This window comes from Strongylocentrotus purpuratus, unplaced genomic scaffold, assembly GCF_000002235.5.
Source record: "Strongylocentrotus purpuratus isolate Spur 01 unplaced genomic scaffold, Spur_5.0 spur5_scaffold_12, whole genome shotgun sequence".
Taxonomy (NCBI): domain Eukaryota; kingdom Metazoa; phylum Echinodermata; class Echinoidea; order Camarodonta; family Strongylocentrotidae; genus Strongylocentrotus; species Strongylocentrotus purpuratus.
In genome coordinates this window covers 17,131,698-17,253,593 of record NW_022145597.1, presented here as the reverse complement: position 1 = coordinate 17,253,593, position 121,896 = coordinate 17,131,698, and the positions used below count along the sequence as shown (strand labels likewise).

At 37.5% G+C, this 121,896-nt stretch overlaps 4 protein-coding genes and 2 long non-coding RNA genes across 8 annotated transcripts; 2 read left to right on the top strand and 4 right to left on the bottom strand.

Annotated features, from left to right (window-relative positions):
• Positions 1 to 309: 309 nt before the first annotated feature.
• On the bottom strand, positions 310 to 10,586 carry LOC585441. 2 transcript variants are annotated; one of them, XM_011685270.2, is made up of 9 exons: positions 10,433 to 10,586; positions 9,497 to 9,732; positions 8,227 to 8,444; positions 7,094 to 7,210; positions 6,336 to 6,525; positions 5,340 to 5,520; positions 3,485 to 3,681; positions 2,780 to 2,943; positions 310 to 1,388 (listed from the first exon to the last, which is right to left on the bottom strand). In XM_011685270.2, exons 2-9 carry the CDS (start codon positions 9,712 to 9,714, stop codon positions 1,246 to 1,248), a joined length of 1,428 nt encoding a protein of 475 aa, XP_011683572.2. In that variant the 5' UTR covers positions 9,715 to 9,732; positions 10,433 to 10,586; the 3' UTR covers positions 310 to 1,245. The 2 variants fall into 2 exon arrangements, with proteins under 2 accessions (XP_011683572.2, XP_790362.2); XM_785269.5 differs by having other exon boundaries at positions 8,227 to 8,420; positions 10,433 to 10,585.
• A 2,825-nt stretch (positions 10,587 to 13,411) lies between these two features.
• Positions 13,412 to 23,186, top strand: LOC591240 (G2/mitotic-specific cyclin-B3). Of its 2 annotated transcripts, none has more exons than XM_030981953.1 (11): positions 13,412 to 13,561; positions 14,502 to 14,636; positions 15,832 to 15,942; positions 16,330 to 16,520; positions 17,475 to 17,556; positions 18,439 to 18,606; positions 19,018 to 19,248; positions 20,114 to 20,269; positions 20,871 to 21,020; positions 21,875 to 22,005; positions 22,797 to 23,186. In XM_030981953.1, the coding sequence occupies exons 2-11, from the start codon at positions 14,595 to 14,597 to the stop codon at positions 22,846 to 22,848; spliced, it is 1,314 nt and encodes a 437-aa protein (XP_030837813.1). In that variant the 5' UTR covers positions 13,412 to 13,561; positions 14,502 to 14,594; the 3' UTR covers positions 22,849 to 23,186. The 2 variants fall into 2 exon arrangements, with proteins under 2 accessions (XP_030837813.1, XP_795905.2); XM_790812.5 differs by having other exon boundaries at positions 14,497 to 14,636.
• Positions 23,187 to 43,648: 20,462 nt separating this feature from the next.
• LOC763427 (LHFPL tetraspan subfamily member 6 protein) lies at positions 43,649 to 90,693 on the top strand. The gene is made up of 4 exons (XM_030981952.1): positions 43,649 to 44,674; positions 68,215 to 68,729; positions 79,548 to 79,646; positions 89,512 to 90,693. Exons 1-4 carry the CDS (start codon positions 44,610 to 44,612, stop codon positions 89,628 to 89,630), a joined length of 798 nt encoding a protein of 265 aa, XP_030837812.1. The 5' UTR covers positions 43,649 to 44,609; the 3' UTR covers positions 89,631 to 90,693.
• Positions 48,862 to 50,201, bottom strand: LOC115922664. Its single transcript, XR_004063541.1, has 2 exons — positions 49,739 to 50,201; positions 48,862 to 49,259 (listed from the first exon to the last, which is right to left on the bottom strand). It is a non-coding gene; the product is annotated as an uncharacterized LOC115922664 (long non-coding RNA).
• Positions 63,569 to 64,366, bottom strand: LOC115922665. Its single transcript, XR_004063542.1, has 3 exons — positions 64,322 to 64,366; positions 63,980 to 64,066; positions 63,569 to 63,795 (listed from the first exon to the last, which is right to left on the bottom strand). It is a non-coding gene; the product is annotated as an uncharacterized LOC115922665 (long non-coding RNA).
• A 16,218-nt stretch (positions 90,694 to 106,911) lies between the features above and the next one.
• Positions 106,912 to 110,150, bottom strand: LOC100890030 (branched-chain-amino-acid aminotransferase-like protein 2). The gene is made up of 2 exons (XM_003727883.3): positions 109,711 to 110,150; positions 106,912 to 107,740 (listed from the first exon to the last, which is right to left on the bottom strand). Exons 1-2 carry the CDS (start codon positions 109,901 to 109,903, stop codon positions 107,238 to 107,240), a joined length of 696 nt encoding a protein of 231 aa, XP_003727931.3. The 5' UTR covers positions 109,904 to 110,150; the 3' UTR covers positions 106,912 to 107,237.
• Positions 110,151 to 121,896: the final 11,746 nt, after the last annotated feature.

The following is a 121,896-nucleotide window of genomic DNA, read 5'->3' as shown; positions in this document are numbered from 1 at the left end:
GAGTTCAAAAACTGTATTCTTAAATCCCAAAAGTTGTATTTTACTGACAAAAGTTGTATTCTAAAAAAAAAACACTGACTGTTACGCAGATCAATGCCTCTTTTAGTTCCTAAATACAGGAAGAATTTTTTTTATAGATCATTGGTCGAATATGCATGATTTCGTCGCGACTGGTGTGTTCGATGAACCAATGAACATCCCCAAATTGTAGATGTGAGATGCTTGTAGGATACTTTATAGGACAGAATGGGCATTTTGCCATTGAAAATGGCACACACAGATACAAAATTAAAAATTAATTTTTGTTGAAAATCGTATTTTATTGAGGAAAATCGTACTGTCGTATTTGCTTCTAAATATCGTACTAAATATGACTTAATCGTACTGGTTGGCAGGTCTGGTAATTGTATCTCCCTTTTTGGTACAGTTGATTGTATCTTGCATGAATTATCTGTTTTTGTTACAGCATATTAATCATAAAAAATACATCTGATTGAAGGAGATACAAAAAACTTGGCGGAGATGCAAGGGAGTGAATTTCTAAGGTCCTGTGTATCCTTTGAAAAGAAAGAACTAAACTCAAATATAATCTACCGCAGTTCCACAGCATGAATAATGTTCCACATCATTGCAAATATTTGTAGAGAAATAAAATGAAGGGGGTATCATTTGGAAAAGCCTTTTATTTTTTGCTACAGGGTTCTACAAATAATAATATCACATTGCTTAGTAAATGCACAATACCAACATGATCTCTATGCCTATTAGAACATCATTGTTTTAATGTCACAAAAACTTTACACAATCTAGAACGATTGTGTTTTCAGATCAGATTTAATCTAATCCAACTGAGTTGGTCATGCAACTACAATGATTAGTATGCAGTATATAACAATTGTCATGGATACTGCTGTTTGGAATCATCCAACAAATTTACAAATAAAATTTCCTCAAGACTCCATCTTGAGGAAAAGTGCACACAGAAATAAATGTTTGTACAAAACTGCACACAAACGTGGCATGAATGTTTGGTAAAAAATGCCCGGTATGTTTGTTGTCATATTATGAATTGGACAACATTTGAAGGGCAATCTTTGCAGGGGATATTTCTATTATGATATCCTTTCGAACTGACACAAGAGGAATATGAATGCTCACACACAAATGATTTCTATCTTTTCACCGGAAATCAACCTCCTCTTTCAACAAAAAAACTTAAGCATGCACCCTTACCACTCAACCACATCACCATTTATCTACTACCGACTGAATGCCAGGTTTCAGGATGTTCAATCCAGACTTGAATCTCTCAGGTATCGTCTTGCCTATCCGTGCTGCTTCCGCTCCCAGAAGAGCCCCAAGAGCCGAGCCTCGGTTACAGTTCTCCCCTGGGGTAAAGAAAAGGGGGACAGAGCTGCTAAATATTTTGTTGTATTATGTTGTCATTGGTTTATTGGGGTAAAAAAACAGATGAAAATGCAGCTAAGGGCTGAAGTTGTTCAATTTACAGAGTAAAAAGTAACTGGAATTAAAATACAATGACAATACATTAAAAGATATTGAAAACTGAACAAATATGTATATTTACATGTGATTTCAAAGTTTCATTGTTGAAGGTAATATACAAAGTTTGGGTAATATTTCAACAGGATTTGATTATGATATCTAAAATTTGCATTACCATTGTGAAACCTATATTGTTAGAATTAGCAACTTTGAAAAGATTGGGTTCTAAAACGCTAAGGAATTTCGAGAAATCAAAATATTGAATTTATTGGTGCTCCCGATAAAATTCAAATAGCGCCTACAGCCACATAATGGTAGCTGCGACCATGAAAATCTTGGAATACGCAGTTGTGATACATAATTTCCAAACGGGAATAGAAAATTGGTTGATTTTAGTCAAGAAACATTGAATCATCTTGTTTTAAAGCTAGAGTAATATCAATCTTGAGAGGGAGCTATACAAAATAAAAAGTTTATTATTCACAATTTCATCATTTTACGTGTCCATCTTTAACTTCACTGCGTTCTTGCATTGTAGGGGCAAGGAGAACTATGCCTATAATCACTATTTTTCACTATATACTGCTCAGCAGTCAGTTGCGAGTTTCATGCCTTCAGTTTTTACCCATTTAGTGCCGGCCTAGAATCTTCAAATGCGGTTAATAAAGAAATTAAAAAGAATGCTATTGTAATTTCTAAAAATGGAACGCACTCAATTTTTAAAAAACATAATGGACTGTAGGCTTTTCTAGATGTTAAAGGTAATACAAAGTTTTGGGAAATTTTGAAAATTGGTTGGATAGCAATTCTTTACAACTCTGATATATTTGGATGCCCCTGTGGATGTATTATAAGCACTAGAAAAATTAGCCCCTAAAACACTTCTGCTTTCGTATAAAATTGAACATCAAGAGCGCTTATGGCCATACAGTTGTAGCTGCGACCATGAAAATCTCAGAATTGTAGTTGTGATATATAATTTCCAAACGGAAATAGCCAATCGGTCGATTTTAGTAAAAAAACATTGTTTTATGGCTTAATTAATATCTTGACCTTAAGAGGGAGCTTTACATCATAAAGAGTTTATTATTTACAATTCCATAACTTAAGACTCAATTTCAACCGCGACAACGATCACTGAATATTGTAGGATCGCATATGTTTCCAATATGTTCATTTGAACCAAATTCATGACCCAATACCAAAACTTTGTATCACCTTTAAAGTAGACTTATCTTTAAAATGTTACAGGTATTTGAAATGACGGTCTTACCTCCACAGTTTGTGTTCGCTAACATACCACCTTCAAAGTCATCATGGAATTCATAGGCAAGGAAAAACATGGATACCATAGATCCCTTGATGTAGCAAGCCAAACCCATCTGACTAACGGCAGACTGGTAGATTTCTAATCTCTTCTCTGAGCCCTTCTCATACCTACATAAAGACAGAGAATGGAATAAATGTTAACAGTCCAGTCTTATTTGAGATTAAAGGAGACTGGTAGATTCTCAACCTCTTCGCTGAACCTTTGCCATCCCTTTATACCTTTAGGCAGCATGAAAGAAATGTTAACAGTCCACTGAGTCCCAATCTAATTTAATGAAACAAATGCAGACTGGTAGGTTTCTAATCCCATCTCTCAGCCTAATAATACCTGAACAGTTATAAAGTCCCCTGCAGGAACAAACTGTGTCTGTATATTCCTGTACACTGTACATACTGTGTTTGCAAAGTACTCTGTTTGAAAGTATCAAATTTTCAATAACTTGAGTTTGCTAGATCGAAAAATAAATGTGAATTTTGTACCCGGCCAACATGTCAGGAAACCATATCACATTTGTATACACATAACCAAAGATCCTTTTCTAATGTTCATAGTTTAGAAAATAGGGGTTAACAAAATTATTTTGTTCATGCTTTGGAAGATCAAATTCTTAATTTTTCTTATTGAATCGCAATTGCCCTTTGAACTCACTTTCTTGCTTTCTTGGAGTACTCTTCAAAGAGTTTGGGTAGCCTGACATTGCCAATAGGGGGCGACGTGAGAGCTTCGTTGATCTTCTCTCTAAGGCTTTCCCCGTTGAGGATACCATGGAGAGTACGGGCGTAGACATCCACGAAAGGGTCAAGGTTGACCGAGGCATGGGTCATGCGGGTCAACTTCACCGCTTGCTGAGGGCAAAGGGCATATAAAGGTAAAGTCTGTCGAACAGGGAGTGATAATTGCATCATGATATATCACTTTTCATTTAATATACCACTGTAAATAATAGGTATGCCATATCAAAGCAAGATAAAGGTCTTCAGGGCCCTGTTTCATATTATAGTATTAATGACTGCTTTGAGAGAAATAGTTGTTTTTATACGCTCAAGGGAAGGTTAGAATTGTGCTATTACCCGAGGCGTGCCGAGGGCAATAGCCCAATTGTAACCTTCCCGAGAGCGTATAAAAACAACTATTTCTCGAATATTAAAGCAGTCATTAATACTTTTATATGCCAAAAAAAAAATTAAAAAAAATAAAAAATAAAAAACTTTTGTCGAAGATGGGATTCGATCTTTTGCGTACAAAGGGTGATGTAACTAAAATCACCGCCTTAAACCGCTTGGCTATCGCGCTCTGTTACAATACATTGCAGTTGTTTCTTATATATACAATAAAATGGATTGAAAATGGCTTCGCGTGGTGGATGCTTCGCGGCTGCTCCATTAAACAGGCCCTTCTTTTACTTTTGCAATGCATATTGGCACGAATTTAGATCAAGATCTATCGGCAGATGTTGTTTTTTTGTTTTTGGAAGTTTATTTCGTCTTCATGTCAACAATGCAAGATAAAATTGTCGGTAAGATCGATCGAGATTCAATTGTATTGAAATTACCGACCAATTCTTCGCACACGTACAGTATCCTCGATCGCTCAGACCATTTTTTAACATGTAAACCTATGGGGTAACCATGGAGACTGAACTATTTTCCCAATAACCATGGTTACTGGGATTATAGAACTGTTTTAACCACGGTTACTGGGAATTTTACAGAAATAGTTGAAGTTTATGAATGCAATTTCGACCAATCAGATGGCTGGATTTCTTAAGTGAGGTATATAAAACTTATTATCAATAAAAAGTTGCAGTAACTGTAATAAGCTAATGAAATAGTTGCATCTGATTGGCTGAGAGCAATATTGTTATAGATATGTGACATTTGTTATTGATAACAATTTCAATGAAACCTGCTTTAAAAAAACCTCTGTCCTCGTAAATGTATATATAAACAAGGCCACTTGGGCATTCTGTGTTTCCTTTTAAAGGTTTTCTTTTGGTAACTTGTACAAAAGTAACTGCTACATAGAGCCTACATTTTCTTGTGTCTCTTGAGTAGCCAATGCCCATTTTCAAATCCAAGTGGCATAGGGTTCCTCGATTACACTCATCCCAAAATATGACCAAGGGTCAACCTCTCTTATGAATTCATTTTTAATGAAAAGGCAAGCTAAAAATGTGATTATTTGGGTTTTTGTTGCTTGCTTGTCAAATAAATTTGGAGTATATTGCATCCAAAAATGTTGGAACCTTTCTTTCTTTCTTGTTTTCCCCCTCGCTTGTCGGGAATTTCTGAATGGGAGTTCTACCACCCTCCCCCCTACAAAAAAAAACCTGCAAGAAAAAAAAGCGACACCTGGGCCCCATTTCACTAAACTTGTCATCAGTGAACATAATGACAATTTTTGTTATAAGCTACTGAAATCCTTGCTTCTGATTGGTTATCAGCAGATTTGTCACTTGTCATTGCAAAAAGGCTTTGTGAAACAGGTCTCTGCTGGTTCTTACCTTAGCTGCTTCATCTACCGGTTTGTCTGCATACTGAATGATGAGAGGGATAGGATGAACAAGGGCACCTATCCCATCAATATTGTGATCGAGATGCTTGTTTTCTAGGTCTTTGACCCGTTTCTCTACGTATGACATTACTTCCTCTGGTTGTGTTGGGCTACCATTCTTATCCCAGCTCCTATTGGGAAAAAAGGGAGAAGGTGGGCATTTTATCTAAATTGCTTCTCTTCATCCAGGTGTTGAATGGGCACCTGATAGGATGCAGAAGTCAAATATAATTTTGTTAAAAATTGTCAGCATTTGTAAGCATTTGTAAAATTGTGCCTGGCTAAATATGCTCCCAGCCTCTTTTGGGAAGAAAAAAATAATAATTTTAAATAATAAGTATTTTATCTAAGAAGTCAAATTGAATATAGTTATGTTTAGCATTAGCATCAAGTGCCCAACAATCGCCCAGGAATCCATCAATCGGTTCTTGAGATAACACGATTACGAAAACAGGACATATGGACAACCCAAAAACATAATGCCTCTGGCTACTTTGTAACAGAGGCATCATCATCAATAGTGCATCTTTCATAAACTGACAGGTTCAGTGACCCAATCAAAATTCTATATCAAGTGTCTCTCCAAGTTCCTCGGTCTTGAGCCATCCGTTTCAGCATTTCATACCCTGTTGCTCCACATTCTGTGATTACATCATCTAGGAAGCCTTTGCGAGGTCTTCCCCTCTTCTTCTTTCCACGTATATGACCTTCTATGACTCTGATCATCAAGCCCTCATCATGCCGCATTATGTGTCCAAGCCATTTCTTCTGTCTCTCTCTAATCGTTTAAAGCAGCACCCGCTTTTCTTGAGCTCTCGATGCAATACGTAGGCATACAAATCCAAATTGTGGATTTTATTTCCATAAAGTGTTTTGATTTGATTTGATTTATATCAAGCATTCTTATGATCAAACCCCTATGAACCCCTCTGTCTTCCATACTCACTTGAAAAACTCTCTATGGTAGGATTCTGCGTAGGTGTCGTTGTGGGTGTTGGGCGTGGTCATAAAATGGACGTAGTCCGTCATGATGGAGGAGAGGACAGCGTCATACGAGGCATCGGGGTCTTTAGAGGCTTGGATTGCTGCCCTCAACGCACAATGATTGTTCAGTGTGTTGTCACCTGCTGCCATCCCTATCAAATGTAAAGAGATTTTGAACAGTCAAGTGAAAGCTGGTTTTGGGTACTCGCAGTTAAGCTTCATAGATGCTAATGATGATGATAGTCATGATGATAACATTACTACTACTACTACTGTACTACTACTATTACCACCACCACTATTACTACTTCTACAACTACCGTACTACAAGAAGAAGAAGAAGAAGAAGAAGAAGAAGAAGAAGCCGCCGCCACTGGCTCAACGACAAGAGGCCATGATTTCAAGATTGTCAAACAGCGTTTCAACACAAAACTTAGGCAGTAGGCCTATAGTTTCTCAATAAGGAATGTAAATAATTGGAATGCCCTGCCTAAGGAATTAGTCAATGCTGCCACCATTAACCAATTCAAGTCATCCCTAGAAAGGTATTGGAGAAACAATCCAATTCAGTTTGAACCATACTTGAGACGGGATGCAACAGTAAAGAGGGACAAATAAGCTAAGCTTCCAGTCTCTACACCCAAGTATACCCAAGTAAGAAAAAGAAAAAGAAGGAGAAGAAGAATATATAAAGCATACTAATTGATGTGTCTATCTTACCCTGATGGTAATGCACTGATCTATCGTTCTTGGTCCAGTATTGCAGCTTGCCATGTAAGATGATATCACCTATAACACTCTTCTGCTTCCCACTGAATGTTGATCTACCTGCACCACCTGGAGAATAAAAAACATATTCAAGGAATATATATTAATTAAATTTATTTAATGGTATATTCATTCAAAATCTGTTTCACAGTCTAGGCTGAATTATATAATTTGTTTACAAATAAAAACAAAAATAAATAAATATCATAATACATAACAATACTTTATCAACATATTATAAGGAATAAAAGAATGATACACAATTTGGCATGGTAAATGTGAATCATAATTAACATGATTAATATAATCCAATTGATTTTTTTTGTTTGAAGGAAAAGAAAGAAGAAAAAGCAGAGTTAGAAGTCATTGAGAAGAGGAGGGGAAAGGTATACAAGCAAGGAAAATAACAGGAAAGATGGATGAAGAGAAGAGAGAGACTGAATGTAGAAGGCTCTAGTAACGACAAACAATATTAAAGTGTGATCCTGTAATTAAACTGACAATATGAAATTGAGACTGTAAGGTTCTCAAACGATCCATTGATTAATCATCGTAGAAAATAAGGCATTTCATCATATGTCATCATAATGAATGTCAACTAATGTGTGTTGGTTATTGAAATCTATATTGTGTATTATGCATTGGTACATTTCTTTCTTGTATAGTACTGTCCAGGATCAAACCTCAATTAAACATTTTATTAAATCAAGTTTTATAATTCTGCAGGAATTCGTATTCGTCCTTAATTTGTATGTAGATGACTTTTGTAAATTTGCATCTAGGTGCTGCTGTAAAGGATGCGAACAAAAACTAGTTCCTTATGCTGCTTGTAAGTATCGGCTTGCATGATGATATAGATATACAGTAGGCTCCCTCTCTCTCTCTCTCTCACACGGTGCACCCGCAAGCCTACTGTATAGTTCCTTATGGTTATTCAGAGGAAGAATTGATATTTTGACAGGCACCTGTCTCTAGTTTGTTCAAAAGAACAAGACATGGTTTTTACAAATGTTTAATACACTTCTGTTTTAGTTCAATGACAGATTTCTTTCAGAGGGAAATACATAACTTCGAACACAACGTACCTACTGCTGATATTGTCAAGATACTCGTAGGATGTCTCTTGCGAGGGGCTTCGAATCCGGTCAACCAACCGTTGAAATCCCTCTTGATGTTGTCTGTGTCGTAGTACCAGTGGACAGGCATGGAGAGGGAGTCGCCTATAAACATGCCGTACAGGGCGTCCTCACGCATCTTGTTGTTGGTATGTGGCATGGTGCTGGAGAAACAAGAGTGATTAAGTCTACAGAAATGACGATTAAACAAATTCATCAATTGAGTATATATCCATGACTTCCAATTTTAAAATCTCTGTAGCTAAACAACCAGGCCTGAAGTTTGTTTGACCTACTTAAAAATGACTACCTTCCAATATGAAGTTCAGAGAAAATTATTGCATAGGCCTAATTGAGGCCTATTTTAATCAAATAGACTCGGACGTTTGTATTTTCTATGCCGTTTTGGATCTTAAATTGAAGTCAATTTCAAAACATTTTCATTTCACATGATATGTACATACCAAACTTCAAGAATGGATGAGAATGTATTTATTTTTTGTCTGCTGTATATTGGGGGAGGGGGAGAAGGGTTGAGACAAAACATTAAAGGTAAAGACCAGTTATGGTCATGCGATTGCATTGTGAAAGAAACGTTGTGGAATCGATCAGAAAAGGTTGATCATTTAGCATCTAGCATCTGCAAGGTTCTGGAATCATCAAAATGATAAGAAATTTGGCCCATTCTTCGTAAAGTTACAAGTACTATACACAGAAAGATGTATATGGGACTACCCTATATCTCTCACAGACCATGAGAGAAACAAATTTACCAAATATATGAATTAGTAGGCGGTTTCCCAGCAAATTTGTTATCATCATGTATTAGTCAAAACATATTCTTTCACATGATTGGTAATGAGAGCTTCCATTTCTTTTTTTTGAAATTGGGGCGTTTCCAATACTGGTCTTTACCTTTAATTCTAAATTGTTATACTGACAGCAAAATATAAAAGAAAACTAACATCTTGGGTAATATTTCATTCACGAAATGAATCATATTGAATTTTCTACAACAAGCCTTTTAGAATTAAGGAAACAAGGAAAAGGAAATCAAATTAAGGATATTTTTTAACACACTTAACAAAAACTGAAACCTAAAGGCAAAAAAAAGTCTTTTAATAGGTTACATTTAAACTTACATTTTAGGCTATGTACATTCAAATAAAATCTTTAAAAATGAAAGATTTAAAAAAGTCTATTATCTTTGAGAAGAGATTTAATTGTATCCACTTCATACCTGTCTGAGTGTTGAGTTGACTTCTCTGGTGACGTGTGGACTGGGGAGTTTGGCGGTTGGTCTTGGATCCTAGGCTGGAGGTTTGTCACCACAAACCAACTAAAGATGGAGGCGGTGGCTACGAGGGTGACCCCAGGTACTAGTCTTTGATGTCTGGTGTGGTGGTATAGGCCTTGGAGCAGCAGAGTTCCCTTCCTGGTGATGGTCTTCAACAACATAGATCTGAATGGATGGGACTGGGCAACAAAATGAAATTTTTTATAAAAAAGGGAGTTTGCTTCTACGATCAAATCAAGGCAATGTGCAAACAAAATAGCTGCAAATGAATTCTTTTGATTATTCATGATCACTAAAATACACATTAAAAATAACACTTTTAGATGCCATCCTATTACTACATTTAACATTATAAGGAAAATGCCTTATCTTATAAAACATGAACACAAAACTCAAAAGTGTTCTTCTTCTATTTCTAATCCTTCTCTTCCTCCTTTATTTCCTCCTCCTCCTTTTCTTCTTCTTTTTCTACTCATCCTTATTCTACTTCCTCTCATCCTTCTTCTTCTTCTTTTTCTAATTCCTCTCATCCTTCATATATTCTATGCTTTGCTGGAGTGGTATAACTTAGCTTCTTCGTCTTCTCTGATCCAATTCACTACCATTTTTTCTACCAAATGCACACTAAACTCCATCTGAGCCTTAAACAAGCAAAAAAGATACTATTTACACTTTTATTCATCAATCTAATTGTATTTTAGGCACCACCATCCATCAAAATTGAACAAAAGTCAAAAGTGAAAATCGAGGCTTAGACATGGTAGCTCAGTGTAAACATACACCGAATTTAGCGTGTGGGACCGACTTGTAATTATGCAATCTGAATAAAACAATAGTTCTAATATAATATGAATATATAAGAATACAGTAATTTCATACCTTTGATTATTGAAAACTACTTGTCTCTAAATAACTTTGGTATGCTGACACTCTGCTTATGACCCGCACAGCTCGAGGAAATGTTCCGAGGTAACACAGCTTCTAGTGTTTACAGCCGATGTTATGAAAGGTAAGTTATGAAACCGGTAATGGGCGGGGCTTATATAACACATGACAGCTGCCTGCATTCATTGCATGCGTTATGAGAGCTGTTTGATTGACAGTACGATGTCATAATCATTTATTGATATTATTCATGTTCATATGGCCCCTAAAGGGCAATACAATATCAACTTATTATTTTCTAAAAATGTTGGCGAGGGAAGCTTATAATATGCATGAGCCCTAATCAATCTGACGTTAACCCCTCCCCCAACCCCCCCCCCCCCCCCCGCGGATTATTATTCCTATATTATGCCTAATAAGCCCGCCTGAGGTGATTTACTTGCTTTTTAGAAAAGACAAATTTTGGTGTGCGAAAGGAGGCGAAACGGCCGCAGGGGGGGGGGGGGGGGGGGGGGTCGAGAAAACTACTTCTTCCCTCCTTATTGAAAGAGATCAAGTGGCAAGATTATCAAGATCACGCTCTATATGGATAAACAGTTCTGTCGGGTAAAATCTTTCCCTCCCCCCCCCCCCCCCCCTCCTTCTTAGCTTCAAACAATCTTGGGTCAACTGTGCTCATTATACCCTCAGCTGGCGGTTTAGGAACTTATCTCAAGGGTCGGCGATTTCTGTTTATGACCGGGGGACGAAATGCGAGGGACCAGTGGCGTAATGAGCAAAAGACTTTTTTTTGGGGGGGGGGGGGGAGGGGCGGAAGAGGAAGAAAAAAAATCCGCATCACCACCACTCTTATATGTTACATAATTCATGCATGACCCGCGGAAGGTTTTTCAAAGTGGGGAGATGGGCGAAGTTATTAAATATCAGGTAGAGCGTAGCGAGCTAACGGTGAGCGTAAATTGGTATGGGGTCCAGAGGCAAAGCCCAGGCGGGGGACAAGGGGGTCACCATTCTTTCTTTCTTTCTTTTTCTCTTCGACACACATTTTCAAAAAAGTGGGGGGCTGGGGGGGGGGGGGGGGGCTCGATCCCCCGAGCCCAGCTGATTCGCGGGCCCTGACATGTAGGCTTCTAAATAGGCATATTTTTTGCTTGACTGTAAATTTGGGAATTTGTCATATTTCATAAACGCACACAAAATTATAATTTACAAAAAATTGAGAAAAACTGCCGCCAAGCTCCCCCCCCCCCCCTCCATCAATACGCCGGTGTGAGGGACGAGGGATCATAGAGAATGAGAGGGACGAAGATGACGGTAGTGACTCCCTCACTGGTTTTTAAATTTTGTTATATTAAAAAATTACATTCATTAGCAAAACTATACTATAAAACCAAGCAATATACCTTTTTCCACACTTTTACTTTGCCGATAATAAGTAGGGAGCTTGGCCTGGCCATGGATGGGATTTCTATTTCCCTCTCTAGGCCTCTGTCTATACGGGTATATATTGATCTCGCTATATGGGAGTGGAAATTTCAGCCTATGGCAAATATATAGAATATGTTGTAGTGACTCCTTATTGAAAAGAGCAAGCTGAATATTCATTTGTGTAGCACTGATCTATTTCTATAATCTTGTAAAAACAGTGTAAACTGTGCTTACGTGATACCAACGGAATACAGGTTTTCTACAATATTTACTTGTACATTTTGAAGGATATTATGCAAGGAAGGTTTATATTATAGCGACCGAGCGAGAAGATTGTTGCAGTTGTATAAGTCTAAACGTTGCACTCTTAAGCCCTCCATAGCCTAAAAGTGTGTTGCAGTCTTTTGTCAGTAGTTGCTCTACATTTGGGGGGGGGGGGGGAGGGGGGGGGGGGGGCTTTTTCCAATTTTCTGGGGGGGGGGGACGATCCCCCTATAAACAAAATTAAGGGGGTACGTGTCCACTCCCGATGGGAGGGGGGGGGGGGAGGGACCCCCTCAATTTTTTTTAATTGTTTAAAAAATATTTTAAAAATGGTGCTAAAAAAAAAGATGTCTCCCTCCCTCCCCCCCCCCCCCCCCCCCCTCCCAAGCCACTGAACGAAATATCTGACGACGTCATTTTCCAATTTCCGGGGCCAAACAAGAAAAAAAAAGTGAAGGTTGAGTTCTGGTTGAGTTTTCGGCGCGATTTTCAAATTTTAAAACACCCCCCTTGAAAAAATCCTGTGTACGCCCCTGAGAATGTCGTATGTACATTCCGCACATGATACAAAATGTTGTTGAAATTGCGTGAAAGAGCTTAGTTATTCATCATAGCACTAGGGGATCAAACAACTTTTTTTTAATTTATACTGATATCAGTTTCTATTGCATTACACGCCCACTCGCCCACCCCACTAGCGGTAACCCCACCCCAACCCCACCACCGGTAAACCCCACGTCCCCACCCACCCTCCCCACCGGCATCATAGTGCCTAGTCTATAGCCTCCAAGCCACTACTGAAAACATTTGCACCATATCTGATTTTTCAACGAATCAGAATTGGAATTTCGATTTAAGAACCCTGTTCTAAGTCAAGTGAGGGAATTTTAATGTAATAGGTTTCAAGTTATGAATCTTCTCATTTGTTTTAATTATGATTGAAAAGAATGATGTTAATTAGTCTACATATATCCTTTTGTACATCTTTTTGATCAATAAATCCGGGAAATCAAAAACAGAAAGCTTTCTATTTTTATAGATTCAACAAAAAATGTTAATCAAATAGCACTTAGCATCAGTGACATTAGTCTTTTATAATATTGTCAAACATAAGTCTTAGAAGATTTATGAAATATAATTGCTTGAAACTTCAAATATAAACGTACTACACACAACCTGTTCGTACACACAACGTCTGGGTATAAAGTATTTATAGACTACTCATAAAGGTAAAATAGGTGCGAGACAAACGGACCAATCAACATTCGCCATTCTGGATATGTCACTAAACAAAAGTTACGCCCGCAGCATTGGAAAAGGACGCGTCGAATTTGAATCTTGCTAAATTCAGTACAAAATTTTGGCCGAATGTGATGGCTTGGTTCTAATAAGGAGAATATTAAGCTCATTTTAACTATCCACGTTCCTGAGGTGAGTTCAGTAGTTCGTAAAAATTGGTAGTTTTTAAATAAGAGTCGTTACAAAACGACAAAGTCAAATTTCGAACAGTGGAACGTGGATGAGTGCGTATGATGATGATGTGCACGTATACATGCATGGTGAATGCGAATGAATGATTGAATGAATGAATGCGTACAGTCAGTGCAGTGCAGTGTGAGCTATTGCATGAAAGACAAGTCCATACGAATTACGATTTCGAATGTGCACAAACTGCCACAAAGATCAAACTTTCTCAAATAACCACAGATTTGTGCGTTGGCTGCTGGTGCTGAGTTTAGAATTAGATGGTTGTCCATTCCATGCAACTCCCTCCTGCCTGGTTGATGATGGTTCTCCTAATTTGGCTGGTCCGTAAACGCGAACAAATAATTGCGTCCTTCGAAAGAAAGGATCGTCTGCATTTTTTTGGACGTTTTTTTTTTTCATCGGTGCTATGCCTATGCTCGCTGGCGATGCAGAAAATGGATTCAACGCAAGAAAATAACCCCAGTTTATCGTCTACTTTTTCGGGTTGTCTGTCTTTGCGAAGATTTATAGCTCATGGCGTGAAAGTCTCTGTAGACCTAGATCTACAACTACAAAGTAGAGTCTAGGCCTAGATCTACTACAAAGTCAATTTAAAGTGCATAAAGAAAATAATTGCAAAATCTGTTTTTCGCATCCCCAACGCGCGGGTCGGAAATATGAAACGTCTGCGAAAATACGGACGATCCGCTGCCAAAGGCATCAAGAGCTCCAGAGCCTGCTTAGGAAAATGATTTTGAAATAAAGAAACTGGATAAACAACAAGCAGTGTTCTTCACTAAATCATGTGATCAATCATCAAACCATCAATTATCAAGATTAAATTCCTATCAGAAGTATTTTTTCATTGAATCATTTGTTCCTTTTGTTTATTTCTACAGCACAGCGTGAACCTCTGACTGTATAATATCTTCAGGGCAGTGCCTACTAGACGAGCGAACATATTTTTTTCTTCAGCCATCTAATTTCTACACACATCATGCCTGTCAATTTGAAAAGAAATGGAGGTGTTGCAGCCCAGGTAAGCTTTTGTTGTTTGCTGTTGTGTTTTTCTTCCTTTTCTTCCTTTTCTTCTTTACTCCTCATCTCAATCCTCCTCCTCCTCCTCTCACTCCTTCTCCCCCTCCTCCTCTCACTCCTTCTCTCCCCCCCTTCTCACTCCTTCTCCCCCCCCCCCACTCCTCCTTTCTTCTTCATTATCCTCGTCTTCTTCTTCAATTTTTTAACTGTCATGAATCCAGGGAAAAAAATACTTTTCAAGCTTGCTGGCATGAAAATAACACTCTTTAAAGATGAAGTTGAGTTCTGGTCATGCAATTGCATTGTGAAAGAAACGGTGTGGAACCGACCAGAAAAGGTTGATCATCTAGCATATAAGAATTTGTGTGTATTGCAAGGTTCTGGAATCATCAAAATGATAAGAAATGTGGCCAAGTCTTGGTAAAGTTACAAACACTTGCACAGAAAGATGTATATGGGACTACACGAACACGTGGCGTAAAAAGCCGGCCCCCGATTTTTACGATGTTACATGCATATTTAGAATATAAAGGCATTTGAAGAGTCATACTTTTCAGGGAACATGTCTTAACTGTCAATGTTCTTCCACACTTGCATAATAAGAATGAGTAATGCTCACAAATTATTTTTCACCTCTTCCCTGAACTCAACCTTCTCTTTAATTTGTTTTGCATTGAACTCTATGCAGATTTTTTTGGCTCTTTTGGGCATTTCGGGGGCTGCATGAATCTAAAGCCTTGAATTAATGTTGTTTTGTTTTTCAAGAAGAACTCTCTTGCCCATGGCACACTACACGATCCAACTGCAATCAAACGTTGGAAGAATTTAGAATGGCATGTTAAATACAAACATTCAAGCATGTAAAATCTTAATAATCAAGGATCTGATTAGTCTTGTGTTCAATAAAATCACTATTTTAGAGGATATCAGGCATCTTTTTTGTTAGTATTCTAGTCAAATCTTCATTTACAATCTAAATCAGCAAAACGTACATTCTTTATTTAGATTTCCATATACAATTGTCATTTCTTCAAGAATCGGATCGTTGTTGGATTGTATAGTGTGTGCCAGGCTTTCATTCTTCAATGGCGAACCCGTCGCTGTTACATGTTTAAACTTCTTGATCACAAATTGATTAATCGCATTTAACAGCAGAACTCAACCTTCTCTTTTTATCCTTACTCTTCCTGAACCAGATTCGGGAGGACAAATTGCCGATGATCACCAGGGCCAAGAGGAAATCCAACGAAGTGGGTGGAATTCAGGGACCGAGCAAGAAGAGGGCAGCATTTGGTGACATCACAAATGTAAGTAATAACATTGTAGGTTCACTGGCAGATTGAGGTTGAATATGACAGCTGTAAGAATGAAATCCAAAGTTATTAATCCCTTCCATCCTGTGGACAGCGTAAAAATGAAATAAGCCATGGGAAGTTTTCATGCTTTTTGCTTTATAGATATCAAGAAGTATTGTCTATAATTCGACCAGGCTTGTGCACACTTATTTTTTTGATTTACTTAGAATAATCACTATTCTCCAATTACTTCAGGTTACATGTACATGCACTTGGCAAGAAGCCCCCTTTCAAATAAAAACATATTTGAAATAAGTAGTTAACACGGTATCCAGCGCCTATTCATTGTACATAACTTAATTTAATTTCTTCCTTCAATCTCATATTTCTACCATGCAGGCCTTCACCAGTAAAAATGTTTTGGGGCAGCCCAAGAAAGGGTTAGCCAAGAAGCCCCCTCTGAAGTCCTCCATTCCGATCAAGGTGGTGTCAAAGGTCAAGGTGAATGCTCCCAAAGACCCGAGGGTACCCCCAGCAGAGACGCAGAAAGCTGTGACAGCCATCTTGCCAGACAGCAAACCCAGCACAAGGTATTGCCAGTTTGTCACTTCACTTCCTTTCTTTCTGCCTTTCTTTCCTTACTTTCTTTTATCAGGAGTACATGTAAAACAGGTACAAATACCTGATTATCTTTGCTGCCCACTGAATATACCTCCTTGAATAAAATTAGGTTTTATACCCAACTCTATGTTCATGAGTAGCATTTCAGTGCATATAGCAACTTGCAACACTGTTATAGACCATGGAACCAGATTTATTGCTAAGTGAATATTTCAATTTAAAGGTTCTATGTCCCATTTACAGCCAGCATCAAAGTCTTTAGAACTTCATAGGAATTATGAACATGTCATGTACAGTATGTCCTATCTGTGAAATTTAAATATTAGCAGTGTCCTACAGTAATCTTCAAATTATGGAAGGAAACCGTTTACCTTCTAGACTTCACTGTCACTATTGAGTGACTGACTGACTTCTTTTTTTTCTTTGGTAATAAAATGTACATACATAAAATGAGCTGTAAACGGTACATGAGCATTTTTCTACATCAATAACCCAATTCTTTTAATGGCCAAAATTAAACTGATTGAATGTTTGCGCAGCACAAAACGTATGACCATTCGGTACAAGGTTCTGAAAATCAGACCAGTACTTTAGTGATTGCAATCACTAAAGTTGATTTGACAACTAATGGTTGTTATTTTCCCACTTAAAAACATTTTCAAGCCCTTTCGTTTTTAGGGATTTTTCTGAATTAGTATTATCTTTCAAATGTCGTCGGAATTCAACCTTTTCATTTTTTTGGGCCTGCAAATGGGACATAGTACCTATAAGATAAACTAGAGATGCTTATGTCTCTTGAATTAACTGCATTCATAAAATGATAGAAAGGTTACTGATTCATTGTCCAAATACATTGTTTTGGTTGTGATTGAATTAAGGCATTATTTAACGCCCATTCTGCTTTCCACCCTGTTTCCATCCAGCTCCAAGGAGGCAGGCTTTGTGGAGTCCATGAACAAGAGGAATCTGGTCGTCGAATCACCCAGCGTTGAGATCAAAGATGCAGTAAGTAGCAAATAACACACAATACATGTTACTTGGCTTTACAAAGAACTTCATGGAATGTTAGATTGTTCATTTTCATTAAAGCCCCACTGTACCACTTGAAGCTACTAGCTCCCACTATGTAGAAAACAATGCCATTGTTGTATTTTGCAAGTTGATTACTTGATTAATATTAGTTTTCCATGTGTGTTTTCTTGATGTTGTATGTTTCTTCAATTGTAGAAAGTGAGTATGAATGCAAACTTTTTGTATTGTTCATCATTATTTTACATAGTGGCCATGTCGTATAAAGAGTCTCATAAATTGAGTGCAAGTCCTACAATCAAATTACAAACTTTGCAAACTCATATCTCTATAGTATAGAATTGCACATGATCATGATCAAGTTACGACCAATTGGAAACAATCTCGGCTCTTTTTTATTCAAGACCCAGGCCCCATTTTCATAAAGCCGTACTATACTACTAAGCTAGTTTTCAACTAATTTCATAGACTATAGTACATAGCCAGTTGACAATTAAGCTTAGTAAGGGGCCCATGTCTCTGTTTCAAGAGTCAATTTCAGTCTTGTTGTCAAACATTAGAATCAATATTGTTAATTTTCTAGCAAATGTTGGGTAAAAGTATTCATGTAACAATTAGCAGGAAGCCAAAATATTTTGACTTTTCAAATAAAAGTCCTCTACCCTTTCAAAATGTAATATTCAGGCCTGATAATTATCTGATTTAAATCGGTTTCCCGATTTTTTAATTTTTTTTTTTTTCCTGATTTTTTAATTTTTCCCTTATGTTCCTGATTTTTCTCTTTATTTCCGTATTTTTCCCCAATTTTCTTACTGAATGTTAATAATAACAAAATCTCTGTTCTTGACCCTTGCACAGGTTGCAGCCATCTCACTAGAGTGCAATGCAGTAGAGGAAGATCAAGCCAGGGTGAAGGAAGAGGAGGAGATCGAAAAGTACACAGACATTGACGCAGAGAACTTTGGAGACCCCAACTTAGCCCCAACATATGCTGCAGGTATTTTCAGATACCTCAAAGAGAAGGAGGTAGGACATTTCATTCATTCATCATTTATTATATATTTATATTAACTGAAAGTGATTATTTGAATATGTTATTGCTTTGGAAAAGTGACCCTTTTAGTCTGAGCTAATAGCCACTCTTCAAACACAGATGAATGATGGTGATTAAAAAAAAAGGCATTTATGAATACATTTAATATGCAAATTTTTCATCTGGAACAAGCTTCTCCCTAGTTCGTAACATCCTTGGTTCCAATATCAAGCTTTGTATGCTTCATGCATGCAAAGAACCATTGGCAAATTGTCCCCCGGCAAGAATACCAACAAGCATAACAAATATGTCGGTGCAAAAATGTTTGGTTTTCATGAGCCGCAAATTATTCTTATTATTTGATGATGTTATGGTATTGATGAATTTCATCCCTTTTGCCTCAGGAATCCAGCAAGATCGATGACTACTTTGACATGCAGAAGGACATCACCCGTCACATGAGGTCCGTCCTGGTCGACTGGCTGGTGGAGGTGCAGGAGAACTTTGAGCTGAATCACGAGACGCTCTACCTGGCCGTCAAGCTCACGGACATGTACCTCGCAAAGTGCAAGATTGCCAAGGACCTGCTGCAGCTCCTCGGCGCGACGTCGCTCTTCATCGCCTGCAAATTTGACGTGAGTGCAGTAGGGGATGATAAATGTACAGCTGTAGATCAGCAACTTTAAATGTATTCAAAGTAACTGGTATTATTTCGTGTTGGCCTAGTTTAACGTAATTACAAGACCTTTCATGCAGCTGGTTGGGGTTTTTCTCTCCCTCTCTCTTTGTCTCTCTCTCTGTCTCACTCTTTTTTTCTCTAGACTCTCTCTCTCACTCTGTCTGTCTGTCTCTTTCTCTGTCCGTCTCTCTGTGTGTCTCTCTTTCCTTCTCTCACTTTCTGCCTTTCTCTCTCTTACCAAGACATGGTTTCTTGAGCAAGAGCACCTTTTGTATTGCTTATAAACCCGATATGATTAGCTCCACAAGGTAATAAGGACATCTTTCAATCAATAATAAATTGATATCCATTTCTTTGTTAATGGATATTTCCTCTCAAGTTACCTAGGGTCCTAGTAAGGACGAGGTCTTTGTCTCAACATTATGAGTTGTTATAATGGTTGACCAAATAAACGTCGAAGAAAAAAATTGTGGTTAGATCATTATAGTTAGAATTAAAATTAAAATGGAAATACAGGAATACAAAAAAAAAAAAAGCTTCTAACTCCTAGACCTGTGTATCAAAACAATGTCTAGTATAGAGCTAGTGCATGCAATAAACAAAAAACAGATTTAATTTTAAACATCTGTCACATCTGGCCACTGAAGAAGAGTGTGACACTTAACCTGTTCTTTTTTTTCTTTTTTTTTTTAGTGTGGACAAGTCATCACCCTCCGCCTGCCAGATTGAGGGGTTTTTTTAAGGCCTTTTTTTTGGTTTTTCACATACAGAGCTTATTGAATGCAATAAATCATAAATATCTGCAATTTTCTTGTCAATAGGAGCGTATACCTCCAGCCCTAGACGACTTCCTGTACATCTGCGATGACGCCTACTCTAGGAATCAGTTCACAGACATGGAGAGGAAGGTGCTGAAGATGGTCAACTTTGCTCTCGGTGTCCCTCTCTCGTACCGTTTCCTCAGGAGATACGCAAAGGTAATTGTCCTTGCAAATAATAATGATGATTAATAATTATGCCTTTCTTGCACATAATACACAGCTCTGTTTTTTTGTTTTTTTACCTGACTGCTAAGATTTTTTTTTTTTTTTTTTTTGGGGGGGGGGGGGAATGGTGTGGTACCAACTGGCAAACTGGTAGGAAACTAAGGAAATAATTCCTTGAATGCTATGGACACCTAGCTATAGCTGGACCAATGTTGGAGCACCTTGCATAGTCGATACTAGTGCTATAGAAGCATCCATTATCATTATTATTTTAACCAACTTTAGATTTGCACCTTTGTGTCTAATTTGTGATGGATAATAATAAATCAGGACCCTATTTCATAAAACTTGTTATTAATATCAAGTTATTATAACTATTGTAATCTACTGAAATCATGGCATTTTATTGGCTAAGAACAAAGTTTCTATCTATACTTGTTTTCAAGAAAACATGTGTTCTTGATACAGTGTAACAAGTTCTATGAAACAGGGCCCTGGATTTATAAAACCATTCATACAGAATATCATCTCAAAGTGCTTCAAAGATATTATTTTTAGATTAATTTTGTTTCTTTTTCTTTTCTTTGTGCAGTGTGCCCATGCCACTCTGGAAACCCTGACCCTGGCCAGGTTCATCCTAGAGCTCTCGCTGATGGAGAGTTCGTTCATCACCGTAGCAGACTCACTCATCGCTGCCTCGGCTCTCCTGCTGGCATTCAGAATGAAGAACAATGGCACATGGGTAAGATATCTTCCATGGGTGTATGTCTCTCTCTCTTTTTCTCCCTCCTCCGTCTCCTTTTTTCCTCTCTCTTTCTCTGTCTTCCCCCTCTCTCTTTCTCTGTCTTCCCCCTCTCTCTTTCTCTGTCTTCCCTCTCTCTCTCTCTCTCTCTCTCTCTCTTTCTTCTCTCTCCTCCTGCTCTCCTCTCTCCCTTTATCTCACTCCCTCCCCATCTCTTTCTTTCTTTCTTTTTTTCTTTGTGATATAAAATGTCCCATTACATGTTCTCTAGTCATAAACTTAAAAAATCATTCCCCAAAGAAAAATCAACAGATGATAAAATATAAAATTCCCTCATTTATATTTTTTTTCTTTATGAATGTAACAGTTAAATGTGTTGTGAATATCTACATCCTAAACTAGATGAGCTTGTCTAATAAACACCTAGTTCAACACCATAACCAGAATAAAGGACTCCATTGACACATTTTGGTTTAACAACATTTGGCCCACAAGGCTTCTTCTTCAAGTTTCAACAGCATACAACAGCCTAGGCTAATTGTATTAATCAAGTGATGTTTCCATATGCGTATGTATGATGCAAAAATAAGGAGTACTCAAAGACTTTGTTCCCTTTAGTTGCCTAAGTCTATTTACAGTATGTACCATACACACACATGTGTCCACTCTATACTTAACCATAACCACCTCATCTTTTAAAATAAATGTTATGCTTCCTGGGAGAAGTTTCAATTTTCAAAAAAATACATTTTTGGCTCGCACCAGTGACCAAGTAGATAAAGATCGCATACTCAAACTTGTAAATAAAAACTGAGATTTGAACCTCATCTCACATATTTGTTTCTATTTGTTAGGATGTCACACTAAGACACTACTCAGGCTACGTAGAGGAGGACTTGAAGCAGTGCATGAACCAGCTCAACTCAATGCTGAACAGCCCACCAAACAAACAACTTGCCACCGTCCGTAACAAATACTCTCACCCGTAAGTGTATCCTCCAGTCACTTGACCAGGAGGGATTAGACCTCCCTGTAAGGTCAATGACAGGTGGTTATCTCATCAAATCGGCTCTCAATTAACTTAAGAAAAGGGGGATCATGTGGGATCAACAGCACGGCTTAGGCATTGTTTGCTTTATAGAGGGCCCAAGTAGCTACAAGTAGTGCAGTCCCGCTTTAAGGTGCTCCGGTACTTCAGAAGCCCCTTTAATAATTTCAAAGCAACTTTTCAACCGTTTTGGCTGTAACTAAAATAAAAGTAGATGATGTCCTTCAAAACCTCTCAAAATTACTCAATTTCTTTGGAGTTCACACTTCACAGCATATAGTTTTCTGTCTTATCCACCTTTTTTCATATCTCTCACCTTGGTTTATATTCAGGCCCTCTTGCGCAATTGAATGTATGGCATTTTTGGACAGAGTTCGGTGTCTTGATATTCCTGCGATACACTCATTCCTTTCCATTAATTATGAATAGTTTGATTAAATGGTTAATTGATTTAGCATTTGCTATGTCCTTGTGACACAGTGAGATGGTACAGTCAAACCTGTCTACAGTGACCACCCAATGGAAACACAAAAAGAGGTCTTTGTAGACAGGTTGCTTTAGTACATATTTCAATGAGAAACCATTTTCAAGGGAAACAAAGAATGTAGTCTCTGTAGACAGGTGGTCACTAAAGCAGGTTTGACTGTATATACTAACAAAACCGTGCATTTGTGTACTCTGTTAGTTATTCCGTTTTGTTTTGTTTTCTCTCTCACATTCTGCTACAGGCTGTTCTACGAGGTTGCCAAGATCCCCTGCATCGATCCATTGGAGCTATGATGCACTGTGTAAATCAACATCAACATCATCATCATCATCATCTATCATGAAATATCACCATCATCATCATTATCAAGAAGGCCATTCATCTGCCATGGGAATGTCTGGCCACGACCTCTATCAGGCAGTGATCGTTACTGACCAACATGCAGCGGTCATTTGACATGTGTGTCAAATTATGCCTGTGTAGCTGTTCAGCATGGTTCTGTAGGGCTCCACACAAGCCTTTTCAAAGGGGGTCTTGATTTAACCGTTGAGGATTTCTGGGGGTATTTCACAAAGATCATAAGTTGAACCTATCTCTAAGTTGGACTTAACAATTATGGAAAGCCGTTAGCATCTATGAAAATATTTTGTGAAAGTTATATAAAATTTTGATTGAAATCTCTCATATTTTCTATTATCAAGAAGATTTCATGTTCTTGATGTGGAATTTATAAAAAAAAGTCTTATATACTTGAAAATTCTCTTTTGAATATATTTTATTTTAAGGCAACAAATGGTTCTCCATAACTTTTAAGTCCAACTTAGAGTTAATTTCGACTTAGGATCTTTGTGAAACACCCCCCTGATCTGATATTAAGCCCCCTGTTCAAATTTGAATTTTCTTGGGGAGAAGGCCTTGTGTCCCTAGGCACCAGTGAGTGTTGAGCTCAGGCTGTTGAGAACAGTATTAAAAATCAGTTCATGTTTTTCTCTTGGTTTTCTCGTATGAAGGAAAAGACAATTGTAGAATATGGTGCTATTAATGGAACACTGTTGATTAGAATCTCACTTTCAGCACAGCTTCAACAGTAATACTGCACTTTACATCAGGGGCCCATTTTACAAAGCCTTTTTTCAACGACAAATGACAAAATTCAATGACAAATCTGCTGATAACCAATCAGAAGCAAGGATTTCAGTAGCTTATAACAAAAACTGTCATATGTCACTGATGACCAGTTTTGTAAAATGCCCCCTGATCAGTTACCCTTCTGATTCCTGAATGACATACATGCATGTGCTTTGGAACACAAGCTACTGAAATCATGGTACTTGATTGCCTGTGAGCAGATTTGTGATTGTTTTGTTGCAAATCTTACCAATGACAAGTGTTTTGAAACGGAGCAAACTTTTAATTGTACAGTTTTAGGAGCACAGGCCATACTGTTCGAGATTAAATGTATTGCTTGGCACAAAATGGACATGAACTTTCTTTCTTCATGGTAAAACTGACAATAGAGATCATATTCTATGCACCTCCTGTCTCTCAAATTGAAGAGATTTTGTGATAGATGATGGGTGATGAACGAAGAATATCCTCATGTAAATATAAAACCAGTATTTTAACAATTCAGGTGCCAAGTGTGTATGCTTAAAGATGATTTATATGCAGGCTTTTTATGGGCTTTCGTTGATTTTAGATAGAAAATGAAATTGTGGTCTTAATATTTGTTTTCTTTTCCAATTTTAGATTAATTTATCAATCAATGCTGTAAATGTGATTGGAAATTGGAGAAGTACTAATGCCTATAAAAGTGCATCGCTTCCTACCTCTCTCTCTGTATTGAGATAAGATTTGTGAGGCATTCTTCTAAGCACAGGCGAAATCATGATGTTTGTTGACGTCTTTCCAATTTCAAGACTTTCATTTGATAATGTTTGATTTTTAGTCATTTTTAATTCTGCAGGGGATCATTGTATGAAATTGCTCAAAGAATTATGACATACTGAGATTCTATTCCTCTCTCTCTCCCTCTCTCTTTCTCCCTCTCTCTCTCTCTTTCTCCCTCTATCTCTCTCTCCCTCTGTCTGTCCGTCTCTCTCTCTCTCTCTATCTATTTTCCTCTCGTGCTCTCTCCCATCTTTATACCTCACCATGTATCTGAGCCCCTCTGTTCTGATCGATCTCTCTTCTCCTTTCTTCTTTATCTTTATCTTAATTTTTTTCTTCCGTGTTTCTTCCTCCTTCTTGATTTCTGATGAATTTTCTTTATTTATTTAATTATCATGAAAGACAAAAATCAAATGAAAGATGTTGATTATGTCTATCAGTTAAAAAGAAATCACTTAATCTAAACCACAATTCTTTTAATCTTGCAGCTTTTCAATTTTTAAACATGATTTTATTCAATTTATTAACTTCATTTCAATCAGTGTTGGTCATGAATTTGTATGTATTCTCACTGTGAACAATTACATTTTCTAAAGAGATTTCCATTAATACTCTTCTGCAAAGAAAAATTATGAAAACTACATTTAATATTATACCCTATGTACAGTGCCTGACAACTGTTTGTAAATATGATATGTACAGTATGTTGTGTATATAATAATTAGGTAGTGCAGGTATTTCCTTAGTAAATGTTGTGAATTATGTGAATTGATATATTGCAGGAGGGGAAACTCACATATTATGTTTTGAGTCGCAAGGACGTAAAACTATGTGTTAAAGTATGTGAATTAACCAAAGAATAATAATACATGGGAGCTGTGAGCAATTTAGCTCTCGTGAGCTCCAAAAGATCTCGGGTTTAAACAACAACAACAGAATACTTTACAATTGCTCTGAAAAAACAACACTTTTCTATCAGCGAATCCCCAAATGAGCTCCTGTAAATGGAAAATAATATTTTGTAAATACACTGGAGCTATCGCCCTTTCGGCTTCAAACATACATTATTGATAACATGCATCTAGTGTTTAGCAATGGAACACACACATGTAAAGCTTTTACCAACCTTTTTTTCCATGATGGAATTTTAAACAAAATTTTTAAAAGTAGCCAATGAGATTCCCAATTCATCATTTTAACCAATTATGGATGGTATTCTTGAAATGAGATGTTTTGGGTATCTGATATATCTGATATTTTTAATGTGCAGCTGCAGTTTTATACTGATCGCAAACATTTATCAAGGTGCGGCATAGAAACTGATTTTCATAATTGGGCAACAATCGGCCGAAATGTTGATTGAAACAGGAATATAGGAATGATTATCCCAGAAGAAAGTGCTTTAATTTATTTTATTTGTTTTAAACTTGATGAATTTTATTTCAATGATTTACAGCGATTAATTATATGCATCATTGGCTGAAGATTTCTAGCAGCGAAGTATACATGATATGTTGATTGGTCTTGTGTCATGGCTTTACATTCATAAGAATTAAAAAATATGTCGGTCAGACATGACAACATTTTAAATTACTCATTTTGAATTTGAATATTGGGAGAAGAAAAACATGTTGCAAGTTGCTTTGAAACAATTACCGCATATCATTATTGTGATAATTAATCAGATAAAAGAGTCTTGCATTGTTTGTCACTGTTATTATATGCAATCTACACCCTTCTGTAAAATAAAATTGAAGCATTATTGAAACAATTTATCAAAATTGGAATCTCTTTATTGGACCATCATGGAATAAAGAAAAAATGGTGATAAAACTACTGTGTAAATAATGTATATGAAAACAAAGTAATAATGAGAGAAATAAAGTAGTTATGAACATAAGATCTTGTTCTGGATTGTATTTATTTTGAGTCTGCAACTAAAGAGACAACAGTTTTGTTTAATGTAATTTATATTTTCATTCATCTCTTCCTTCTACCCCCCATTCACTCTCTCTCTCTCTCTCTCTCTCTCTCTTTCTCTCTCTCTCCCTCCCTCTCTTTCTCTCTCTCTCCCCCTCTCTCTCTCTCTCTCTCTCTCTCTAATACTACTTTTACTCATAATGATAACTTGATGATGATAATGATAATAATTGTAATTATGATGATGATAATTTTAATTATGATAATGATAATAATCGTAATTATGATCATGATAATAATTGTAATTATGATCATGATAATAATCGTAATTATGATAATAATCGTAATTATGATCATGATAATAATCGTAAATTATGATAATGATAATAATCGTAATCATGATCATGATAATAATCGTAATTATGATCATGATACTAATTGTAATTATGATCATGATAATAATCGTAATTATGATAATGATACTAATTGTAATTATAATAATAAAAATGATAATATAATGATGGTGATAATAGTAGACCCTTCAATCCTTGGATTGAGAGTCAAGGGAACACCTCTGCACACTCATGGCCCCATTTGCCATTTGCTCAACAACAAAACCAGAATTCTAATGACAAGTTCTTTTCAATAAATGCTTTTAGGTATGCATATATACACTACCATAACATCTTTAGACTCTAGGGCAGTAATATAATGTGAGATTTCCCTGGGAGCAGTTTTATCAGCCCTATTTTGAGATCGTAATAATGTTCTTCCATTGCTCATGATCCCCCCCCCCCCCCCCCCCCCCCCGCGCGAGTCCTTTACACCAAATACCATATGAATCAATCAACAATTGTCATTTGGAAATGATGGTCCTGAATCACAGTGCTTTGTTAAATTACAACAGTTTTGATAAAATAATGAAATGAGTGATATCATGCAACGACATGTACATAGTAAGTATTTGCCTGAATATCTTTATGTGTACTGCGTGCAAACCAGTTTGTCACTTTAATATTTCAAACCAGATAACATCCATATTTTGACACTTTATTGTACCAAAATGTGACGATGTAAATGTAATAACAAACCGTTTAACATTCACAAATATATAAGTACACCATCTTGTCCCCAGACTGTATTTAGCTGATGGCTGCCAGAATAATGGTGATTAATTGGTGAACTACATACAGTGAATGGTAGATGCAGGCCTGTTGCCCCTAACCAAACCCTCTCCACTCTCTTTTGTACTTTATTCACATATTCTTCCTTAACCAAAACCCTTTTCACACCTTTATCTCTGATGCTCCTGTGCTCATTTTATACTTTTACTCGGGGGGGGGGGGGAATAAGAATGTTCTCCCTTTAAAATAAAATGACCCAAAACATCAATCAAACCCCCCTTCCCTTCCATCCTTTACAATAAATAGACTAATAAAAAGGCAAGTACCCCCCTCCCCAGCAGGCACGTAGCCACGGGGGGGGGGGGGCACATGCCCCCCCTAAATTTCCAGGATCGGTTCCTTTTTTTTCCTCGATTGATTACATGTATGTGCCCCCCCCCCCCCTCTCCCTTAATCCTTTACACAATAAATGAAGTACTAATTTACTGTAATGTATATACCGCAGATGGCGCAATAACTATCACTCAAATTGTAGGAGCTGAAAAGAGTTCGAGAGAGAGCGCATGCACCTGTGGAAAAGCTCCTGGCTAGCAGGTACACTAATCTGATGCGAAAGCAAGCCGTCCTCGCTCCGCTCAGGCCTCTGGAAGATCAATTTGCTCAACCGGTTCTCCGAGCAGCTGCACGAGCAAGGTGAGGGGGAAAATATTGTGAGTTTTCAGGCGGCCAGAGCCGGACGAATAGGAAATATCGTGTCCGTTACGTTACAGAGCTAGAGAGTGTATACGTTTAGCCAGGGCTTGTAATAAAGTCTCACCTCCCTGGTTTAGCCGAGCACCTGAGCTGAGGTGTTTACCAGATTCTGAACATTTTGCTGGAGAACTCCTTTGGGAAATCATTCATAGGAGATACAGCCGACACTTTGATTAATAGGTGAGTGATTTTAATAGAATGTTAATATCCAATACTTCAGTGTGACTTTATTTGAGTTTATTTGATTGATTTGACCAGCCCACATTGAAACTGTGGAAATGTATTTTGCTGGTAGGAACGCTCGCTTCCTTGCCCCTTTTCACGGGGGCGTGGCCGGCGTGGAATCCATTGCTTTTCCGGTCAGATCAAGGCACCCACTATTAAACAATACAGGTATTGATTTGATTTACTCAATAATTTTACTGTTTTGTTAAACGCTGTAATTGATTAATGGCCCTACTTTTTCGTTATTGTTATTCTTGAAACAATCATAATGTAGGTCATGTTCGAGATATTTTCAAGGAAAGTGAAAAAAAGTCAAATGGTATTATCAGTTAAAACTATATTTTCATATTTTTAGGCCTACCCAGCTCAGCTGCAAGTGAGCAACATATCATAATGTTACAGCTCATTTAAATTGTTATCAAGTTTATTTTAAGATCATGATTTAAAGACACTTATGATGATGATGGTGATATTTCTTATGATAATGATAATGATGATGATGATGGTGAAAAATGTGATGACATGCAAACAAAAAATTGCTATTTACCCTGTATTTTTCTGTTATTCCCTTTTTTTTAATGGAAAAAATAGGAAATATACCATTTTTTCTTCTTCTATGCTCTTTGTTTATTATTTTGACTAAGGCTATCATAACACCAAGTGATTGCACATTTGAAATGTGCAGCAAATTAAACATGAACAAAAAAAATTAAACTTTACTGACTTCATACATGTGTACTTTTGGCCTGCAATCCTGCATACAAAATTCAGATACTGAACATTGGTGATTTTGTATAATTCTAAGGCCTAACAAAAAAGATGTTGTGTTGCCCTTTGTGACCGTCCACAAATCTTAAAAAGTTAAAATCTACAGACTACAGTCGGCTTTTTATTCAAGTTTTTTTTTACCTTGTTTTTGAGAAAAAAGTGCTTAATCAATCTAAAAATATGTACAGTATTAAAGCATTCAAAACTGAAAAATATCAGCCTCAAAAGGGAAAAAAAGCCCCAAAAAATTCAAAATTGACCAACCGACCCAGGTGCTAACACCTACATTGTAAGAGCAATACAACATCTCTTTTATTTGAAGCCTTAGTACATGTGTAAAACTGCCCAGCTTAAATGACAGGGACATCTCTGCATACTGGTCTCTATCCAGTAACATCCTGGAATATATCAAAACCATAATCATCATGATACCAAGCCTAAAACCTGTAAGTGATTGGACAATTGAATTAAGATAGATATTGATTGGATTATTGGAATAGTGATTGAATAATTAAGTTGTGTTTTTTTTTTTTAGACGTGATATTGAGCTTCACTACCTTTGTTATACTTGTGACTTCTATACCAAGTGCTCTACCTACTAAAAAAGTAGTGTTTTATTCATTCTGAAGAAGTCTCTGCAGGGTGCTGATACTACGAAACTGCCCAACCGGAAAGAGAGACTAATTCTCTGATCTCTTTCCAAAATAATCTAAAATATCAAGACCTTAACCATCATGACACCAAGCCAGAAAGTGATTGGATAATTGAATAAAGTCTCAGTCGATATCTAGCTGTAATTTAGACCTGCCCTGGCTAGTATAATTGGATTAATGAACGAGCTGTGATTTCCTTTGAGAGGCTTATTGGCAGTGGAAAATTCAAGGGTACAGATTGAATGCAGCTTTCTCATCAGTTTCTACTCGTGTGCGTAGAGGTGCATGATTATTTAAAGGAAATAGAGAAAATAAAAGAATGAAGGAAAAAAAAAACACGTTATGAAATTTACAGTATTTGTATTGTTTATAGTACTGTATAGACTGTATATTTACTGTAGTATAATATAATGTTTTTACATGTACATCCAGAAAATTCTAGGTTCCTTTACTTTTTATTGATTTTTTTTCTTAAAATTTGTGTCACCTGACTTTGTCACTTATTCAAAGTTTTGAAAGTTTTTTCCTGAAAACTAATCCATGGTCAGCAAAAATTTACCTTTTTTGTTTCCAATAGTCTTTACAAATATTTGTACAAGTTTTGACAGAGTTATAAAACTGATCTCCCTGTAAGCAAGAAGTGTCTTTGAATAAAAGGTAATAAGATTAGAAAATTCTAATTTTATTTTCCATATATGCTAATACAGACATTAAAGTTTGTTTCCATTGGTGCTGCAATATATACTGTTAACAACTGAATTACTCATACCCCTTGTAAATTTGATGGTTTTTGTGTTTTTATTACTCAAGATTGAGAGGTGAATAGGTTGAATTAATTTGCTGAATGATAATTTTAGATGTTAAACTTGAATATGTCACATTTTCAAGAAATAAAAGTTGAGACAATCAATTATTGGTAAGAGTATGACTAATTTAGGGTGCGTTCAATCGAATTTTCGAAGCTAGAATCACAAACATGAATCACAAATCAAAACGCCGTTACAAAAAACAAGGTCACTGCGGTTAGCGTTCGAGTGATTTTTCATCAACGCTGATTCTAGCTCATTTCGAGCCCAGCCACTCCGCATCACACTCGCAGTTTGACCCAGGAAGTATAGGTCAACTTCGGCGCGCGCTTTTTGGAATTGTTTACGGCCGACTGTCGACTGCTGTTTTGAGCATAGATCGCAATAATAAAACAAAGAATGAGAAGGTGATGGAAGGAAGAAACAAAAAATAACATAAGGAAAGACAGAAAGAGAAAGGGATAGAGTTATTAAAACGAAGAATAACGTAAGAGAAGGTGATATAGGGATATAAGGAAGAAACAAAGAATGACATAAGGAAAGGCAAAAAGAGAAAGTGATAGAATTATAAAAACAAAGAATAACATAAGAGAAAGTGATAGAAGGAAGAAACAAAGAATAACATAAGGAAAGACAGAAAGAGAAAGTGATATAATGATTGAAACAAAGAATAACATAAGAGAAAGTGATAGAATTATAAAAACAAAGAATAATATAAGAGAAGGTGATAGAAGGAAGGAACAAAGAATAACATAAGGAAAGACAGAAAGAGAAAGTGATAGAATGCTTAAAACAGAGAATTACATAAAAAAAAAAGCTGATAGAAGGAAAAAACAAAGATTAACATAAGAATAGAAGGAAAAAACAAAGAATAACATAAGAATAAAAGGAAGAAACAAAGAATAACATAAGGAAAGACAGAAAGAGAAAGTGATAGAATGATTAAAACAAAGAATAACAGAGAATGTGAGTGAAGGGAAAAAACAAAGATTAACATAAGAATAGAAAGTAGAAACAAAGAATAACAAAAGAGAAAGTGATAGAATTATAAAAACAAAGAATTACATAAGAAAAGCTGATAGAAGGAAAAAAAAATCTAAGAATGACATAAGAATAGAAAGAAGAAACAAAGAATAACAAAAAGAGAATGTGATACAGGAAGAAACAAAGAATAACATAAGGAAAGACAGAAAGAGAAAGTGATACTAATGATTAAAACAAAGAATAACATAAGAGAATGTGAGTGAAGGGAAAAAACAAAGATTAACATAAGAATAGAAAGAAGAAACAAAAAATAACAAAAGAGAAAGTGATAGAATTATAAAAACAAGGAATTACATAAGAAAAGCTGATAGAAGGAAAAAAACAAAGAATAACATAAGAATAGAAGGAAGAAACAAAGAATAACATAAGAATAGAAGGAAGAAACAAAGAATAACATAAGGAAAGACAGAAAGAGAAAAAGATAGAAGGAAAACAAGATATAACATAACGGAAAAGGCCACGATAAAGAGCATGGTATAGTAAACGCAAATTGCATGAAAAGCAGGCGCGCGGTTTTTGCCCAAACCGGAACAGGCTCCGTCATACAATCATGATTGAAAACTCCGTCCGTTCAATCGAATTTTAGCGACCGTGATTCTGCAGAATCATGATACAAAACGCATCTTTTTCAGCGTTTCATGTTTGTGTTTTCAAACACGTTTATTTTTACGACCGACGAAAAAATCGCTTGAACGCATTGCGTTTTAAACTAAACGTCTTTAGAAACCGTGATTCTAGGGTGAAAAAGTGTCGATTAAACGCACCCTTGGTTGTCAATTTGACTATATACATGTATGTATGCAATGTAAACATAGATGAAACATGATATCATGTGTTGAGACTTGAGAGCAAGCAAGAAGGCTGTTTCCACTGTTAAGTACATGAGTAAACACCTTTCAATCTCTCAGCTGGCGGTATATAACAAGAAAATATTCTTAGTCATATCACGCATGCATGTACATGAATAAAATAGTTAGCTAGAAATTCCTAGAATAGATAACACCCGCAGTTCCGTCCTGGCAAAGAGAGAGAGAGAGGGAAGGTAGGAAAGAAGAGTGAGAGAGGGAGAAAGACAGGCATACAGAGAGGGATAGAGCGGGGGAGAAATTAGAGAGAGAGAGATAGAAGAGGAGGGGGAGAGAGAAGAGGAGGGAAGAGAGAGAGAGAGAGACAGAGTGACAGTGAGAGGGACGGGGGAATTATGGAATAAAGAAAGAAGTGATACCATTTAAAAATATTTTCAGTGATACCATTTAGTGATTCCATTTAAAAATATTTTCGTTTAAAATAGAATCAGTATTTTGACCTACACTTATACAGTAAGCTATGCACTAGAGGCAGTTAGCCCAGCATGGGCCCTTTAACTTCACCTCCCGTTAACCTGTCAAAACATTACGAAAGTAATGATAGATGGCAACTGTCCTGTCCCACCCCCTGTAGAGAGATAACTGGAGTTGCAAAGGGTGCATTTACACCAGTGCATGTGATCAAGAATTATTTGATCGTTTTGAAAAATGGTCATAAATTAAAAATGTATTTGTCCCACCGTTTCCCTCTTTTTTCTTTCTTTTTATTGGAATTTTGCTTTTATTCATGACCAATTTTTTTAAATGTTGGAGCAGTTTTTGAATGTTTTATCATTATCAGAGAGATCGAGAGAGAGAGAGAGAGAGAGAGAGAGAGATAGAAAGAGGGAGGGAGGGAGGGAGGGAGAGAGAGAGAGAGAGAGAGAGAGAGAGAGGAGGGGGGGGGGGAATTTGATGAAATCGCAAAGAAGAATTTGTCATCTTGAAGAAGGCAGGCCTATAATGCAGTATACCAGTTGTGATCCATACAGGTATGTGCATTTTACAATGTAGGAGTATCACGTATTGTGTTCCAACTTTCAACGCTAAGAATTTGATAGTATATTACTCTGTACTTGACTCTTGTCATACTTAATGTATTAAAGGGGAAGTCCCTGTGATGATTATATGGTATTGATACATTGTAGAAGCAGAAAAATGAGAAAAACAGGTCAGTGAAAGTTTGAGCAAAGTCTAATTAAAAAAGGTAAGTTTTGAATTTTTTAAATTGCAATTAATCAAACTCAAAGTGGCAGGTCCCCACCCATGTGCCTTGTACTGAAAATAAAAATATTTTCAATTTTTCAAACTTACATTCACCCTAAATATAATTATTACAAATATTTTTGTATACAATACCTGTTCGAACAAATCTATACCGTCATCAATTACTAAGAAAATGAAAATAAATGAAATTGTCTTGTTTTATTTTTCATCAGCCTTGTATATTCCCAATAGAAGTGCAACCTCTGAGTGTACACAATTTTTGATAGCACAAAATGCTTTTGACATTAATATATTTCCATAACTTTGGAAATGCCCAAAATTGATAGTGCTGATTTTAGCCATGAGTTTTCAATTCTACTTTGAGATTTGTTTGTATCCTACAAAATTAAAACAAAATGAATATTTGGGAAATATAGAGCTGATCAGGCGAGAAAATTATGATTATTCTCAACAAAAATGCTAAATGATGTTGGAGGGATGTTGCCCCATTGGAACCCTAATGATATTAGTGGCCCCTAGACTTTTGTGGCTTTCATACTTTCTCATTCCTGTGGCAGGCTGGCTATGCTCTCTATGCTTGTACGTACATGCAGTATGTCAAGAGCACAAAACCTCTAATTTGAAGGCAGAGTGTAGTTTATTCAGCTTGACGTGAAGTTCCCTTGCCAGTTCCACAAAGCAAAGCTCATCCGGAACCGTGTACTCTGTGAAAGGAATTAAAGAGAAGTTTGAGTTTTGGGTAACTGGAAAGAAATTGGGGTTAATTTTTTTTTTTTTCTTCCAGTTTTGGTTTGAATGTGAAAGAAAATCCAATTTGAAGTACCGTTAGATGTATGTGCTGTGTGGTATAGGCTTCAATACAATCAGCAAACGACATATACAGTATGAGGCAGTATCATTTGATTCACTGGCCTCGACTTTTCAAATTTAAAGAGAAGGTTGAGTTCTGGGAAGAGGTGAAAAATAATTTGTGAGCATTACTCATTCTTATTATGCAAGTGTGGAAGAACATCAGTTAAGACATGTTCCCTGAAAAGCATGGCTTGTCAAATGCCTTCATATTCTAAATATGCATGTAACATCGTAAAAATCGGGGGGCCGGCTTTTTACGCCACATGTTCTTGCAGTCCAATATATATCTTTCTGTGCAAGTGTTTGTAACTTTACCAAGACTTGGCCACATTTCTTATCATTTTGATGATTCCAGAACCTTGCAATACACACAAATTCTTATATATGCTAGATGATCAACCTTTTCTGGTCGGTTCCACACCGTTTCTTTCACAATGCAATCGCATGACCAGAACTCAACTTCATCTTTAAAGGGATTTGGTATGAGAAAATCATTGTTAAAAGCTCATTTGCATACATGTACTTGTTCATCGGGTAGCATTGACAATTAATACCCACATCTGTTTCACATGAACTTAATGAGACTGATTATACCTTTAAGGCATCAATTCACTACCATTGTCATTGATATGGAATGAGTCCCTTTTTAATGCACAGTACATCCATGTCTCAGAGTGAATATTGCAAGAATGTGAGGAATGTGAACAGAGCCAAATTATTGATGAAAATGAAAGTGTAAAACATCCAAGTGTACAATCCCACATATATACCTTCTGTGCCTGAAAATAATTATAAAGCTCGTTTGTAGAAGTGCCTACTGGTATTCAGGAAAGATATGAATTGATAATTTTTCAGAATGAAGTAAAAATATGCCTAGTGTGAACAAGACCGATTTATTTACGTATGAAAATGAAAAATGTAAAACATCAAGTGTAGAATCCCCCATAGGAATAACCTCCTGTGCCAGATATAGGTGCTTTGTGTACATTTCTTGCATACCAACTGTTTGGACCGCTAGCACTCTCGCCCAATCACAAGCCACGGTTGAGCTCCCCTAGAACCCTGACTGTAGTCTGGGATTTCAGACTAGAATTGGCCAGGCATTTGCTAGCTAGGGTGACATCTTAGTCTCTGGGCATAATCTACTTCTTCAAAGATTATAGGGTTAAAGATTAAGTAAGGCTTGGGTTGTAAACTTCAGGATAGTGCTTGGTCCATGAGTTGAATACGCAATTCTGTTTATTTTGACTTTCTCATGCTAATTATTTTGTTCTCATCTCTTACTTGATCCTTCTTCCGACATCTCCTCTTCCCCTTCTTCTGTTATCATGTGTGTTTCTTTCAAAAGAGCTACAACCTATTCTTTCTTTTCATTAGTTTCCATCATTTTATTCAAGTTTTTAAAAATCTTTGGCTAAAAACTACATTGTAAAACTGCAAATTATCTTCATCCCCTTTCATTTTAAAAAGCACAGTTATATACGGTAGTCAATGCCTTCTCGGGACATTTTGTTAAACCCACATCAAATGAAACTTCAAAATTCTTCTGATTCGCAAGCTATTTAGTTGACTGCATAAATGTTGGAAACTTGGGGCCTGTCTCAAGAAACTGTCATGAGAGTCCATACGTAAGTTAATGGATATTTGACAAACTTGTAAAAGTAATGTCATGTTTGAAAAGAATGACAACGAACTTACATTTTTAACAGTTGTATGAGGCTGCCGACCCCCTTCCCCCACCCACCTCCATGTAGCCTGACTTACAGTTTAAGTGTGTTTTCACTGTTCTTGCTAAATCCTAGTCCAAATTATATATTTTATTTTTGAATCATCTGTGCCCTCCTCCCTTACATGCATCCAACACAGATCGGGCGACCCCGGAAAATGAAATGAAAGGCAAAGGACTGTCTTTATTTTAGCGTTGAGGATGTGTTGTTTTCTCAGCTGATTGGGTGCGCGACACAGAAACAGTCCAGGCAGAAGACTACATGTAGCTAAACCCTTGTTGCACCGAGTCTAGCGTGGGTAGACTGACGAGCAGCGGGAGGCTGAAATAGCAAAAAGGTATCTAGGCAAAGACTACATCAAGGAGGCTCTCCTCTTTACTTTCCCCTCTGGTCTGTAACCTACGGCCTTCTACCGGTTCCTCTCATCCATGATTGGTCCAGTCTCCCCTCCACCCCTCCCGCTTGAGATGAAGAAATCTTATACCAGGGCGGAGTATTACCTCGCATCATCATCGTTGGCATCAATACCGGACCTGAGGGGCTCCATTACACAAAAGGCGCTGGCTGGTTACCAATACCAATACCAGGCTCTCTCTCTCTCCCGCTCTGCTACCACTGGCAATGGCAGAAATCGCTCTGGTGTGTGGTACGTGACTTTGGGATTGGTGGAGCCTTCACTTTCTCTTTCTGCTTACTCATTATATGGGACTACAGTATTGTCGGAATAATCGAGTCTGGATCATATTCGTTCTTCTTTGTCTTAAAGGACCGCAATTTGGTTTCTATGGATTTAGCATCTTGGTGTTGTGTAGATCTATACTCCACGTACATGTAGGATATACCGGTACTTAGTGATGTTTTCATGAGCCTTGATTCTGGAATATATGGATTTATCTGCTTCTGTCTACTCCAAAAGGAAAATCGCAGCTCAGTGAACCGACCCCCTTTGTCTTTGTTGTTTTTCAGGCATCTAATCATACTTCATATTGTGTTGTCAATCTCATCCAGTGTATAAGTTCTTGCCATGGATGCCATATTGTACTTTGATCAATCTGTCTGTGTTTATAGTCTTTAAAAAAGTTTATTCCGAATTTTAGAAAGGATCCAAGAGCAATTGTGCATTAAGTTTTTTAATCCCACCTTCTCCAGCCCCTTCAGTGTCATTTGCACTGGTGTCACATACAATAGGGAAGTTCAGTTTCAGAATAAAATAGAAAATCTGTGATTGCCTTTTCATCCATTGACTTCCAAATTGTCATATCTCCCAAAGGCTTAATGCAGGAACGATCTGGTTCCAAATTAGCAAATGGATTAAGAGGGAACCTGCAGAAGCTGAAAGTGAATTACTGAGAAAACTTCTGCACTTTCCCCCCAAATCATCCTGTACCATTGATTGACATGCATCTGATGCTCCCATCACCTGTCAGTGGTAGTCGGATCGCATCTTAACCTCTCTGCATTCACACTGCAATGATTCATTGTTTTTCATTGTTTTTCATCGTTTTTCATCAGTTAGCCATACTGTTTTTGTATACTGGTAGCTGTACAAATTACGATTAATATTGATATTATCCTGGATGTAGTAATTGGGTTCTAGTTTGAACAACGCATTTACAAAGCTAGCTGTCGAGATGGGTGTTTTGAACAAAATCTTGATTCATCACCTACATACATGCACACGCAGCTACATTGTATACGGTTTTTGTACACAGTTTCTGTATACAGTCATAAATTTTGGTATAATCTTGAATTGCTTTCTAGTTTGACGTCGTATAATGTACAGAATATCAAAGAGCGAAACGCAGGTTTCAACATCGTTTCAAGCGTTTCGAACAAAAATTTGGTAAAGAGTCAGGGTCCCCTCCTCATGTTAACATCTTGCATATTGTATCGTACAAAAGCCATACATTTCGGTGGGGCTTATCATGAGCATATACACAGCCATCTAAGGCGAACATTTGTACACGTATGTCAACTAATCTCTTCATACTTTAAACTTCTATATTAAAGTGTTGTCTATTTATTCAATACTTCTGTAAACATTTATAGCCTACACCTCTTTTCAAATATGATAATTTTTTCTAGTAGTACACTTATTCCAAACTTCTATAAAGTGTATACGTCTCTTTTTCTATTTGATTATTCTTTGAATATATGCTTCTTCAACACTTCTGTACAATGTGGATGCCCCTTCCCCTAGTATAAGATGATTATTTATACATCACATTTCTTTATATGACGTTTCATTAAATACGTTTCTTTTTACAATTTTTTTTATAACTACCCTGTGGTCTGAACAGGGCCACAGGCTCTTGGTGCAATGATAGATGGTGGCCCATTATACCAAGATAATTAATCTCATCATCTCCTTGCATCTCGCCAATTCATACAGACAGGGTCGATAGATCAGGCGGGTTGATTGAGTGTTGCCAATTTGTGGAATGCTACAGGCGTGTAGTGGTATGCATCCATCTGCCATCTTATGACGGGTTATTGTCAATTTGATGGCTGTGTTGTACGCACTAATAGGACTCATAGCGGAAAGTGCCCATCAAAGAATATAGCCTTCAAAACAATTTATTTCTTTTCAGCAGAAACAGAGTCAGGTATCCTCATTGTTAATTAGTTTGTTCAGATCAGCTATGTACATGTGCATGCAGGCATAACTGTAATTGAAACGTCAAAAAGGGCATTTAAAGTAAATATTACAATAAATAGCTTTTGAAAAGTTAAAAAAAAATAAAAAATTGTTAAAAACTTGATGGCAAAGAAGGGGGGGGGGGGGGTATTAAACCAAACCTTCCAATATCCTAAAACCTGATCTTCCAGGAATCAACTACCAGTAGTAGAAGTACATTGTAGAAGTTAATTGTACTCATGCTAGTCTGACATGTTCAATCAATACCATGATCATTTATACCCTGTCACTGAAGAGATATCATTGTTGGGGATGACATAAGTGGAGTTGTTGAAGCTTTTTAAAAGCAGTCAGTCATAGTCCTTTGGGTCTCCTTCACATTTTTTCCCTCCAAGGTTCTTTCCCTCCCTCTGGTCTATTCACTCACTCACTCTACTTTGCTTTCTCTGCAATAAAGCAATACATGAGCATACATAAATTTAGCGCTGTCCAACCCTCTTTAATAGGGTAGAGTGAGAGAGTCCATCCATAGTACAACAAAATGATATTAATAATTGACCAATTCCAATGGTCAGGGATTTTCATTTGAAACATCCTCTCTTTTTGATTATACAAGAAAGTAGCCTCATACCAATTTGGAAAGTCAAGGGCAATACCTTCTATCTAATAAATCTAATTTGTCAAGTGGCCTACATTGTCATGTGATGATGAATTAAATTTTCTTTTCATTCAACGCCTAATAATTTAATGATTCAATTTTTACAGGTGCTAAATCGATTGGTCGGTCAGAATCTGACATAACCCCACATATGTATCCTGCCCAGACTGGTTGTTTTATCTCTCCCATGTGTTTCTTATCCAAATCTCAGAGATAACATTAATCTACATGTGCACTGAACCCCCTCTACCATGCCATTATCGGCTTAACTGTGTAACAGTTATCTGCATTTGATTGTTGATCTAGGACTCTCCTCAAGGCTGCGATGGCATTCAGGTGCATCAAAAAATAGCGTTCTGAAAAGTGTTCCAAAGTGCATACATAATCTGCTGTTTCAAATCACATCTTCAATCCAAATCTGTCTGATATTTTCCCTCTCCAAAACCATTTTACATTTTGAAATAGATAGGTATACATTAATTCGAACTATAATTTTACAGAAAGTGTTATAAAAAACAAATTTAAAAGTAAGATTTCAGCTTTAAGTATTGTTTGCTCAACATTTTGGTGGAGTTAGAATTTGTATGGTGCTGAACTGATGATTTAATAGAGCAGGGCAACTCTTTCCTTTTCACTTCCAAAACCAGGTACATTTATGGAGACATATATACATCTCCCCCAACACTGCAAGTAATTCTTTGAAGCCTATTCCCTACAACCAAGTCCCTGATTTGTAGTTGAATCCTGTTATTTATCTATTACTATGTGAACACAGCTGCAACACTGATGGAAACATTGTTTGATCCCCAGTGAGAACACATCGTCCTATCTATTGTACTGCAGAAAGATATAGGCCTATTTAAATACCCTGTAATACAGAGGGTGTTTCTACATTTGTCAAAGAGATCTGTCACTGACACTACTGCTTTACGGTATTCCTTACAGGAGGTGATGACCATGGCCGTGTTGTTGACCTGCAGAAATATTTACTGCTGGAGACTTTTACAGAGCTCTAGAACTGCTCCTGTGTCTTTACATCTTTTTACCTTGAATCTTTGGTTCTGATTTACTGGGTGATTTCAACAAAGCAGTGAATTGTAGGGGATCATCTTGGAAGGTTCTTGAGAAGGTTATTGCCCTTTTTGACAATATATGCAAGCCTTTGTGAAGTACTTGTAGTACTGCAGTGACCAGGATTTGCAAATAACACCTGCATATGTTACAGATATGTTTTCGTATCTCCACTTCTTTTACCCCTCACATGAATTGGTCTAGAAAATGTTCTTGAAAAGGTTATTGGCATCGCCTGTTTGATGTTACATAAGTCTTTGTCATGTATGTGTACAGTGACAGCAACCTGCGAAATACCTTCAGCGGAGGATTGTAGCAAATTTTTAGAACTGCTTCTGTGTCTCTACTCCACTTTCACCTTGAATTTTGTTCTGATCTATTAGGCGACTTTAACATACCAGGGATTTTGTTTAGAATGTCCTTCAAAGGGTTCTTGAAAAGGGTTATTGCCCTGTTTGATAATATGACACAAGTAAGCATTTGCAATGTACTGGTACTTTGACAGAGACCTGCAAGATACCTATACCGGTATGTACTTTACATTTAGCAAATCTTTAGAACTTTCTCAGTGTTTTCATTTCTTTGTTTCGATCCATCCTGTGATTCAAGAAGATATTTGGATTTGTGGATTATACGTGTTCGTGGTAGCAACAACATTCGGCTAAAGGTTAGTGTCGGAGATCCTCTGTCGTACTGACAAGAGCTTGTGATGCAGATGTTTTGGCAAATCTATAGAACTGTTTCTGTGTTTCTGCTTCATTTTTACCTTCATTGGACCTGATCAGGTAGTTGTTTTTCACAAACCTTATGGTTGGAGGACATTACAGTTTACACTATTCTGCTAGAGCCTTTTACTAAAGGTGTTCTACATGTAGCTCTGCAACATTTTCAGGAACCTGTGAAATATGTATATTTTCCACAAACCTTTAGAACTATTTCAGTATTTCCACCCTCATTCATCTAATTTCAAAAAGCAAATCTTGTGATTAGAGGACAGTTAAAAAATTATTCTGGTAAAGGTCATTGTCCTCTCAGCTCGGACATTCTTTGCAATCCTGTCAGGAGCCTGTGAAGTCCATACAAATGCAGATTTGAAAAACTGTAGATTTTGGCAGATCTTTGGAACTTTCTTAGCGTTTCCACTTCTGTCTTCATCTTGATTTGTTCCAATCCATCAGGTGATTCAAGAAAACCTTTTGATTGGAAGACACTTCGTGGTACTAACAACATCCTAGTAAAGGCCATTGTCCTCTCAGACATTCTTTGTAATACTGGCAGGAGCACTTGACATCCCTACAGCTGCAGATTTTGAAAAATATTTAGAGATCTTTTGGTGTTTCTGCTTCAGTTTCAATTTGATTCATTCTGATCAATCTGATGTATCATATGATTTAAACAAGCAACAATGCTCTGATAAGAATATTGTCCTGTTGGGTATTGTGATGCCTACAGAAACCTGCAAAAACATTAGAACCATAGATTTGGGCAATTCTTTAGAACTATCTCTGTGTTTCCGCTCATCATGATTTGTTCCACTTCATCAGCTGATTTTAACAAGCAAACCTTACAATCAAAGGATTATTTGGAACAGAGGTCCTTATAAAGGTTATTGTCCAGTTTGACAGGTCTTTGTAATACTGGCACAAGTGGTAGACTGGTAGTGATACCCAATCAAAACATTGATCGACACTAACTTGGAATGTAGGAAGGGAGGAGACGTTATTGATTTATATTGTTGAGTAAACAGTCATGTGTGAGAATATTGTAAGTTGGCCTCTTATTTGCTTAAATGTACATTGTAAAATGCTTTGTGCATTATTTGTAGAATAGTGCATGGTTCAATGACCTACATTTACATGTACAGGTGTAATCGGGAGAAGAGCAAGTAACTTTCTTGAGGATCATTCTATATTCTGTCTTGAGAACTTCATTTGCAGGTTTGTTGGCTCTTTTTGAAGATGTTATTTTATTGAGCTGCTGAAATAGGTTCTTCTAGAGGTAAAGGATTTATTAGAAAGTTTGCTATTTCAATTATCTTGTGACTTTTTCCAGTTGATGATCACTAGCCTTTTGTCGTCTTTTTGTGGGGCCAGAATGGCATTAGGTCTGTGTTAAAGTATATAAGAGTTAACACCCTTCTGGCCCTAAAATACGATATGTCTGATAGTGATGATTTATGTGAAGCTTCACAGGTTTTTATTGAGTTCACGGTGATCAATTGCATTGAACATATTATCAAAAGATCTTTCTTTGCAATTAATGTCAGCACAAATTTTTTATCCATCCTTCCCCGTTTGCATTTTGAATGAAAACATTTAATCAAAAGAGAAGGGAATTCAATGCCTTAGGCGGTAATGGAACACTGATTTCTATCTCCTTCGGGTCCAAAGTCTTCCTCATGTGACTTTTGTTTAATGTTTAGGATGATTGCTCAGACATTGTTAGAAAATGAAGTCAAATTTTCCTCTTGTTATACTTTCTGTGATTTTTCTGCAGATATCATTGACTGGATTTTCTTTCATGAAATTCAGAGGCACAACCAACCATGATCAATAATTGTATCGAATGTGATTCAAAATTTAAGGCTTCCTTAATCATAAACAAAGAAATCGTTTCTGTTAATGAATACAATTGAAAAAGCAAGGTGCTCTCAGCAGGGGCAGATTCAGGATTTTTTAAACAGGGGAGGGGTACTTTCCAGGATGAATATCTGAAGAAAAAGAAAAGGAAAGGGGGAAAAGAAAAGATTATTCGTCAGGTAATTTGGGTCAAGTATTTGGAAAGAGGGTCACATTTTTTTATTTTTTTGTTTTGTTGACACTGTAGATTTTGAAAGGGGCACATGCTGGTATAGTGCCCCCTAAATCTGCCAGTATAGTGCCCCCTAAATCTGCCAGTGGCATGTTTACGGAATCTCTCCTGACTTCCTCTTTATCCATTTTTTAGCAATGTTGTGTCAAACTTGCTAACAATAGTTCCGGCAAAGGAAGTTTTTCTGGTTTTGTGGTCTAGTCCTGCTTAGCTGTGTGATTTCTTTTCATTGGATGATTGTGGCCTAAGGATATGCGGAGCTGACCACATGGTGTTTCTGACTTTTCGATGTCAGATTCAATATTTCAGCCATTGGATTACACTAGCTAGCAATATCACAAAGGAGAACCGGTTGTAGGAATTTTGTCATTGGTACCAAGAGTCTATGTTTATACGCACACATGTACTGGTACATGTGTAGTCGTCCATGTACATCTGACAAGGAATATGTTTTTTTTTCTCAAAACAAGATCAACTTTGAATGCGATATGGAACTTTTCGGCTGTATTGACTAAGTGACTTATATCTATTGTGTAATAAGAAATTGGGAATATATACGTCACTGAATTTGCATAACTTGATGAGGTAATTGTGGTTGGTGCTTTACCACTTCGGAATGCCTTACGTTTTGTATTGAGTGGCCCAGCTAGGAGTGGCTTTCTTTAATTGCAGATCTGCTAATGCTGTTATTCTGGTTCATTTGACTACTAGAGATGAGGGATATTTTTTTTTACAGCGATTGTGATTTCTTGTCTAGGGCTTCAAACCAAAGGATCAGAGAGACAAAACAATTAAGCAAGAGCTTAACTACCAAAGGATCAACATAATTAAAAAGAGACTAGTCAGCATCAAGGACAATTTGACAACATTTTTGAGTTTTATTTGAGGAACAGACTTTGAACTCCCACTCCTAAAGCATCCCGCCGGGTGACAAAATACAAAATCTACACCAGTCGCGACATTCAGCCATGACTTTGCCATCGCGATAAAGAACTTCTTGAAAGTGTACATTTACGGAATCGGAGAACATCTCTCACTCAGCATGGATACGGCACGCTATACCTACAACAGCATCGGACGCACGCATGGCTATCCTATTTCAATGCGGTAAGTCATTGATGGGGTTTCGAATTATCACTTTCTACGAGGGAAGAAAATTGAGTTGTGTTACTCCAAAGTTAGTGGGGGAATTGGGTTTGTAAATGGGTTGTTTGCGGAGCAATTCTCTTGAGAATTATATGACACATTAGACATTAGAGGTCATGTTTGTTTGTTTGTTTTATTTATTCACCATGTAAAATAATTGTTTACAGATTATAAAATTCAGTGGGTTGCATCGAGAAATAATACATATTAGGAACAGTGCATAAACAAAAAATGTTTGAAGCGCAACGTCCCTGAAAGTGTCTGGTTTTTGAAGGTGTCATATTAAGTGTCATGTACTTTTACTTTTACAGAGTTTCTGTTGTTTATTATTGTTCCAATTCTTGATTTCGTTGATATCTAGACCCTACATGTCAAGTTAGAATGTTTTCCATGTATCAAATTCACCATCTTGTGTTTTTCCATGCATAGCGCGCATGTGTACAATACAACATCAAAAATATACTGTATCAGTTGCAGAGGAGAACTCGAAGATGTTTTGATATTATTCATATTATTATGATGTGGGTTTATATTAGCATCTCAACCTGGAGGCAAAATTGTAATGATAATAATGCTCTGGGTTTATTATGGCACTTTATGCATTGACAGTGTCTATTTGGAGATGCATGTACATGTATTTTCTTTCTTTAAAGGTAATACAACGTTTTGGTATGGGGTCATGAATTTGGTTCAAATTAACATATTGGAAGCATATGTGATCCTACAATATTCAGTAACCGTTGTCGCTGTTGAAATCGAGTCTAAAGTGATGAAAATGTAAATAATAAGCTGTTCATGTTGTATAGCTCCCTCTCAAGGTCAAGATATCAATTTAGCTATAAAATAATGTTTCTTGACTAGAATCGACCGATTGGCTATTCCCATTTGGAAATTAAATACCACAACTACATATTCTGAGATTTTCATGGTCACAGCTACCATTGTTTGGCTGTTGGCGCTATTTGAAATTTATCAAAATTTACCGGGAGCACCGGTAAATTTTTTAATTCAAATTTTCTCGAAAGCAGAGGTGTTTTAGGGGCTAAATTTTCTAGTGCTTATAATACATCCAGGGGCATCCAATTAATCCAAATATATACAAAATCACTATCCAGCCAATTTTCAAAATTTACCAAAACTTTGTATAACCTTTAAGGTCATCGGATTCAGGCTTGCCCTGCACACATTCTCCACTCCCAACCTTTGGATTGAGAATTTTGAATGAACCAATATACCAAGACACCTCCACAATATTTTAATTTTAATACAAAGGTTTATATATTTACACATTTCTTGACACTATCAAAACATTTCTATTTTTCTCAAAGCATTGCTAATTATCTATTGTTTCTGCTTTGATTGTACACATAGAGGCTTCTAGCATATGTGAGACATTGAAATAATCTAAGAGCAGAGAAGTTTTGGTTTTATTGTGTGTGTGTGTGTGTGTGTGTGTGTATGTTTTATTAGTAACATTTTGGTCTGTTTGGGCCACAAGTCTATCACTTGTCAGTCATTTTTGTTTTTAATTTAACACAGGGTAGACTTAATCTGGCTCTTAGCAGACCATTTCATCCTTTTCATGAATCCCAATGCCAACGCTAACTTAACCAAGAACAGATTTTGCAATGAATATTTTTTGTTAATTCTTTGTGACTGATGTGGGGAGCTCATTGTGTTTCACCAAAATTGAAAAGCATTCGGTACTTAAAGATGTCAACTTCAGAGTTCCTTTGAGAGCTCGGGAGTTGGACGAAAAATAGGTTGATCTATCTCTCTGCTTTAAATGCAAAGACCCACTTGACTTGTTCCTCCGAGCCCAGTCCTACTTTTCTAGATCCCCATCCCCCACGCTTCCATTAATAATTGCCTGTGCTCCTCATCGCAATATTGATTAAACGATGCTCCCTTTTTTTACATGGAGATATCGGTGTCATAATTTATGTTCCGTCCCGAGCCCCGCGCTTCTCCGAGCTAGAGTGTCGGTCAAGGCCTTTTAGGGAACTATATCAATAATCCGCCCAAGACATGCGGCGGGCCTTTCTCCATTTCCCAGTTGTTCAATCAGCGTGCTATTTAAAGACAGTTCATTGACTCGCCTGTGTTACTACGCTCAATTAGTGACGATGTATATGGATGAGACCGAAGCGATCCCCCAGTCGATCGTTCAATAGTGCATAAATATTATCTGCCAAGCTCTCATCATGTGTGAGCTACATACAGTGAAGGCCTTCATGTTCATGTCGCCATGTGAGGAAGACGTGAAGTCCCAAAGATGTAAAAGGAAATATGGTTCATTTTCGTGTATCATGGTAGTCTTGTTCTTAGAATCTCTGGAGATAAACTACAATATGTTTCCTCTCCACTATGTTTTGTCTCCTGAAAGCCAAAAAGGTGTTTTAATTTGCTCATACTTTGTTGGAATAAAGTAATTAAACATACATCTTATGATGTAGGAAGGCTTTAATTTTCTGGCTTAGTTGCAGCAGATGATAATTTTACTATTTTACTATGATAATTTTAAATTTAGTGTAAGCAAAATGATAAGATGAAAAAAATACCCCCCCCCCCAAGAAAAAAATCAACCTAAAATGTGCCAGGATCTGCGCGCCACCCATGAACCTCTCACCCATTAATGCTATATAGCTCAGTATATATACACCTGTCCCTAAACCATGGACCTACTACGAAGTAGGTCCATGCTTAAACCCACACCAGCTGAGAAAGAAATACAGCGCAGACGTGCCTGCATGCACTCTCACTCTTTATAATATACCACCAATTCCAAAACAAACTCTGTTCTCTTCTCCCAGTACCGGGGGGGGGGGGGGGGGGGGGGGGGGGGGGGGGGTATCCAGTCCTTTGAATCAAGATGGGCGCACTACACAAGAGCTTATATGCTAATGCCTGCAGTTCAGCACAGGGGTGCACCTTCAAACAAATGCTGAATATCACTGTTTTACTATCGGGCCATACAAATTGTTTTTTTTTTTTTAATTTTAAGAATGTGCTTGCAATTATAAATGATTCCCTTATTTATAATACAACCAATGATATTCTTTTTGGTAGGATATTTATCAGGAAGGGCAAATTAACCCCTTCCCCCCCCCCACCCCCGCCTGTTCTTCATATATGCTAGTTCTCAGTGCCCCACTCACTGTCGACACACCTGCCCTCTCCCAGATGTTGTGCCGAATACAAATTCTTGTGATTGCGCCATCAAGAGATATTGGCTCGCTCGCATGCCTCATTAAAGGTGGAGTGCTCTTGAAATGTTCTGCTGATCCATAACAAACGATAGATCTATACGGAAGGGTGATATTTGCCATCAGTTTATTGCCGAATCCCTCGCCTTACGATCGAGAGTCTTTATTCTAGCCTTTCCGATCCTGCCCCAATTCACAGTACATTTATGGACCTAAGATACAGAGAGATTTGCAGTGAGGAAAAGCTAGCCCTTTTCTTTACATCCAGTGCATTGAAGAAAAAAATGCCTGATAAAAAAAAGTATTTTATGGGTTGGATGCCAGATCATTCAAGTCATGTGCATCAAATAGGATCTACATAAATCTGAATTACTCATAATATTTTTCATTTTCATTTTTCATTTTTTATATTACATAAATACAAATATTACCCTTGTAAAATTAGAATGCATACTCACAATGTATACCGTAGTTAATATGCAAAATATTTGTATGGAAGAGCTTGTTTTAAAATAAGGTCCAATGTGATGTAGAAGCTCAGCCTGTAGGCCTGAACAGTCCAATTTTCCACTCTGACATGGAAATACTTTGCAGAAAACATATTATTCAGACTAAATATTCTCTTTTTCACATTTACAAGAAAAAATATTAACAAAATATGATTTTTTGTTTGTTTTGTTCTGAGATTGTATTAAGAGCTTTTCTGGAACTTTTTAAAATTTTAAACCACTCTCTGTCCTTGATTTTTAGTAGTCAAATCACTTTTTATAATATAAATATTAATTATATCATTTCAAAGGAGATTTGCTTTTACAGTCCATCAATTACTTTTTTCTCCTTTCTTAGTAAATGTTACACAGGCTTCCTATGCCTGCGCCGGTTCAATTAATTAAGATTAGTAAACACGGAGATCCATTAAAATACATAAGTCTGAAACATATATTTTGTGCCAATGATAATTCCAAAGAGGTATTTATTAATATTCAGTGTCAAAGGTACACCGATAATAAATTCCCAGTGTGACAACTGGCATTTCGATTTCAAACAAACAATTCTTACAAAAACAGCTACATGCAAAGCTTTACAATATGTTGTACAGGTATACAACAAATGATAGAAAAGGAGCAAAGTAAACTACACTGTACATTAGAAAAAACATCAAAGAATAGAAGAAAAGAATAGACGTTCATATAAAGTACAATTGATAAAACACGAGTCGTTCGTCAATAAGCACTAAATACATCGATCAGGCGGAGAGCGTTGCCTGAACAACGACAGCAGTCCCAACTCTTGTCCCGAGGGAAATGGAAGTGGAACCATGGTGGAACCATGGTGGAACTCTGTTAAGAAACAAAATCAAGGCAGGTCTTAAAAAGCTGCGACATAGTAACTTCTGGGGGAAGTTACATCACACGTCTATCTGCCTTGAAGTCTAAACTTGCTCTCCTACTTAATCAATAATAATTCTTCTTTATATGGAACACAGTAATTCAACAAGAGTATTTATCGTCTTACAAGTAGTTATTGGGCTATCACTAAACTATCTAATCAAAAGTATTTTACAATGACTGAAATATCTATAAATAGGTCTGGCTTGTGGAAAGTGGTATCTTAATTCATACACAGTCACAACCATCTTGTATCAAAAGTTAAGGGACAAACACATGAAAATATAATACAATGGGTTTTCCAACACAAGGAGAATCACACTAAACAGTATCGTACAATTCATTCAAATTGCATGAGGATCTTATGATTTCTCTATAATTTACTAGAATAAAACATGAATATACTTTTAGGAAGGTGAGTGTTCGCTTACCTGTTAAGAAACAAAATCAAGGCAGGTCTTAAAAAGCTGCGACATAGTAACTTCTGGGGGAAGTTACATCACACGTCTATCTGCCTTGAAGTCTAAACTTGCTCTCAACGAGAAAGCCAATCTTTCTTCCAAACCAGGCAAACAACCCCACTATTCCCTATCCCCAAGACAAAGGGGTACCAGTAAGTGTATCCACTGGTCATTCATGATTTATGTACTCTACGAATAAAGGAAGTGGTCTGGGTTTAAGACATAAACAAGGCCTATAGAATAGGGGTCTTTTTGTTCCCATCTCTTTGTTTCACCAGTAGCATATACCAGAGAGGTGATCTTAATAGAAACATAGTTTAAAGGTACACTTTAAATAGGGGTTCAACAATTTAAAGTAATATAAGCTTACTCAAAAATAACAAATAGGTTTACTCAAAAAATAGAATATACCTTAATAAACAGGGTCTGACATAAATATGGATTGTGATCTATAAATTCTTTATACATTTCCAGTGATTTGATTTACCTTAAGTAATATCGTTGATTTTAATACTGTGTGAATGTTTATTTGCTTTAGACAGTTAACCAGTACTGTACTTTTTATTGATTTTAATGAACAGTAATGGACAAAAGTACGGGTGAATCTATTCTCCCATTTTGAGGATTCCTCCACATTTTTCTGATATAAATAGTGCTAACCACCTGCTTTTCATGTTTTGCTAAAGGCTGTATTGACATAGCATTTTGTTCTAATTTCAAACGATTTACAACTTCACGTCACGAATATCAAAAGACCTTTGTCTACATGCTAACATCTAGGTTATATACCACTTGTTAGCCACGCCACATTTGTGCCACCTTTCAGACACCTCTGACTAAAAGCTGAGTGTCACCTTTAATCCTAGACGCTCCGTGCATTATTGACTAAATTTCATTTTTACGCCGGAGAGGTGAAGGGAAATAAACGGTGCAGATGTTGCGTGAGGTTTCACCACGGTACCGCGACACGTCTACGTGCCCCACCGAGACCGTGGCTTATTCATGGATGCGCATAAAGGTGATGGAAAATAATTGTTCGAACAGCAAGGAATGCAATTTGATCTATGTGAGACTGTCCTAATTTTAAAGGGAATGATTGAATGATTGCTGTATGTTTTTTTACAAGGGTATGATGTTAAGCTCCAATAAGCCCTCTGTGTATTTAATGAATAAAAATTGCAGTGTACTTTTTTTGAAAGCCTGCCTATTTCTACCTGTATATCAAATGGTACAGTGTGATTTGAATGAAAATATTGGATAAGAATTATGTCCACTTTATTAGAGCATTTTGAATGCAAGTATCTGGAGTACAAAACAATTGGTGATATATCACTCCTAATTCCCCTACACTTCATAGGGAGTCATAATTGAATCATTGGAGTTGAAACAGGTTGTTGCCATTTTCATTAATTAGAATATCGGTATGCTCTGATGTAACAAATATCTCTCTATATTTATTAAATGTGTATTTAATTGAATCAGATTCATGGTAAGGCTTTGTAAATTGTAGAAATTAGTATGAACATGATGTCTATCTAAGACGCTAGTTCATTAATAACATTGATTTGTTGATCTATTGTTTCAAGGACTAAGGATAGATAAATGTTTGATTAGCTCTACTGTATGTATTTAGGATTTATTTATTATATTAAGAATTGTAACTGTTTCTTAAACACTTATTTTTTCTCAAAACAATCGAACATGTTTTGCAAATATTATCTTCTGCATTGTCCCCATTTGAAATCACAAAGTTTGAATCCATTCGCTTGTTATTCTGAATTCTATAGATATGTAGGAGGAGATATCTAGAGATATTTGAGAGGGAGAGAGAGAGAGAGAGGATGTGATAGAGGGTGTGGAAGAGAGAGAGAAAGAGTGGGAGAGAGAGAGAGGGGGTGTGGAAGAGAGAGAAAGAGAGGGTGTGGAAGAGAGAGAGAAAGAGGGGGGAGAGGGGGGGTATGGAAGAGAGAGAGAGAGAGAGAGAGAGAGGGGGAGAGAGAGAGAGAGAGAGGGGGGAGAGAGAGAGAGAGAGAGAGAGAGAAGAGGGCAAGAGATGAGCAGAGAGACAAGAGACAGAGGGGTAAGAGACCGGAAGAAAGAAAGAGAGTAAGAGAGAGAGACAGACAGACAGATAATGATCATCGTCTTATATGATTGAGATAGATAGGATAGATAGATAGGGATTGAAATTCAAGCTCAGCGATCATCTTTCTGAACTGCCCCTATATTGCAATTGCAAATTTGATTTGATCGATTTTCTTTTCATTCAGAGGGAGCCAGGAGAGAGATATATTGATATAAAATGTGATTAGATGTTGATGGATGGTAGGAATTGACATTCAGAGTTTTCAGACATAGAAAATCAAGGTATGATCTGCACTAGCTGTACCAATTTCAATGACAAATTATAATTTGATTTGCTTTTCATTCATATATACGGGTAAATATATATATATATATATATATATATATATATATATGTATGGAGAGAGAGAGAGAGAGAGATAGATAGAGCATATCAATTCCTTTCATAGCAAAAGCGCTCCTCACAATTTCTGTAAATTTGGCAGTTTAACGCTACGCGTACCGCCTTGACCGGACTGTGCGGTATCTGTGCAGTTCTGTGTGTAGAGAGGTCGGGCTGTATTCATTATTTCTTGGGGGTGCATAAATTGCTCTAATTATACGTACGCGTGTAATGCGCAAGTTTATTGTGACGGCACTAAACCCATCCCACTCATTGTTCCCCTATTTTCATAATGGTACTGACCCAATGAAATGTAGTGCAGTGCGCTGGTACGCGCTGCGCTGCGTGTGTACATGTACTGTACTTATGCATGTTCAGTTATATGTGTATGCATAACATTACGTACATGCATACAGGGCTAGCTGGCACAAAACCCTGGGTCGGGCTTCTAAAATGGGACATGAAGCATGATTTGACATGAAAATTGACGGAGCTAAAAATGAATCAATCAAAATGAAATTTATATGTATGAAAAGCTTACGTATCATATGTCATTGTCTGTGATTGAGGATTTACAAATTTGACGCAAAACGCGTTGCTGCAAAGTTAAAGATTGGTTTATTGAATGGCAATCGAGCACAGTGCGACCTATCCTTGACATTGTGTATGAGAGAGTTTTTTTTTTTAAATGGATTGTAAAGTTCAACGTCAAAGTGACGGAGGTTTTTTTTCAAGTAAGGGCATGGTTTTACATGGAATGTAAAGGAAATGTTTCCTTCTTCTCATATCTCGATTGAGGATATTATTCTCAATTTCGATTTTTAATGGTAAAGAAAAGTGTAAAAAGATGTCGAGAATTTTACCATATGTCATGTAATATAAAATGCGCGCGGGTCGGTTGATCTCCCAAAAGGAGCGCGAAGGAATTGATATGAGAGAGAGAGGGAGGGAGAGAGAGAGAGAGAGAGAGAGAGAGAGAGAGAGGGAGAGAGAGAGAGAGAGAGAGACAGACAGACAGAAATGATATTGATACATGTAGAGTGTGTAGTGTAAGCCCAAATAATATTCTTCTTTACACTGCCCCTTTATTTATTTTATTAATTGACATAAAAGGGAGGGAGTGAGAGACAGAAACAGAAAGAGAGACAGAGAGAGAAAGAGACAAAGAGAGAAAGAGAGAAGAAGAGAGAGAGAGAGAGATAATGATCATCGGTGTCATTTAATATGATTTGACGGATGGCAGGGATTGACATTGGAAGCCCTCTGAATCAACTGCAGCGACAAAAAATCCACCTGTAGATCAATGAAAGGCCAGATCAATAAAAGGATAAACCTGATTGATGATGATGTTATCTTTTGACAGGTCCGTTTATAATTGGCCGCATAAAAGTCCATGAATGGTACTTAATTCGCCATTCGGTTCAAGCCGCAATATTTTGCATACATACGTTTTTAGGGACGCTAGCTGTTCGCAGTGCGCAGTTTAATATTTCCTCTGGGATTCGATGACTGAAAATTAATTCATATCCATTTGTCACCTTAGATTGTTGCGCAAACTGACAAAGGGGGAAGTGCAAGTGAGCAATAAAAGATCCGGTTACGCCGAAAATAAACACCCAATCTCAAAGTTATGCCACGGTTGTGCACAGTTGCAACTTCGCACGGCTACGCCTGGGTTGGAATGGTTAGGAACGTGCCTCCAGAGGTACTTTGTGCATACTAGATTACACAGACAGCTTGGCAAGGCAGAAAAGCTATTAGTTTACTCGTATTTGCATGACTGCTTGGCGCGTCCATGCAGGGATAAGACGTGAATGGGATTCCGAGCTCAATCCAAGCTGAGATTAGGCCCGTTATTTCCTTTTTTTTAGCTCTTTTTTCTTTCTTTTCTTTTCTTTTCATCCCAACCCACCCTCTCTCTTCCTCTCTGTTTATATTTTTACAAGGGCAATGTAGGTTGGGTTCTGTCATACACCCCCCCCCCCCCTTTTTCTCTTTTCTCTCTCTTTCTCTCTCACTACCGGTATTCGTTCTGGTGCAGCACATAATAGACTTTATAGTTCTATTGAACAGTCTATTTTGGAAAGACCTGCCAGAGTTATATAGAGTTGGAATAAAGCTATTTAGGCTATTGCAATGAAAGTGTTGAACATTTGAGGTTCACCATTTTGACTAATTCAGCTTCATCTGTAGAAGTGGGGGAGATTTATTTAGACATAGCCTGAAGCTGGAGGTAAGCCTTTTGTCAAATTTCAGATTAACTTGTTTTGCTCTCTGGGTATTACTTAGTAGCTTGTATGCTCGTCTGCTAAATATAGTACACTGTATAGACTCGAATCACTGGTTCAGTGTTCCTTTACAAAAACACTCCAATGCATGGTCTGAAGGGAATTTAATGTGGGGGAACTCTAAAAGTAAATTTCAGTGAATAAGTTATAATTTTAGCTGTACATGTACATTAGATTAAAGCTCTGTAATAATCAGCAGCCTCCAAGTAATACAAACCTGTTTTATATCAATTGACATACATGTATGTACCTACCTGTATATGTACGATTAATAAATTAATTATTCATATGTGTACCAATTTGTTGTGATCGATGTTTGATATTGTCCTGATTTATATTTCCTTAGAATGTGACATTAAAGCTTACAATGTACATCCAAAGGCCCTATATCATCAACCAATTAAACTTTCATTCTTGAGTTTATCAAATTTACCAGAGGAAAGAATAATTAAGTTGTATGTTGGCACTTGTCAGTGTATACCTCACAGCTCACTTGTTACATATGTGTACTGCAGGTATGCATAGTTGCATACATATACTCAGTGTCTTTCAAACATTTGGGGAGGGGCCGTCCAGTTCATATTAAAGATAAACTCCAGTACTGGTAAAAAAAAATAATTAATTCTCACAGAATCAAACGAAACTTACACTGAATGTTCAAGATTACAAATAAATGACATGTGCCAAACAATTTTGGAAGAAAATGTATACTGGCTGAGTAATGAGCATAGAAAGACAAGGATATCAAGGTAGTACTAGCCCCGACACCATGTGTGTTGTCCCATATATAGCTTTCTATGTGAGTGCTTGTTACTTTACCAAGACTCGGTCAAATTTATTATGATTTTGATGACTCCAGAACCTTGAAGTGCACACCAATACTTACATCCTACATGATCAACTGTTTCTGATCCTTTCACACCTATTCTTTCACAATGCAATCGCATTACCAGTACTAAAGTTTATCTTTAATACCCTCCCCACTGCGTACTGAATTAAATACAGCTGTAGGGTATTATGTATAACGTTTAACTGAGCCTTTTTATCATACAAATGGGTATAGTTTTCCATACTAAAATGCATGGACTTGTCACTCTGATCGTGTCTGTGCGAGAGATTGAACAATTCAAATACTTGATGAAAGGCATTAGATGTACACTCTCACCAAATGGACGTCTTAAGTTTCTATCCAATTACGTAATGGAAAGCTCTAAATAAAGTCTTAATGGCTACTATATGTCATGGATGTAACTGAGAGAAAGTCTTCAACGTCTATTAATGGACCTTGGGTGTGACGATGCATATAAATGAAATCATTATTATGTAGATCTGCTATCGGAAGGAATTTGTATTGGATTGATACAAGATGATGAAGGCCTTTTAGAGCAATAAATCCATTTAGTTTATACAGTCAGACACAACTTCTGAAAACAGAGAACAGACAAATTCATTGAAAATTCTTTCAACATAGTTTTTGAAAAATATTGCTGTGGCTCCATTATCTTCAAAACCCATTAATGATCAGTTTTTTAAAGCACATTTCAAATGGCAAGCATTTGAAAGAAATATATCCACAGCAAAATGTTCCTTGTATGGATTAAAGCCTTGTTAGATTTTCCTATAGTTTAGAGAATGGTTATAGACCTGTAATAAGTTTATGATAACTTTCTTGTTTTTGTGCCTTGATTATGATAAAAGAATCAAAAGTGAACAAATCTATTTGAATTTATCAAAAGTTGAATCATTTGAAGGAGCTCTAACCAGGTCTTCTGCACAGTGAATATATGCATTCAGTTGGTCTGTTAGCTAAAAATTGCAGCATGCTGAGATCGTAATTCATCATGCTTTGACATTTCGTAGAATTTATTTCTGCTGATCTAACACAACAAAGTGTTTGAAAACACTCATGTAGAGCTACATGTGCATGAGTACAGATTGTAATACAAAGGTGCATGCAATGTGTATGTGAAGGTACATGTAACAACCCCCCATCTACCCCCACCCCCTCCAACCCCCTCCCACCCCCTCCCGCCCCCCTAAACAAACAAAAAATTGAACAGAATCAACCCCTCACATCAAGCTGATTTTAACCAAAGACATAAACACCAAATAAGCATTGGTGACAGTTCGATTTAAATCAGAGAATGAATAAGATGTTTATCAATTTTGTTAGGTAACAATAGGTAACAATGAATTTATGAGACCATTTTTTCCTGTTTATGCTCTTTACTCATTTTCATTTGAAACTTTAATTTTTTTGATGATTTCATACCTATCAACAACTTTTATATCAAAGCCATTGTTTACATGTATGCCGTTGGCTCATTTAATCACTGTGACACGTACTATTACAACTGTAAAATAGCGCCTGTGAAATGGTAGGAAAGCAACTGTGTCATGGTAAAATGCCACTTGTAAAATGGTAAAATGCCTACTGTGAATTGGTGAACCATGCACCTGTAATATGGTAAAATAGCACCTGTAAAATTGTAGAATATTAAACATGTATTTAGATTCAGCTTTCAAAATGCAATTCCTTTTCATTTACTTCTGTGTTTATGATATCCATGGTGATGAAAGAACAAAATTGCCAATCATAGAAAATGAACTTTGATTTTTTTTCACTACAGTACCTACATGTAGTTATCAATGTTCTTACAAGGTCACTAACAATCAATGTCTTTTACTACGTACCTCTTCAAAATGTTGAGTACTACCTTTAAAGACCTCTTCCCCTTCTGCTAAAAGCCATCAAATGTCAACAGGAGTACAATTGACTTTTCCTCTCACTAAAGCTGTGCTATTGATTGTTTGCTTTGTGTTCAATGGAGAACTTTTATAACTGCAATCAATTATTGATGAGGTTTATTGATGAGCAGATCATCTGTCAAGGGCTGGTGGGTGCGTCCATATCCACCTTCAGTTTACATTTGCATTGATGTTTTAATGGAAAGATTTGGTAAGGAGTATACCAGTACCGTATTATGTATTTACAACTCACTTTTATCATTGATTTTAAGGGGTAGAGGTATTTGTTTTTGTTGTTGTTTGAATGGGACATGGGTTGAAAAGGGGGTGTCAAAATGAGAAGTATAGGAATTCCAAAAATGAGTTTGATATGCTTAAGTAGGGTGAGTTCATACCTGAAAGATAGTTTGGGATGACCCATTATTACTATCCTGTGCTTTAATGTCACAAACAAGTACCAATATTTACAAAATGGCGATGAAACATACAAACAAACGTTCTAGTTGTGGAGTGTGAATACATCCTTCCTTGTAGGAGATGTAGTGATCGTTGGGCATTTCAGCTGTCATTTAAGGGTGCGTTTATTGGGTCTTGCCACTAGATATGTACATATCGAACCCCACTATCGAACCCCACTATACGAATGTGATTTTCGTGATGTCGCGTTTATCGTCTCTTCACGATTCAAAATAAAAGCCTTTTCTTTGCGCAGCTGCTTTGTGCTTTGTTTGACAAGGAAAGCAGAGAGTTGCTCGGAGGTCAACTAGGGCATAGCACATGGTGCGCACTATTTAGCCGGGGAAGGTCCGATTTGTATGTACAGTAGGGTTCAAATCATGTCTCAGAATCGTGATTCTGGTTGTATGTCACATTCAAAACTCTCCTTTTTCGGTTTTACAATATGCCCATATCTAAAGGCGTTTGAAAAAGGCTTTGCGTTTATCACCTTAAAAATTTGCCTGAAAGACGTTTGAGAAACCTGATTCTAGGCAAAAAATTGGTCAATAAACGCACCCCTAAGAGATGTTGTTTGGACAGAAATGTAAAAAGCTTCAATCGCTTGCCTCAATGTTTTATTCATTGTACTTTTTCTGGAATGGCCATTTAACGAAAGTTTCGGAAACAGATGGAGAAATGCATAATTGTCTGTAAATGATATTTCATTTCTGACTATACTTAACTAGGGGTTTCAGGTGATTTTTGTCTTATATAGCTGAAGCTTAATTTCCTTCAAAAGTTGATAGAATGTAATTTTAGAAGCATAGTGCAGTTTAAATTTTGAAAATCGGTCAAAGCGTTAAAGAGTTACAATTTTTTTAAGAATTATTTTTTAGGGAATTTTTTCACAGAGGTCACATGATCAAATCTTTTATTCCTATTGTTTTAAAGATGGCACCATTGTGGTACTCTTTGTATAGGAATTTGGCATGTACGTTTAAAACATATTTATCAATATCTCTGAGATGCAGAATCCAACAGCGATGAAATTTTGTATATACCTCCGCAAGATACAATAGATTGTAATTAATATTTTCTTGACATTATTAATCATATTTTAAATATGCAAATTTATGCAAATTTATTCAATTATATGGGAAATGGTGATATCCCTTGAATTAAATGAGTCAGAAATCTAGTTTTCACAAATGTTATGCATATCTTTGCAAGATACAGGAATTTGTAATTCATATTTCTTGACATTAGTGTGTAATAATTAAATATGCAAATTTATGCAAATTTATGCAAATTTATTCAATTATATGGGAAATGGTGATATCCCTTGAATTAAATGAGTCAGAAATCTAGTTTTCACAAATGTTATGCATATCTTTGCAAGATACAGGAATTTGTAATTCATATTTCTTGACATTAGTGAGTAATAATTAAATATGCAAATTTATGCGAATTTATTCAATAAAATGAAAAAACTATGATATCCCTTAAATTTAAGGAATCAGACATTTTTTTTCTCACATTATTGTGTACTTATCTTTGCAAGATACAATATATTTTAATTCAAGGTTTTTCAAATTTATACAGAAATGTAATCCTTGTTTTCAAATAAAGAAAAACAAACACATGTACAGCTTTATGCACACCGCCAAACATGAATGCTCACACACTCACTTACAAACATAACCACATACGGACAAATACACACACAATAACAATTAACAGAGACTTCCAACTTTCATACCATACAAGTTTCCAAACATATAAGTACATACAATAAAGACTAATATATTTAATGTTTGAATTTGTTCTTATTTATTTGCTATTCTTTTCTTTAAAGGTTGGTTCCATTGCATTTTCTTTGTAATTATTTTTGTTTTGTTACATCTTCTTTGCATGATAATTTGTTTTGGTTCCGTCACAACTTCTCGGGTATACTTCAATTTTCAATTTGCACCAAATTAAAATTAATTTGTTCTAGTTAAAGTTAACACTGCTCAGCTTTGACTTGTGAGATTGACTCAAATGTTACTAATCACTTGATCAGAAAATAATATTAAACAATTCATTCCTTCTTGTTCTGCTCAGCTTCGAATTTTCAGATTAACTGCTTTCAAATGTTACTAATCAGTTGATCAGAAATGAATATTAAACAATTCCTTCTTGCTCAACCTAATACTGCTCAGTTTTGAATTCTCTTTTCAAACTTTATTAATCGCTTGAGCAGAAATCAATCTTTCACAATTAATTCATTCTTCTTCAAGTCAGATAGAAGGTTGTACTCCTTGAGTTCATCCTCATCCTCATAATCAATGAAGAAGAGGGTCTTCAGGTTATCAGTCTTGTAAGAACTAATACCAGTCACCACACCATGGATCCAGACTTTCACATGTTCAATTAGGAAGACGTGTTCGATCCTCTTGCCTACAAGTAACTCTGGGTTCAGAAGAAGTTCATCCAGATATTGTTTTGATGCAATTGCTGCTCTCTTCTTCTTTTCCTCTTCTATTTTTTTGAACATCTTATTTTTCTGCTCTTGAAAGCTTTCAACTTGATCTTCAGGTGCTGTGTACTCGAAGCTGCTTCCAGCACTGCTTTCCCTTTGCTGAATTGCAGCGGCTTCTACTGGGTCAGGTTGTGGTTGGGTTTGTAGATTGTTGTGCTTCACAACATCTACTAAATGTTGCATCATCTCTCCTCTTGTAAACGGCTGCCCTTGATGAGATAGCTGGAAATGTTCTTTTGACGGACCTTGACATTTAAGGACCTTCTGTAAGAATAACAGCTGTGTGTACAGTATTCTTCTTATTTGTTCGTCTGATTTTGTGCTCTCAATGTCTCCAACCATCTCTGTTATCTTCTGCTCTGAAGTCCACACTCCACCAAGCTCAACTACTTCATTGACCAAGTCTGCTGTCGACTTCATTCTCTTTTCCTCAAGATCCTTCCTCTTTTGTGATGCCTTTTGAAGAGCTTCCCATTTCTGCTGTTTGATAGCCTTCTTCCGTTCGGCATATCTCCTAAGAACATCGTCTGAGCACTGCCTTGCCGCCTTCATATATTTCCCTCTTTCTTTCTCTGACAGAGAGTCAAGCCACTCCGGCATCTTATTGTTGGTCCACATGATGAGTGCTTCAAGAGTGGTGATTCTGGCAGAGGGTTTTTTGCGGACAAGCAGATCGAGTTGTGCAAAATCCCTCTCTCCGATCATGTTGGTGCTTGGGACATTGTGGTATGCTGCCTTGACGTCATCAGCCAGGTCCCAATACTTTCCTCCAGGTAGCTGGTCTTTGCACTGGCGTTGAAGGATGAGCAGGACAGCACAGCTTATCAACTCAAGGGCTTGGGTGGTCAGCATCTCTGCTTCAGCATCAGTACTGTCTAGGAGCTTCTTTGAGATGTCATCTCCTGTGCTAATGTTGAAGGGGCTGTCACCTGCCAGGAGAGGGGATGCGTCTTCCTTCCATACCATGAGCTTGGTTTGGAGTTGATGGAGTGGCTCATTCGTGTCGAAAATGTTGCCCGAGCTGATAATCCTTTCCCAAAGGGGCTTGATGGCAGCGATGTAAAATATGCCAAGTGCTCGTATCTCGGCCACCAAGAGCTTCTCATTGATGTCCTCTTCGATTGCCAGGAGAAGGTTGTTACGATTTTGAATCATTGAAAGAAACTCCTGAATGTGAGGAACGTGGAAATAAAGGGCGGAGGCACCTTCAAAAAGAATGTTCGCACGATTTCCAATGTAATCAACCAGATGATTCTTCGTCCCACAAGCGTTTGACAGAAAGGCTGAAAAGACATCTTCAACTCCCGACTTGTCACATCCCCGGTGATGAAAGGCCTTACTCGATATCCTGATGAGTCTTGTGGCGCCAGATTCTGATGTTTGCAATGTGTGTGCATGCCTTCCTGATGTTGTAATATCTTCAAACGCTTTCAGGGCTTTGTCCACTTCTTCAGCGAAGTTTATTAGGGGATGCATTTTACAGAAAAATTTCCCGAAGTCACTTACACAAGCTTGAACATCACCTGGAAGCTGATTCCACTGTTTGACAACTTGAGGAAGGAGGTCCTGACGAAGTGCTCTCAACCTATCATTGAATTGCGGCATGGTAGCCCCTTGATCAGTCATTGTTGACTTCACAGTTGTAACCAATTCCTTGTACATGTCTTCTTGATTACCACCCTCAAGTTGAGCGAGAGATGAAGCCAGTGTGTTGATTCTGTCCTTGAAGGCATCCATTACAGCTTCAGTATCACCTGCAGCCATCTCAACTAAGCCCATTGTTCGCGATGTCCCATCTGGCAATGTCACTTGAAAATTTTGATATTTCCGATGATGTTTGGTAGTACCATCTCCGTGAATGCAGTTTCCAAGTGCTTTTTCTGGTGTTGCTGACTTCATTGCCAGGGCAACTTCAATCGTTGCTAGATGGTTTGCTTCCACGGCCAATCTCGATACTGTCCCTGCCGAAGGGAGACGCCCGATGTTTTTTCCAGTCAAGTTTTTGATGACAGTTCTAATGACGGAAGTAACCTTCCGTAAGGACACATTCTGCGCCAGCAACTCCATGATAGTTTTGCGGATGCAGTCGTTATATCTACCATTTTCGAATGTCATGATGGTATTGTCCTCCATTAAACCTATCACTTCCTCCAATTCCTTTTCCCTCTTCTCTAGGAACGACACTCTCTCCTTCAGGTCCATCAGATCCTGCACGTCTGCACCAGATGTATGTCGTCGCCGGAGATACCTGGCTTGGTCATAGACCTTTCTCCGAGATTGGTTGATATGCTTGGAATGCGCTTCCATGGATTGCACTCTATCTTTTGATGAGCTGAGTTGGTTTCTGTTTTGTTCGAGATCTTCTTTTAACTCTTTGACGAGAGTAGATAATTCTGAATTATCATCCTTCAGCTTTGTTATGCTTTCATCTCTCCTTTTGATCCTCTTGTTAACATTCCTGGCATTTACTTTTTGAAGTTTTCCTTGACATGCTACAAGTTTTTTCTCCAATTCGAGCAGTTCTTTTTCTTTTTCTTCATACTTTTTCTTGTATGCGTTCAGTTCCTGACAAGTTGGATCGAACTCTGCAGTGATTTGCTTCATCTTCTTGCACAGGAATACAAAACTATCCTGTAGCGTGCTGAAATCAGCAATTTCTTTCTGTCTTGCTTTGCGCATGTCGAGCTCCTCCTCTAAAAACTCCAGACGATGCCTTTGGTCTTCTATTGTTCCTTCCATTCCTGCCAATTTCCGTTTCACTCCTTTGTTGTCTGTCTTGATTTCAGCGATTTGCGCTCTCATTTTCTTCTTCCTAGGTGTGTCTGGCTCCTTCAATTGCTTGCTTCTCAAGACTAAGAATTCCTTATCTAGAAGACTTGACAATTTCTGTACCTGTACAATACCTTTAGCATTTTTTTTAATATGTTTGTACTTTGTTACAACCTCTTTAACATAATTACAAACTTTATGGTCGTTAGCAGAAACACCACCTAACTTGATCAATATTCTAGCAATTCCCATATTTGACATTCTATTCTCTTTCAAGAAGTCGTACAGTTCTACTACTAGACCATTTTGCAATTTCTCCACAGTGGGCAAATTCTCCTGTCCCGTGAAGAGGTCCCGGTGAAGATCCATGGCTGTACAGTATGGCCCAATATCTGCAGGGGAAAAACATAAAAGAGAAAAGCAAACTATTAATTTATGAATCATATTATGTCATTTATTGTCAAGTCAATAGCTTTAATTTAGTAACTGAGTAATTGTTGTGTCATATGTGTATTCATTGTGATTGTTCTGCCTATTAAATTAATACAAATGCTTATTTACTGATGAGGATTGGATGAGCATAAAATTTGAAAACATATGTATATTCCATTCATCATAAATCACAGATTCCAAATCAGATGTTCATTTAATTTTGGGACGATTAACCATAATAAAAAACAGTGACAACAATAATTACCGTTGCTTCCTCCGGGGATTGCCGTCGCTTGAGAAGCTGATGATCCGGCCGCTACTCCAGGAGCTGATGACCCCGCTGCTAGTGCTACAGGAGCTGTTACTGTTAACAAAACAAAATTAGAAAAGATGAATAATATAACACCATTCTTATTTCCTTAGTGTATTTTGTCATGATAAATACTACTATAAAGATTCAAGGCAACAATTATTAATTAAAACTAAAATGTTCATTTAATTCATGCATGATTTACCATTTGAAAATAAACAGTGACAACAATAATTACCATTGCTTCCTCCTGGGATTGAAGTCGCTTGAGGAGCTAACGATCCTGGAGCTGATGATCCCGCTGCTGATGATACAGGAGCTGTTACTATTAACAAAACAAAATTAGAAAAGATAAATAAATTAACGCCATTCTTATTTCCTGAGCTAATTTTGTATCATTATCCAGATTGAGGGCAATGAAATTGAGTTAACCAACAACAAACTAAATGAATTAAAACATAGACTCTTTGTACAGTATAATATAAGTTGGTTACCAAATTATCTTCAACACTTAATATTATTTCATTAACAAAAATAAATTAATCTAATTAATTTATAAAGAATGAAAGATGATACCTACCTTCAGCTTCATCATGTTCAAGATTAGTCCCTGACAAAATCCCCTCGTCTTTAGCCTCATCCATTGCACTTGCTGGCTCCTCTGACTCTGTGTTTGCCATCTACAAATATAAAATAAAACATTAAAAATCAATCAAAGAAATGTTCACATAACGTTCATTTCCGAAACAAAACATGTAATGTAATATTGTCATAATAATAAGTAATGCCTCCGGCCCCTTTGTTAGCGAAGGCACAATTATTTTTGAGAAGAAAAAAAAATTGATTATTTATAATTACTGTCTAGAATCTATAAGGTAGTCTACTTAATGTAGTTCGGTCGAACTTGAAAATTGATTGTAATTTTGAGTACTTTCATAACAATTTTTAAAATTAGGGTCTACAATAAGTTATGTAACTGATTATCCAGTTCAAGAAGTAACAATCAGTGAAATATTTGAACAGAAACATTTGGTTAGAATAACAAATAGATCTAGACTAACATTAATATGCACATTCATTGACAGTGATTTAGTTTTCAGCCGGGTTTTCAGACAGGTGGAGGAGGTAAATAAATGAGAAATGGATCAGTAAAGAAGTTCCACACAATAAATAAAATATGTTATCAACGAGAATCTTGCGCAAAGAACATAGATTTCACATTATTTATGATCAGAAAACTGCTAGGGAGTACAGAGAATCGTGGAGAAATGCAACTATAAACTCAAGCAAACGTAACATTCAACGTATGGGACTAGAGTGAGTTCACACAAGTGGCGCAAGAATAAAATCCGGAGGCCTCAATTCCGTCCTTAAAATTGTCTTATTCTTTTAAAAGTGGCATTTTGTAATGTTTATATGACCAAACATACATACCATGTAATATTTTGTCTCCAAAATAACGAAAAAGTCACAAGATCAACATTTTATCCGATTTGTTTCAAGAATTTTCCGTCAAAAATTTATCGTTGTTGTGGTAAATACCATTTTTTCACACAGGTAACTATCGCATTTATCTGGATTTTTTCCCGAACCGAACTTTAAATAAAAATATAGAAATGTGCTTTAAATGTTACCAAACATAATCAAAGTCCTTAATTATCTACTAGAACTAGTTAAAACTCGTGGAATTTCGCTTAAAAACGTAAATATTTACGTATTTGTCATATTGTTGAATTTAACACCCCCACCCGAAAAAATGGACCTGCCCATGTGTCTGTGCAAGCTCAAGCGGTCTTCGCACAGCTCGCTCACGACGAAGCTCAAATTCGATCGTTTATTTTCATGAATCGGGCCTTAATAATTGTTTTTTCCGCTCTTCAAATTTGATAAAACATCGACAATGAATACATTTTCTGAATCAGCAGACTCTATATTTTCATACTCACCATCCTAAGTTGGATGCAGATTACGGGAAAATGATGAAATCGTAGCTTTTAAAACTTCATGGCATTGTTTCGTCAGTTCTCCTTGCACTACAAACACTTAGGTTATATCAGCACGGAGGGCACTTTCTCGGCTTCAATCGGGTATGTTCGGATTTTATTTGTCAACAAATACTAAGAGCGGGGGAGAGACGAAAGGAGGCGAAGTCTTAACGATGTTTTCCGAAAAGTACGATATTGCGGTGCCTTCGCAACGCTCCGTGATTTTTAGAGCGAAGTTGTGTGTGGCTACGGAGTTTACGTAATAATCGAAAGACACACAGAGAATACTACACTTTCGCTCTCTCGATCGCCCAGTGCGAACTCATGACGTCATCACTCTGAAACCCCTAACTTAACTGTGGCAGGCCATTCATGCCACTGGTTGCTCTCACTATTCGTCTCTCAAGGGACGTCACAAATTTATAGAATTTAATTTTTTTTTATAGTTCATTAAAGAAGAAAAAAAGTTACTTACATTGTAAACTTAAGTTATATTTAAGACTTCTTTTCTTAAACAATGGTGAGAGCAAACAGTGGCATGAACGGCCTGCCATAGTTAAGTCCAACTTGAAAGTCGATATCTTACTCTTTGTGAAACACTTCCCAGGTCTTCTTCCTTCCTGTGTTTATAATCTATCAATGTTTTAACGATGTGGGCGCACAAAGCTGTCACATGGTTACAAGCAGCCAAGCCAAACCAATACATCTTGTGCGTCTGCTGGCGGAGATTGAGTGCACACAACTTTACAATAAGTATGTCTTCATCAGCTAGAGATTGCCAAAAAGGTCGCTATTTCTGATTTGGGAAATAAGCCCAAATTTACAAATCGCATCCTCATCAGCTCTAGACTCACCTTGAAACACTAAACTTGAGCTTGGAAAAATTTTGCAAACTAGCCCAAGATATCTTGGAATGATTATCTCGACCTAATATCCTGCTAATTTCAACTGCAGGCTGATGAAGACGTAAATCAGTTGGATAATTTGCGATTGGGATAGTTAAAATAGCGGGTTATTTGGCAATCTCGAGCTGATGAAAACAGGCTTGAGGAGTGATTTAACTCTAGAAAGGGAGGAGTCGACGAAGCAAAGAATGAGACACATGATATCCTGTAATATGCAAATGAAGAGCGGTTTGTGTGTTGACACTACAGGCTTTGCCATTTCAGTGCCTGATTCTCTAATGAATAATTATAGTAAAAGGGCTCCAAATTCTTACATTTGTAATTTCAGAATGTTGAGGGTGCAAAAGTACAGTAAATCATCTGCATATTATGTGCTCATATTTGATAACTCTACCTTACAAGTATGAACATCATTTGTCGTAAATTGTGAAAGACTGGGCCCACAGTCAATGCCATTACTTGCGAAAAATAACACCACATAATGTTGTTTAAGACATGTCACCATCCAAACACCCGGCCGTCTTGTGATTGCATGTCTTATATCAACCAACCTAGTAGTCTGCAAACTGACCCCCTATGTGAGGCAGTCGACCCCCTACGACAACAAACCCCTTTAATAGAAACCTAACCAGTTATAAACATGTACATGACCCAAAACTGAGAAATTTAGTTGACATCTGGTATGGATTTCCTCTCGTCCATCTTGAACTTGGCTGTGGGCATCTTTCATCAGCTAGATGGCATGCCGAGCCCACCGTGGGTGTTCTCAAAACACCAACTTGGTTATTTCCTGGCCTCAGGGGAAAAAGATTGATTTTTTTTTTTGTGGTATTTTTTTGTAAGTGAGAGGTGTAAATTAATGACAGCAGACCCACCAGCAGGGCCCTCAAATATACATTTAAAAAAATATATTTACACATTTTGAAAGTGACCTGAGAATTTGTATGATTAGTGAATTACCTGATACAGTGCTTAAAGTGTTTGTCTTGATGGAGAGGTTGGGTAGAGTCTGATGTGGAATGCTAGATCTTAGACCTGGATTATGAGAAAAATATAATTATTCATATTCATTGGTGATACAGTTTATGATTATTTCGTTGACAGTCTTAAAACATTTTGTATCTATATGTAAATATACAATGTAGTTGCCATCTATGTACCTATGTTTGTGGCAATAAAATTAGGAAATGAACAATGTGTACAAAAAACCAAATGTATTAAAGTTGATTTTTTAAAAAATATTCAGGTATCAAATTCAATATTTGATTTTGGTGACAGTTCATTCAGTACATTTTTAACAGTACATTTCAACCATATATATACAAAATTACATTACCCCGAACGACCAGGAAATGAATCAGTTTGGATTCATTGTGAATTTGGTTTGGCAGCGGGACTGCATGAAACGTCTGTTTGGAGCCAGAAGGGCATTAATCTTATATACTTTTAACACAGTGTTAACACCCTTCTCTCTCTGAACAGACTATACTTACAGTAGGAATCAAAATAAGCATACATGTAGTCTCAACAGATTTTGAATCTATATTCATTCAACATATTCAAATCATTTTCTTTTAACACAGATCCCTTGAGCCAGGTACATACATCAAGCGTTCAGCGGCCAGTCTCGCGTCCAGCCATCGCTGTGGAACCGTCGGGGCGGGCAGCCACGCCGGCCTTGCCAGCCGAGACCGACTTGGGAACGTCCCGACCACCATGACCATCTCTTTCGGTCTCACAGCCGTCGGCATTCTGTGGTCCATCGTGTCCATCGTTGCCACGATGGCCTCGTCCATCGGCCTCTTCATGCCCTATTGGATGCGCGGCCACATGTTCAACGGAACCCTACCCGTCCATTTCGGTGTCTTCCGTCGGTGTAACTACCCGACAGCGCCCAACAACTACGTCTTCGACTGCGGACATTATACGACATTCGGGGACATACCCACGTTGACGTGGAAGATTTGTACGATTGTGATCGGACTAGCCTGTATTGCCTCTATGTTTGTTGGACTAACATCGTTATTAGCCTGCTGTATGAGGGACCTGGTCACGCGGAAAGTTGGCAAAGTCTGTGGAGCTATTCAATTTGTTGCAGGTAAGATATTGAACAGTTTTGTCTATTTTCAATTTACTATGTTGAATGCTATTAAATCTATGCACATGTATCGACATACTAATCCCATTCTCGCAATTTATAATATAAGAAGCCATACAAGTTAAGGGGAAAGATTTGACTGCAAATTGCACATACTGTACATTTAATTGGTTTTACTTGTCTCTTTTGTGTTATTCATGACATGAATTGACATACTAATAACTAAGAAACCTCACCAAATGCCTGACATTTATATCAACATTGATGGGACATAAATGCGGTCAAACCGGTCAAGTAGTCCAGGAATGAAATGAGCTTCTAGAAGATTATATGGTACAGTTGTACGTCAAAATCGACAAAACACACGCAAGAAGACATTCATAAAGAAATGAAATGGCATTAGGCTGCCATTATTGTTCCGTGAAATTGTAGTCGAAGGGAGACCAGATGAAGCAATATTGCGCTGTGTACTCCTCATCTGAAGGATATTGAACCATGATAACATGTAATAAAACATGTCCCGCTTCGGAATATTCTCAACTTCGATATATTGAGATGCAGGATAATGTTACTCAGAATGTGGGCATTAATGTTTCATATCTCCAAGTCTACGGTTGTCCTTGTATACAACTGTATATATATGTATTTATGGACATTTATCTCCCCAGGGCATTTGGATAACATACATAAACATTTCAAAGAAAATTATTTTATTGCAAATCACAATCTGTGCGCCTGAAGCCATTTTCAGTCAGCATAGTTGATTTGAGTCTGAATGTATCATAAATTGCATGTTTAGTGTTTGGGGGATATTCAGACTTGTAGACATTTAGATAATGGAATGAGGGGAGGAGGGGGAGAGGGATGGGAGGGGGGGGGGGAGAAAAGAGAGAGGCAGATCGAGAGCGAAGAACAGGAGAGTAAAAGAGAGAGAGAGAATTATACATCAAGAACAAAATACTGTTTGGGAATATACAATGTACATACATATTCCAAGGTTTTTAAAAGGAAGTTAACATAGAGCCTATATTTAATGGGAGCTAAAAAATTGAATGTCTAAAAACAAATAGAAACAAAACAATAACAATAGTGTATGAGAAGTTGTGTGTAAGTGGAAGAGAGGGAGAGAGGTGTGGGAGAGGCAGACAGAGAGGGAGAAAGAGACATACAGACAGATAGACAGACAAAAGAAACGGTAGACAAATTACCAGTACATGTATATACTAGACAGTAAGGGACAGAAAGATTTATCTATTTCTAATGAAATTAAGGAGAGAGGGAGATGAAGTTATCAGGAGATAAAGAAAGAGAGAAGGAGAGAGAATGACAAAGATCTACACGTACATGTAGATGTAGCAAGTGTGCATGCCATAGTAGAGTGGAGACAAGAACCTGAAGAAGAAAAGAAAGTATCCTGAGTTGATTGGAACATGTACTTAGCTTAATGAAACCAAATTGATTTTCCTAGATTAAAAACATCGTGATGCCTCTACTCCATAGATTATTCTTGACAGCCGTACATTCTGTACCATGATTGAGAAAGGATGTAAACAACATAAATGTCATTAGTGTGCACATTGTAAAGATTGTAACGTGAATGCAACATGACGTATCATAACTGGTTTTAAAAGTTCATGTAAGATGTGTCTTAAAGGTAATACAAAGTTTTGGTAAATTTTGAAAATTGGCTGGATAGTGATTCTTTACAATTTGTATATATTTGGATGCCCATGTCAGTGGATGTATTATAAGCACTAGAACATTTAGCTCCTAAAACACTTCTGCTTTTGAGAAAAATTGATTATCAAAATTTACCGATGCTCCCATTAAATTTTGATAAATTTCAAATTGCGCCTACGGCTGTACAATGGTAGCTGCGACCATGAAAATCTTAGAATATGTAGTTGTGATATATAATTTCCGAACGGAATAGCCAATCAGTCGATTATAGTCAAGAAACATTGTTTTATAGTTAAATTAATATCTTGACCTTGAGAGGGAGCTACACAATTGTATCACTTTAGACTCCATTTCAACCGCGGCAACAATCATTAAATATTGTAGGATCATGCTTCCAATATGTTCATTCAAACAAAATTTATGACCCCATACCAAAACTTTGTATAATTACCTTCAAAGGCACTACTTTACATTAAGAAATTATGAGGGGAAATCATTCTTGATTTTAATTGAAAGCTAGAGAAATTGGGCTTTAATTCCTTTGAAATTCATTATTTGTTATGTATCTATGATTTTAGATTTTATTCATGGTCAATTTTAGTCATACGCATTAGCAATAAAATTATTGTTCTCTTTTGTTTATTTTGCCCTTACAGGTAGGTCATTGATTAGTCTTTTTCTAGAATTCTTATAAAAGGCATTTGTCTTTAAATAGGGATCATACAGCAGTGTTTCTTAGCAAAAAAAGTAGCAGCATGTCAAGTGGCTTAGCTGGGGTAAACTCATCTTAAGATTTTCATTATGGATTATTATAAAGTTCAATTTTACTCCAACTTACTCCAGCTTAGTCCAAACAATGCAATAGCTCTAATATGTTTGATCATTTTATGTTTCATTTAAAAACAGAGATACATGTATATGAATGTATGACTATAGTCAACTTAATATGCAAGAAAAATCACACAAATTATACCACATTCACATTGAAATAGGCCATGTATCGGTGTATTGATATAAAATATTTAGGAGACTTTAATCTTCTTGACTTTAAACCCACAGTACGGTATAATACTCAACCTCAGATTTATCAATTTAGGCTACCGGTATACATTTACATTCCCCCATTTACTGTTGGGGATAATGTATTTCCTATTTTTTAGAAAAACATGAGCAAAACGATACATTTTTGTGTCATCTGAATGACGTTATTCAAGCATTCTTGCTGCATCATCAGATGCCTAGATCGAGAATGAAGAGAGCAGTCCTCTCTTGATCCAAACTTCTTCATTCATCGGATTATTATCTCCCTAATCCCGGAAAAGTTCAATTCCCTGCACTGTTCACCTTTATTCGAGTAATCAAGTCTTCAGGAGTGAATATCAATTTGCTTTTTTGGTGGAATGTTAACTGAATTTGTCCCGTTCCCTGTCCCGCGACGCAGTTGCCGTTTGGCAATCACGGGGGAAACATTGTTTGCCCGACGGGATAATTTGACGGGCAGTTCCAAGGCACTCAGCACGGAATCAGACGTCAAATCTAATTTGCAGCGGCGTATCTTGCGGTGAGGGATGGGAGAGTGCCTCAAAAGACCATTATCCAATTCACCAGCATCTTTTAAGTCTCAAATGGGATTGAAGATATTCTTAGTCACAGACGCACCTGCACCCTTTTCATACTCACTGCTGAAGAGGGTTAAGTCTGGACTTAAAGCTAAACTTTAGTACTGGTAATGCGATTGCATTGTGAAAGAAAAGGTGTGAAAGGATCAGAAACAGTTGATCATGTAGCATGTAAGTATTGGTGTGCACTGCAAGGTTCTGGAGTCATCAAAATCATAATAAATTTGACCGAGTCTTGGTAAAGTAACAAACACTCACATAGAAAGCTATATATGGGACAACACACATGGTGTCGGGGATGGTAATACCTTGGTTTCCTTGTCTTTCTATGCTCATTACTCAGCCAGTATACATTTTCTTCCAAAATTGTTTGGCACATGTCATTTATTTGTAATCTTGAACATTCAGTGTAAGTTTCGTTTGATTCTGTGAGAATTAATTTTTTTTTTTTACCAGTACTGGAGTTTATCTTTAATCCAAGGTGACAGCATGGCCTACAGTATACCCACTCGATCTGGATCACAAATCTTTGCTACCCATAACTCGTCAAATCTTCTAAATCTCATATTTACGTCAGTGAAAACAGCACTTTTGCTATTAAGAGAATAAACATGTATACTAGCTCTTTTTTATGGTTACACATGAGGTATTGGGTAATATTCCCACACATCCTTTATTTTCCCCATTAGCCTGTCATATAGTCATACATTTACATGGACACAGCATCAATTAGGAGATACAAGTATCGCAATCATCATCATGTTATATGGGGATACCATTCATATCTTGAATCTTCTTCTAGTCTGGAATAAGTCAGGACTCAACCTTCTCTTGATGCAGGTAAGGAAGCCTGCAATGATTATGAATGGCCATATTAGCTTTGGAGTCCTGCTTGAGTCCTGACTTGATCCAGATTCAACCCTCTTGTACAATAATATGAAAGGGGCCTTGGAGATGATTCTTAGAGGTGCCAAGATTGCTTATCGGGGTTCTAAGTTACTTTACGAACCCAACGCAGAGAAAAAATGGACACAAGTAGAGAGGGATTTCCTGCAGACCCCCCTCCCCAGCTTGATCTGCATCAAAGAGAGTACATGAAGAAAAAAAATCTAGACTGAAAACATGAACAGCCCCAATCAAAGCTCATAAAGTAAACTATGATTGAAAGCAGAACAAATTTGAGCAATGTAAGCAGACAGAAAAAAAAATTGGGTGCTGTGAACAATTTAGCTCATAAATCTCTAAAAGAGCTCTCAGAAACTAAAAAGATATAATATGTAAAGATAATAAATTTAGTTAAAAATATATTGTAGGCCTACATTAATCAATGCAAGAACATTTTATTTTGAGAAATATTAAAAAATAGCTCTTGGGATGAATAATATCGAACTCTAATTCATTTATGGGAAATTGAACTTCTTCCAATATCGTCAACAATTTTGTGCCTTTTTTCATTCCAGACATATTTTGTCATACCACCCCATTTCACCGGGCTAAAACTCACTTACTCAAGGATCAAGAAAATGTAATAACACTATTCAAAAAGATCTCTTGGTGGTCTATACAATGCCAGTCTGTGAAAAGCCTTGTAGCATAATTGGCGAGATGTTATTTGTAGCTTGTAAAGAGCTGCATTAGAGCAGTTTTGATTGTGAGGAAAACCACAAAGCTCCTTCATTCAGATTAAAATTGGATTTCATTCCGGTATTTCATTTATTTGATAACGATGAAAAGACTCTTCCAGCATGAACACAAAAGTTCAAATGGAGGACAAGAAACGTTGGTGTATTTAATAAAGTTTGTAGCAATTTTCTTCAAATTTTTGCACCTTCTTATAAACTGTTTACCAGTTTTGGTCGACCATTGGAACAAACAGAATTTAACAACAGTTGACTTTTTGTCACAAATACAGTCTAAATGGATAATACACTCCGAACAATAATAATAGTCACATTATTTTGTAGACTGTGAGTGGAATTCTCATGTGTTTCCATAAACACCCTATTTTTATTGCCACAAATTCGTCATAACCACAAGAAATATTAGTGCCTACTATAGATGTTGTTGTTGTTGTTCCTGTATTAAAATGGATGACTGGTTGGAAACTGGGTAAATCCATCATAAAAATGGCATATTTCTATTCAGTATTGCACGGATGGAGGGAAGGATGAGCAAAAGCTAAACCTACAGTACTTGCATTTATTCACCTTGCAAAATATAAATGTACATGTAAGTCTTTTATATCATTTAGCCATTACAAATCTTTGAGGGCTAAAAGTTCACATCAATGTTATTGATGATATAACAAGCATTTATGCTTTATGCTTTCTTAGCAGTCAGGTAAAATAACCACCACCACCACCAACACCATATATTTCATCTTTCAAGTTCTTTAATTTCATGTGTACTTCATTGCAAGGTAGCCTATCCTTCATTTCAACCATCCTTCGTTTCATGTATGAGGAGTTGCACCAAGACAAATTTGAACATTTATCTATTCAAATATTTGCACTTCTTGCCCGGAGACTTGTGTACACATCGAGAACTAATAGAGACAATTTAGAGGTCCTTTTGACTTCAAGGACATCAATGACTATCTTAAGAAACGGGATAAAATGTTGGCTGTATTGGTGTTTATTTCTACTTTTTTTTCTATTTTCGTTCATTACCGTCTAGAGAAAAGTAGGATAGAATTTTGAGCATATCGATGTTTATTTCTTTCATTTATTCACTTCTTCATTCATCACTCTCCAGAGAAAACTGGTGTAAAATATTAGGTGTATTTGTGTTTCTCTGAGTGCCCAAGTTGGTTTTCACATAAATATCTCTCTGCAAAAATAGAATATAACTTTTCATATGATAAAGGGAAAAGGCCTGATGTACTTAAAGAGAATATAAATGTCATAGATGCACTGCTGAAATAAGAGAACTAATTTTAAACATCCCCCCATCAAATGGCAAAAATTTATATTAAATACAAAAGGAGGGGGGGGGGGGGGAGAGAGAGAGAGAGGTCACTCTTTGCAGGGGAGTGACCCCACCGGGAGAGGGTGGGGGGGGGAGATTTCCAAAGCTCTTTGGAAGCACATATAAACGTTATAATGTGACATGCGCTATGCAAGAACAAAATATCATTATTATTATTATAGGAGAGAAAGAGGAGAGAAAGAGGAAAGAGGAAAATAGAATGAAAACAAAATGACATGACTCCCAACTCAACACATTTTCTCATTAAACTAGACCCCTCCCTCCTCCCCCATGGATACCTGCTCGAGTACAAAAGACAGACAGACAGACAATTAGATTGCTCACCAGTGTGTGAATACACTTGAAATGTTTGTTTAATGGTGATTTATCACTGGAATCATCGTGTTTCCTTGAGTTGAGGGAGATAAATTACACGTTGTCCAACAAACGAGGCGGAAATTTGAATTAGAATTGTTTCAAAGAAATTGATTTTAGTTTTCCATTTGGTCTGCCTCTTACATTTTATGAAGGGGTATGGAGGAAAGGTTACTAGGCCAGAAAATTAAACTAATTTATCATTTATCGAAACTTACCTCTTGATCATACTTACTCATGTCTACATTGCTAGTAATGAATACAATTACCGGTAGTGGGAGATGACATGAAATTTATGATGTGTAGTTTTCTGTACATACATTCACTTAGATGTTAGCAGGCAAATTTTATGACATAAAAAATAATAGAAAATAGGGAAAAGAAACCTCCAATTTCGTCTCTCTGTCTGTCTATCTCTCTTTCTCCTGTCTTTCTCTCTCTATCTCTCTCTCTCTCTCTATCTTTATCTCTCTCTATAGATCTCTCTATCAATTTACTTTATCTATCTACCAATCCCTCTCTCTGTACATTTGGATTATTTCTTTGTTGCATTTTTCAGAAGTAATATACATATAGATCACATATCTAAAAGGTGATATGCATGATGAACATGCACGTACATATTTCATGTAGCTGTCATACTTTAAGGCGAAATCTGACAAAAGATTCGCCTTGCTGAACAGCAATGTTACAAAATGTTTGTCTACATAAAGGAAATTCATTGCTTACAGAATACCTTTAACTGACGATTAACAATGGTTCAGTTTCAAAGGCAATATAAGCCCATGCATTTACATCAAATTTTTTTTGGTACTGCTATTCACACTACCAGGAAAACCCACAAAAAATGTATTGGTAATTTGCTCATTCCAATTTTTTGGTGCATATAGTGCGCATGTGCGACTGGTTGCTGCTCTGAATGTAATTGCACGGGAGCAAGCCGGAGAGTCACATGACTGAAAATCAGGATCATTCACAAATATTTTAGACCAAGCATATTTTCACTGCCAAAATCTGTTAAATTTCTGGCGCCATTTCAGAAAACCTTACTCCAGAGGTGGACTTTTTGATTTTGGTTTTTCATTGTGTTTGCCGATAGTTGCTAAGCAACTTCCGACGAAAACACTGGAATGTGAGAATCTACGATTTTTGCTTGCAGTGTAAACGCAGCTTATGTTTGTTGTAGAATCTTTTATGAGCCAGAAGGGGTACTTCAACTCATATAGTTTTATAAAGAGTTAAAGATAAACTTGAGTTCTGGTAATGCGATTGCATTGTGAAAGAAAAGGTGTGGAATGGATCAGAAAAGTTGATCATATAGCATGTAAGTAATGGTGTGTAATGCAAGGTTCTGGAGTGATCAAAATCATCATAAATTTGGCAGAGTCTTGCATGGTAAAGTAACAATCACTTACACAGAAAGGTGTATATGGGACAACACACATGGTGTCGGGGCTAGTACTTCCCTGATTTCCTTATCTTTCTATGCTCATTACTCAGCCAGTATACATTTTCTTCCAAAATTGTTTGGCACATGACATTTATTTGTAATCTTGAACATTCAGTGTAAGTTTCGTTAGATTCTGTGAGAATTCATTTTCTTTTTTTACCAGAACAAGTTTATCTTTAATACCCTTTTTTAATGTACCATTTAAGCCTCGGTCACAAATGCCATTACGAACTGCTACGAATGCCGTACGAACGATTTTCAGACAACAAAAAATTCGGGAAGACGATGGAAAAAACGGAGATTTGTACGAAATTATCGTTCGTACGAACGTTTGTCATCGTAGCATTACACTATCTGAATCTAGTCTGAACGTCATATCGTACGATAATCGTTCAATTGACTTCTTCAAAATTTGTTTCTTTATACGATATTGATATCCACTGCGTACACCCCTTTTGCCATATGAGGATTCTTGATTCGACGTTTCTTCATAAGAAATTCATACGATATCATTCCTCCGGTCTGAATGGACCAATAAGGCTGTGTGAAGGTAACCTATAGTAGCACCTTTATAGGAAGCTGTTGGCAAATACTCAATAGAGATGATCCGAGATTGCAATCTTTTGCGGTTGGCGCAAAACCTCAAACTGACAGCCCATAACCACCATTCAAACATTCCATAAATATTGAGTAAACAGGAAAGACTGACCGTGAGTAAAGGTGTACAACTTGAACTACGTTACGTGTGGAGGCCTTGAAGTGAAATACTAATATGTATATGAAATGCTAGTAATGAGAGATATTTTGTCAGATTGTAGTATACGATTGGTTCACATTAAAAAGTATTTTCACCTTTTATAGGCCCCCTCTATATTTATTGACCCTGTTAATATTGGAGAAATGAGGATTTTACAAATCATGTAACACAATCTTGAGTTCTCATATTTTTAAAGAAATTGTCATAAATTGAAGTAATACTGATTATGAATAGTTTATCATATATAACTTGTAGATACATGTAGGCTCAGCTAGTAAAATAAAGTTGAATAAATGAAAACCTATTGCAACATTCCAAACAGCAGAAGGCACATACATGTATGGTACTCACATTTCCATTGATGTAGGTTCTACAGTGTATTCCCTATAAACATTGAGAACATTTTCTTTTATTCATTATTTAATTGAATTGAAATGGTAATGTTTTTTTAGCCAAAAGCTGACACATCTTTAATTCACAATTAGAACTGCTACATATAAAGAACACATACAAATGGTTCAATTGTAAAACAATCAAATATGAATTTAAGACATTCAGTAATTAGACTAAAAGGAATAAAAAGAATAAGAAGAAGAGAAAGGAAAAGTGAGAGGGATGAGAAAACAGAGGAAAAAATTGGGAGGGGGGGCCGTGGAAGAAAGAAAGAAAAAAGAAGGAAATATGGTTGCCATTAACGGGATATATGATTAGCATTTCAGTATTAACCATCTTCATGGCACATACATCTCACATGCATGTTGTATTATGCATGTACATGTACATGCTTCCAAACCTTACCAAATGGACCTTAGGCTAGTTGGCTTTCAGACAACAGATGGTTTGACTTGAGGTGCAAAATAAGGAATTTTTAAAAGCGAGAGAGAGAGAAAGAAATTCAAGAATTATTCAACTCGGACTATTGCTCCTAAATTATCCACTGCCTGTTATGGTTGTGCAAATATTTGGTCTACTGTTTGAGGTATTAAGATTCTCTTTATAGAAGGCCCAGTACTTTTTAGAAGGGTCACTTTTTAGACCTAAGGGTATGCTTTGGCACCCCTAATGGAGGTTTCTGCTCCAAGCAATCGACTATAATGTCAAATCTTGGGGAACTACCAAAAGTGCAACTCCTTTGACTTTTATTTTTGTATCATATAAATCGTTCTTTTAAAGAATAGGGGTAACTAGTAAAGTGGTTTATATTGAGTTTTAATGGTGTGGTTGGCTGTCAATCTTGTTCTATGCATTTAGCAGGCAGACAAATAGATGTATACCGGTATATGCTTAGTTTTTGCTTTTGGTGTCTAAAATGGGATAGGGGACCTATAAGGGTCTGTATATGGCTCTTTCATCTTTTTTTTCTCAATAGGGGGCTTTGTCCTGCCTTCCTTAACATTTATAGCGTGTAAATGAAATAGACAGGGGCAGGGGGCCAATGGCCCTTTTAATATTTTCACCCAATGCTTATCCCCCCCCCCCCCCCCCCCCCCCTCTTGCTACAATCTTCAACTCTATGTGATTTTAATAAAGGCTGACCCTACCATTTTGAAAATGTCTACCTTCTCTCTCTTTTTGATCTTCTTATAGAGTTGGGTATGAGTTTTAAGATACATTATGTGTATATACATCTGAAGCTTATTTGCCTTATAAATGCCATTTAATTTGTGGTGGCAGCTTTTTAAGGCAGTTCACTCCATCATAATTTATGTGAACAGTACTTTCTTTTAGAAGTGTCTTATCTCTTTTATCTTGCAGCTCTTAGCATAGCAGTTAGGTGTGTGTTTTATGTTATAATAAAATATAAGATATAGACGTCTGAAGCATATCAGGCTCATGTCAATTTGATTTGCCAACATTTTGATCTTTTTTGGTGGTTTCCTGTGTTACATGTGATAGGGAGATTACTTCTGAACTATTGATTATTAATTATGATATTAAATAAATCATTTCTTTCTCTTTTATTCTTACAGCTCTTCTTATTGCAGTTGGATGTGTGTTATATCCGAATGGATGGAGTCACATACAGGTCAAAGAGGCATGCGGAGGAACGTCAGCGCCGTTCAACTTAGGTAAATCTTTTTTTTATTTTGAATGCCCTGCCCTTCTCAAATTGGCAACTCTATATTGACACTATGAATTGTGTTGATTGAGTTGACATGTTCAAACAAGTGTATTGGTTCAAGAGGTTCAGTTTAGTTCATGTTTTGTTTGTTCTACTGAGGTGTTCATTTTTATTAAGCACATACACTAATGAAAGACCTACCTGAGTAGATGGATTGTGATATAAAATTAGTATAACAAGTGAAGGAGAAAGGAAAGCAAAGACAGAGGTAATTGGGAGAGAAGGAAGAGGGAAGGTGGGAGCTAGAGGAAGTAGAGAAAAAAGAGGAAGAGTTGTGTTTACTATAAGGACAGCGTGAAAGAACAGCTTGAGAGGAATAAAGTTAGAAATGAAGAGGGAGAGGGAGGGAGAGGTTGAATGAAGGAGTAAGGAAATCAAAGGGAGAGGTTGGGAGAGAAGGAAGATGGAAGGTGAGAGAGAAGTAGAGAAACATGAGGAAGAGATGTGGTATAAGGACAGCTTGAGAGAAATAAAGTGAAAAAAGAGAGAGGAAGAGGGAGGGAGAAAGAGCGGGAGGGGGAAGAATGAGGAAGTGAAGGAGAAAGGAAAACAAAGAGAGCAGTTGGGAGAGAAGAGGGGAGGTTGGAGAAGAGAAAAATGAGGGAGAGATATAATAATAGCTTGAGATGAATAGGATGAGAAACAAAGAGAGACATAGAGACAGACACAGACAGACAGACAGACAGACAGAGAGTGTGAAATAGTGAGTATCATAAAGAAATACGAGAGAGAGAGAGAGAGAGAGAGAGAGAGAGAGAGGAATGGGAAGCTTTAGAGTAAAATAATGAGAAGGAAACACAATCTAGATCTAGCATGTGAGGAATTATTTGCTAAAACTTAGTAAAAGTCAGAATACCCCTTCTACTAACACTTTGACATTCTTGCGTTTACATTCATTTGTCATCTGTCAAAAAGTATGATTTGTTTTTCATTTTTCTCATGAACTCTAGCCCTCCAGTGCCAGAGCCTATAAATATTTAGAGGCCCACAGACAGGAAACATATTTTTAAGCTCAACTTTCCCAGGGATTTATTATTATTTATCCAATGGTCCATATAGCCTATTTCTGCCTTAAACTAACACGGAACTGTTGAGTGATTTTTTTTTTAGCTTTCAAAATTCAAAAAGGGGCTCCGGATAAGTGAATGTCATTGATAGCAATGCATAACAGTTTCTAGAAGGAAGTCTCACCTTTATTCATAAAAAACAGCTTGTTTTTTCAAATTACCTTTTCTGTAATGTAAATGGGCCTAAGAAGACAACTTTGTACACATCAAAAACATCTATTTTGTAAAGGAATGTTTGCTACAGGTTGATGTACAGTTTGAAGAATGGGAGTTGAGTGCTCTTTTGCCAAGGGGCTGGCTCAATAAAAACCAATCTAGGTCAGTGGAATTCAACACACCTGTACCACAATAGCTCTCTCTTTCTCTCTTTCTCTCTCTCTCTCTCTCTGTCTCTCTGTCTCTGTCTCTGTCTCTGTCTCTCTCTCTCTCTCTCTCTCTCTCATTCTCTCTCATTCTCTTTCTTTCTATCTCACTGTTCTAGTACTTTTACCAAAGCTCACTGGAACCATTTGCATCCTCACTAAAAATGCAGGCCAGTTAATAGTGTATCAACAATTTTATATTGTATATTTGAAGGACCTGCAAATGTCTCAATTAGCAATCATAAGACTTATCTGGTTGTTTGTTCTAGAACATCATCATTATCAAAATGAATACAGCATTATACAGACATTCATTCTCTCTCTGCACCAGGTAATAGCAAATAATGTACATGTAGCATGAAAATTAAAAAAACTCTAAATACAAACGTTTTCATCACATGAAACTTTGGCAAATTGATAACAACAGCATTTAATTTCAACAGCATGGAACTTTGGCCAAATCACCAAAAATTCCTTGTTGTGGCATTTATGATCCAGTTATTTTGTGGCTTGAAATCTTCATGAACCTAAACCACTTGCGAAATTCACAAACATTTCATGCACACAAAAAGTTCTCTTTTTTAACTGTACTCTGCACTATTAGAGGCAGCCCTGTTGATAAAATGCATGGCTAGAAATTGATTTTCCAAATGTGAAAGGAGGCTTATAGGTATGTCTTCATCAGCTCGAGATTGCCAAATAGCCGCTATTTCTGATTTGGAAAATAGCCTGAAGTTACAAATCGCATCTTCGTCAGCTCTTGACTCGACCTCGAAACTCGAAACTCGAGCTAGAGAAATTAGCTTGAGATATTTTGCTTAGCGTTCGCGCATAGTGCGAGTCTTCGGGCTGGTGAAGACGCACCGGACAAAAAGCAGGATATTTTGCAAACTAGACCAAGATATCTTGGGATGATTATCTCGACCAAATATCCTGCTAATTGCAACTGCGGGCTGATGGAGACGCAGATTAACTGGATAATTTGGGATCGAGATATTTGGCAATCTCAAGCTGATGAAAACGGGCTTATAGGTATGCTTGCCTGAAGCAGGTCTTGTTTTCTTGTAGCCTCAGTGCCGCGCCAGATGATTAATTTTTGACACCTTCCTGCAAGCTGTTTCACATTTAGCTGGGTCACGAAATAACAACCAAGAAAGTTTGACTCTGGTGATAAAAAAATATGGCTCCACCATAAGCATGTCTAGGACACCTGTAGACCTTTTCATATAATCTGATATTGGAGCAAGAGGGATGTTCTGTCATATTTTAAAGGGAATGGGGCATCGGAAAGAAAAATAATAGACCATTTCAGATATTCCTATATGGATATTTAAAGGGAAATCCAACCTTGATAGCAAACTACTCTAGAAGAAAGCAGACAAATCAGAGAAGCAAACAGATGAAAGTGTGAATGAAATCCGGGAGGAAAAAATGAGAAAGTTACCCATAACTTCGTCACAATCCACTGACAAAATTACCAGCTGGAGATTCGCATAGCTGTAGTGATCTCATATTTCAAGCATTACTAACTTATTATTGGTCCGATTCATTTCAAACTTTCGCCATTCTGTTTATCTTGTAATTCTGATTTTATTCAAATGATCTTATTACAAAGGTTGTATTGCCCTTTAAACACAGAATTCGCCCATGTGACTCTTAACGTATGATGTGTAAGGTTACAGGATTGGAACCAGAGTGTTCGAAAGTGATACAGTAATAAGTATATTTGTTGGAAATTTGTATGTTTACATTAATATGTGTAGTGTCTGTGTCCAGCTTTTCTATTCAGACAAAAATTGATCATTCGATTTTATAAAATTCGTTATAGAATCTTCCTAACTGTTGAAGGGCACTTGATTTCCAACTCCACATCTAATGTACATCTATACATGTAACAAGGATGGTTATAAGCTTCTAATTTGGGAAATTTTTCAGCAAGTGTTTTCAGTTTACATGAGATTCCAAAACTGTTGTTCATTAATTGAAAAGTGAGAGGGAGGGGGGGGGGGGGGTTGCAGAGATTGATGTGGCCTTTGCATTATCCTACCCATTTCAATAAAAAGGAGTTACAAAGGTTGCTCAATTCCCCCCACATGATACTGGGTTTGTGAAAAGGTTCTCATGAAAAATAGTGCTTCAGTTCTGTAATATGAATACAGACATCCAACACCTGTGAACACGATTCTTATTGCTTTATTGTAATAGTGTGCATCATAGTAGCATGGGTTGGTGAAAGGCGTGGAATAAAGTGAACTTGAACTTGAAAAATGCAGGTTATTGGTTCAGTTCCTTCATAAACCCCTATATAATGCACCTATTATGATACTGCTATGATGTGCACTAGGGTACTTGTGAAAGGGGCATTCCTACATGAGTTTTGTGAGTGGGAGTTGGATGCTATGTACATGTATTAGAAGAACTAGATTCTTGATTGAGATGAACTGTTCGATGATGTGATGAAGGCCCCCACCTACATGTAATCTCGTACTATCATAGGTACTGTGACAAGCTGATGGGACAATTACATGCTATTCCTATACTGATCGCCCCAGGCCTGTCAGACATGTAATTGGAACGAGAAAGGGAGAGAGAAGGAGGAGGGGGAGATGGAGAGAGAGGGAGAGAAGCCCGGCCCCCCCACTCAGGTTTCAAAATGACCGCATGCGTGTTGCCAAAATGTCCTTTTCGTAACAAAAGAAAAAGGTCGAGCCGTATTGACTTTACACACCGGACTTTTGCTGAAAAGGGGGGGTCCGGAAAAAGGCTCGTATACAAAAGAAAAAGGTCGAGCCGTATTGACTTTACACACCGGACTTTTGCTGAAAAGGGGGGGTCGGTTGGAACACGCATATGCGTACCCTAAATAACACTGAGTGGGGGGGCCGGGGAGAGAAGGAGGGGAAGAGGGAGAGGGGAGGGAGACAGAGAGAGAGAGATGGAGAGAGGGAGGGAGATGGAAAGAGAAGGAGAGGAAGAGGTATGAACCGAAAGATTATTGGAGAAAGAGATAAGAGCAAGAGAAAGAGAGAGCGAGAATGAGTGTGAGAGAGGTAGGCTGGGCAATAGAGAGATGAGTAGAGAGAAGGTAGATGATAAGAGAGACAGTGAGAGAAAAATTGAAATGGAGAGAGAAGGGGGCGAAGGCAGGGGAGAAAGAAAAGAAGAGAGATATCAAGATTGAGATCAAGATTTTGAAAGGTGGAGAAATAGTGAAAGAGGAGAGATGGAGAAAGATCATTGTAAAGAGAGAGAGACAGACAGACAGAGAGGGGGGGGGGTTAGATTGGGAATTAGAGAGATGATTAGAAAGAAGAATAGAGAGAAGATAGATTATGAGAGAGACAGAGAGAGGGGAGCTGAATATACCATAATGTTAAAGTAGAGATCAGGAGTTCGTATAGAGAGAGGTACAAATACAGAAAGGAGAAGACAAGTCTTTCCTCCCCCAACCTTGCTGCAAATGAAGAAACCTTTTCTGAATTGCAACAAGTTAAGCAGAAAATTGAGTCAACAGAACACACAAGAAAAAAAAACACCACATCTGAATGCTGCAGCCCATATAGTGAACAAATTAGTTGCAATTGGTGTCTGTCAGAAGAGTATCTGCTCTCTGAAAATTCAAAATCTAAAGCTTTGAAAATCAGAAGTTGTCAACCTAAAAACGTGCCATCGACTTGATGACAACATCTTACGTGGAGTACGCATATTCACAATGACTTTGCATTAGTTAAGCATGGCTCATCGCCTCAGCTATGTAGGTGAACCGATGGGGTCCACATGTTATGTCTTCACTGTAACTTTAGCAAATTTGACCCCTTTAATTGACCCCTAATTTGAGGGGCGTGGAAAATGAGGTTTTAATTTGCTTTTGTGGAATAATCAAAGGGTAAATACTTCTTATTCCTGTATATTTGTATTCTACATTAATTCAGTTTTCCATATCAAGTTGTATTTTCATTGGATAATGTTCAATTTTGGACTTGAGTTCCTTACAAGGGGTTTCGGGATAGTACACATACACTACGATACATATCTTGCACAACTTGATGTCGAAAGTTTTCCGTAGAGCCAGAAGGGCGTTAACTCACATGCTTTTATATTGAGTTCATATACCCTTCTAACTCCCAGTAGATAATTTATATGTGCGTACGACAAAGGCCAAAGAAGTCCAATCTCAATCCAGCTTGATATTAAATTATTAATCGATCGCTCATCCTAAGAATTGATCATTAATTCCCCTGTCTCCAGTTCGATTGTCTCTCTGGGAGCCCTCAGACTCCGTCCGTACTAAATAGATAAATTAATATCGAGCTCCTTCGCATGTTCGATAAATCGGTTGCCGCAGCGCATGAATAATGAAGATTTCTTCAGCCCTGTATTTGTGGGTGCATTCAGGAATATGGGCATGTATGTCTTTGAAGGTCAGCGAACAATGATAAACATTACAGATAAATATTGTAATACACTTGAAAAGTAGAAAGCATAGCACTTCTTGCATGTTTCATGATGTAATTGGACATGTATTTCTTTGAAGGTCAGCGAAAAATGTATAAACATTAATAAACTTAGATGTTGAACATGTAATGAATATTGTGATTCACTGCAAAAGTAGACAGTGTAGCACTTGCTGCAGGTTTTATGATGTGATTGGATAACCTATTGATAGGGTGATGGTATATAAATGACCAATTCCTCTCTTTATTACAATTGTCATTTCAGTTAACCAAGGAAACTTAAAGAACTATAAAATCGTATTCCGAACAAGAGAGAATGAATATCAAAATGAAGGAAATGCAGTTATCTATAATGTAGATTACATGGATGTGAAAGAAGAAATAAATGCCATAATTTCTATCAATATACTAGGATAATTAAAATCAAAAGATACAGAGTTTTCATCCTTTCTAAAAAAGCTTTCGATAGATCTGCTGCAATGTACCTGCGAATACATTTATCCTGACTGCGTGAAAACAATTTGCTTGAATATTTGTGAGCTCTGTATTAATATAATTAACAAAAGTACAGTAGGCTTTTTCATTATCTAGATAAGTTTCTCCAGCATTTCTCTAAACAATGTTTTGAGGACACTTTTATATCTGAGGAACCATGAGTAACTTTTTATAGAATTCCTTTAGTTAATAACAAGAGATGTGTGTTGAATATTAATATTGCACTTCAAATTATGTTTGTTACAGTTTGTATATTGATAATCTGCAGTGCCTGTCACTTTTTTGAAATCCTATGCACAAATGTTTGTGAAAGAAGAAATAAAATGAACTATGAACTATGAACTAACCATTGAAGTCCCTATCACTCCCAGATAAGTGGAGCTCTCAGCTTCAGGTAATTCACACAAGCTCCCCCATAGATAATGAGATGAGAACAAATTCACAAGCCTACTTCCAGTAATCAATCTATTTGTTCCTGCATAAATCGCCTGTAACCATCTTCTCTCTGTTCTTAATTTAGAGATTAAAGCAATAAGTCGTACTTGGAGTCGCCAACCTATCCATTCATTTAGATCAGCAAATCTCACTGCGTAGCTATACGAAAAAGCAAAATTAATTAAGTTACAATAACTAATGGATTTTGTTCTATATATAGTCTGAACATTGTACATGGAAAAAAAATGTTTGAGCATCGTTTCAATAAGGAATCAGGATCCATTTAGTGTGAACGTGGAATCGTACAAAATCATTCAAAAGGGCGGGGCATATTGTTCGCACACCCTCATGTTTGGCAAGCTATCCTGTCAACTGGCCTTTTTATACAATGTTTCTTTGAATGATACTTTTTCAGCTGTGGACTTATACATGATGATTTTTTTACAAGACGTTTCTATGTACGTGTTTAGTATAAATTTCCCCTGGTGTGAATGGCAATCTTCATGACTGAAACAAAAACCAGGCTTATTCTGAGCTCTGATTAATTCTGTATCAGTAAATCAATTCGATAGTCAGGGGCCAAGTACACACTTATAAATTGTAATCAACTCTTGAACGTGAAAAATGATTCTCTATACAATTTTTCTTTATGATTACAAGTTTTGTATAAATTTTCCCTAGCCTCGGTGTGGGCAAGCCATCTTCATGACAAAAACAAAAGCCAGGCTACATCTTCTGCTGATTAATTCTGTAAATTAAATGGATGGTCAGGGGCCAAGTACTCATTATTGTAATGAACTCTTGAACATGGAAATCGATACAAGTGTCTCCGCTCGTGGGCTCCATTCATACTAGAGAGACCAAATGGATAATCAGGGTCCGAGGACTTATGATTGTAGTCAGCACACAAATTGGCAACTCTGTGACGTATCTCGAGAAGTTTCTTCCCAATCCTAATTTGCTGCGTACTAAAAAAAAGAACATTTTCAATCATGCATGCACCTTGAATATAATTATTGCAAGTATGTTTCTATGCAACCCCTGTATGAATCCTATTCCATCATCAATTACAATTATAATGAAAGTTTATGACATTTTATGTACATAGCAAACTGCATGGAGAGGACCTCATATTAAGATACTTTACAGTGTTGCCAATTTGTGTTTGATTGATCTCCACTTCAAACATTCATAACTTGCTTATTTTTTATCAGAATTTGCTCAAACTTTCACTGACCTGTTCCTCACTTTGTATTGCTTCTATTAAAGTGCACCTTATATCAGACTGGACTTTCCCTTGGATAAGAGAATGCTAATTAACTAGTACAGTGTACAGATTTTCAGTGAGCTTGTTTGTCTTGTATAATGTGCCGTTTCTTTAAAAGGTTACTTTTCTTTTTATAATACAATCTCTCACTTATGTTCATTCCTAACTACAAAATCGGCCACTCAGTCTGTGGTACAATGTGCAACAGTGTTGAGCAGGAGTTCTAGGGGGGGGGGGGGGTGGGGGTTGAGCCCCTAAGCCTCCCCCCAAAAAAATCTGATTATAAATTTAGGCTAGGTACATGTAGAAAATGAATGCAAATACCACCAAGCCCCCTCCCCAAAAAGAATATTCTTTTTGAACTATGAATGACTGTTGTTTCTTTCACGTTATTACCTGCATATCAACTCTCTCTTTCGTTCATTCATTCATTCATGAATGTACATGTACATATAAGCCACCATTCGCTCTAATTACATGACTATAATACAGTGGATATGAATGTGGCTTTATGTTCAGCCGTTCGAGCAATGAATTCGTATTATTCATGCCAGGAGGCTTGTAGCCACTTCGCCCACCACTTCGTATTTTTAATTGCCTGCTGGGTTGACATTTGAATGGTACGTAATATTGCCGAGGAGCTGTTGGGACCCCGTTGAAGTGCGCTTTAAAGTAGGGAGAGGGTACTTAGTACCGGGGTAAGAGAGACTGATGGTGATGAACAGTATTGCGTAGCGCTCGGTCGGGAGGGGATTATTCGGTTTTTAAGATCAGGTTAAGGTCGTTACAAACTCGAGGACTGAATGTCAAGTCTTTATTAATTTTGCCTTAGAGCCGCAGACAAAGAGGAAGAAGGTATTGCAGGCAGTCTGAAGGAGAGAGATAGAAAGATACTTAACAAGGGAGAGATTGAGAGAGAGACAGACAGACAGACCGACAGACAGACACAGATGTAGTGGGCAGGGGGGGGGGGGGGATGGAAGAGAGGAAGCTGAAGAGAGATAGAGAGAGACAGACAGGTAGAGAAAGAAAGAAAGAGAGAGAGAGTAAGCGAGAGGGAGAGGGAGAGAGAGAGAGAGAGAGAGAGAGAGAAAGAGACAGAGAGAGAGAGAGAGAGAGAGAGACGTAAGAGATGAAAGAAGAAACAGAGAGAGAGAGAGAAATGGGGAAATAACATGAAAGGCAGATAGACAGAGAGACAGACATACAGAAAGAGAAATATGGAAAGAATGGGACAGAAATAACGACCAGAGATTCAACAATTATAATGAATGCTGAATGTTTTCTTAAAACTCAATGATGCATTTTTTGTCGTTCATTACATGCCAAATAAACGATCCCATGCACAGCTTTCATGAAAACCTTATATCAATCAGAGTTTTCAATCATCTAGCTTTCCCTGTTGCAGAACTTGGCACTGACAGGCTCCTAGGACACCTGGGTACCCAAAATATACGTCCGGACCCCTGAATTTTATTTTAGTTTTACATAACCCATGCATACAGACTTTAAAATGTTCAATCCGGATTCCCTTCAAAAATAGTCAGTGGTGGAGCCCCCTTCAGTACAGATTTTTCTTGTTATAATCTGTAGCAAAATAATACATTTGTTGCTATATATCTTTCTTTTCCCTTAGTTGCTATCATGGATTTGCTACAATTCCTTGGAATTTACTTCTTTTTTTCAAAACTAATTTTCTATTATTTTTTTCTTCTGTTTTGTTGTGCTACAGGTGAATGTACATTAGACTGGGCGTTCTACCTGACTGCAAGCAGTTGTGTCGCCCTCTTGCTGGCTTCACTCTTGTCCATCCGAGCCGGTGCGACCAAGATGAACCACTACGGGATCTGACAGTGACCTTTGACCTTTGACATTGGAGTACGAAGGTCACGGTGTCCTGGCGTGCCATAAACTATTAAAAGACACCAACAAGGTACATGTATATATTGGATCAGGAGGTCCACGATTCAATGAATGCGTTGCTTCTGTAGAGCAACACTTACGTGACGGAACATGCATCTTTAAAATGGCGCCCCCAAGCTGCCATACCGAGACATTTCTATGCACAACACGAAGTCCGTATGCCATCTATATAAACCACATGAGATGCAGGACTGCACTATAGGTGCAGAATCGCGGTGCGCCAAAGACAGAAGAGTGGAGGATAGATGGGTCTGCATCGATAGTCACATTGATAGTATATGTTACTAGCATTTGTTGTATCAGATGTATTCAAGAAGGTGATTTCAAATGTGTCTTGTGTCAGACTGTTACCATTGAGATTACCTGAGACATGAGTTGCATCAATAGTCACACTCTACAACCATCTGATAGTATGTCATTAGCATTCGTTGTATCAGATGTATTCAAGAAGGTGATTTCAAATGTGTCTTGTGTCAGACTGTTACCGTTGTGATTACCTGAGACATTGTCCGTACCAAAGCAAAGTTATTCAATCTCTTGAAAAGAGTTCTCTATGCATTCATTGGTAGTTGTAGCAGCATACCGGCCTTTGTAATCACCAAGTCCAGCATTCGTCCAATTCCGGAAGCAAAAGCTGACAGTTAATATAGGTAATAATTGTAATATTGACTGGCTTATCTTATGGGAGATGCAAGGATATATTGCCTGTACTGCAATCAACTCGGTCAATATCATTTCCGTAAGCGTAGTATTTCCTGGTATCTCCATCAAGGCCAGTCAATATTATTCAATGATTGCACTCTTGAAAGTTCATTAATGATATATTATGAAAGGCTTTAGTTACAGATGGGTAGTTAGGGATGCAGGCATCTAGAGAAGCCCATCTGAATGAGAAACGACTTCTTCCTGTCAAATTGAATTAAGAGAGGATTACTGAACACTCCAAAGCTTCATACACCCATGACCCAGTAAACTGCCTTAAAAATAAAATATTGAAAAAGCAAGATAAGAAACATTTTGTGTCTAGCTAAATTAAAGTAAAATTGATATGCAGAACATAGAGGCTCAGTGATCGAAAGTGGCTGTTACATGTGCATCAAAATTACAAAGAAAAACAGAATCACAAGAAGGCAAATATTCCTCTAAAATATGACATTTTGTAGGTAATACTGAACACTTATCACAAAAAGAGTAGCGTTATAAAGTTCGCATTTTCACGTTTTTTACACAACAAATAATGATATTTTGCCTGAGATTTTCTTTCAAATGTACTTTTCGAGTAGTTCAAAGTTAGACTAGTGCACAATTTAACCACTTCCATTTTCACTCTGAAAGGTTTCATCAAATCTTTGATATTGATCCTCCCAAGATGGCCCATATTTCACGAATTGGAAAGGGTGTCCTACTTTTAGCGCTTAGACTGATCCTACGCAAGATTGATGGTTCGTTTTCTCTGGAGATCATTACCCAAAGCCCTTCTAATGGATGCCATTTATAACCGTCATCTCTTTAGAAACACAGTGGATTGTTCTTGTTTTTTGTCATTATTCCATGATTAAGCTTTTAATGTGTCATCAGCCCTGAATTTGAAAGATTTTTTAAAACCCACCATTAAATATTTTTATATTAACTTTTGATGAATTGGAAAGGATAGAAAATAGAAGTCTTGATTTTTTTAATGACTATCAGATGACACTTTGATCTAATTTTGACACCTTCATCTTGTTAGAAATTGTAGACATGTTCTGTTAGAATTTGGCATAGATTTCATGATAAGAATTCTCTTGATATACAGTACTTTTTGTATATTTCGCTCAAAGTGAACAAGGATGAGACGTGTGTACACAGCAATAAAAAGAAATATGATGGTAGGAACACTGTATTCTTCCATCGAAAGTGAGTTTTATATTAAGTAAAGGCTAGTTGAGATATGAAGTAGGAAACCACAGCAGGTTTTTGTTTAAATTTGTTAATGAATAGCCACTGCATACAACATAGGTCCTTCATATTATTCACTGAACTGGACACGTGTTAAAAGATACAGATTACAGAAATGTGAAGTGTATTACACTTACATTATACATTGTAATTCTTTAAAAATGCAGTAGTTTATCATATTCAAATAAGATTTGAGGCATGATGATTTAGTCAACCATGAAATATTGTCATAAAATGTAAAAGATGATAGTGCTGTAATGTACATTTAAATTTTCCCATATTTCAATTTTTAATTGAACTATAAATTTAGTCATTTTCGTCCATTACAGTCATTTGTTGATTTATCTACATTGTCAATTTTTTTTAAATTTATTGTGACCTGCACTCTAACTCTAGTTTTCCATTGCCTTGTTTGTCTTATCAAATGTAAACCAAAAGTAGCTTTCTGCTTGAATTGCTATCACAGGTAATGTACCTTGTAACAAAATGATTTTAAAAGTTTAATTTTTCGGCATGTTCTTAGTTTTCACATCAATGATAAGATTGCTTGTGGTTTAAAATCACATCTGAAATTTAAGTTTCTGAAACCACAGGTGCATCCACACAGTCCTTAACTAAAATACAACCTCAACGTTTCAGATAACGAGGTAAGAGCTTGTTGTGTGAACCTGGCTACTGAGGAAGATGCAAGTTGATGTAAGTGATCCCTTAAAATGCTGGGCCATCTTCAAGAATGTTTACTCTGGAACTGGAGGCCCTCTGTCAACATCCAACAAGGTTGCGTGATGAGTTACATGATGTGTAAACAGTACTGTTGATGTCATAACGCTTTCTTGCTGACAATAGTGGCTCATTCAGACAAGTAGAAAAAATAACAGTGTGAATGGGCCGTAAGAAAGAATTATGACATTAATTAATAGTTGAATCGCAATGTAAATTTAAATCTCACTTTCTTAGTCCATTCAAACATTGGGCATATAAGATAAATTATTTTATCTCACTTTTGCTTACTGTGTTGTAATACAAAGCACTCAACTGATATTCGCTACAACACAGAGAATACAGCAAATAATCTCAGTCTTTTTTCACCAAATTTGAAATGGCATCCACAATTGGGAGAAGATTTTTTTTTACTCACGCACAAGAAGTGAGATTCTGAACTCATGTGATGAAAATGAAGTTTTAAGCTCATTAATTGCACTGTATGTGAACATCCCCATTGTCATTTTTTGTGGATAGTTTCTGTCCTATGTTGCTTTCTTATCTGACTCTGAACACTACTCAAACAGAATCATCAAAGGTAAATCAGGGAATTGAAAATTTACATATCCCTGGGTAAACATTGATAGTGACTTAATTGAAGTTATGACATAGTTGATGAGCATGAACTGTTATTTCCATAAATCTACCCCACCCCTGTTGCAAATGGATGGTCAGACCATGCAGGTGCTTCCCTGCATGGTCTGACCTAGAAATAAATATGAGGAAATTGAAAAAGGATTTTGCCATTATATGGAGTCTAGACAAGTATAGATAATGGGTCCCAAGACAATCATGCCATTAAGTGAAGAATACTCTGTCTACCAAACAGTATGACGAGAGATACATCAATTCCCAAATGAACATTTTGAAGAATGAATATTGTTAAGAGCTTATTCCTAGAACTTATAATAAATAGAAATAATTATATATGTGGCTGACATTATCAAGCTAGACAAATGATATCATAATGGACCTGAACTTGAAATGGTGATTTTAGTGAGGATTTTTTCTTCTTGAAAGGCTTTACTGGGAAATGGTTAATATCAATAGCAATTTTTGTATGTCTGTTTTATATTTACTCTCACAATCATACACACCATCTCCTTTCATATATAGACCTATGTGTCTTTACATTTCTTTCCTATCCTGTTTTCCTTGTATTTCTCCATTCCTAGCATCACAAATATACCTTTTCTTTCTTTGCCTTGCTCTTCTTGTATTATTTGCAAGCATAATCACATCCTTGTGATTATATTTGGTATTATTCGTCCTTACTTCTATCTCTTCCTCCTCTCCACCTTTCCCCCTCTCACCCTCTTCCCTTCTCCCCTCTTCCTCCCTCTCCCCTCTTCCCCCCCCCCTCTCTCTCTCTCTCCCCTCCCCCTCTCTCCCCCTCTCTCCCCTCCCCCTCTCTTTCTTTCTCATTCTTGCCACCGTCATCATCATCATGCATATTTGTCCTCCTATCTTTCTGTACTTAATTCTCCCTTCCCTGTTTTTTCCTCCTCCTCCATTCCACAATAATTCATGCTCGCTCTGCGCTTGACAGTCGAAATGACGAGTACCCAAAACGCATAAACAGGGATATCTATGTCATATGACAGTGACAGCGGACCCGGTGAGGCAGGCGGCTGCGTGTGAAGCCGCTCGTCACCCTATCCCTCAATGTGATAAACTTGGCTTTCTGAATGAATAAGCAGCCTTTTCCGAGAGGAGTCGGTATTAAAGGCAGTCTCGGGTTCTGGTATCCAAACTGCTTTCCAAGGACATATGGATGTATTTGTTCCTAATTGATGGTAAATAAAGTAGTTATGTTTTCGGATTGGTTTGGACTAGTAGAATACTTTTTTTAAATATGAAACTTACATACAAATCCAAACTGAAAACAAAAACTTGCAAATGGATACAAATGTTTTAAGGAACAGCGTACTCTCGTTAGATTAGTGGAGTTGTAGTGTCATTTGCTCACAAAATGTCTATCTTTCTATTTGTTATTGTAAGTTGATGAGACATATTTATGAAATATCCTATCAACTTTCCGTTGCAAATAATTTTTATTTACAGCTCTAAACATATGACATGAAATTGTTTCTTAATTGTCAGAATTTCTTATTTTCACATGAAAATTGCCATATCTTCAAACGACCTTTAACACGTATATGTAAATGAACTGTATGACAGGAATACTCTTGAATACACATGTTTCATAAGGAGATGGCATTGACATGTATATTTTAACTTCATTTTCAATCACTGGCACTTCTTCCTGTACTTATTTGATCTACAATATGAGTGAACAGCCCCAAAGTGAAAACATTACATGCTTGGAATAGCACCAAATACATCTTTTTAATGTTTTTTTGAATTTCAAACCAACAAGAAATCTGCCTTATTATTCATATGAGTAACTTTCAATTCAATTGAATTCAACTTTATTTGAACTTCCATTTTACATGCAAATTTCCAATATTTCTGATATCAGTGACTCAAAGCATTGACATAAGAAATCATTCATCCAAGTTTATAGTATTTTAAGCAATTTACCCTACTTGTTATAGCACCCCTTTTTCTGTTTGTAATGTATAGTATTGTATACCTATGCTAAGGCTCAATGTATGAATCAATATTTAAAGTGAACAAATTATAAGCAATTTAAACTTTGGAAATATTTTTCAAAAATTGCCTCAGGCATACATTTGTAGATGGGCACTCCATGACTGCAGAAGCAAGCAAAATTCTCAAATAATTTGAAATCATTCAAAATGGCATGCTGCCCATGAATTGACATGGTAATTCTTAACATTGCAGCCTGCTTGATATTCACATCTTCACTCCTGCAACTATTAATTAAACAGCAATTTCTTAAGCTACAATTATACCTTGTAAATATACATTAGTGATATGCACTGTGACAGAAAGATATTTATATTTTAGCTTCAAAGCTGTGACAACGAACAGTAATTCTTGAATGATATGTCCATTTCATACAAGCAAAGATAATGAGAATGTATTTTTATAACACCGTTTGTAATCATCCAGCATGTCTTATAGAATTTTTTGATAATCATACTCATTTGATTTTAAGTTGTACAAAGGATATTCTGATGTAATGACTTGTAGAGATGTTGCTGTTGTGTCGAAATTTCTGTCGAAAGCATGGATGTTTTTTAAGTTGTAAATGACTTGATGGACTGAAGAGGGCAGCATTGCACTTTACTTTGCTGTCAAGAATTGAAGACTGCTTTGCTTTTAAACAATTGCCAACTATTCATGTAATTTTAAGTTGGACAAAAGGATACTCTGATGTAGTTAATGGTAGAGATGATGTATTTGTGTCGAATTTTCTGTTGAAAGCATGGGTGTCTGTTAAGTTGTAACTGGAGAGGGCAGTATTGCACTTTACAGCTGTCAAGGATTGAAGTCAAATCTGCCAACTAAACCACACAGTTTATACCTAGCCTTGTGCTTACAAACATATGAAAGATCCCAACTTTGCAAAATAGCACAGCTACATTTATAGGTCATTTACTGCATTACAATACATCATGCAGTCTAACCACATAATAAGCCAACTTAAAGATGTTGTGTTTATCCCTAATGAATTATTTGAGGTGTCAATCAAAAGACAACAATTGTCTTTGACATTATAATTTGCATTTCAGTGCTGTAATTTGTATTCTTTCTTTTGTATATTTGATATGTAAAACACAAAACAAGTTATGTGTTCTATAAGGGTATTTAGATTACCTCATTGACTGTTTGTGGTGTAGTGGTGTGAGTTCATCTATGGATATCAGAAAAGTCAAGCACTATCTGCTCGGAGCCAGAAGGACGTTAGTTATTATCATTTGATACAGAGTTAACGCCCTTCTGGCTCTCAACAGACATGTCCATGTAGTCATGTAGTTGTTATGGATGATGAGAGACTGCCCGACATGGCAACAAATATTTGTATTTTGTGTGTTTTTGTTGTTGTATAATTTGTGTCATTGTGTAAATTTTGTGAACATAAATGATTTTCTTTGAAGATTGAAATGGTAACCTCTTCATAATAAACTTTTCTTATTGTCCATTGTCAGGTTATATTAGAGCCAGAGTTAGAACCATTCTGACTCTCGATAAACCAAATGCATGACTTCAAAGAAAAAAAACTTTTGACAATTCATAACTTTCTCATTTCTGTCCTATTTCATTCAAACTTTCACCCGTCTGCTTCTCTGATTTTTCTGTTTTTTTATAATAAAAGTTGTTTGTAAAGAAGGTTGGATTTCCCTTCAAACTAAATGTAATATTTGTATGCAAGGGGTAGAATTAAGCATGAAGTAAATATACTGTACCATAATAATGTACATTTAATAGATATATATATATATATATATATTGGTAATGTTGATTATAAATCGTAACACTGATCATGACTTAATACAATGTTGAGCTTTAAAAGCCTAAAACTGCTCTTTGCCTCATCATGTACATGTGTATTTTGTGGGTGGTATGTATATGTTTTTCTGTTATATGGCATGTATATATTGTGGAAAATGTTGAACATGAGCAATAATTGGGAGGAAAAACATCTGAAAAGGAGAAGGCAAAGAATTACTACCATTTTTTTTTACATGCTATCTGCTGTAAGCAAGAAGGCATTATCTCTCTGTACAAGTTTACAAGTTCACACCCTTCAAGGCACTGTAACATTAAACTTGTTATCAATATCAAGTTACACAAATTATTATAAGCTACCTGAAATTGTGGCATTTGATTGGCTGAGAGCTAATTTGTCATAGAATGTTAGCATTTGTTATCGATAACAAGTTTTAGGAAACATGCTCTTAGCAGATGACCCATTGAAAGTCACTTGCACCTTTTCCCGGGCCCTGTTTCATAAAACTTGTTATCAATAACTACGGTAGTTATGATAATTGCTATAAGTTTAATACTGAAAACCTCACATTTGGTTGGCTAAAGACAGAGATATCATAGATCTGTAGCAGTTGCCATTGATACAAGTTTATTTTAATGAAACAGGGCCTTATTGGTGCAACTGTTCTGTAAAAAGGTTTTCTTATCCAAAAGGAAAATAAATAGTGAAACAGTAAGGTTTTAAACCTTCATATAAATGCATAAGTGGCTAGGACATATTTGAAAGTATATTATCTTAATTTTTGAAGGAGTACTTCCACTTTTAAAGAACGCTTGCCTGGAGCAAATACCTTTTAGGAGTTTTAGCTATAGTCGGGTCAATATTTATAGTCCTAAGATGTATATTTTTGGTAGTAATTTTCATCTTAGATTTTGAGATTTGTACACTCTTGCATGGTTATGACCATATTTATTTATTGAACATATATGTTGATTTAGAATCTAAATATATCGCGTGGCGGAGTATTGTATTATTTATGTGTGCTGTATTGCTTTTGACATAATTGTTCTTCATTTTTAAATGAATGTGTATTTTATTTGTGAATTATCATTTATATCCGCATAGTAATCTATTGTTTATTTGATCGCCATGTAACCTTATATTTTCCTTTTTATATCGATAAACAAACTAATGACATGCTAGTTATTTTATATTGAATATTTTGATCGTTTATTTCCTTACTTAGTGTTGAACTAGTTTTCGTTATTGTACAAGAGAATTGTGAGAGAGTGATGGGCCATTTTACTATCTTCTTCTTCTTCTTTCTTCTTCAAAATAATCTGCCTCCTTCACTGCTGAATATTCTTGCAGATGTGTGCGAGTGCATGTGTGTGGCGACATGGGAATGTCCAGGTGTGCAGGTGAGAGGTGTATATATATATTTATATACCTCATACATAGATTGTCGTTCACTGATTGGTCAAAACTATATCACATGTCAAGGAGCATTTCGATCTATCAAGTATAATTACGTCAGAGGGTTTGATAGCTACTATTATAAAATGATGACGTAGATCCTAATCAAATGATTGGTTGAAAGCATACACGTGACCAGGCATTTGTTTTGCCCAACGCGTAATTTGGGTAACGACCGGTCATTACCCAGTGGTAAAGACCGGTCATTACCACATCTTGTTGTTGCTATCGTAACCATTGAGATTTCATCGTTTTACTTTTACTCGCGAGAAAGGCTGCCGCGGCATTTAAAGTGCCTACTTTTGAAATTCTTTCAACTGCACAAATGCAGGAGTTATTGAATGGGACTGATTCTGCTAGTACCAAGAAGAGCATAAAGTTCGGCTTTGCGAAATTTGAAGCTTTTTTGGGCCTGAAACAAATTGAATTGGGTGAAATCACAACAGGCTTCGACTAGATGACGTTTTGTGCACTTTCTATTCAAGTCTCCGTCGCGAAGATGGATCGTGGTAGACCTACAGCAAGAAAACGATGCAAGTGATCAGGTATGGTGTACAGAGACACTTTTTGGACTTGCATAACTTTGATATTCGTGACAAGGCAACATTCTCACAAAGTGTGAGAATGTTTAAAGCCGTCTTAGTGAAGCTCAAGAAGGAAGGCAAAGGCTCCACCAAGCACAAACCCGCGATCTCATCTAGTGACATGGAAATCATACAAAACTCGTCGGTGCTCGATTGTGACACGCCAGCTGGATTACAGAACAAAGTCTTCGTCGATTTTATGACATAGGTCTAGATTCTATTTCTGTAATCGTGGTCGAGAAAATCTTCGAGAACTTAAGCCAGACGATTTTCGACTTGAGACAGATGAAGACGGACTTCGATACATCACTAAAAGAGATCAATTGACAAAGAACAATCGTGAGGATGATGATGAGGTGTCAAACAACGGAGTGATGTACGAAATACCTGGAAGTTCAAAGTGTCCAGTTGAGAGTTTCATGCAGTTTGTATCGAAGCTGAACAAAGATTGCCCTTTTCTATGGCAGAAACCAAAAGCAAAGAAGCCAGAAGACGGTGACAACTGGTACTGCAATGCTCCAGTTGGCAAAAACACAATGGGAAATAAGATGAAACAAATTTCCCAGAAAGCTGGATGCTCAAAGTTGTACACAAACCACTGCTTAAGAGCAACATGCATCACGACCCTGGATAGAGCTAGCCTTTAAACAAGGCCACTTCTCTGATAGACGCCGAGCGACTAAAACGAGGCTAATCGCGAAAACCCAAGTGAACGCGAGAGCGAGGAGCCCATCCTAGTGGCCTTTATCAATCTGATTTGGATTTCTTATGTTAACCCTTGTTTCCGACTAGAATTCGCTCCAGAAAATGGAGCGTTCAATCAGCGAACGTATCCTCGCACGACGTCAGCATAGTAGTATCCATCACACACACACACACACACAGTAAACTCTACGTAGTGCGAACATGGACCTACATGCTATGAACTATTACGTACGTGCTAAGACCACTGACCTCTACATGGAACGAATCACGAACGAAGCCAACTGGGAGATCGCCGTTCTGATTGGTCAATAAATCCAAAGTAGGCGTATTGGCATGTTAATATGTATCTATGAATAATTCATGCGCAGCAGTGAAACCCACTTTCCAAAAGGCCTCGTGACGTTCCGTCACTCGGTCGCGCGTTCACTCCGGGTATCTAGACTCATCTCAGCCGCTTAGAGTCACGAGGCCTTGTCAAAAGGCTAGGATAGAGCCGGTTTCGAGTCTCGAGACATTCAATCAGTGAGTGGTCACCACAGTGAGCAGTCACTCAGGAATTACTGTAACACTAGCCACGAGCGGAAGAAACAAATGTCCTCACATCTTGGGAGTCATCTCTACGAGAAAAGAAACATCACTTTGCGGTTTGCCTAGTGCAACTCAATCGGTTCCAGATCCTGGTCCTGGACCAGGTCCAAGCAGGCCTAATCGCGCCGATTCCATGCACACGACCAGAAAGCCGCTTGAAATAGTAGTTCCGGATCGTGTCTCAGATAATGTAGATGTTCATGTGAATTCCCATCAACAACTATCCTTTTCGCTTTCGCAGGAGAAGGTACATGTACACCAGGACCTTTCAACGACTTCAAATACTTTTGAAATCCACGATTGTGTGGTGAACATTTATAATAATTAAATGTTCAACTTCAAGACAAGACTTTGTGTAGGCTAGGCCTAGATCTACATGTATGAAGGGGTGACCAAAGTTCGCGCACATTTTAGAACATATTACAAAATGTGATATTCGATCTATGATTTCTCACATTCTACACAACTTTATTTATTTCAATTATTACCAAATGGACGGCAAAGTTTTTTACTACAGATTGGTTCAAAAAGAAAAATTTACCGTCGAAGGATTTCGGAGATATCGCGATCTAAAAATTCGATGTCCGATCGTGCGTGCGCGCTGCATCTAAAAAAGTCGTAAAAACAATGAGACATAACTTCACGCACGGTGGTTTACAGTTGATTTATCAAAAAATGTGATCCATCAAAAATAAGGTAATATCATAATTTGCAAGACAAGATATCGTACAATCAGTTAGTACCACTCTTTACTTACAATTTTGAGGATTTCTGATCTCAAAATGAAGATTTCCAGACCCTTATCGGTAAGTTGATAATTTTTCGGAACGGACGCAAATAACTGCAAAATTTGCCGATCTTTTGTCAATATTTTCACAATTTCGCAACCAATTCTAAAGAAAATTTCGTTTCTGGGTAATTTTATGACCCTCTTTCCATTGGTGATATCAGATTTTCGAAATCTTACCGACTTTTTGAGAAAGCGAACTTTGGTCACGCGCGAACTTTGGTCACACCGCCATACATATGTTTGGCTTCGACTTGAGTTTGACTTTGACTAGACTATTTCAGCTTTTTAAACAATTCTACAAGTACATTATCGCTGTTTGGAAGTTGCACTTTGGAAAGACATTTTTACCTTGCTGGTTCGGGTTCTAAGTTACTTCAAGTTCTACGTAGACTCGAGTCTAGACGTTCATTGTTCCAGTTGGAGTTTCAATTTCAAGTTTTTCTATGACCTGTTGCATTGATTTACAAGTTTATGATGGATGATCCTGATGATATAAAAGGTAAGACTAAACAAGTAAGATAAAAAACAATGAGTTCTAGATCTAGAATCTAGTCTAGAGTCTAGGTTAGAACTTACTTAGACTAGATCTAGAAATGTAACAAGTTAGTGGTCTAGATCTAGTCTAGATCGTACTCCTAGATGTAGACCTAGTCTAGTCTAGACTAGGAGGTTGATTTATCAAATAACAAGGATCCACGTCATAATTTTATAAAACAAATAATACACATCATTTTGTTCGGGCATTAGTAGCATTACCCACACTCGGTACCTTTGAAAAAAAGTCTAACCCGCCCTCGGCTATCGCCTCGGGCGGGTTAGACTTTTCCAAAGATACCTTGTGTGGGTAATTCTTATTATATACCTCATACATAGATTGTCGTTCACTGATTGGTCAAAACTATATCACATGTCAAGGAGCATTTCGATCTATCAAGTATAATTACGTCAGAGGGTTTGATAGCTACTATCAAACCCCGGGATAGGACCCCTAAACCCTCCCGCGACTTAGTTGCGCACACAAATTTTGTGGGTTGCTAGGCTACCGCAATCGCGCGGTTACGCGCAGCGCGTAGGAATTTAATACTCTTGCCTTGGACTTGATGTTGGATTTTTCTTATTCTGGTGAGTAATTCCTCTTGATCTAGTTTCCTGTTTTTTAGTGCTAGATCTAGACCTACAGCTATACCTAATCATGAATCAATAAAAAGGATGAGGTATATAAAACAAATATGGACTGCTCTGTAATCGGATGATGGTGGGAACTACCTCTCCCTCGGTGATGTTCACACCGGCCCTTCTATCACCCCCTCGGCTTCGCCTCGGGGGTGATAGAAGGACCGGTGTGAACACCACCTTGGGAGTGATAGTTCCCACCATCATCCTCATGAGCAGTCAATATTTGTATACTAATGCCCTCACTGCTGTGTATTATTTGTATATCAAACCCCGGGATAGGACCCCTAACCCCTCCCGCGACTTAGTTGCGCACACAAATTTTGTGGGTCGCTAGGCTACCGCAATCGCGCGGTTACGCGCAGCGCGTAGGAATTTAATACTCTTGCCTTGGACTTGATGTTGGATTTTTCTTATTCTGGTGAGTAATTCCTCTTGATCTAGTTTCCTGTTTTTTAGTGCTATACCTACAGCTAGACCTAATCATGAATCAATAAAAAGGATGAGGTATATAAAACAAATATGGACTGCTCTGTAATCGGATGATGGTGGGAACTACCACTTCCTCGGTGATGTTCACACCGGCCCTTCTATCACCCCCGAGGCGAAGCCGAGGGGGTGATAGAAGGACCGGTGTGAACACCACCTTGGGAGTGATAGTTCCCACCATCATCCTCATGAGCAGTCAATATTTGTATAATATACATAGTGCCAGTAAAAAACATTGCCGGAATTTACTTCCCCCGGTCTTTAGTTGTCGCTGGAAGGCTTCCACTGATGGAACCAGGACAACCTCAAGAGGGAGAGCGTTCCACTGTCGAACAGTGCGAGGAAAGAAGGAGTGAATATGTTGTTCTGTTCGTGACTGCATGACACGATAACAGTAAGGACGAGACGACATCTTCAACCAGGGCAGCGCAGCAAAACCCCGAAAAAACGCTAGCCACCGATTAAAATAACCAAAGAGTTCCAAACTGTATTACTTCATACAGTGAGAATTTTTGTTCTGATATCAGCACACATTTGTAAAAAGGAGTTTTTTAGTGTTAAAAGCCACCTTTCGAAGTTTTGATTCTTCCTGGAAAATGGCCTGATTTTGGACAAAAATCAATACAGATCAGTGTCATTTATTGCCCAAAGAGGAACTCTTGGGGTGCAATTTGAACACCATTTCTAGCATCAGGGTACATTTTTGTCTCGCCTGCGTAGCAAAAAGCGAGACATAGCTAGGCGCCGCTTTTCCGGTGACGGCGGCGGCGGCGACGGCGACGGCGTCAACATCAAAAACTTAACCTAAGGTTAAGTTTTTGAATTTTTGGTATAATTTTTAAAGTATAAGTTCTTAGTCAATGAAACTTTGACTATAGGGTAATCAAGTATCCCCAATCATGTGAGTAGAATTTCAGATCACAAAGTCAAGGTCAAAGGTCATTTCAGGTCAACAGACTTGGACTATGTTGTAGCATCATCATCGAAAACTTAACCTAAGGTTAAGTTTTTGAATTTTTGATATAATTTTGAAAGTATAAGTTCTTAGTCAATGAAACTTGGACTATAGGGTTATCAAGTCCCCCCAATCATTTGAGTAGAATTTCAGGTCACTAAGTTAAGGTCAAAGGCCATTTAAGGTCAACAAACTTAGACTTTGTTGTGGCATCAACATTAAGATTTTTAAAATGCTTCTTCGTTATTTTTCAACCGATTTTGATTCTGATTGTTTCATATGATAGGGCTAGGAGGGAATTTAAAATTTCTACACAGAATTGTGAAATTCATTATCTATGCTAATTTATGCAAATTTATTCGAAATCACAAAAAATGCTTCTTCTCCTTCATTCCTCGACCGATTTTAATTTGGTTTGCTTTATATCGTAGAGCTAACTTTGGTACACTAAACTTCTACACAGAATTTTGAAATTGTTCTCCATTAATTAATTATGGTAATGTATGCAAATTTATTCCAAAAATAACAAAAATTGCTTCTTTTCCCTCATTTCTTGACCGATTTTGCCTTATCTGGTAGAGCTAAATTTGGAACAATAAACTTCTTCACAGAATTGTGAGATTTTGCTCCATTGATTATTCATGGTACTTTATGCAAATAAAATGAAATTATGTCCCTTCCAGGGCATCAAATTTCTATTTTTTGACCAGTTCAAAAGTGTACCACATAAAATTTACGATATTTGTTGTTGTGAGATGCGGATGAGCGCTACGTCATTGACGTTCTGGTTTATCATATTGAATTGCGTTATGCAGGCGAGACCGCCGAGAGCGTTTCCCTTGTACATACTATAGGCCCATTAAATCTTTTTTGAAAAATTTACCCCTGTGACCAAAAGGGACCACAAAGATCAGTGATCAATTCGGGCCAAAAACTGGCCCAAATGACCAAGAGTCTTGATTATTATATATTGTTCATTGTATTTATTCGGAAATTCAGTAACAAACTCAAACATGTCTAGGGATGCAGCAAAGAGGTTTGAAAAACCCGTATAGGGCTGCATCCCCGATAAAAACGATAACAGTGTTAAAATACATGTATATAAAATGAAATATGATATGTGATCATAAAAAACGAGATAAAAACAAAAAGAAATACATTGGTAAACTAGTTAAGGAGGTAAATATGAATTAAAACACACAGTCAAATGTTATAGCATGTAAAGTTTTATTTAACTGGTTTAGGGTCAATAGGACTTTAAATACTTTTGGAAGCAGCGCAAATTCATACTTTCGATCCCCACCATAAATTCTAATTAAATCCCCTTGTTTTGGAGTATTCAAACTAAAGGCAACTGCAATTGACATTACCAAATATCATTCATGTTAAAATGAATAAGAAATGATTACCATACGTGCTTTGGCAAAACATTGTTATCACCCCTCATCTACCCAGAAACAATAGATTTTTATGTAGCCTCCCTAACATGTGCCACTAATTTAAAGCGATTGGAGGTATTTTTTCTCAACTTTCCTCCAAAACTCGCTCGCTGAGCTTTTGGCATTTACAGTTCATATCACATTAAAAACATATTGATGGTCTTGATCATTCTTACATTATGAGATTGTGCTTTAAAGTTTAAACCCCATCAGGATCAGTTATTTCATCTAATAATGAAACCAATCGGTCGCAATGTGACGTTTACAAAATTAAATTAATTTTCAGACCATCACACCAAAATTTCATTTTTTTTATCTTCTAAACTGTTGTACAATTGTTTATAATACAGATGCTTTAATGTGATGGACTTAGACCATTTGATTTAAAGTGTATTCGGCGCCTTTCAAATCTCATATTATCATTATATTATAATTATTAACAGCAAACTATGGTATTGAAGCAATTTCTCGGACCACGTACAGAGAAATCTTGAAGATTATCCCAGATAATGTATTCAATACAATGTAAGGGTGCATCTATACTAGTCGGGTCAAAAAATCACAATTTTGTGCTTTAAAGCTTATCTGCCGTAGTTTACATGAGGGATTAGACTGCCCTGCAAGGTCACTGGACAGGTGGTTATCTCATCAACTCAGCTCTCAGTTAACATAAGAAAAAGAGGATCATGGGGGACCAATGGCCACCGATTAGGCATTGTTAGTTATATAGAGGGCGCAAGTAGCTACTAGTAGTGCAGTGGGCCTTTAAGATTACCCTAAATTGTAGGTGCCTGATTTTGTGTTGGTGCCCCCCCCCCCCATACACTTTGAAAGACGCTCTTCCGCCACTGTATTAACACATAGACAAATAGAATGAAATCGTAGAAAATTAAAAAAAACGTACATGTGTCTTAACCTTATACGGTAAACTAATTGATAGCAAATAATGCGTAAGTGGTACCCGTTGTTCCCCCTTGACCCCCTTTTTCTAAATACTAATTGAGAGCTGATTTGATGAGAAAACAACCTGTCAGTGACCACGCCAGGGAGGTCTAATCCCTCCTGGCCAATCTAGTGCACACAGGCTTTAAAACACATACATAAGTGCTGCGACTGGCTAAACTCGCGAATGCGTCTTGTTAAGGCTAAGAAGGCGAAAAGGCGACTTGTTAAGGTGCTTTCAAAGGGGGGAGGGGAGGGGGGGGGGGGCATGAATACGCATACCCTATTTAACACTGAGTGCGGGGGGGGGGGGCTTGTCGTCTTTTAACAACCCGTCTTCTTGTCTTTAAAAGGGCGCCTCGGTGAGTTCAACGAGTCGCCTTCTCGTCTTCTTGACTTAAACATGGCACCTTGTCGTCTTTTAACAACTCGCCTTCTTGCCTTAAACAAGGTGCCTTGACGGGTTAAAGAAGTCGCCTTCTTGCCGCAGGTTTAAGCTTGCGGAGAATTTTATACAGGTCAAATAATAATCATAATCTAGTACCAGTGGCGGATCCAGGGGGGGGGGGGCCCGAGGGGCCCGGGCCCCCCCCCCCCCCCCTTGAGAAAAAAATCATGTAAAATCACGTGATTTTTACCTTTTTTTTGGGGGGGGGGGGGTGCAAATCGATTTTTTTTGAGGATCAAAAAAAAAAATGTGTACCCCCCCCCCCCCCCCCCCCCCCCTCCCCCCCCCCCCCCCCCCCACTGAGCGAATTTTTGACCGGCGCGTTTTTCAAATTTTCGCGGGAGCAAAAAAAAATTAAAAAAAATTGTGCTCTGTACCACCCCCCCCCCCCCCCCCCCCCCCCCCCGACTTTTCGGCCGGCGCGATTTTCAAATTTTCGGGAGCAAAAAAAAAAAAAAGTTGGGCCCCCTCCCCTAAGAAATCCTGGATTCGCGTCTGTCTAGTACATTATAGCCATTTAATGATTTATCAATTACAGTGGCACTAATTTAATACTTTTCTTGGTTGGAATATGATGTTGTCTCAGACATATCCTGCAGTTGTCTCGATAGTTTTTTTATAGTTTTATTCAAAATAGTTAATGACCTTTATGTGCCCATACAAAGCTAGTATCTCCGAAGTATCTTATCTAGAGGAGGTTGTGTTCTTGACACACCAGTTTGACATGATTCACACATGCCCTAAGGTTGAATTCGCAGTTCATACAACTTCTGGTAGACTGGTAGAGCATGGCTAATCATCGCTTCGACGGCCGCTGGCAGTTCGATATGTTTGGTAGGATCGGGTGCCTTGCCAAAACCCTGTCCTTTCATAGCATTAGACAAAATCAAACTTTGGTTCGCCTGAGAGTGTGCGAAAATACCCACATCGGTGCAGTGCCAGTTAAGCTGTCCGCTTCAACGCTCTCCCATTCCAACATCTTGGGAGTGTACTCGATGCCCATGGCTTCGCAGTATTTCGGGAGCAGCTTCTCCGGGTGACTGACGAGGTCGTCGGCGTCGATGATAGGAGGGGCTCCCTGGTCGAGCTCGGTTTGGACGTAACGGTAGAACTGCTCCAAAATGTGATAGTTGTTTTTGTGTCTACTTATCATTTCACAGGGATCGCGTGGTCCTATTTGCGAATGAGCGATACGGTACAAGGAGCGAAATGTTTTTCGTGGATGACGGATGATAAAGGAGTGTTTATAGCGGTGGTCGACGACGTCGAAATTATCCTTAATCCCCTCTACCATATCCTTGACGAAGAGGACCTTGGCTCCAGGGTATTCAGCGTTGAGTAAACCACTGATGAAGCTATGCGTATACTTCTCATTGCTCATGCTTGTAGCTATAAATGAAGTGATTATTCAAACACAAAAGAAAGATTATTGGCACTCTGAAAAACACATTTTGGTAAGATATAAAAAGCTGACACTTTATTCCAAAATTTAGACCCTTAAAAGATGAGACGTAAATTTGGGGTAGTTCTGCGTTTTCATATGCTTTTTTGTTGGTTTGGGTAAGGAAACTACATATTGCATGTGTACTTATTATGCATATGTGATGACTGAGTGTGTACTGTTTTATTATGGAGGTCTACGATTTGGTTTTGAATACAACATGTACAAAGTGCAGATGTCGTCAAGATTGTTAACCCCTTTTTCGATAATGTCAGTGACTAACAATAACATATTGTACGTTGTATATGTAGATCGACTATTCAAGTAGAGAGGATTTCTTTTTCTCCTCTTTAATTGTGATTGCTTTCCTTCCTCCCCAGACCACTATCATAATATATATACCCACAGTTCCGCACCCACACCCAATAGTAATAATAGAGCACTCTAAATATACTTTGATAATATCATGGCAAATGTAATGATAACAATAATAATAATGATCATGAAGATGATAATCATAATAATTATATCCAGGGGCGGCGCCACATGGGGGGCAGGGAGCCGCTGCCCCCCCCCCCCCCTCTCCATCATTTATGGCAGATTGTTCAATGAAAACAACAACTTCAACTATAACAACCCTTCTGCATGAAAAGTATGGTGTAACCCCCCCCCCCTGCCTTCTTGTTCATGTTAGTTGAACTTGAGACTGTTTTCTTTTTAATTTGGCAAAAATTATGCACCAAATCGAGCCATTTATGCATCAATTTAAAACAAATCTTTAACTTCTAAGGGGGCACACCCCCTGCATGGCGCGCCCATTCGCCCCCTAACAAAATAACCTGCGCCGCCCCTGATGATATCATAGTGAAACGACTATATAAGTGTGCTCTAGATCTAGTTCTCTGTTCCTATTTGTTAACTTCAATTATTTTTTGAACATTCTTGAAGACTGCATGCTGAAAGTAGTCTAGATCTAATCATAAAAGTCACAATAAAAAAATTAAAAAATAAAGATTAAATCGAATGAAAATATGAAATAGACATAGGTCTATAGCCATGTAAAATGTCATTGCTTCTTAAATATACTTAGTCCCTTTTGCAGCAAATATCACATTCTGTAGAACTTTGCAGAAATTATGAAAATGTGAGCACTTCGATATTTTTTTTCTTACTCAACACCCCCCCCCCTTCCCTGCTGAGCCAAAACAAATTGCATACGATCTCCCTATAGATGTAGAAGCAGTTCCCCCAAAGTTGACAGCCCTGTCTTAAAGGTAATACAAAGTTTTGGGAAATTTTGAAAATTGGGTGGTTAGTGATTCTTTACAATTTTGATATATTTGGATGCCCCTGTGGATGTTTTATAAGCACTAGAAAATTTAGCCCCTAAACTATTACTGCTTTCGAGAAAAATTGAATATAAAAATTTACCGGTGCTCCCGGTAAATATTGATGAATTTCAAATAGCGCCACGGCCATACAATGGTAGCTGCGACCATGATAATCTCAAAATATGTAGTTGTGATATATAATTTCCGAACGGGAACAACTAATCGGTAGATTTTAGTCAAGAAACATTGTTTTATAGCTTAATTTACAACTTGACCTTGAGAGGGAGCTATACAACATGAAGAGTTTATTATTTACAATTTCATAACTTTAGACTCGATTTCAACAGCGACAACGATCATTGAATATTGTAAGACCGCATATGCGTCGAATATGTTCATTCGAACCAAATTCATGACCCCGTACCAAAACTTTGTATTACCTTTAACAAAAATATCAAACATCAAATAACATATTGAACACCCTCCTCCCCATTTGGGAGAAATCCTGACGAGAAACTATGGAATAGGAATCTATTTTATTTGGCCTATTAAATACAAAGCAATGATCGAGTGGTGGATCAACCTACCATGAATTGGCAATAAACTAATCCTTTCCGCCCCAGCCGGTCCAAAAAAGTAACATGAAAAATACGGTTCCCAGAAGACTTCGGCATCACCTCGAGCCGACATCGACCTCGCGAATGCAGTCGACAGTGACCTCGGTGTGCTCCACATCATGATACGAACGGGTCCGGACGATTGAGGGGATGAAGTCGACATGATTACCTACATGCATGAAACTATACAAGGCTCCAAAACACGTAGCATTGTGCTATATCTATATGGAGAAATGCATATGTTTATTTGTACGTAAAATGAATCATTGGGTTTCTGTTGGCTGTACCGTTCAATTGTGATTATTCAGTGTGAACTTGATCTGGGGTCAACGACGTGGAATCGGCGATCAATGCTAGAGCGCTAGTCTTCAAGCACAGACCCTAATTTATCCCAACAAAAATCATTGTGCCTTGAGAGAAGCCTAGCCCAGCTACCTACTGGTTGTGTCAGTGTCAGGAGCAGTTATAGTACATGGCCTATGGTAGTCTTTTGGTGCAGACTCTCTTTTACGACTGACCAAGGTTTGTGCCTGCAAACTACTAGAGCCATGCAGGTAATAAACGTTAACTTTACATTAAAAAACAGGTTAAACAAAACAAAACAAACATTTAGTGCTCACCCCCCCCCCGCCCCATGCCCCATGGTGCAAGTATAGGCGTAGGCTCTTGTTCTGCAAGGGAATGTTGACCCCCCAAAAATATGTTCATTCAATGGTCTTGTTTCAACGTCTTGACCACGAGATAGCTGTACTTTAAAGTAGCTTGGCGAAGAAATTTCACATATATCACTCAAAATGGGCAAATTATATATGTCCGGATAGCATAGACCAATATGAAGACACACATTCTGCTCTAAAGTCTTGTAAATATAAATGAAACGCGGTAAGAAGCTTTTTCCAAGAACCTTCTCAGAACTTCAATTTTTGGCTTGAACATTTTGTTCGCGCAGTAGGCCGATTATGACGTCCCTGGTTGAGCACGATCGCAATTCTAGGCCTCAAGCTCGCCTCTCGCACAGCTCGCGTGCGGTATTTTGCATAGCTATACGTAAACATTATCCAGACTTTGCATGCTTCATATCCTGACCAGAAAGTGGAATAACAATCTCTAGAAATCATGTAATTACATATAATATAAAGCAAATTTATGTAATATTATACGAGGGGTGGATCGTGCAATTCGATTTGTCCAAATACCCTTCCGTTCTGTGTAATTTGCCGAGATGTTTTGTATTTGTTCGGTCATCATGCCTTGGTGTGATAGTGATTGCTGTTGATTATATACGGAGACCATGATGAGTGAATCGCGAGCGTCCTTTTGCACTTGTATGATGTCCTGCAGCTGCAGTTCTATTTATGAATGGTGCATATTTGTAATTGATTTTCGCCAAATATAATCTCACATCTAATCATCTTTGTTTTATTATCCGTGAAATTTGCCAAAAAGCCCCACACATCCCGACAAATTAGAAAATATCTCGCCCAGTCATATCACAGATCCGGATCGCCAGTTGAGCGGGGCCAGGGGAGCTGAGCGGCAGCTGGCAGCTCAGCCAGCTCGCGCCGATATGCTATCACTTGACCTGCACCAGCATCGACGCCGTCTTCTCCGAATTGTTCTCTCTCTTCCATCTCTCCTATACATCCCCATTATTATCATCATCACTACCAGTACCACTGTTGTGGAGCTGTGCTCATCAACTTCGAATTCTAAATCGAGTAAAACCTCTTTTTCGAGCTCGGACATTTAAGATATTTGGCGTTCGAGTGGCGTTTGTATACGTATAATGCATGCAGGCGAGAGTTGTGTGAGAGCGTGAGGATCGCACTCTCGCTCATGTGCCCAACCTCCTACTGTAACAAATCGTACGTCTAGCGGGCCGATCAAGGGTGGAATAATCGGGTAGTAATTTCACCACTTTCACCACTAAAGCAGATAAGTCAAATCTGTAACAATTTTTGAAAAATAAATATGAACCATTAGAAAGATTGTAACATTAACTTTGCAATGATGCCAACATTATTAAGGTTAAAAGCCTTTTGAAACCTTCGCTCAGCTTCTTTAACGCTGCCTGACCCCAAATGAAAAGGGGCAAGGATATCAAATGGCTTTTTCCTTCCCCTGTGCATTCAAAATTGCCATATAATACGACTCGGGGGCCGTTTCTCGAAACCGTCATAACTACAAGATCAACGACATCTCGCCAATGTCGCGCAACTCGTCAGCTAAAGGGGCTTTCATACCGGGCCTTGCGTAGAGTTGCGTAGATCGTTGCGTAGAGTTGCGTAGCGACTACGCCGATCGTACGCAACCCTACGCCGATCGTACGCAACCCTACGCAACTGTACGCGGAGGGACGCGAATGGGTACGCGAGATGAACGCAAAAAATTAAACATGTTTAATTTTTTTCGCGTACCTTCGGCGTAGACTTTACTACGCAACTGTACGCCAAGCCTACGCAACTGTACGCCAAGCCTACGCTACTGTACGCCAAGCCTACGCAAATGTACGCCAAGCCTACGCAACAATACGCTACCCTACGCCAGTCCGACGAAGCATTAAAAACGTATGGTATAAAGATTTTTTAGGACCTGGATGTAAACTTGGCAGATATTGATCATTGATCATTCTTGCTTGTTATTCTGTTTGTACTACTACAAGGTATTTCAGACTGACATTTTTTGTTTTGTTATGGTTTATTCAATTTGTGATAATTGAATAAACAGAGATAAGATTCATAAACTGATGCCTCATGCGAAAATTTTATTATGTTTTGTGGAAATCTGTATGTATTTGTGTCGGTTTGTTTGCTTATGTGTACGTTTGTGGTCCTGTTTGTATGTTTGTAATATAATTTGTTTAATTGAAATGAGCAAAGAAATAATTTTTTCTCACTCTGTTAGTGAGACTGAGTGAGTGTGTATGTCAGAAGCATTTCTTTAATTTTAATAAATGACTAACATTTATATCATTACATTGTCACACACAAATACGCTACGGACCAAGGACAACGGATATCGTCTTCAAACTTTCAGGAAACTGTTATGGAATGATATTTTACAAATGAGTGAAAAAAGAGATATGGTCAACAAATATCAGACTGCTGTCCACATTTATTCACAAATCAAAATAAGTGCTCTCTTTTGTTGGCGTTTTGAGGTATCAAATCACATCACGTGACCTTGCAATGTTCATCAAAAGAAAGTTCATATATTACCCTTTTGAATGATACATAGTACAATAATGTAGTACATCAACAAAAATGTCTGCATTTTTTGGAAAATAAAATCTTGAACAAATTAACATTACTGCAAAATAACCTCAGCAGTTGCTAATACCTACTAAAAAAACTGAAAATTTAACGGTCAAAAACGTGTACCGAATGCCACTTTTTACTAATAAAACTTATGGCAGGTTTATAAATGTTATTTTCTGCACTCACTATTTTACGCAAATTGGCGTTTCAGCCCTATTTCACGCATGCAAAAGAGACCCACTGCCCCTTGGATGTCACAGTTTGTCAGAATGTTATTATTATACTAAGATCAAGTTATGTTCACATGTAATAACATGTACAATTCTTTGTACACTGCACAGTTTATTTATACAATAAATTGAACTGTTTTTTAACATATTTTTTTTATTATATATGTTTATAAAGCGCCAATGGCTATACTCGCGGCTCCTACGAGCGTCTATTGCATTTTTACATGGCATTTTCTCCCACAGTAACCCAGATAACAATACGGCGTTGGGCCAACGTCGGCCACGGTCGGCAGGGTCGCAGTCGGCAAGCCAACGTTGGCTAATCGTTGGGCCATCGTCGCCATTTTTTACTGATAGATGGTGGCTATTGGTTGGCTCATCCGACGTTGGGCCAATGTTGGCTGAACGTTGGTCCATTGTCGCCATTTTCACTGATAAATGGTGGCTATTGGTTGGCTATTCGACGTTGGGCCAATGTTGGCTGAACGTTGGTCTATTGTCGCCATTTTCACTGATAAATGGTGGCTATTGGTTGGCTATTCGACGTTGGGCCAATGTTGGCTGAACGTTGGTCCATTGTCGCCATTTTCACTGATAAATGGTGGCTATTGGTTGGCTATTCGACGTTGGGCCAATGTTGGCTGAACGTTGGTCCATTGTCGCCATTTTCACTGATAAATGGTGGCTTTTGGTTGGCTATTCGACGTTGGGCTATTGTTGGTTTAATGTTGGTCCATTGTCGCCATTTTCACTGATAAATGGTGGCTTTGGGTTGGCTATTCGATGTTGGGCCAATGTTGGCTAAATGTTGGTCCATCGTCTCAATCATCACTGATAAATATTGGCTATTGGTTGGCTATTCGACGTTGGGCTAACGTTGGCTCATTGTCGCCATTTTCACTAATAAATGTTGGCTTTTGGTTGGCTATTCGACATTGGGCCAATGTTGGCTGAACGTTGGTCCATTGTCACCATTTTTACTGATAAATGGTGGCTATTGGTTGGCTATTCGACGTTGGGCCAATGTTGGCTGAACGTTGGTCCATTGTCACCATTTTTACTGATAAATGGTGGCTATTAGTTGGCTATTCGACGTTGGGCCAATGTCGGCTGAACGTTGGTCCATTGTCGCCATTTTCACTGATAAATGGTGGCTATTGGTTGGCTATTCGACGTTGGGCCAATGTTGGCTGAACGTTGGTCCATTGTCGCCATTTTCACTGATAAATGATGGCTATTGGTAGGCTATTCGATGTTGGGCCAATGTTGGCTGAACGTTAATTGGTCTATTGTCGCCATTTTCACTGATAAATGGTGGCTTATGGTTGGCTATTCGACGTTGGGCTATTGTTGGTTCAATGTTGGTCCATTGTCGCCATTTTCACTGATAAATGGTGGCTTTGGGTTGGCTATTCGACGTTGGGCCAATGTTGGCTAAATGTTGGTCCATCGTCTCAATTATCACTGATAAATGTTGGCTATTGGTTGGCTATTCGACGTTGGGCCAATGTTGGTTGAACGTTGGTCTATTGTCTCATTTATTACTGATAAATGTTGGCTTTTGGTTGGCTATTCGACGTTGGGCTAACGTTGGCTCGTTGTCGCCATTTTCACTGATAAATGGTGGCTATTAGTTGGCTATTCTACGTTGGGCCAATGTTCGCTGAACGTTGGTCCATTGTCATTATTTTTACTGATAAATGGTGGCTATTGGTTGGCTATTCGACGTTGGGCTACAGTTGGCTGAACGTTGGTCCATTGTCTCAATTTTAACTTATAAATGTTGGCTATTGGTTGGCTATTCGGCGTTGGGCCAATGTTGGCTTCATGTTGGTTCATCGTCTCAATTTTTTTTTTTAAATGGTGGCTTTGGGTTGGCTATTCGACGTTGGGCTAACGTCGGCTGAACGTTGGTCCATCGTCTCAATTATTACTGATAAATTGTGGCTGTTAATTGGCTATTCGACGTTTGGCTATTAACGTTGGCTCAATGTTGGTCCATATCGTTTCAAATTTTACTGAAAAATGGTGGATATGTTGGCTAATATACGCGACGTTGGGCCAACCTTGGCTTAACGTTGGTCTATATCGTCTCCATCTTTACTGATAAATAGTGCATGTATATATTGGTGGGCTATGACGTTGGGCCAACGTAGCAAATACGACCTAGTACCGCTACATCCGGATAAAAAAAAATTGCATGCGTGCGCATGCCCATGTGCTCATGCAATTGCAACGTACGTCAGCCTTATCCTGTCCATTTGTCTGGATCAGTTGCCGGGGAGTACCAACACTGCATGGTAAATGAATGATTTTCTTTCTCTTTCAACGTTATTTTTGTGAGCATGTCGCGTGAAACTGATAAATTGTATAGTGTGAGAACTCCCCGTCACAAAGCGAGGGAAATAGCATGAGAAATTGTTAAAGTAATCATTGATAATTCCCTGTCCAAATGAAAGTGAAAGTGCAGTACGCTTAGCATGCACACCCGCTGCGTGCAATTGAAGTGTGAGTGATGGCTATGATGGCTATGATGGGGGCCGAAGTGTCGGCATCAGATGCATTGAGTGTTTGCCGTGATAAATGTTAATATGTTCCTGACTTAGAGTTAGACCTAGGTGATGTATTGATGCATCATGTTACAGCGTCCGTGACAGTGATGATGTTCATCCCAATATGCAATATCGACCATGAATCAAATGATTGTGAATCTGTTGGTGTTACAAGTGTTGAACTTAAGGTGCTGATGCATTGTTGGAAAGACCAATTGAATCAAATAGAGATGAATGGGAAGACGCATCATTTTTTTATGCATATCTAAACGATATTATAGTCTCGATCTGATACTTTCAGATTTAGAAGTAGGTCTATACTATACTCTTATTCCTACTCTTCGAAAAGGAATAAATTACAAGATTGGGCTGTGAATTAAGATATCCCGCTAGTACATGTTTCTAGCCTCCTGAAATCTTACAAGGGAGTGTGCCAAGTCTGCCAAAATATGCAAGAACTTTGTATCAACACATTTAGTGGATTGTGAGTGTGATGTGAAAGAGGTAGCTGTTGGGAATACCCTCATTTTGGCATTTGCAATCATTTAAAGTCGCAATTGGCCAAGAACCTCAATTTGATCAAATAGTAAATAGGAAAAACTATTGGGGGCGGGGGTAACACTGATCGATCCCATAATTTTCATTCACAATTTTCATTCACAAATTTGATTATTGCTGCATTTTTATTCTCATTTTCAAATTAGTTTTTATTGTTTATGCACATGTATATTAAATTGCTATAATTTGAACTGAAGGTAAATATTCTAATTATTTATTTTTAAAATTCTGACGTTCTTTATTAATATATTCAATTCTATATAGCTCTTCCAAATCCCAATACTTTTTTCTCCCATAATTCCTACAATTCTGAAATTTAAATATTAAATCCTGCATTTCATATCGTCAACTTCACAACAAATTCCAGATTCCTCTACCCGTTCAGATCCAGCTACCCCTACCTCGATCATCTAGAACAGCATCAACAGCACCAAGGACCCCTTCGACATCGACCCCATCAACCTCCAGAACACTGTCGACCCCAACGACCCCATTGACCTCAACATTCAGAAATATGGGTATGTCATTTGGCATTTTATTCATTTTGTATTTAGTTATACATGTAGACAGGATAGCACTTCTTAGTATTCGTTATAGTTGTGCCCTGCACACAAAGTACAAATGTACTGGATTAATGTACGTTTGTGTAGGACATAGCTGCTAACGGATGCTAGTATCTTTTTCCTGATTATATTGAGAAACTGCATTGTGATCACTTACAAAACTATTCAACAACAACAAATCATGAAATACTGCTTATAGCAGTATTTTTTTGGAAACAATTCTGAATGCAGGGTGCCACAAAAAACAAAACACAGTCAATTGATTTGTTTCTTGTATAAGCAACTAACAATATAGCTTTGTGTTTTTGTTTCTACTTTGAAGCCCCTCGAGCTCTCTCAAGTATTGGGAGCTTACATAAATACAAAAAAAAGTATTGGGAGCTTCACATTTCACTTCAATGTTATAATGATGTGAAAGAAAATGCCACTCTTCTTCAAACATTTGTCCTAAAAATTAGAAAGAATACAAACTTACTAATAAGGGTTTTGTGTTGTATGCAGAAAACGCAAATTTTGTATTCTTTCATCCATATTCTACTTCAAACACATTTTTGTTAGGGCAATATTCTATTTGCAGAAGTGTCCGGGTGTTAATGACATCCTCTTTTACATCATACCATTTAAGTGAGATTGTGCCATCTATTCTTTGGCTAATTTTGGGATCCAACACTTAAGAGGGGCTTTAAACTGTTATCAATCAAGCATCTCAACACTGAGCAAACAGATACTAAAAATTGGTTCTTTCTATTGAAGAATATTACTGCCATTTTACCTCAAATGTATATTTCCTTTGTTAATAAGAGTGTTTGATGCTATTCTAATTAAACAAGACAAAAATAAAAGAAATCCATTCCTTTCTAATTTCCATACGTCTGGGTCATTCGCTCTAAAGTTTGAACGAAGTTATTTTCATGACAAAGTACTTCTATCCATGAAATTTCATCAAAACTAGGGAGGATGTGCCACTCAGGACTACTTCCCTTGAATGCCGTACTATTTGATTAATATCCGTACTATTTCAAGGTGATGTTTCCATGATCTGCTTTTAAATCTTGTTTGGTTTCTTTCTTCTTCTTTTTTTTTGCCGCAGATGTCGAAGTTGTACCACCACAAGCTAGACAAGATTTTGATTCCGACTAACCCATTCTTTAAAGGTCCATTACCTTAGGAAATTAAAACTTTTATGTCTTGTATCAAGACCCTTTAAAGCAACATAATAACAATTGTTTCATAAATAAACGCCTCCTTATATTTTTTACAATTTTTTGAAAACCTCTCCAAGTTGCTCGTCTAATGGTGGACCCCGCCCTTACAATTCTCAGAGTTCCTCGGAATGATTGACCAAAGGATTAGTGATGTTATATCAAGAACGATCTCCGCTTAGGCAAGCTACGGTGCTTGCTAGCCAGCTCTGCAGGCATTATGTTTTGTACACAAACATAAACAATAACTTTTGTTATTAAATAGTGTGCTATGCATCTTTACTTGTTATTTATTGTGGTGAAATTTCACTAATGGCCCACTTTTAAAAAGAGAGCTATACCATGAGTCGAAGAAGGTCGTAATTGATTTGAATGCCTGTATAACGTGTCAACTAAATGCATGCTATAAAGAATTTCAAAGGTAAGAAAAAAATGTTTCATATATCTAAGTGACTGAATGTTTTTCGTACTACCTTCTTCTCAATTTAAAGAAATATTGAAAGTGGTATATCAGAGTGAAGAAACTTGTGTTTTTCCCTTTACAAGCTCTGCTCTTTCTTACTTCACTTTCAAATTTCCTCTGTTATATAAACATTTAGCGATTGCTTTACTTCACACATTCAAGCAATGTATACTATCCCTCCTAAAAAAAAACAGTTTGTAGATGTGTTAACAATAGATATGGCGACGAAATGTATCAGCATCTCTGAAATGCCTAAGCATAAAAAATGTTGGCAATTTCTCTGAATTTTATTTTTTATTTTTTATGGAACATTGTTTACATTAATTGCCTAGTTCTTGGTATGCAAATGGTGGACACTTTATTAATTTCTTTATATTTTTGTGCTGTACATATGTAGAGGAATCTTGTCATAAGCAATCGTGTTCGTCTGCCAGAGTGTTTGTTTTGTTTTACTCGGGAAGTTGTGAGGATTGTTTATTATATTCGTACAATGAATTTCAGTATGTTATGTTGTGTTACGTGTAAGCGACATTTCATTTTATAACAGCTCCTATCGTCCTAGCATTCATTGATAGTAGGCCTATATTGTGACACATTGAGATACCTTGAACTTGAAACTATGTTTACATCTTTTTCGAATTCAAACGAAAATACAAAAGAAAGATGTACAATAATTGTATTCACATTTACAACAGTTTGTTTATTACACATAAAATAAAGTATGTTTTATCACAAAATCAGTTTATTTTCCTTGTTCTTTTGTTTTGGAGGAAGGGGATGTATTCAGAGCAAATTCTAAGAAGCAAGATGGTGAACTTTTCATTAAAATGGGACAAATAAGTTGTTATCAAGTTTTGATAGTGATTAAAATGTACAAGATAATAGACATGACGAAATTAAAATAACATGTCCCTCTTGCTTCAATATTGTTATTATACTTATCTTGCAGAGGGATCTATAATGAACTTTTCTCAAATTCAGTCTTATTTTGATGAAATTGTTACTATCTTCATTTTGTGGATTTTGCTCTGTTTATTTATTTAATCCAATCTTAAACTACTTGGCTTTTCCTTGTCACGTTGTGATGCATGTGTTTGAATGATTGTACATGTCCGATGTAGTATGATCTTGACGATGTTCTTATGAACGGACGACTGATGTTGGTGTGAATATGTTTTTGAGTTGGTGTTGGTAATGTCAGAAGGATGTTGGCATGAACTGGAAAGGGGAGGTACAACGTCGGCACATGGTGGGATACGGGTTGGCATAACGTTGCTTCTACGTCGGCAAATGGTGGAGAAGAGGTTGGCATAACGTTGGTCTAGCATTGGCACATGGTGGAGGAGGGGTCGGCACTTAATTGGTGGGAAAAGGGTTGGCATTATGTTAGGACAACGTCGGGGAGACGTCGGCACATAGTGTAAAAGGGGTTGGCATTACGTTGGTCCTACGTCAGGGAGACGTCGGCACATGGTGGAAAAGGGGTTGGCATTACGTTTGTCCTATGTCGGCATATGGTGGGATAGGGGTTGACATGACGTTGGTCATACGTCGGGGGGACGTTGGCCCGATGTTGGCTTAATGTCATTTCGTCGCTGTCGAGCCAACGTTGGCCCGCCGGCAAGAAAGCCGTTGGCCCAACATCACATTGGCGACGATGGCGCAACGTAACAGCCCACGACGTCGGCACATGGTGGGATAGGGGTTGGCATAACGTTGGTCCAATGTCGGAACTACGTCGGCACATGGTGGGATAGGGGTTGGAATAACGTTGGCCCTACGTCGTGGAGACGTCGGCACATGGTTGAAAAGGGGTTGGTATAACGTTGGGCCAATGTCGAGGAGACGTCGGCACATGGTGGGATAAGGGTTGGCATAACGTTTATCCAATGTCGGAACAACGTCGGCACATGGTGGGATAGGGGTTGGCATAACGTTGGTCGTACGTCGGCACATGGTTAAAAAAGGGTTGGGACGACGTTGGTCCAATGTCGGAAAGACGTCGGCATACGGTGGAAAAGAGGTTGGCATAACGTTGGTTCAATGTCGGGAGGACATCGGCACAAATGGTCGGATAGGGGTCGGCATAACGTTGGCCCGATGTTGGCTTAATGTCATTTTGTCACTGTCGGGCCAACGTTGGCCCGCCGGCAAGAAAGCCGTGGGCCCAACATCATGTTGGCGACGTTGGACCAACGTAACAGCTTACGTTGGCCCCACGTTGGCGTAACGTCGTATTGTTATCTGGGAAGCAACCGTACGCAAACGTAAGCAACCCAACGCCAGGCCTACGCAACCGTAAGCAACCCTACGCCAGGCCTACGCAACCGTACGTAACCCTACGCCAATTGCCTACGCCGAAGGTACCCGGTGCCTACGCACAGGGTACGTAACTATACGCCGATCGTACGCAAGCCTACGCATAACCTACGCAGGGACTACGCCGAAGCATCAATTTATTCATGAGTACGCAGCTTAACTTCGGCGTAGTCGGTACGCAACACTACGCAACTCTACGCAGATCCGGTGTGAAAGGGGCTTAAGTGTTTCACGAAGCCGTCTTTGCCAAGATGAGCGACAACTTCCGCGACAAGCGAGTTGTCACTGCTCCGAACCTGTCATATCTTTTTAATTGCTGTAAAGCGCCATCCCCAGTCAGTTTGTTGCCATTTCATGGGCCGCGAAATGGACGATTAGTTTCACTATCATTTTGAGAGAAATATAGACGAGTTCGGTATGTAATTCTCTGGGATGCGAAATGCAAATGTACAAAAGTGAGAATACAAATTATACAGAAACTTTAAAAAGCTGAATATAAACATTAAATCACAAATCATTAAACTATAACATATAAATAAGAGAGATAAGAATGTTACACACCGTTTTCCTTAGTCGATCCATAGTCTTTTCTTAGGATACCGTCATACCTTTCGGGCCTATGTGCATTATTATTCCCTCTCTAATTACTTCTTCCAAATTATATTTTCAATATCAAATCAATTATATAACGAATATTTATGAGACTCTAGAATAAAAACTGGCTGAGAAAAGGCATTTTGCCTAAAATTCCTCGTCACAATAAACACAAAAGTACGTATTGATAAACTATCACATTACGGTATCCTTCATCTAACTTTTGATTCGACTGTCGAAAAAAAAACACTCACCGGTTTTTCTTCAATTTAAGAATCTTTACAGAAATATGCAAATCGTTTGATGATGTTAATATGATAATGACAATATTTATTATTTATTTTAGGAGAATTTATATGTTTATCTTTCTTTTTGAACAGTTTTAGCCCCAAAACTTGTTTTGGGTTATTCTTCATAA

What these genes read in the sequence shown, in the direction of transcription:
- LOC763427 (XM_030981952.1), top strand. Translation starts at nt 44,610, where the DNA reads ATGGATACGGCACGCTATACCTACAACAGCATCGGACGCACGCATGGC. An exon ending in GGCTATCCTATTTCAATGCG is followed by an intron (nt 44,675 to 68,214) that starts GTAAGTCATTGA and finishes CTTTTAACACAG; the next exon opens with ATCCCTTGAGCCAGGTACAT. An exon ending in AGCTATTCAATTTGTTGCAG is followed by an intron (nt 68,730 to 79,547) that starts GTAAGATATTGA and finishes TTATTCTTACAG; the next exon opens with CTCTTCTTATTGCAGTTGGA.
- LOC591240 (XM_030981953.1), top strand. Translation starts at nt 14,595, where the DNA reads ATGCCTGTCAATTTGAAAAGAAATGGAGGTGTTGCAGCCCAG. An exon ending in ATGGAGGTGTTGCAGCCCAG is followed by an intron (nt 14,637 to 15,831) that starts GTAAGCTTTTGT and finishes TTCCTGAACCAG; the next exon opens with ATTCGGGAGGACAAATTGCC. An exon ending in GACAGCAAACCCAGCACAAG is followed by an intron (nt 16,521 to 17,474) that starts GTATTGCCAGTT and finishes GTTTCCATCCAG; the next exon opens with CTCCAAGGAGGCAGGCTTTG.
- LOC585441 (XM_011685270.2), bottom strand. Translation starts at nt 9,714, where the DNA reads ATGTTGTTGAAGACCATCACCAGGAAGGGAACTCTGCTGCTCCAAGGC. An exon ending in TCAACTCAACACTCAGACAG is followed by an intron (nt 8,445 to 9,496) that starts GTATGAAGTGGA and finishes TCATTTCTGTAG; the next exon opens with ACTTAATCACTCTTGTTTCT. An exon ending in TACCATAGAGAGTTTTTCAA is followed by an intron (nt 5,521 to 6,335) that starts GTGAGTATGGAA and finishes TTTTCCCAATAG; the next exon opens with GAGCTGGGATAAGAATGGTA.
- LOC100890030 (XM_003727883.3), bottom strand. Translation starts at nt 109,903, where the DNA reads ATGTCGACTTCATCCCCTCAATCGTCCGGACCCGTTCGTATCATGATG. An exon ending in TAGTTTATTGCCAATTCATG is followed by an intron (nt 107,741 to 109,710) that starts GTAGGTTGATCC and finishes CTTCATTTATAG; the next exon opens with CTACAAGCATGAGCAATGAG.